This window comes from Halichoerus grypus, chromosome 11 (assembly GCF_964656455.1).
Source record: "Halichoerus grypus chromosome 11, mHalGry1.hap1.1, whole genome shotgun sequence".
Taxonomy (NCBI): Eukaryota; Metazoa; Chordata; class Mammalia; order Carnivora; family Phocidae; genus Halichoerus; species Halichoerus grypus.
The window spans coordinates 7,248,933-7,371,961 of NC_135722.1; the positions used below are offsets into that span (position 1 = coordinate 7,248,933).

A 123,029-nucleotide genomic window follows, 5' to 3' on the forward strand; every position below is an offset into this window, starting at 1 on the left:
CCCCCTTGCCCCCCCCCCCACCAAATCGAGAGGGTTGATGAGGCTGGCCTGACAGAGGACCTCCAGAAGGTAGAGACTTGGGGTGGGGGGGCGGGGCGGTGCTGGGAGCAGACAGAAACTGGCATATGTGTGGGGTGAGGAGGCCCGAAAAGCAGCAGAGTTCCTGAAGGATGCAGCCCCCCCACACACACACCGCATCCTGGCACCCCAGGCCAGGCCAGGGAGGAAGCAGAGCATCAACAGGCCCACTGAGGGCCTCCTAAGTGCCTGGGGCTGTGCTAAATTCTTTAAGGGCATTATTTCACTTCATCCCGGGAGTGGGTCTAGGCCAATACCCATTTTGCAAACACGGAAGCTGAAACGTGGAAGTCTCGTCACAGCTACTTTAAAAGGCCCCCCTTTGGGGGACGGCCTGACCCCCAAAGCCAAAGAGTTTAATTGCTCCTCTGGCCCCCCCCCAACTCCCAAATACCCCCTCACTCCACACCAAAGCGGCATATTTGGAAGGACCACCAACCCCTTTCTTCACAGAGAGGAAACTGAGGCCCAGAGGGGGGATGTTATTAGACAAGTACCTGAGGTGGGGGGACCTCAAAATTTTCAAGCTACGGGGAGAGACGCCACCTACGGGGCTCAGAAATTGCAGCCCACCACCCTATAGTCAACCTGAGGTCCTCCACCTAGGCTCCCACAAGCAGCCCACCCTCCTCCTCCTCCTCCAAAGAGCCTTACCTGAGCTAGGGGATTACCTACAGCATGACTCCTCGCGCCCCGGGACTGCATTTATATAGCCCTAGCGCTGCTCCGCCCCCGCAGCCCTCCACCAATCAGGCCCCTTCCTGGGGAGGGGGTGGGGCTTTGGGCCATCACCACCCACCTCTACCTGGAGTGAACTTGGTCTCCACATTCGCCTCCCAGCTGCGGCCCCCCAAGGTAAGAGCTTCTCCAACGCTCCGTCACCTGCAAGAGGGGTAAAGGCAGGCGGGTGGGACCCCAGGGCCGGAATGGCGACACGGTCCCCTCCCCACCTGTTTCTTAAAGGTGAAGCCAAGGTGCAGGCCGGAAACGAGGCCTGGGCACGATTCACTGATTTGTGTCTTGGTGGGACAGGGCTGCTGGTTGGGTCTCTGTTTGTTTCAGATCCAGGAACCTCAAAACCCGAGAGCCAGAGAGGAGAGTGTCTTGGCATGAGAGTTCCCAGAGTCCACATCCCCCTCCCAAGATCCTTTAGTGGCAGGGGGAGCTTAGCCAGTGGCTCCAAGGTGGGAGAGGAGGCCGTTGCCAAAGACCAGCAAGCCCCTCCCACCCCCCCACCCCCCCATCCCCCCATCCCCACCCCCCACCCCCAGCCTGGTGCAGACCTTAAGCCTGGCCGTGCTCACTGGTTCATTTACTCTCTCTACAATCCTATGGGACAGTCACCATCTGCATTACCTTCTACTTTTAACAGGTGACACTTGGGTTCCCCCTCCCTTTTTTTTTTTTTTTTATCGTGGTAAAATACACATACCGTACAATTTACTACCTTAGCCATTTTTACGTTGAGTAGATTTAAGTACGTTCATATTGTTGTGCAGCCACCACCAACAACCATCTCCGAAACTCTTCATCTTGCAAAACTGGGTGTCTATACCTATGAACCAATCACCCCCCATTTCCCCTCCCCCAGTCCAGGGCAACCACCATGCTGCTTTCTGTGTCTGTGAATTCACCTCCTACAAGTGGAATCACACAGGAGTTGTCTTTTTGTGATGGGCTTATTTCGCTTAGCATGTCCTCAGGGTTCATCCATGCCCTGGCGTATGTCAGGATTCCCTTCCTTTTTAAGGCTGAATAATATTCCATTCCACGTATAGACCACAGTTTGCTTATCCATTCATCCATCCTTGGACACTCAGGCTATTTCCCTATCCTGGCTACGGTGAATACGTCAGCCATGAGCATAGTGTACAAATATCTCGAGCCCTTGCTTTGAGGTATACACCGAGAAGTGGAATTGCTGGGTCAGGAGATAATTCTATGTTTAATATTTTGAGGAAGCATCAAATTGTTTCCCACAGCAACGGCACCATTTTGCAGTCCCGCAAACGGCCAACAAGGGTTCTAACTTCTCCACATTGTTGCCAACACTTGTTATTTTCTGTTTTGTTGATAGTAGCCATCCTAATGAGTGTGAGGTGGTGACAGGTGACTTTTAAAATACGTATTTAGGGGCGCCTGGGTGGCTCAGTTGGTTGAGTGTCTGCCTTTGGCTCAGGTCATGATCTCAGGGTCCTGGGATCGAGCCCCGCATTGGGCTCCCTGCTCAGCAGGAAGCCTGCTTCTCCCTCTCCCACTCCCTCTGCTTGTGTCCCCTCTCTTGCTGTGTCTCTCTCTGCCAAATAAATAAATAAAATCTTAAAAAAAAATCAAAATAAAAAATGAGAAAAAGATCTGAACAGAAAATTCACCGAATAAAAGACATGAAAATCTTTTCCAAACATATGAAAAAATGTTCAAACTCACTTAAATAAATCAAATCAACACTGCAACACCTATCAGATTGAGAGGGGAGTCTGCTTCTCCCTCTCCCTCTGTGATCTCTCTTGCTCTCACTCTCTCTCAAATAAATAGATAAAATCTTTTTTAAAAATAAAATAAGGGGCGCCTGGGTGGCTCAGTCGTTAAGCGTCTGCCTTGGGCTCAGGTCATGATCCCAGTGTCCTGGGATCGAGCCCCGCATTGGGCTCCCTGCTCAGCGGGAAGCCTGCTTCTCCCTCTCCCACTCCCCCTGCTTGTGTTCCCTCTCTTGCTGTGTCTCTCTCTGTCAAATAAGTAAATAAAATGTTAAAAAAAATAAAAAATAAAAATAAAATAAAATACATATTTAATAGAAATGGAGGCCAGAAAGAAGTTGAATCATTTATGCTCAAACTAACCACATAAGGGTGCTCAAGTCACGTGACCAACACATCTGCCCCTGGGAGGTCAGTTTTGTGGTTCTCATTGACATTTTTCATATGGGAAACTGAGGCTCGGGGCCTCAACCTGCTGACACTTGAATGTGGCTGGGCCAGGTGGTTGGTGAGCACAGGGCCAGGTTTAGAGCCCGGGTCCGCGGACCTCAGATGCAGTCTCCTTCCTCTGACCTGGCTGCTCTTCACTGGTTGGACACCCAGCAGCCGTCTCTGCTTTGCTCCCAGTCTCAGGCTTTGACCCCGGCTGCCAGTGTGAATTTTCATTCCTGGGGACTGCCCCTCCTGTTCTGTGTCCCTCCGTCTCTGTTGGTTTCTGAGTCCCTTAATCTCTTGATCTCTCTGTGTCTCTCAGCCTCTCTGCATTTCTGGGTATCTGGGTGTTTTGGGGTCTCTTTGTGTCTCTGTGTCTCAGAGTTTTTTGGTGTCTCTGGATCTCTCCAGGTCTCTCTGGATCTCTCTGGGTCTCTGATATCTCTGAGTCTTTTGGCCTCTCTGGGTCTGTGGGTCTCTTGGGTGTTCTAGGTCTTTTTGTCTCTCTCTGTCTGTCTTTGTCTCTCTGGATCTCTAGATCTCTCAGTCTCTGGGTCTCTATGCATCTCTGGATCTCTTGGTCACTCTGGGTCTCTGGACATCTCTCGGTCTCTGGGTGCCTTAAAATCTCTGGGTCTCTGAGTCTCTATGAGTGTCTCTGAATCTCTTAGTTTCTTAGTCTCTCTGGTCTGAGTCCTCTCCTTGGGGCCACCTCCCATGCTCCCTGAGGCTGCTGAGCCTCTCCCTGACTACCCGGTCTCATCAGGCCACCCTCCTTGTGTGTGTGTGTGTGTGGAGGTGGGGGAGATCTGTGTTTCCCCTTGTGTATTTGTTGTCGGCCTCCCCCAGAAAGGAAGCTGTGACCCCCACGGTCTCCATAGCAAGCCCCCCAAACATGTCACTAAAGAACCTGTAATTGAATCAGCTCACGTGTTCCTCACAACCACCCCACGAAGTGGATATTGTTAGTAGCCTCGTTTTACAAATGAGAACTACAACAACTAAACCACAGAGTTCGGGTGATCTCTGGGAGGTTAAGTAACTCACTGCCAGCCACGAAGCTAGTGAGTGGAGCTAGTGAGTGGAGGGCCACATTTCAACCTGGCTGTCTGGCCCAGGCCCCATGTGGAAGCCTAAGCCAGGGAGCCTGGCTGTCTGGGTCTAGCGCTCTTTCCCGACAGAGCCTGACATAGAGAAGGTGTTCAGAAAAAATGAATGAATGAATGAATGAATGAATCCCGCAGACCAACTGTGTTTTCAGCCTCTCCCCCTCAGTAAGTGGGTACAAAAAAGCCTGTGGGTGGGCTTCAGGCCCATTCCCTTCAGTGCCAGCCTTGGGCTTCCACACTCCACATTGGAGAGAATATTTTCATTTTTTATTTTGAAAGAATTTAGACTCACACAGATGTTGCTTAAAAAGTATGGAGGGGCACCTGGGCGGCTCAGTCGGTTAAGCATCCAACTCTTGATTTTGGCTCTGGTCATGATCTCAGGGTCATGAGATCAAGCCCTGCATCGGGCTCTGCGCTGAGCATGGAGCCTGCTTAGGAATCTCTCTCCCTCTTCCTCTGCCCCTCCCCCCGCACCATGCCTCTCTAAAAAAAAAAAAAAAAGGAAAAGTATGGAAAGTTTTTGTGTCCCCTTAACCCAACTTCCCCCAATGGTAACATCTTACATAACCAGAGAACAGTGAGAACCAGGAAATTGACATTGGTACAACAAAACTATGGACCTCATTCAGACTTCATCAGGTTTCATAAGCACTCACTCTTTGATTTTTTTTTTTTTTTTTTGGTGTCTGGTTCTATAAATGTTATTACATGCATGGATTGGTGTATCTACCACTCCAAGCAGGATACACAATAATTCCATCACCCAAAGGAACTCCCTCAAGACTCCTTCAGAGTCACACCCTCTGTCCCACCCCCAGCCTCCAGCAACCATTCATCTGTTATCACATTAAGATCATTACATAATTAGAATCATACTGTATGTGACCTTGGAGGCTGGTTTTTCATTCAACATAATGCCTTCAGACCCACCCAAGTTGCTGCATATATCAAAGGTTCATTCCTTTTTATTATCGTGGATTTTTATTACCAAGTAGTATTCCACAGTTTGGAATGGGTTGACTCCAGTGCGGGCTATTACAAATAAAGCTGCCGTGAACATTTGTGTACAGGTTTTTACATGGACATACGTTTTTATTTCTCTAGGATAAACACCTAGGAAGAGTCATATGGTAAATGTATGTTTAACTTTATAAGAGACTGTGAAACTGTTTTTCAGAGACAATTTTGGTATTGTCAGTATTCTTCATTTTAGTCCTATGGGTTTTTTTTTCTTTCTTTTCACGCTTTCCTAGTTATTTCTACCTATAAATGAGTATGTACCTTCTCCACCTTTTTTTTATTATTCTGACACCCTCTACATATAAACTTTTGATAACTGGATTTCTAAGCAACAAATTTTAATTAAACAATGTGTTATATACTTCTGTGTCTCACTACACTTACGTATTTGGTTTCCTTAGTCGTGTGGTTTTAATTTGCATTTCCCTAATGGCTGATGATATTGAACATCTTTTCACGTGCTTATTTTCAGTTGTGGAGTATATTGTTGCCCCCACCAACCGCCAAAAGATATATTGGTCACCCCTACCTCCTCCATTTCCTGTGAATGTGATGTTATTTGGAAACAGGGTCTCTGCAGATGTAATCAGGTAAAGATGAGGTCATACTTGATTAGGATAAGCTCTAGTCCAATATGACCGGTGTCCTTAAAAGGGAAGAGACACAGAGACAGGTGAAGACAGACACGAGGGGCCCCTGGGTGGCTCAGCTGGTCAAACATCTGACTTTTGGTTTTGGCTCAGGTCGTGATCTCATCAGGGTCATGAGATTGAGCCCCGGGTCTGGCTCCACGCTCAGTGGGGAGTCTGCTGGAGATCCTCTCTCTCCCTCTCCCTCTGCCCCTCCCCCCATGCTCACGCTCACCCTCTCTTTCTCTCTCTGTCTCAAATAAGTAAATACATAAATAAAATCTTAAAAAAAAAAAAAAAGACAGACACCCAGAGGGAAGACAGTCATGTAACAACAGAGGCAGAGACTGGAGTGTCCTAGCTACCAGCCAGGGAACACCAAGGCTCTCCTGCCCCCGCCAGAGAGACAGCATGGCCCCGCTAACACCTTGATTTTGGACTTCCAGCCTCCAGCACTGAGAGAGTAGCTTACTCTTTGAAGCCCTCCAGTTCGTGGTACTTTGCTATTGGCAGCCCGAGGACATGCATACATTTTGCATCCACTTATCTTCTCTGGTGAAGCTTCCGTTGGAGTCTGTTGCTTGTTTGTTAATTGGATTGTTTGTTTTCTTACTGTCGAGTTTAGAGAGTTCTTTACATATTCTAGGTACAAGCTTTTGTCAGATAAATGATTTGTCAATATTTTCTCCCGAACTATAGCTCCTCTTTTCCCTCTCTTAACATTGTCTTTCCCAGAGCAAGGCTTTCATTTTGATGATGTTCAATGATTGATTTTTGTTAATAGACTGTAGGATATCAAAGATAGGGATTATCTCATTCTAGGGCCTCAAGAAGCCCCGTAGAGAGACAAAAACCAGACAGGAGAGACGCAACCAAGAGTAGACCACTCTAGAAGAAAAAGCCAGAGGCTCGGGGCTGACGCTGCGCGGGCTGAGTGTGTAGGAGGCATGGGGGGGGGCAGGGGGCAGGCGGGGACGGAGGCTGGAAGAGCTGGAGATGAGCCCTGAGTGGGCGTGTTCAGAGGGTCACCATGGAACACGGATCCAGGAGGCAGAGGGCAGCCAAACTTCCAGGCCTGGTTCTGGGCCCCCTTCCTCTGCCCATGCCCCCCAATTTGCTCCCTGAATTGCCTTGTCAAGTCCACCGACTTTAAATCCTTCCGGAGGCTCCAAAGGCTCTTCCCAGCCCTGACACTCCCCCATGTCCACACTTGTACCTCCTGCTGCCTCTCGGCCCTCTCTGCTTGTTTTCTCCAGGCACCTCGTTATCTGCCCCCAGGAACCTGTTCCTTCTTCCGTTTCCCCATCTACTTACCACAGTTGTTCAAAAGTAACATAGCGACAACAAAATTAGGGGTCGTTGTTTTCCAGTACACTTTTTATTGCAGCCACATAGAAAAGTACACAGAACAGAAATGAGTCACGTGATGAGTTTTCAGAGCTGTGTAGCCAGGGGCCCCACGTGCCCTGCCCAGTCTCTAGTCCCTCCCCCCCCCACCTCCACTTCCCCCCAAAGGCTAATCACTATTCTGGACTCTATCCTCATCGGTTACTTTTGCCTGTTTTTAACTTTATGTAAATAGAAGCACACAGTAGGTTTGCTTTGGGGTAAGACTCCATCACGCTGTTGCTTCGTTCCCCTTGCTAGGCGGTGTCCTCTTGGCTGAGAATTTGCAAGTATTTTTACTTTCTTTCTCACCCCCGACATCCAGTTCATCACTAAATCTTGTGGATTCTAGCTCAGAAATCTCTCCCTAATTCAGGCCCACCTCCTCTCCCCTCTGCCTCCCTGGCCATCACCTCCTGCCTGACTCCCCCAGTGGTCTGCTGAACAGTCTCTGACTTCTTGTGCTCTTGGCCCTCCCTAGAGCTGCAGTGATCTTTGAAAAATAGTCCTTTTAGGGGCACCTGGGTGGCTCAGTCGGTTAAGCGTCTGCCTTCAGCTCAGGTCATGATCTCAGGGTCCTGGGATCGAGCCCCGCATCGGGCTCTTTGTTCAGCGGGGAGTCTGCTTCTCCCTCTGCCCCTCACACTGCTCATGCTCTCTCTCTCTCAAATAAATAAAATCTTTAAAAAAATTAAAATAAAATAAAAATAGTCCTTTTAATAAAATACAAACTCCTTAACTGTGGTACTTATATGATCACTGTCTGCAATCATCTCGCTTCCTTGTTACTTCCCACTAGGTAAATGCTTTCAGAACAGGGACCTCATCAGCCTTGTCTGTCCCCAAGCTTCCAGCCCTGACTCAGCCTACTGTGTAAGCACTCTGCTCACATTCACTGGATGAATAGATGGCTTACCAGGCCCTGCACCATCTGGTCTTGCTCCTCTCTCCAACCACGTCCCTGGCCCTGCCTCTCTGCTGCCCTCCAGCCAGACCAGCTTCTTTCAGTTCTTCTCTGAACTCTGTCCCCCACTCCTTGCCCCAGGGCCTTTATACATGCTAGTCCCTCCCAATAAGACAGGTGTCCTTCCTCTGGGACAATTCTGCTCGCTACCCCGTTTTATACTCACTGGGACGGCTTTCTTCAATTACTGGAATTTGAGCAGAAATGGTTTATGCCACACCTGAGCTGAAGCTATAGGAGCCCCAAGGTGTTTCTAGAAACCCTTGCTCTTTTCCACCTGTGCTGGGCGGCCTCTCTAGCCTGGAGCCTGGAATAAAGAAGACATGAAACGGATCCAAAGCCAACCTGTAAAGGGCATGGAATGTGAGCAAGAGATAAACTTTTGTTTTTGAAAGCCACCGAGATTTGGAAGTTGCTTATTATCATATTGGATCTCTCTCTGCTGCTGGAGCCAGTAATGGAGTGGCTTCAAACAATACAAATCTATTATCTTACAACCATGAATCCAAAAACAAGAGGTCACATTCCGTGTGGAGGTGGCCTGCATTCCTTGATTCATGGCCTTGCCCTTCATCTTCACAGCGAGCAGCACCTCATCTTCAAATCTCGAACTCTGACCCCACTTCCACTTTTAAGGACCCTTATGATGACATTCGGCTCACCTGGATAATCCAGGATAATCTCTCCATCTCAAGATCCTAGACTTAATCACATCTGCAAAGTACCTTTTGCCACATGAGGTAAGGTTCACAGTTTCCAGGAATTGGGATGTGGACATCTTTGAGAGGCCACTATTCTGCCCACCACATTTATCACGGCATGATTTATGCTTTGCTACCGAATCTACTATTTATAATATCGTATATTAGCACTGTGTGCTATTTATAAAAGATACACATGAAACACAAGGATATGGGGGCACCTGGGTGGCTCAGTCAGTTGGATAGCCCACTCTTGATTTCAGCTCAGGTTGTGATCTCAGGGTCATGAGATCAAGCCCCGTGTCAGGCTCCTTGCTGGGCGTGGAGCCTGCTTGGGATTCTCTCTCTCCCTCTGCTCTTCCCCCCACTGCTCATGCTCTCTCTCTCAAAAAAAAAAAAAAAAAAGGATATAAAGAATTTGGAAGTACAAGGATAGAGAAAAAGATAAGGCAAATATTAAAGCTGAAAAAGCTATATTAGTATCAGAAAAAAATAAATTCCAGGTTAAAAGCATTACTAGACAGAAAGAGGGTGCTTACATAATGATTTCTAAAATATATAGCAATTTAAAATTTATTTACTCTTTTTTTTTTTTAGATTTTATTTATTTATTTGACAGAGAGAGACACAGCGAGAGAGAACACAAGCAGGGGAGTGGGAGAGGGAGAAGCAGGCCTCCCACTGAGCAGGGAGCCCGATGCGGGGCTCGATCCCAGGACCCTGGGATCATGACCTGAGCCGAAGGCAGACGCACAGCTACTGAGCCACCCAGGCACCCTAAAATTTATTTACTCTTAAAAATAAAGTCCGTGGGGCACCTGGGTGACTCAGTCAGTTAAGTGTCTACTTTTGGCTCAGGTCATGATCCTGGAGTGCTGGGATTAAGTCCTGCATCTGGCTCCCAGATCAGCAGGGAGTCTGCTTCTCCGTCTGCCCCTCCCACCACTCGTGTTCGTGCTCTCTCTCTCTCTCTCAAATAAATAAATAAAATCTTTTAAAAAAATAAAGTCCAGGGGCGCCTGGGTGGCACAGTCATTAAGCGTGTTAACAGATCTGTATGGAGCTATTATTAAAAATATTAATAGATCTGTATGGAGCTATTATTAAAAACCAAAAAAAAAAAAAAGTGGGGGCGCCTGTCTGACTCAGTTGGTAGAGCATGCAGCTCTTGATCTCAGGGTCATGAGTTCAAGCCCCATGCTGCGCATGGAACCTACTAAATACATACATACATAAATACCAAAAAAAAAAAAAAAATTGGAAAATAAAATGCACATCAACTGAGGAGATCTCCCCCCACCGAGAAAACAACCATGAATCCAAAGAAAAGTATCCCCCCCACCAAAAAAAAAAAAAAAAAAAAAAGAACGAGTCACACATCAGGTCACAAAGAAATCATCAGTAAGCTCAATACCAAAAAAGTATTGGAAAAGCATTACTAGACAGAAAGAGGGTGCTTACATACCAAAAAAAAATTACATACCAAAAAAAAAAAATCGGAAAATAAAATGCACATCAACTGAGGAGATCTCCCCCCACCGAAAAAACAACCATGAATCCAAAGAAAAGTATCCCCCCCACCAAAAAAAAAAAAAAAAAAAAGAACGAGTCACACGTCAGATCACAAAGAAATCATCAGTAAGCTCAATAAAGTAGAAACATTATAAACAATATTGTCTGAGCACAACATAATAAAATATGAAATTATTAATAAAGACAAAACCAAGAGGATTTTGGTGAAAACAAACTGGAATACCAATTTTTAAAAAATAATGAGAATGAGAATCCTCCTTCCTGGATTCTGTGAAATCTGTTGAAAACAACAACCAAAGGGAAATGCGCCATGCTAAACACTTTCATCATTAAAATGAAAGAATGAAAAGAAATGAATGGTAATTCCCAGCTCAAAACTAGAGAAAGAGCCACAAAGGAAACCCAAAGAAAGCACAAATGGGGAAACAATTTAAAAAAACAAAAAACAAAACAAAAAAAAGATGAATGGACTGGAGAATAAAAATTGGACTTGGATTTTTGGAAAGATTAACGAATAGAAAAAGTACCAGCTCACTTGTTTAAGAAGAGTGGGGAGAGCACACATATAACAAATAAGAAATGACAAGAGGAAACCCATGGACCAAGAAATATTTTTAAATCTTGAGGTTGATTTCCAAAATGTCAGAGTGAGGAGCTTGGTAGACTCTCTCCCCAATGAAACAACCATTTAACTGGGAAAAAATGTTTTTGAAAACCCAACTATTTAATGTCTGGAAATTATCCTACGGGCATATCCAGCAAATGTAGAAGAATTCATTCAAGGACATTTCAGTAAGAACAGAACAGTGAGAGCTTGTGGCATCTGAGCCACAACCCACTCCTTTCTCTTCCCATCCCCTCCTCATTCTGTCTTCTGGAAGCTTCTACTCTGGGGCTGTGCAGCCGAGAAAACAGGGGGCTCCCTCTCCCACTCCAATCCCCACTTCCCAGTATAGAGCGAATATTTCACTCCAGGAGGGGCAAACGATCAATGTGTGTCACCCCCTTGTCATGGAAGCTCTCTCTAGTCCAGGAAGGTGCAGCAAAAAAGAACCGGGCGTCTTTTCCCCACACACAACCCACACTTGTAGGGAAGAGGCTCTACTACAAGCATGACAGGCCTAAAATACTGGATCCCCATGACTCACACCCCAGCTCTCTCCTAGGACACGTATTCCATGCCAAGAGGGCAAGTCAAGAAGACCTCGGGGTACGATCCCCCTCCCCCACCAGCTTATAGAGCAGAGGCCTCACTCATGATAAGGGGCTGCTCTCCCCACCCCTAGATCCCATAGGGTGAGGCAGAGGTTCTGCCCAGGTGGAAAGGCAGCCTATGAGGATGAAGAGCTCCATAATTCTGCTGGAAGGAACTGATTTTATTTGGCACAATGCCAGTCTGTGGCTTGTCTTTTCATTCCCAGTTTCTAGGTTATAAAAACTGAGGTTTCCATCTTGGGCCTTTCTCACTTTCTCTCTCTTGGATCAGTTATTCTGAGGGAAACCGTGTTGTAAGCAGTCCCATGGAGAGGCCCACATGGCAAGAAACTGAGGTCTCCATCTGGGGAGGAGCTGAGACCTGCCCACAGCCACTTGAGGGAGTTTAGAAGGTGACTCTCCAAGCCTCGGCCTCCGAGGAGCCTTGAGTTGACTGCAGCCTTGCTTAACTCATTAAGTTAACTCATTAAGATTAGCTCATGAGAGACCGCGAGCCAGAGTCCTCAACGAGGCTGTTCCCGGATTCCGGGCTCCCACAGAAGCTGCTAGAACACAGGAGATAGATAACTATCACAACAATAGATCGCTAGAAGGAGGACCAGTCCTAGCAGACGTTAAAACAAGTATAAAGCCTCTGCAATTAACACAGCGTGGTAGTGGTCCGGGAATAGACAAACCAGTGGAATAGAAGAGAAAACCTAACCCAAGTACAGTGGAAATTTGGTATAGGGCAGGAGGCACGGGAGGGATCTCAAATCCACTGGAGAAAAGGTGACCTTTATAATAAATGGTGTGGGACCACCCACTAACCATTTGGAAAAAGAAAAAAAAATAGACCCATTCCTTACACTCTACCTGAGAATACACTTCAAGTGCATCAGGAATCTAAATGTCAATTATAAAACCACAGAAGCACTGGAAGAAAATATGAGTGAATTCCTCATTCACCTCTGAGTAGAAACGGCCTTTCTAACTCTGATTCAAAATCCAGAGATGGTAAAAGACAAGATTAATAAATTCGACCACCTCACATGAAGAAAAGATTTTTGCAAGGCAAAAACATCATGAACAAGCTGTGACAGCCATCTTAGGACCCTGAGAGGACAGGTCAGGAGACAAAAATCAACATGCTGAGAATGTCAGAGGAGAAAGATAAGAAAATCCTGGATCTCTGATGACATCATTGAACCACTTAATTACAAGAGGAGTTCACCACCTACTCGAACTTCTTGTTGTATGAAATAATAAATGTCCTTTATTTTAAAGCCTTCAGAATAGGAGCCTTTTGCTTGCTGTCGAAATTATCTCATGTTAATACTTGATCCCCATAAAACATACCAACAATAGAAACATTGTATACATAATAGAAAACAAAAGCTCCTGGGGCGCCTCCGTGGCTCAGTCGGTTAAGCGGCTGCCTTCGGCTTGGGTCATGATCCCAGGGTCCTGGGATCGAGTCCTGCATCGGGCTCCTTGCTCGGCAGGGAGCCTGCTTCTCCCTCTGCCTGCCTCTCCCCCTGCTTGTGTTCTGTCTCTCTCTCTGACAAATAAATAAATAAAATCTTAAAAATTTAGAAAAAAAAAAAAGAAAACAAAACAAAAGCTCCTAAACAGCTTCTAAACAAACAAAGACACCTGACAAATTAAGAGAAAAATTTTCAACCTATGTCCTTAATATACAAAGAACTGTTACAAATTGTGGGACAAAAGACTAAAACCTAGATTTTTTAAAAAATGGGCGGGGGCACCTGGGTGGCTCAGTTGTGAAGTGTCTGCCTTCAGCTCAGGTCATGATCCCAGGGTCCTGGGATCGAGCCCCACATCGGGCTCCCTGCTCAGTGGGAGGCCTGCTTCTCCCTCTCCCACTCCCTCTGCTTGTGTCCCCTCTCTCGCTGTGTCTCTCTCTGTCAAATAAACAAATAAAATCTTTTTTTTTTTAAAGGTATTTTTTATTTGTTTATTTGACAGAGAGATAGAGAGCACAAGTAGGCAGAGTGGCAGGCAGAGGGAAAGGGAGAAGCAGGCTTTCTGCTGAGCAGGGAGCCCGATGCGGGGCTCGATCCCAGGACCCTGGGATCATGACCTGAGCCGAAGGCAGCTGCTTAACCAACTGAGCCACCCAGGCACCCCACAAATAAAATCTTTTAAAAAAATTAAAAATAAAAATAAAAAATGAGAAAAAGATCTGAACAGAAAATTCACCCAATAAAAGACATGAAAATCTTTTCCAAACATGTGAAAAAATGTTCAAACTCACTTAAATAAATCAACACCGAAACACCTATCAGATTGGTAAAAAGTAAACAATACAACAACATATTTTGTTGGCGAGGCTGTGGTGAAACAGACCTTCTCATGTTGCAAATGGAAACGGAACCTCGTATAACCCTTCTGTAGGGAAATTTGGCAACATGTAACAAAGCTACGTATGGACTTACTTTGTGGCCCAGCAATGCCACATCTAGGAATTTTCCCAATGATACACCTCCAACAATATGAAAATATATACGCACAATATTATTTATTGAAGCATTGTTTGTCATTGCAAATAATTGAAACAAGCTTTACATACTATATCGTACATGGAAGATGGGTGAGGGGATTTGGTACATCCAGACAATGGAGTACTATGCAGCTGTAAAAGGGAAAAAAGGGGGGGCACCTGGGTGGCTCAGTTGGTTGAGCAACCAACTCTTGATTTTCGGCTCAGGTCATGATCTCAGGCTCATGAGATCGAGCCCCATGTCGGGCTCTGTGATCAGCATGGAGTCTGTTTGAGACTGTCTCTCCCTCTTCCCTCCCGACCCTCCCCACTCTCTCCCTTAAATAAAGAAATAAATAAAATCTTTTTTTTTAAAAAAGAGTGAGGAAAATCTCTAAGAACCACAAGGGAGTAATTTCCAGCAGCATACAGGATGTTATCCTTTATGTAAGGAGGGGTTATAAGAAAATATACCTATATCTATTCATTTGTGCAAAAAGAAATACAAGAAAGATAAACCAGAACTAATGACATTTATTACCTTTATGGAGTAGGTGGGAACGGGTTAGAAAGAAGCCAGGAATGGAACTGGCATAGAAGCTTCGGATTAGGGAAGAGTTACCCTTTTCTGAGTATGTTTTTTGTATAGTGCTGACTCTTAGGCCCATGTTAATGTTTTCCCTACCCCCCCCAAACAATAAATAAATAAAGTCAACTGGAATATGGGGGGTACCCAAAAAGGAAAATAAAAAATAAAACATGAACTTCACTGCATTAAAAGTAAGTAACATAGCCACACTGAAGGGGGTGGGGAGACAAAAACTCACCTAAATCACTTTGGATACCAGTATTTTGACTACGTACTGTAAGGCAAAAGACAGAGGTACTGAACAACACAGGTATTGCACTTGAATTACAATATTTGGTTTTCAGACTGGTACGGGTTAGAAATGCTGAAAACTATCTAATGTATAGACTTGTATTAAGCATGTAAGTAATACACTGTGGATTATGAGAACCAGATTTCTCACTGTTGAAATAAGGAGTTACAAATAAGGAAAAGGGTAGTGTTGGATTGGAATCAAAGGCATTAGTATAAACTTGTGATCTGCATATATGTTAAACACATATATAACATGACACATATAACACATGCACGCATACACACACACACACACACACACAGAGGGATAGATCTAGAAATAAAGAGATGTATGCAGACATACATATATTCCCTACTTTATGCACTGAGAAGGCCTAGAAACAATGACACCCCAGCAGCAGTGAGCACACACAGTACCCTGATCTTGGTTCTTAAATTCCATTCTCCAATAAAAGTATTCAGGGTTCTTTGGAGAAATGGTTCATTTCCAGGCTAGGACAGAGATAAAACAAGATGAGTCTGGAATATCATGCAGTGACAGAAAGTAAGGGAGTGCTCAAAAAATGATGGGGGACATTTCAGAAGGACAAGAATCAACCTGAAGGAGCTTCCAAGGGCCAAATCTGGGACAATGTGAGCAATTAAATGAGTAATGATAGTGTATAGTCAGGGTTCTCCAAAGAAACAGAACCAATAGGATATATATGTGAAGCAATTTATTAACAAGAATTGGCTCATGCAATTATGGAGACTGAAAAGTCCCACTATCTGCCATGTGCAAGCTGGAGACCCAGGTGAGCCATGGGATAATTCCATCAGACTCTGAAAACCTGAGAACCAGAAGCACCAAGAGCAGAAGATTGATGTCCACCCCAAGCAATCAGGCAGGAAGGGGCGAATTCTTCCTCTCCCCACCTTTTTGTTCTCTTCAAGCCCTCAGTGAATTAGATGATGCCCACTCACATTTGAGAGGGCTTCACAAGTCCACTGATTCAAATGTTCATTTCATCCAGGAACACCCCCACAGATACACTCAAAAATAATATTTAGCCAAATATCTGGGCACTCCTTGATCCAGTCAAGATGACACACAAAAATTACCATCACAGATACTAATAGATTATTACCTATAAATGAAATAAATATTCATGTGTCTATACTGGTATAAATAAGTAAATGGGGGAGAAGAGACAGCTCTTCCTTACTGTAGGTTTCTAATAAATGTAGAAGGAATGATAGAAATAGAAAATCAGGGGCACCTGGGTGGCTCAGTCGGTTAAGCGTCTGCCTTTGGCTCAGGTTGTGATCCCAGGGTCCCCACCAGCATCCAACTCCCTGCTCAGCGGGGAACCTGTTTCTTCTCCCTCTCCCCCTGCTCTTGCTTTCTCTTGTAGTCTCTGTTACTCTCTCTGTCTCTCTCTCTCAAATGAATGGATAAAGTCTTAAAAAAAATAGAAAATCATCATTAGGCAAACTGTACAGTAATAATTGTTGCAGGCATGATTCATTGATGGATGTTAAAATTAATAAGTAAAGGGTGCCTGACTGGCTCAGTCAGTAGAGCATGTGACTTTTGATCTTGGGGTTTTGAGTTCGAGCTCACGCTGGGTGTAGAGATTACTTAAAAATAAATAAATAGGGGCGCCTGGGTGGCTCAGTTGTTAAGCGTCTGCCTTCGGCTTAGGTCATGATCCTGGGGTCCTGGGATCGAGCCCCGCGTCGGGCTCCCTGCTCCGCGGGAAGCCTGCTTCTCCCTCTCCCACTCTCCCTGCTTGTGTTCCTTCTCTCGCTATCTCTCTCTGTCAAATAAATAAATCTTTTAAAAATAAATAAATAAAATATTTAAAAACAAAACAAAAGAAATCATGTCTAAAAAAATTAGTAAAGGGTGCCTGAGTGGCTCAGTTGGTTAAGCGACAGCCTTCGGCTCAGGTCATGAGCCCGGAGTTCTGGGACCCTGCTTCTCCTTCTGACCCTCTCCCCTCTCATGCTGTTTCTCACTCTCTCTCACATAAATAAATAAAATCTTTAAAAATAAATAAATAAAAAATAAATAAATAAATTAGTAAGTGAAAGTATGGTGAGAAACAAGATACTGGCATAAATTCAAAGTCTCTCTTCACAGAGATTTACTAATCATAAAGAGAAAAAGTGTAACCTTACAGTGGAGAAACCCAGAAGACACCACCTTAACCAAGTGATCAAAGTTTACATGACCATTTATAAGACATACCAGCATCACATAACATCTAATATGAAGCACTTAGAAGAGCATTTCACTTCTGTAATATTCTTATCCAAATGAATAACCTCAAAGTAATCATTACGAAACATCAGATAAATCCAAATTGGGGGGAGGGATATTCTAAAGAAAATAACTGGCTAGTACTCCAGAAAAAAATGTCAGGTTCATGGAAGAAAAATAAATCTGAGATAGTCCCAGATTGGAGAAGACCAAGAAGACATGACAAGTGTGGTAGCCAACCTCCAAAATGGCCTCTGAGTGATGCTGCTATTCACGGAACAGGGCTGACTGGTGTATCAATAGGATATTGTGGAGATGACACAGGGTGATTTCTGAAGCTAGGTCATAAGGGACTTTGCAGCTTCAGCCTTACTTTCTTTGGGTGAAGCCAGCTGCCATGTCATGAGGCCACTCAAGCAACACCGTGGAGAGACCCATATGGTGAACTGAAGCTTCCAGTAGTTACGTGAATAGGCCATCTTGAAAGCAGATCCCCCAGTCCTAGTGAAGATGTCAGATGACCACAGTCCTGGCTGACATCATGAATGCAACGTCATCAGAGACCCTGACCAAGAACAACCCACCTAAGCAGCTCCTAAATTCCTGACCCACAGAAACTATGAGACCATAAATATTTGTTGTTTTAAGCTACTAAGTTTTAACATAATTGTTACATAACAACAAATAATATACCAATTATATGCAATTTGGAATCCTGGATTGGATTGGATTCTGGACCTGGAAAAAGACATTAATGGGACCGTTGGCACAATTAAAACAAGGTCTATAGATTAGCTAATAGTATTCTAGCGCTGTTAATTTCCGGTTTCAATAACAATCCTGTGGTTGTGTAAGATGTTAGCATTAAGAGAAGTTTGGTGAAGGGTATACAAGAACTCTCTCTGCACTGTTTTTGCAATTTTTTGTAAGCCTAAAATTATTTCAAAATAAATAGCTTTTTTAAAAAGAACAAAAATGGGGCGCCTGGGTGGCTCAGTCGTTAAGCGTCTGCCTTCGGCTCGGGTCATGATCCCGGGGTCCTGGGATCCAGCCCCGCATCGGGCTCCCTGCTCCGTGGGAAGCCTGCTTCTCCCTCTCTCACTCCCCCTGCTTGTGTTCCCTCTCTTGCGGTGTCTCTCTCTCTCAAATAAATAAAATCATTTAAAAAAATAAAAAGAATAAAAATATGCCTAATGAAGTAGAAGGAATAAAATAATAAAGAGCAGAAATTAATAAAATGGAAAAAATTTAAAAGTCATAATTTGGTTCTTTGATAATACCCATAAAATTAACAAACCTCTAGCAAGATTGATTCAGAATAATTTTTAAAAGAGAAGGCACAAATTAACAATAATAGGAATGAAAAGGGAGCTATAACTACAGATATTAGAAAATAAATATATGAGGATATTATGAACAACTTTATGACAACTTTTATATTTATATTTTATATATGAAACATACACTGGGGTGCCTGGGTGGCTCAGTCAGTTAAGCCTCCGTCTTGGTTTCAGCTCAGGTTTTTTTTTTTTTTTTTTTTTTTTTAAAGATTTTATTTATTTATGTGAGAGAGAGAGAATGAGAGAGAGAGCATGAGAGTGGGGAGGCTCAGAGGGAGAAGCAGACTCTCTGCTGAGCAGGGAGCCTGATGTGGGACTCGATCCTGGGACTCCAGGATCATGACCTGAGCTGAAGGCAGTTGCTTAACCAACTGAGCCACCCAGGCGCCCTCAGCTCAGGTCTTGATCTCACATTTGACTCTACGCTTAGCTTGGAGTCTGCTTGAGATCCTCTCCCTCTGCCCCTCCCCCCACTTGCACTTTCTTTCTCTCTCAAATAAATAAAATAAATCTTAAAAAGAAACGTATACTTATTTTATACACTTATATTTGTTTATATGAAAGTAGAATAGTCCTTATAGAAAAATATAATTCACCAAAACTAAAACATATGGAGATAGAAATCCTGCTTAGTCCTCTAACAGTAAACAAATTGAATCGTTAGACAAAATCTTATAAAGAATACTCCAGGCCTATATGGTTCCACCAGTAAGATTAAAATTCAAAGAACAAATAATTGCATCTTACACAAATCTTTCCAGAGTATAAAAAAAGAGGGCCCTTCCTCCACACATCATCAGGGTACCATACTTGATACCAAAAAGCCAATAAAGACTATATAAGAAATTCTGCGGGCTCAGAAACATAGATGTAAAAACTCTAAGCAAATTATTAGTAAACTGAATCTAGTAATATATAGAAAAGATAACACACTGTGCCCAAATTGGATTTATTCTAAAAAGGCCAGGTTAGGGGCACCTGGGTGGCTTAGTCGGTTAAATGTCCAACTCTTTTTTTTTTAAGATTTATTTATTTATTTACTTACTTATTTGACAGAGAGAGCAAGAGAGTACAAGCAGGGGGAGCGGCAGAGGGAGAGGGAGAAGCAGGCTCCCCGCTGAGCAGGGAACCCAATGTGGGGCTCACTCCCAGAACCCTGGGATCATGACCCGAGGTTCACGAGCTGAAGGCAGACTCTTTTTTTTAACATTCTTTTTTTTTTAAGATTTTATTTATTCATTTGACAGAGAGAGACACTGCGAGAGAAGGAACACAAGCAGGGGGAGCAGGAGAGGGAGAAGCAGGCCTCCTGCGGAGCAGGGAGCCTGATGCGGGGCTCGATCCCAGGACTGAGCCGAAGGCAGACGCTTAGCGACTGAGCCACCCAGGTGCCCCTGAAAGCAGACTCTTAACCCACTGAGCCACCCAGGCGCCTGAAGCATCCAACTCTTGATCTCAGCTCAAGTCTTGATCTCAGGGTCACAAGTTCAGGCCCCATGTTGGGCTCTGAGCTGGGCATGGAGCCTATTTAAAATCATCAATCAATCAATCAATAGGCCAGGTTAGAGATGAGAAATTTAATGAATGCATTTACCCCTTTAACAGATTAGAGGAGAAAATTTGCTCCACCTCAATGAATGCACAGAGTTCATCTTGCTATGCCCAGTGAAACACACCCCATAGGGCACACTGCACCAGTAATGGATGTGTGGCCAAGAGCAACAGGAGAGGCAGGGTCTGGGCAGGAAGTTTGAGCCAGTTGTTGAAACAGGATCTAGATATTGAGAGCTTTATTGGGCATGCAGTCAGTTTTATACATAAAAAGTAAATCCTTTCAATTCTTAACTGGAACATTTTGGTAAGCATATTTATAATAAAACAGCCTCTCAAGTTTATGAGAAAAATGATAGCAAGTTCATGAGTTTAAAAATAATATAAAGTAGGACATAATAAAATTAAAAAAAAATATAAATAAATAAATAAATAAATAAATAAATAAATAAATAAATAAAAATAATATAAAGTAGGGATGTGGGAGTCAGAGAGATATATTGGGAAGAGGAAATGGGGAAACAGCGATGTCAATAATGTTCTGTTTTTCAAGCTGGGTGTTAATTATTTCACTCCATTGCTTATGTATACTTGACATCAATTATTTGGTACATATCAAATATTTCATAATTTTTAAAAGTGAACTCAACGGGCTATCTCTAAACCTGCAGTCTCTGGGATTCCCCATCTTAGAGAATAATTCTATGTTCCACACGGAAGCCTGGGGCTGCTTGGCTTCTCCCTTTTTCTCTCTCCCGCCCTTTTACTCAAATACCACATCCTGGCCCTCTCTATGCCTTCAGGGGGCCCGTCCACCCTGCCCAGACCAGAACAGGCTGCTTTTATCTCTGAGTGCTGCATCAGCTTCCTGACCACTCTTCCCGCTCCAGCTGCTAGCCCCTCCCTCTTCTAGTCCCTTCCTCTACTGTGGCCATGATGACATTTCCCAGGGCAGACCTGCTCCTCCATCTCCAGCTTAAACCCTGCAGCATTTTCCCACTGACCCTAGTCTGGCTGTTTACAAGGCCAAGTGTGCTCAGTCTCCACTCACCTCTTCAGACTCATTTTCGGCCATTCTCAGCCTCACTCTCCAAGCTCATCACTCAGGCATTCTCCTTGTTTCCTAAAATACACCCACACTTTCAGGCCAGAGGATCTTCCTACTGATCCTTGTTTCTTTTTCTTCCCTTCCACCCACCCTACGCTCTAATCATCTTTCGGTTCCATCTTAAATGTCGCTTCCTCATCCCATTTTTCACTATTTTTTATTATTCATTATTCATTGAAAACCGCCCTAACAATCTCCCTCACTTTCTATATCCTAGACTTCCAGCCCAGTGCAGATCTCCGGGGAACTCCAAGGGCGCCCAGGGAATGGCAGAGCCACAAGATAGAAGGAGCCTGGGTTCTTGCATAACCAGGTGGAAGCCTGCCCTCCAATACTCCTCTCACCATCGAAGACACTGGTATATTAGTTATGGTGTTGTATAAAAATTATCCCAGAACTTTCAAAAAACAATTTACTACCTCGCTGTTCCATGGGTTAGGCAATTCAGGAGCAACAGAGCTAGGAAGTTCTGACTCACTGTCTCTCATGATGTTTGCAGTCAAGATGTCAGCCAGGGCCGCCATCATCTGAAGGCTTGGTAGGGGCCGGAGATTTGCGGGGGTTCCCCTCCATGGGGGCTGACTCACATGGCTGAGGGCTGCAGAGCCCCCATTGCACACCACGTGGTCCTATCCAGAGGGCTGCTTGTGTGTCTTCCTGCCATGGCCCCTGGCTTCCCCCAGAGTGAGTGACCCAAAACAGAGAGCAAGCAGGAAGCCAAAGTGCCTCTTGTGACCAAGTCTCACAAGTCAGGCCATCGCTTTTGTTTTAATCGACTCAGTAGAAGCAAATTACGGAGTCCAGTTCACACTCAAGGCGAGGAGAATTAGGGCCGCCTCTGGAAAAGAGGAGTATCAAGAGCACATGGATATATCCTAGAAGTGCCACACCCTGGCTGAACCCATTCATCCATCTACAGGGTACCTGTACCTGAGGCGAAGCAAGTCAGGTAACCAGAGGGCTGCCTCACAGTGAACTCGGGGCGCAGGAGCCCCTGGGCACGCACCTCCTGGAATTCTCCTGTGTTTCTCTACTCAGATCCTGGTCCCACTTTCTGAGACAACTGGTCACAACTTCTCCTCGCTCTCCAGCAGGGTGACTCTGGCTAAGTTCCCTAGCTTCTCTGAGCTTTGGCTTTCTCATCAATAAAATGGTAATTTGGGGTACCTGGCTGGCTCAGTCAGTAGAGCATGCAACTCTTGAACTGGGAGTCAGTTCAAGCCCCACATTTGGCTTAGAGCTTACTTTAGAAAAAAATGGCTATTTGTCACAAGGATTGAGAAAATGGATGTGTTGCAAAGTAAAGAGGCTGTGGGGCCACACTGCCTGGGTTTAAATCCTGACTTTGTCTTTCCCTATTAGCTGTGCAAACCTCAGGCAAGTTACCTAATCTTTCTGTACCTCAGTTTCCCCATCCATTAAAGAAGCATGATAGTGGTACCTGGCTCATAGGATTGTGATGAGCCAGGCATACGGTCAGAGCTCAACACACAAGGGCTATGTGATAATCCTTACAATTTACAACACACACAGAGGAGTTATTTTTATTATTCCCCACCCTGCCCTGACAGAGGTCACAGACACAGGAGCTATGGCAATATAGGGTCAGATGAGATTGTGTTCCCATTGGCTCAGTGCCATGGGCACCAAGAGGAGGGAGAGATTCATCTGGGTTACAGCTGATGCTTGTAAGTGTCTTTGGAGGGGCACTAAGCATTTTCTGGGCAAACAGGAGGAGGAAAACATCTCACACAAAGGAGGAACAAAAGAGAAGAAAGCTATGCTGAAGAGACAAAGCAGAGTGTGAGGAATGAGGACGAGTTAAGTTTGGCCACGACACAAAGTGCATGAGGGACGGTGGGGGCGGCAGGCTGAGGCAGATCATGCGGGAATCCAGATGCCCAGTGAGACAGGCCTTTGGCAGAGCAGTGAGTGGACGTGGGTGTAGCCATCTGGCTCATGTGGCATCTGTCCCAGGCTCCTCCCAGCTGCCTTCTTGGACTTGCAGAGGTTGGAATGAAAAAAATAAAAAAATAGGGGCGCCTGGGTGGCTCAGTTGTTAAGCGTCTGTCTTCGGCTCAGGTCGTGATCCCAGGGTCCTGGGATCGAGCCCTACATCGGGCTCCCTGCTCCGCAAGAAGCCTGCTTCTCCCTCTCCCACGCCCCCTGCTTGTGTTCCCTCTCTCGCTGTGTTTCTCTCTGTCAAATAAACAAATAAAATCTTAAAAAAATATATATGTATGTTCCAGCTGTTCAACTGCAATCATGTGAGACTTAACTCTGGAACCGAGTGAAACAGAGGGCTCCCCCCGGCCGCCAGCCCCAGGCATTCCTTCCGCTGGTGTGGCTCTGGAACCACTGCACTGTGGAGGCTTCCAGGTCCCCGGATGGCAGTCACCACCTCACGGGGATCATCTGTGCAGGTCCTACCCTTGATATGCCACCTCCAGTGGCTCTGACTGGAACCCTGCCCAGGAAATGAGTTAGAACAATCCCAACACGAACAAAAACAAAAAAACACAAACAAACAAAAACAATCCCAACAGAAACTGCCCCCTCAATCTTCCATGAAGCTGCTGCCCCGTGTCCCTGATTCTGCCAGAACCTACCACTCCAAGGGGGTCAGCCCAGAGTCAGTGCACATATCTACCCATCTATTCATCCATCCAAATGTATGTCTATTCACTCCTTCAACATCCACTGAACTCGGATTGTGTCCCAGGCCCTGGACCTGGGGCTGGGAACAGTGAGACAAACCAGACATCAGGCCCACTTTGGTGATGGTTATCTACCACTGTGAAACAGACCACCCTCAAACTGAAAGGTTTGCAACAATTACCACCATGTATTTCCTTACAATTTTGCAATTTGGGCAAGGCCTTCAGCGGTGAGCTCTTTTCTCCTCCATGTAGCATCATCTGGAGCAGCCGGTTATTTTAACAGCAAAAGATGGGTTTATTCGGGAATTGCTGAGAATTACAACCTGGGACAAGCAAGCTCCAGCAAAACCCCAGGCAAGTCCCTGACCCAAGGAGAGGACCACTCTTTTATAGAGGAAAGGGGGGAGTTGGGGGTTATAAACTGAAGGTCCTTTGGAGTAAACTGGGAGCTTGAAGTATGGTGGCTTCTCAGTGGCTGAACTGTGACTGTCTGTCATTGGCTGGGCTGTTGCTGGGGCAAGGAGAAATTTTCCTTCCTCTGGCTAGGATAGCACAGGAGTATCCCCTTGTGAGGTCCCTCTCTTCCTGTTGGACCTGCGGTTGACAGCTAGTGCTGGGCATGAGGCTCCCCCTGCTGGCCGCCTGGCTCCATTCTAAGTGAGGCTTCCTTTTCTTAGTTTTCACACCAGCATGGGCTTAGTCTAGAGAAGAAACAGAATGTAATAAATGTGTGTCAGATAAATGATGGGACAAATTCCTAATGTGTGCCCTTGGAACCAATACCCAGCTGAATTGAGGGGTGAGCATGGCTTGTCATGGAGTGCCAAGAATGTCTCCATTTCAACGCATGCCCCAAGTAACAAAGCTAAAGCGCACAGAGCTGGGACAGGTAATGAGCGGGAGTGACCTTGGCCACTGGGGACTGGAAAGCACTGGCCCCATCCAAGCGGCTCTAACCGGGAAGGTGGGCCCAGTGGGGCCAGACAGTCAAGTTTCCTGGAGGAGCCAGACATCCTTACTTCTTATGCGAAATCTTATACATTTTAAGCAATGACAACTAATTGATAAAAAAATTGTCAGTGTAGTGCGGGTCAAACAAAACTCAACCATGGGCCAGATGTACCTATGGGCAGGCAGCTCAGGTCTCTGATCTGAAGGCTGTTTGTCCTCCAGAATGCCAATGGTGCCCTCCTCCATGAAGCTTCAGGCTTACGCTGCCATGCAGCTCCCAGCAACCCAGGATTGCTGCTGCCTTTTTTTTTTTTTTTAATCTTTATTTTTCTGTTTATGGAAGGAATCCCCTTTCTTGGTGAAAAACTCAAACCTTACAGAAATTTCTAACATAACCCATAAACACAGACCTAATCCTATCTCTACCTTCCATCTACATAACCACCAGTAATAGTTGGTGAATATTCCTTCAGATATTTTAAGAGTTACTTCTTTTTCAGTTCACAAAATTGAAATCTTACTGTATAACTACTTTACAATCCTTTTTTTTTTTTATTTTTTTATTTTTTTATTTTTTTTTAGATTTTTTATTTATTTATTTGAGAGAGAGAGAATGAGAGAGAGCACATGAGAGGGGGGAGGGTCAGAGGGAGAAGCAGACTCCCTGCCGAGCAGGGAGCCCGATGCGGGACTCGATCCAGGGACTCCAGGATCATGACCTGAGCCGAAGGCAGTCGCTTAACCAACTGAGCCACCCAGGCGCCCCATTTTTTTTTTTTTTAATAATAACACAGGATAGACAACTTTTCGTGGCAGTGACATTGATCTAAACTCATCCTTCTTAATGCCTGCATTTAGGAGACACAGTGGTCAAGGTGAATGATTGTGGAATCAGATACACCCGGGTTCAAATCCTGTGTCTACCACTTCAATTCTGAGTGACTGGTCAAATGGCTCAAGCTCTCTGAGCCTCCGTTCCCTCATCTATAAAATGAGGGAAGTAATGGCGTCTACCTTGCAAGGATTAAGTGAAAACATGAATGTAGGGCCAGGCACATACTACGCATTTGATGAACTTTAGTTACTACAGTAACCATTCTGCTGTATGGTTATATAAACGTCACCATTTGCCTATTGATGGGCATGCAGGTTGTTTCTAAATTTTCTCTATTACAAACTATGCTTCAGTGAATTCTTTGTCAAGATGGATTCCTAGAATTGAAATTGCTGGGTCAAGGGGTATCTACATTTTTTTGACTCATTGAAATTCTCAAAATCATTTTATAAATGATTACACAAGTAATAGATGAATACATTCTCTTTCATATGGTTTTATGCTGCTCATAAGTATGCGGGGTAAAACAGCCATCTCTCTTCACAACACTCCTCCCCCCACCCCACCTCCTCCTCTTTTCCCTAGAGATGTCCCCTTTATTTATTTTTCTTTTTTTTTTTTAACTAGGCTCCTTATCAAACCCAAGGTCATGAAGATTTATGCCTGTTTTTCTTTTTTTTCTAAGACCTTCATAATTTTAGGTCTTACATTTAGGTCTTTGATCCATTTTGAGCTAATTTTTTGTGCATGGTGTGAGGTAGGGTTCCCAGCACCATTTGTTGACAAGACTATTTTTTCCCCACTGTAGTATGTTGACACCCTTGTTGATAATCAATTGACCATAAGCGTCTGTGCTTATTTCTGGACTTGTAATTCTACTACATTGCTGTATCTGTCTATCCTTTTGTCAGTACTACATAATCTTGATTATTGTGGCTTGGTACTAAGTTTTATTTTTTATTTTTATTTTTTAAAAGATTTTATTTATTTATTTGATAGAGAGACACAGCAAGAGAGGGAATACAAGCAGGGGGAGTGGGAGAGGGAGAAGCAGGCTTCCCGCTGAGCAGGGAGCCCGATGCGGGACTCGATCCCAGGACCCTGGGACCATGACCTGAGCCGAAGACAGTCGCTTAACAACTAAGCCACCCAGGCGCCCCTGGTACTAAGTTTTAAAATTAGGAAGTATGAGTACTCCAACTTTCTTCTTCCTTTTCAAGAATGTTTTCTCTATTCTCAGTCTCATGCATTTCCACATGAATTTGAAGATCACCTCATCAATTTTTGCAATGAAGGCAGGTAGCAGGGATTTTGACAGGGCTGCTGAATTTTTAGATCAATTTTGGGGACTATGCCATCTAACAATATTAAGTCCTATAATCCATAGATATGATATATTTTCCATTTATTTAGATGTTTAATTTCTATCAACAATGTTTTGTAATATTCAGTGTACCAGTCTTACACTTCTCTTGTTCAGTTTATTCATAAGCATTTTATTCTTTTTGGTGCATTGTAAATGGAATTTTCTTGATCTCATTTGCGGATTGTTCATTGCTAGTGAATAAAACTACAACTGATTTTTGCATATTGATCTTCTATCCTGCAACCTTGCTGAACTCATTTACTAACTCTAGTAGTTTTCTGATGGATTCCTTAGGATTTTCTTTTTTTTTTTTAAGATTTTATTTATTTATTTGACAGAAAGAGACATAGCGAAAGAGGGAACACAAGCAGGGGGAGTGGGAGAGGGAGAGGCAGGCTTCCCGCGGAGCAGGGAGCCCGATGCGGGGCTCGATCCCAGGACCCTGGGATCATGGCCTGAGCTGAAGGCAGACGCTTAACAACTGAGTCACCCAGGTGCCCCACCTTAGGATTTTCTATATACAAGATCCTGCCATTTGCAAATAGAGATACTTTTATTTCTTCCTTTCCAACTAGATGCCTTTTATTTATTTTCTTGCCTAATTACCCTGTCTAAAACTTTCAGTAATACCGAATAGAAGTGACAAGGGTGGCCATTCTTTTCTTGTATCTGATCTTAGAGGGAAAGCATTCAGTCTTTTACTATTATGTATAATGTTAGCTGTGTGTTTTTCATACATGCCATTTATCAGGTTCAGGAAGTTCCAACAGATTCCTAGTTTTGGGGTTTGGTTTTTCTTTTTTTTTAGATTTTATTTATTTATTTGAGAGAGACAGAGAGAGCACGAGTGGGGGAGGGGCAGAGGGAGAGGGAGAAGGAGACTCCCACTGAGCTTGGAGCCTTGACACCCGGCTTGATCCCAGGATCCTGAGATCATGACCTGAGCCAAAATCAAGGGTCAGACGCTTAACTGACTGAGCCACCCAGGTGCCCCTAGTTTGGGTTATTTTTAAATTTATTTTTATTTTTTATTAAGTTTCAAATTTTAATTCTAATATAGTTAACATATAGTGTTATCTTAGTTTCAGGTGTACAATATAGTGATTCAACAATTCTATACATTACTCAGTGCTCATCATAAGTGTACTCTTAATCCCCTGCACTTATTCCACCCATCCCCCTGCCCACCTCTCCTCTGGTAACCCTCTGTTCTCTATAGTTAAGAGTCTGTTTTGGTGGGTGCCTGGGTGGCTCAGTCATTAAACGTCTGCCCTCAGCTCAGGTCATGATCCCAGGGTCCTGGGATCGAGCCCTACATTGGGCTCCCTGCTCCGCAGGGAGCCTGCTTCTCCCTCTCCCACTTCCCCTGTTTGTGTTCCCTCTCTCGCTGTCTCTCTGGCAAATAAATAAATAAATAATCTTAAAAAAAAAAAAGTCTGTTTTGGGGTTTGTCTCTTTTTTTCCCCTTTGTTCGTTTGTTTTGTTTCTTGAATTCCACACATGAGTGAAATCCTGTGGTATTTGTCTTTCTCTGACTGGCTTATTTTACTTAGCATTATACTCTCTAGTTCTATCCATGTTGTTGCAAACAGCAAGATTTCATTCTTTTTATGGCTGAGTAATATTCTATTGTGTATATATACTACATCTTCTTTATCCAGTCATCTATCAATGGACACTTGGGCTGCTTCCATGATTTGGCTATTGTAGATAATGCCACAATAAACTTAGGGGTGCATGTATCCTTTTGAACTAGTGTTTTCATATTCTTTGGGTAAATATCCAGCGGTATGATTACTGGATCATAGGGTAGTTCTATTTTTTATTTCTTTTTTTTTTTTTTTGAGATTTTATTTATTTATTTGACAGAGAGAGACACAGCGAGAGAGGGAACACAAGCAGGGGGAGCGGGAGAGGGAGAAGCAGGCTTCCTGCGGAGCAGAGAGCCCGATGCGGGGCTGGATCCCAGGACCCTGGGATCATGACCTGAGCCGAAGGCAGACGCTTAACGACTGAGCCACCCAGGCACCCCTCTATTTTTTATTTCTTGATGAACCTCCATACTGTTTTCCACAGTGGCTGCACCAGTTTGCATTCCCACCAACAGTGCACGAGGTTCCTTTTCCTCTACATCCTCGCCAACACTTGTTGTTCCTTGTGTTTTTGATTTTCCCATTGCATACTATTGTCTCTTCTGTCAAAGACTAATTGATCATATAATTGTGGGTTTGTTTCTGGGCTTTCTATCCTGTACTATTGATCAATGTGTCTATTTTTTTAAGATTTTATTTATTTGAGAGAAAAAGAGACAGCACGAGCAGGGGGGTGAGAGGGGCAGAGGGAGAGGGAGAAACAGACTCCCCACTGAACAGGGAGCCCGACATGGGGCCCCATCCCAGGACCCTGAGATCATGACCTGAGCTGAAGGCAGACACTTAACCGACTGAGCCACCCAGGTGCCCCTGATGCATCTATTTTTGGCCAGTACACTACCATTTTGACTACTACAGGTTTGCAATATAACTTAAAATCTGGAATTGTGATACCTCCAACTTTGTTTTTCTCTTTCAAGATTGTTTTGGCTATTTGGGGTCTTTCTGGTTCCATACAAAATTTAGGATTATTTGTTCTAGTTCTGTGATAGGGATTGCATTATGTTTGTAGATTGCTTTGGGTAGTATGGATATTTTAACAATATTTGTTCTTACAATCCCTGAGCATGAAATATCTTTCCATTTGAATCGTCTTCAATTTCTTTCATCAACGTTTCATAGTTTTCAGACTACAGGTTTTTTTACCTCCTTGCTTGAGTTTCTTCCTAGGTATTTTATTATTTTGGGTCCAATTGTAAATGGGATTGCTTTCTTAACTTCTCTTCCTGTTGCTCATTATTGGTGTATAGGAATGCAACAGATTTCTGTACATTGACTTTGTATTCTTTGACCTTACTAAATTCATTTATCAGAGCTTTCCCCCTATGATCAGGAACAAGATAAGGATGTCCATTCTTGCCACTTTTATTCAACATAGTACTGGATGTCCTAGCCACAGTAATTAGATAAGAAAAAGGAATAAAAGGCATCCAAATTGGTGAGGAAGAAGTAAAATTTTCACCATTTGAAGACGGCATACTATATACAGAAAACCCTATACTTTGGGTTATTTTTAATCATGCAAGTGGTCTGATATTCTTTTAAATCTGCCTTTTTAATGGATTAAACATTATTGGAATAGATGGATCTAACCATTCTCTTCCTGATGGACACATGGGAATTTTTTCTCTCCTATCACACCCTCCTTCCCATTTTACATGTTATTGTATCTAGTATTTTAACTTTTTTTATTTTTTTTAATTTTATTTATTTATTTGACACACAGAGAGAGAGAAAGGAATCACAAGTAGGCAGAGTGGCAGGGAGCGGCAGAGGGAGAAGCAGGCTCCCCGCTGAGCAAGGAGCCCGATGTGGGACTCGATCCCAGGACCCTGGGATCATGACCTGAGCTGAAGGCAGACGCTTGACGACTGAGCCACCCAGGCGCCCCATAGTATTTTAACTTTTTTAACCTCACCAATCAAATATTATTGTTACCCCACTTATTAAATATCAAATTTGTGGGGCGCCCGAAGTGCCTGGGAGGCTCAGTCAGTTCACTGTCCGACTCTTGGTTTTGGCTCAGGTCGTGATCTCAGGGTGGTGAGATCGAGCCCCAGGACAGGCTCTGCATTGGGCATGGAGCCAGCCTGAGATTCTCTTTCATCCTCTCCGTCTGCCCCTCCCCACCTCCTAAAAAAATCTAATTTGTGATGATTTTTATTTAATTTTGAAAAAATATAATGATTTGGTAAAAATACATTTTTTACCTTTTTTTGTATATATGCTACATCTGGGGTCCCCACATACAGGGCATATGCCTAAAGGGCAGAGTGTGGGGAGGGGAGGCAAGGAAGGAGCTGAGGTGGCAGAGGATTTTTCTGGCCACTGTGGGGACTAAGCAGAAAGTAGAGTATAGGAAAGGAGACCAGTTGGGTGGCTGTTAAACTGGCCCAGGCATGAGATGATGATGGTCTGGACCAAGACCAGGAGATGAAGATGGAAAAGAAAGAATGAATTCTAGAGACACTTTGGAGGCAGAATCAACAGGACTTTATCTCTTGAGTAGTATACTGTAAGAGCCTCCTAACTGGTTTCCCTGTTCTCACTTTGGCCCCCCACCCCACTACATTCAATAACACAGGTGCTAGGGTGACCCTTTTAGACCCAAATAGAGCATGTTACACCTCTACTCAGCACCCTCCAATGGCTCCTCATGTCAGTCAGAGTAAAAGCCGAAGTCCTTGTAATGGCTAACGCCATCTGGTTCTGCCTCCTCCTCCCGCTTACCCTTTTGCTATTTCCACTCCAGCCATACTCACCTCCTCCCAACAAACCAGGACAGTTCAACTTTTAACTAGCTGAGACTCTTTACCCAGATGTCCCTTTGGCTCATGCCCCTTCCTCCTTCAAGTCTTTGTTCAGCTTCTCACTGATATTGCCACCTGCTTCCAGCACCCTACCACACGCCTGATCCCTTTTATTCTGCTCTTTTTTGCCTATAGCACTTATTACCTACTTATTACCTCCCAACATAGTAGTAGAGCATTCACTTATATTATGTATATGGTTTATCATCCATCACATCCACCAGGGTAAAACTTCACAAAGGCAGAGATCATTACTTTGTTCATTGATATCCTAAGTTCCTAGAACAGGCTGCATCCGACACATTTGTAGACAACTGAATAAATGATTTCATTACCAGTTTGGGTGTGGGGACAGATGGAGAGGGAGAGGGTGAACAAGATGCCCAGGTTTCTGAAGCCGGGGTAGGGGTGGAGGACTAGGAACACCGAAACGTTTTAAAAACAGGAGATATTCTGGGTGAAGACCAGACCTGGGAGTCATCAGCACATGATGGGGGTATGGAATCCACAGGAGCAGAGGGCTTTATGCAGAGAAAACAAACAGAAGGGGCCAACATGGACACCAGCATCTAGGACATGTGGGGAAGGGACAGACAGAGGACAGACAGAGGAAAGGGGCAGAGGAAGGGACAGACGAGGAAAGGGGCAGATGCACAGCCAGAAAGAAAAGCAGAGGCCTGTGGGATCACAGAAGCTCAGGGAGGAGACGTTTTAGAAGAGGAGAGAGGTCGAATCAGGCAAGAACTGAAAGCTCACCACTGGATGCAGTCACTAGAAAGTAACACATGGCCTTGTCAGGGAGCCAACTCTGTGACAGGTTACAGGTAAACTGGTCAGGCCAATTCAGGAGGTGGTGAAGGTGGCTGAGGCCAACAGGATGGGAATTTAGCGTCAGACAGACCCGATGCCAATCCTAGAACAGGTCTTGTTAAATCTCTGAACCTCCATTGTCCCACGTACAAAATGAGCATAGCACCTCCCAGCCCATACACTTTGGTAATTGATTGCTACATGAGACAGAGGAAAATGCAAGACACAAATTGGGCGTATTGGCTTCATTCTGTCAATGAGCAGTCTGGCTTGGCTGCGACTGAGACACAAACGTAAACACTGGGCGGCCCAAGACCAGTGGTAGCTGCGGTTATGGCCGGGGAGTGGATAATACAAGGAAGGCAAAGCTGTAGGCACAGGGAAGCTGAAGTCAGTCCCTTTGCACAGAACACTACCCCAAGATTAGCCGGTATTAAAGATCTGCCTTCTTAGTCCTAGACACACCAGCCTGCGCCTCCCTTTCGTGGCGCAGTAAACGTTCCCCTGCGCAGACACAGATCACCCGCCCACGGCCTGCAGCACCCCCCACCTCCCCGCCAGCACCCCCCCACCTCCCCGCCAGCTGTCCGCCCACTGGGGTTGGACCTAGACCTAGGCAACGCTGCCTTTCGCGCCTAGCAACCGCTCACCTGCTTTGCTCTTTCCATAGGCCGGCAAATTTCCTTCCTTTTTCTTATTGGTCCGCGTAACTCTATCTCGGCCAATTAATAGCAGCCACGGGGACCCAACACACTCCCATACAATTTGGGGGTAATCATGGAGGAGCAAATTTTTCTTTTCTGAATCTAGTTCTCCAGGAAAGCATCTTATTTGTCAAATTGTTCTGAAATCTTCTGGAATGAGACTCTAAAACATTTTATTCCACTTAAGCCCGTAATGTCTGTCCCTTGCACACTCCCCCCCTCCAAGTGGTACGGCCCGCACAAAGCCCCACCTTCCTCCCCGCCTTAAGAGCCTGAGTCCTCCCCTAGGTTGAGTCCACTTGGAGACGGAGACGATACCATCTGGGACCAATAAGCGGGGGGACTCCAGCCACCTGCCGGGCTGCCCTATTCCGCTCCGACCACCTCTCGCATCTCTTGCTCAGGCCGTGGGCACGAAGCCTAGATACGGTGGTGGGGCCACCGCTCCCGGCAGCACGGAGGGTGCGCGGTGCGGCCAAAGAAAGGGTGCACTTGGTACGATCCACACTGAGCCCCGCCGGAAGTGAGGTGTCTCACCCCCGAAGTTCCGGCTCGCAGGGGGTGGGGAGTGTTGTTAACCGGAGCCGCCTCCGCAGTCGCGGGGATCGAGGGGGCTCGCGGCGCTGGGCTCCTGGTGAGTCGGCCGGGGTCGGGCCCGGGTTGTGGTTGGGAGTCGGGACCTGGGCCCTCCCCTTGAGGGCTCCGGGGTCGGCGCGGCCCCTCAGCCCCGCTCGCAGCTGTCAGCTGCCCGTAGACCTCAGGCGCCCGCGCGGCCGCTCTCCAGAGGCTGGGCCCCGCCTGCGACGCTCGCAGCTCCTGGCGATCACAGGTGCGGGGGCGCCCCAGCATCCCGGCGATCGGCCGTTTCTCCGCTGCCCCCGAGTGGACACTGCCCTGGGGGTTGGGGGACGCCAGGGTTCCAGGCTGACGTACCCCGCCCTCTCCCGCGGGGCGCGCGTCGCAGCTGCCCACCCTGGCCGAGCTGTCACCGGCGCTGTCGCTTGCCCGGCTGCGCCCCCCAGCGCCTGGCTTCTCCCAGTCCAGGCGGCACGTTCCCGCTTCTGGAGGTTTCTGCGTTTGCATCCTCCCCATCATCTTCACTTCAGAGGCCGTGGTAGTGGTTCCCCCTCCTCCAGCACGGTTGCCTCTCCTCCTGCCTCCCTAGAGGCGGCGGCTTGGCAGGCGGCGTGGAAAGCCCTAGATTTGAAACAAGACTGACCCAGGCTCCAGGCCTTGCGTCAGTGGGCTCGCTTAACCCCTGTGAGCCTCCATTTTCTTATTTGCAAATTGGGGGAGCGTATGCTATTCTTGACGTCATGATTGTGAGGGTGAGGTGAGACGGGCTTTGTTTTTTTTTTTCCCCCCCATTTGGTGACACCGCGTGTCGGGCACTGTGCTAGGTTTGCACAGTGTGCGCATCACACAGGTCCTTCCCTTCCCCGCACAGGTCTCCAGGCCAGGGCCATGTTCCGCACCGCAGTGATGATGGCGGCCAGCCTGGCGCTGACCGGGGCCGTGGTGGCTCATGCCTACTACCTCAAGCACCAGTTCTACCCCACTGTGGTGTACTTGACCAAGTCCAGCCCCAGCATGGCAGTGAGTTCGGGGCTCAGGGTCGGGGGGAGCTCCCTGGGCGGGGAGGAGGAGTCTGCTTGAGGCAGGGGCGGAGCTAGAGGTCAGGTAAGTAGGAGAGAAGCCAAGTAGCCCACTAGCTGCCTGACTTTGAATTAATTGGGATGGGGACATAGGGAGGTTCCCGAATGATGAGCCCCAGACATAGCAGAGCAGAAAGTGACCTCAAACCATAGCTTCTTCTCACTCCTAGGTCCTCTACATCCAGGCCTTTGTCCTTGTCTTTCTCTTGGGCAAAGTGATGGGCAAGGTGTTCTTTGGACAGTTGAGGGCAGCAGAGATGGAGGTAAGATGTTCAGGACTCCAAAAGTGAGGGGCAGGGAGCTGGGCAAGCTGAATGTCTTGAGTTCCTCATCATTCCTTGTCCACCCCCCAGCACCTTCTGGAACGTTCCTGGTATGCTGTCACTGAGACTTGTCTGGCCTTCACCGTCTTTCGGGACGACTTCAGCCCCCGCTTTGTTGCACTCTTCACTCTCCTTCTCTTCCTCAAGTGTTTTCACTGGCTGGCTGAGGACCGTGTGGACTTTGTGAGTTGGGTCAGGGGGTTCTCTGAAGCAGATGGGAGCCAGGGAATGGCTTGGTGGATAGGCTTGGGCAGTGAAGGCTGGGTTGGGGATGTGGGGTGAGCCCCAGCCTTCCTGATGGGCCCCCTTTCTGCTCTGCCTTAGATGGAACGCAGCCCCAATATCTCCTGGCTCTTTCACTGCCGCATTGTCTGTGAGTGAGGTCCATGGGAGGGGAGAGGAGGGAGCTGGAGGGAGAAGAGGCACCGTGGATGATTGGAACATGACAAGTCACTAACCGTGGTCCTGTGCCCTAGAGCACAGGCGTCCCCCTCGACCCACAGCTGTACAGGAAAGATAAATTGGGAAGTTAATTTGCATCATCTCTGCCCTGTTCCACTCCAGGGCTTCTCAGCTGCCCAGCCCTTTAGCTCTTGGCCTCCTCACCTGGAGCTCGGGCCGCTCTAATACCCTCCTAGGCAAAACTGGAGTTCCCAGGGGGCTGGGGTCAGTGGAGTGTGCCACCTGACTAGATGGCTAGGGCCATGGTGGGCTTGAGGGGGGGAGGGAGGGGTCTTAAAGCAGGAAGTGGCTGTCAGGCCCTGCGCTGACCCCACCAACCCCCAATTTGGGGGGTCCCCACAGCCCTTATGTTCCTCCTGGGTGTCCTGGACTTCCTCTTCGTCAGCCATGCCTATCACAGCATCCTGACCCGTGGGGCCTCTGTGCAGCTGGTGTTTGGCTTTGAGGTAAGACTGGCTTGGGAGGCTGGGAGGACAAGCCTGAGGTGGCACCGAATGGGGCTTGAAGAACGCAGCCAGCCCTTACTGAGCACCTGTTCTGGGGCCAGGCCTGTGCGGGCCACCAAGGAGCAGCCATCAGTCAGTGTCAGCTCCCGCCTTCTACACGCACACCTAATTAGCTTGATGGACTGCTGGGGAGGAGGTGATCACAGCTCCCACTGGTTGGGTGCTCACTTGTACGCTAGACCCTGTGCTGAGCACTTGACCTGCATCTTTTCGTCGGCAAAGCCATGTCGTTATGAAGGGACAGTTAATTCTGTCATTCGACAGGCCGCCCGGGCTGGAGAGGTCTGGTGTTGCCAGAAGTGACACCAGCCCGGGCGAGGAGGGGCTGGGAGGATGCAGCCATGTCCCAGCCCGCGCCGGGCACCAGCAGAGTGTGACTGCAGCCAGGGGGCACTGTGTGCTTATGTCCCCCCCCCCCCCCCAGTATGCCATCCTGATGACTATGGTGCTCACCATCTTCATCAAGTATGTACTGCACTCTGTGGACCTCCAGAGCGAGAACCCCTGGGACAATAAGGCCGTGTACATGCTCTACACGGAGCTGTTTACAGGTGAGAAGAGCCTGGGCCTCCCCTGACCTGGCCCAGCGTCCCCGGCCCTGCCTCCCAGGCCCTGTGACTGCTGCTCTCTGCACCTCCCCCTGCCTCCAGGCTTCATCAAGGTTTTGCTCTACATGGCCTTCATGACTATCATGATCAAGGTGCACACCTTCCCTCTCTTTGCCATCCGGCCTATGTACCTGGCCATGAGGTAAGCCCAGCCCAGCCCGTCCTGCCCCCGACCCATACCTGATCCTCACCCCCCCTCACCCAGCTTTCACCGAAACTGGCCTTTCAGGCAGTTCAAGAAGGCTGTGACGGATGCCATCATGTCTCGCCGAGCCATCCGCAACATGAACACACTGTAAGTGGGCCGGTCCAGCTGCCGTCCCGAGCTCTGCCCCAGGTTCCCCCGTCTCCACCTCTGGTCTTGACATATCCTTGGCCTGTCCTAACTAGGTATCCAGATGCCACCCCAGAGGAACTCCAGGCAATGGACAATGTCTGCATCATCTGCCGAGAAGAGATGGTGACTGGTGCCAAGAGGCTGCCCTGCAACCACATTTTCCACACCAGGTGGGAGGGGCCCCGGGGGGCCTGACACGAGGGGAAAGGCTCTGGAAGGCAGGCCCCCAGGGACCTGCTGACCATCACCTGGTCTTGACCCCCCAGCTGCCTGCGCTCCTGGTTCCAGCGGCAGCAGACCTGCCCTACCTGCCGTATGGACGTCCTCCGGGCATCACTGCCGACCCAGTCACCACCGCCCCCGGAACCTGCGGATCAAGGGCCACCGCCAGCCGCTCACCCCCCACCACTCCTGCCGCAGCCCCCCAACTGTGAGTGGCCCCCTCATTTGGCCATCCAACACACCCTGTTGAGTACTTGCCCTGAGCCAGGTATGGGAAACTGAGATGAATCAGATTCCCTGTCCTCCAGAAGCTCAGTCCGGGTGGGGAAGGGAGTCATTGGAAGAGTCATCAATGGGTTGTAATCTTGTGTCATCAGTGCCGAGCTCAGAGCGGCCCTTGGGAGCAGGGACAGAGTTCCTAACGGCCAGCCTCTCGTGTGTGATTTGCCTCTATCTCACTTTGGACCTTTTCTCACTCCCTGTCCTCTCTCTGCAGTCCCCCAGGGCCTCCTGCCTCCCTTTCCTCCAGGCATGTTCCCGCTATGGCCCCCCATGGGCCCCTTCCCACCTGTCCCACCTCCCCCCAGCTCAGGAGAGGCTGCGGCCCCTCCATCCACTAGTGCAGGTGAGTCTTCTGGGGACTGCCACAGCCAAGGGGTGGGAGGAATGGAAGCGGAGGCCTCTTAACGCTCCCCATCTTCCTGTTCTTACTCTTCAGCAGCCCTTTCTCGGCCCAGTGGAGCGGCCAGCGCCGCTGCTTCTGCGGCCTCTGCCTCGGCCCCCGGCCCTGGCTCCGCCCCGGCCCCTGAGGCTGGCCCCACCCCAGGCTTCCCCTTCCCGCCCCCCTGGATGGGCATGCCGCTGCCTCCACCTTTTGGTAAGCTGAGCCACACTCGGGGTTGATCTGGAAGGTAGGGGGTGTCAGGCCCAGGCTGAGCCTCTGCCTCTCTCCAGCCTTCCCCCCAATGCCCGTGCCCCCTGCGGGCTTTGCCGGGCTGACCCCAGAGGAGCTGCGGGCTCTGGAAGGCCACGAGCGGCAGCACCTGGAGGCGCGGCTGCAGAGCCTGCGCAACATCCACACGCTGCTGGACGCCGCCATGCTGCAGATCAACCAGTACCTCACCGTGCTCGCCTCCTTGGGGTAAGTCCGCGCGGGGTCCTGGGATGCGCGGCGGCAGCGTGCAGCTGCCCCCAGAAGGCCCCCAGCCAGGGTTCTTGGCCTTTTTCTCTTGTGCCAGCCCGTGATGCCTGTTAACTCAGGCTGACCTGGCTGTAGCATAGCAGGATCTCCAGGTTCTCGAGGCCTCTGTCCTCTCGCTGAACAAGGCCTGCCTGGGTCTCAGGAGGACTGACGTTGATTAGAGAGCTGACTTTGAATCTTGTTCCTTTATGTTTTTCTAAAATCAAATTACTCGTAATTCCTAGGGTTTTAGTTCATCATGTATCCCCTTCTCACATAGATGACCATGTGCCTGAGAACCACTACCCCTGATTTGAGTCAGCAAATAAAGTCACCCAGAGCCAGCCTGGCCTAAGTTCAAGTCCTGCTCCCACCACTCACTTGCTCGGTGACCACTGTCACCTTTTTTGAACAGAAGGGTTCTAAGTCCTGTCCACAGGTCACGTGCACAGAGTGCCTGGCACACAGCAGTGACTGCACAGGCGTAGAGGGGAGCTGGAGTCTGAGATCTGAGTGCAGTTTTACTCAGTGCAAAGCCTTCGGGTGCCCCGTAAGGAGCCTAGCACCCACTAGAGAATGCAGTGTCAGAGTGAGCAAGGCCGACGGTTCGCGCCGGCCGCTGACTTACGGCCTATCTGTGGTATGGACCCAGGAGGACTCCCACAGCACACGTTCGCCTGTGTCTGCTGCTTACTCAGGCTGCAGACGGACGTCAGCGCTGACGCTGCCCTGCAAGGCTCCCAAGGGGCAGAAGAATCTGCCCAGGCGTGCCAGGATGTCAGGGCCTCACCTGCCTCTTCCTTCTTCTCTTCCTAGGCCCCCCCGGCCTGCCACCTCAGTCAGCCCCACTGAGGAGACTGCCCCTGCAGTTGTCCCTGCTGCCCCCCCCACCAGCATCCCCAGCTCTGAGACCACCACCCCATCCCCAGGAGTCTCCCCACCAGCCCCTGAGCCTGAAAAGCCTCCAGGTAGTCTCGGTCAGCCTGGGGGGAGGCGGGGAGCGGGGAAGGAACTTCTCTCGGTTCCACTTCTGAACTCTGTCCCCAGCTCCTGAGTCAGTTGGCACGGAGGAGCTGCCTGAGGATGGGGAGCCCGATGCAGCAGAGCTCCGTCGCCGCCGCCTGCAAAAGCTGGAGTCCCCCATTGCCCACTGACACTACCCCAGTCCTAACCCCTGCCTCCACTCTTGAGCAGCCCTTGCTGTAACACATCCTGCCACCAAGTGCCCGCTCCCTGTCTATGTGCACCAGGGAGTAACGACCCCCAGCTCTGAGACAAAGGAGGAGGCATCCCCTAGGCCAAGTGGAAAGACGCCCTGAGGCCCCAGTTGACCCCAGCCCTTCCGACCCGGGCAGCCATGGGGATCTCGGATCCGTTCCAGCCTCTCTCTCCCACCCTTCAGCCTGTTCCGCTGGGGCCGTGAATCCAGGAGGCGCAGTTTCTGGGAGAAGGGGCAGCCCCTCCAAGCCCCACTTGTGTGCGTGTGAGTGAAGTCGCTTCAGTGCTAAACAGTATTAGCTCCCCAATCCCGTGTGTGAACTTAAGGGGCTGGAGGCAGGCCAGGAACTTGCTCCCTGGGCCACCCACCAAGACTGGTACTGCTGTCCCTTTTCTTACCCTAAACTCCCTAGAATCCTCTGTGATGGTGGCTGTGTCCCTTAGGCCCTGTGGTGTTTCCGCGTCTTATTGGCAATCGCACAGCTCAGGGAAAGGAGTGCCTGGGGGTGGAGGAGCAGGGGGGCAGCACAAGGTGCCCTGCCCCTCCCCCCAGGTCCCCCTCTCCCTGCAGTTTGTCTATCAAGTGAGACCGTTCCTGGTCTCACCCAGCAACCACTGCCCAGCCTTACGCCAGGCTGAGGGCTCGTGTGTCTGCTCCTGAACCACTGCAAGCCCCAGAATCTGGGGAAGGCCACTTCTCAACTTACAGAACTTCTCTTGAGTTTAGAAGAATTGGAACTACTTCCTTGCTGTTGTCTTTTGGCTTAAATTTTGTCTTTGAACTTGAATGCTTGACCCTAGGAAAGAGGAGCAAGAATGTCAGGCTCCTGGTCTTTCCAGTTTAGAAAAGGCACTGGGCCAGGTAGGGACCACAGGAGCCGAGGCCTGCCTGCCCCCATCTTTTTTTCCCTCGGTTCTGTGTTACAAGAGTTGCTGGAGACAGTTTCAGATGATTATTTAATTTGTAAATATTGTACAAATTTTAATAGCTTAAATTGTATATACAGCCAAATAAAGACTCGCATTAATGACTGGTGGAGCTGGTGTCACAGGATCAGTGTGCCAGGCTTCTTTTTCTTGTTCAAGCTGTCGACTTGAGAATCCCCAGGGGTGTGGGTTTCTTTAGACAAGTCATTAAATTATTATGAAGATATCCCCATTTTCCATACGAAGAAACTGAGCCCCAGAAAGGTTAAGTTCCCTGCCTTAGGTCAGAGGACAAGTAGGGGAGCCAGGCTTTGAACCCTGTCCCTAACTAGTTGGAGGGTGGGATGAGGCTGGGAACTCAGGCCTCTGACCTTTGTAGCTCCCAAGAATTGGGCAAGTGTGAAGGTTCATTGGCTGGGGGTGGGACGGGATGGCAGGGGCAAAAGGCCAGCACCTTTCTTCCTGCAAAGCTCCCATCCAGCCTTGATACCAGGCCAGCAAGCTGGGAAGGAAGGCTGGCTGTGCTGGACTGCTGGGAGCTCCCGAGCACCCCCTTGTGGAAAGACCAGCTCAAGCTAATCACTTAGCTTCTTAGAGCTAGAAATGTAGTCAGACCCAACTCTCCCTAGAATGGAGCCAAGGTGACTGGGCCTTCTACTTCTCCATGGGGAAAAGGAATGAGCCCAGGGGCTGACATGGACCTTCTATGCCTGCACTTGGAACTGAAGATCTCGGGGACCCAGGCCTGAGTCCTCTGTGTTCTCCACAGGCCTGGAGCAAGGGCTTGAGAATGTCTGCAGCAGTGAGGGTCTGAGGGCCAAGGAAGAAATGTACTCAGTGGGTTTGCCCTGTGCTACCCTCCCCTAAACTGGGCTGGGCCATTACTTTCACCAGTCAACAACCTCCAGAATTTGAACAGCTGAGCCCAATGAGCTCCAATGAAGGCAGGGTCTCCACTGTCAGGCAGCCCTCCCCCACGGCTGGCACCTGTGGAGAGGGTCCCATTTCCCCCTTAATGTGAGCGAGGCCTGCTCTGAAGCCCTTTAGCCCTGACTCTGCCCTGCCCAAGCTCTTAGCCCTGGCATTTATACCTCCTGTCCCAGTTGCTCCAACAGCCACCTCCCTCCTCCCGAGACCCCCTGGACTCTAGTCTGTGGGGGATGCTATCATGCAGCCTGCTCAGCTGGGCCTCAGAAGCCCTTCTCCAAGAGCCAGGCTTTGAGCTGCTGGTCAAAGTAGCCCTTGACCCGCAGGGTACCTGTCACCTCATTGATCTGGGTGATAGGTGTCTTCCCCAACAGTGGACCCAGAAAATCTTCCACATCCTTCTGCAGGGCCTGGGGAGGGAGAGGGGGACAATGATAAATCAAGCCTGGTCACACGATCCCCTCTAGTAGACTCCCATCCCTTCAGCCCTGAAAGGGTTAGAATCAGCCCCTGACCCATGCCCTCACTTACCCAGATGTCCCCCTCCACTTTTCGGATCACAGTCATCTGGCGGTTGCCATGTGTGATGTCCTTGTAGACAGGGATGTTGTGCATTCGAGAGCGCCGCACAAAGTAGGGCAGGTTGGGTGGGGGGTCTGTTACATGGAAAAATGGTGAGAAGCCAAATCTCCCCAGGCTTTATGCCACCTTAGCTGATGCCCTTCCCCTCACAGTCTACAGAGACTCAGTGCACCCAATGGTAAAGCCACCTCTAGATTTCAGGTCAGAAGACCTGTTCTTTCCCTAAATTTAAGCCAGGACCAGCTGGTTCGACCTGGTAACTTCACAGGCCCAGCACAGGGCCTGGCAGCAGAAGGTGCTCAAGAAGAAATGAAGTTAGGGCCATGCCTCCCTGGATCTTTAGGTCCCGATCTGGGGCGAATCCTGCACTTCTCCCCTGGGTCAGGGAGGCTAATATCAACCTCTGGCGCAAAGAAATGGGGATTTACGGCACTGAACACCTACCTACCACATGCTGGGCTCTGTGCTGAGTGCTTTATGTACTGAGCAAATTATCCCCATTTTGCTGAAAGTGAAGATGGGAGAAGCTAAGTGACTAACTCATGATCACACTGGCAACGAACAGCAGAGCCAAATTTGAACCCAGAACTGCTCAACTACGAAGCTGTGCTCTCAATTATGGTACAAGACTTAACTCGGGTGGGAGTGGGAGTCCCAGCTCTTAGGTCTTCTATGCTTCACTTTTCCTGAATGGGAAGACCTCATCCCGACAGTGTGGGTGGATGGGTACCAGTAAAACAGGGCTGCATTCCCAGGCCCTTCCTTGAACATGAGACAGATGCTAAGCCCTGACAGACCTCCACACAAGTCCTGAGCCCACTGAGGAATCTAGAGCCTCAACTGGGGAGGTAGACCACTAGGGAGAGGGAGATTTCCCTCTGTAAACCTCAAGCCATCCCCATCGCCCAGCTCACCTCTGGGTGGCTGCCAACCACTGGGAGTGGGATAGTGTTCATGCTTTGGGGGCTTTGGGATGCCGGTAGGGGGTAACAGGCGCTCAACAAACTGGTATTCATCCACAGACTCCACAAAGCTGGGGTAATCAGGAGGCTCCTGGGTCTGGCTCTGAGGCCAAAAACAAAAACAAACAACCACGGTTCCCATCAGCCCACCCACTACACACCCACCCAACAAAGGAGAGGCAGAACTTAAGTAAAAAAAGGAAACACCACAGATGCAAAGAATGGCTAAATAAAAGCCTGGAGATATGAAAGCCCCAGACTTCAGTTTGCCAGGATAGAGGTGAGTCTGGAAAAGCAATTCAGGCACTCTGAGGGGCCCCCATCTCTTGGGATTTCTGTGGGACTTAAAAGCCAAAGTCAATTTACTGTCTGACTGACATAGCCTTTTTCAGTATTTTAAAGTTTCCTCTAAACATTCTATTGAAATATTTTAGTTCTGGATTAGGCACTTTCAGCAATCGTGATAATCCACTCACATCATCCGATGTGACCCTCGCTTACCTGGAACATTTTGGCCTCATATAAACACCGACAGGCACTGGACTAAATGTATTACGGGTATTGTTTTGACTTAATTCTTACAATGACACAGGTTAGGTATTTTATTACCCCCTTTTTCCATCTGGGAAAAATTAAGACAATAATAAACAATCTACCTAGAGTAACTCTCTGCAATCTGTCCTCCCACCCTCCAGCCTAAAGATCCTTCTTGGACACTTCTCCCAACAGATACCCCGGAGTCCTGATAGGCCCCGGGGTTACGAGAAGAGGGAAGCAGAATGAAGGGACCTGTATATCATGAACTCTAGGTTCCCATTCGTGTCACCAATGATCTGGGGCCGACCCCCTACCTTGTGGAACGGTATCCCTTTTAAAAAATCCGCAGGAGTCGATGTGCAGCCCCTCCCAGTTCTGACTAACCCAAGTTATCCACCAATCAGGTTCTAAGCCCCACACACCGAGGCGCCCTGCAGGCCTTGAACCTTGTTTCTATATTGTATCTGAGCTTCAGGGTTACAGGAATGACAATGAGATTCAACGCAGCCCTCCTCCCACACCTCCAGGCTCAGCGTTCTCACCAGCCGCCGTAGCCCGCAGCCCGGCTGGACGCCGGTTCTCCACCCTCTCAGCGTAGCCCGGAACATGGCCGCTGCCATCTTGAACTGCTCCCGTACACGGGCCTTCTGCGCGTACAACCGGCCAGATCCCGCCCCTTCCTGGGCGCGCCCGGGACCGAAAGAACGCCTGCGCAAAGCGTAAAGAGACGGAGCTAGGACTGCCGTGGGCGGTACAAACACCAAAGGCTCTAGCGGTCGCCCAGCAGTGACGTGGCACGCAGCAGGCGGTGAGGACGTGCGCGCCCTTGCTCCTTCCTCTTTCTCGACTCCATCTTCGCGGTAGCGGCTGCGGTGCCCGCGGTTCAGGTAAGATTTGGGCCACCGCTGGATCTGGAGGGCCTATTAGCAGGTTGGCCGCGAAGTCAGAGAGCGCGGGAAAAATAGAGGGAGAGGATGTGTTCTGAGGCCCAGCTTCCGGTCCCCAGCCGACCCCCCCCGGCAGGCCCGGCCTTAACCCACGTGAGATCCCCACGACCACCTGTATCCCAGCGCGATCGGTGCCGGCCCGCTACCTTCCCCCGACCCCCTCTCTCCCAGAGCATTCTTCTCTTACGAGTCTCTCTTTCTTCAGTCGCCGACATGCAGCTCTTTGTCCGCGCCCAGGAGCTACACACCCTCGAGGTGACCGGCCAGGAGACGGTCGCCCAGATCAAGGTAAGGCTGCGTGGTGCTTCCTGGGTCCCGTCCTCTTGTGTTCTTCAGTCTCCACCCCCACCCCCCCCGCGGAAACGCTGATGAGTCTTATTTTTCCCCGAGGCTCATGTAGCCTCCCTGGAGGGCATCGCGCCAGAAGATCAAGTCGTGCTCCTGGCAGGCACGCCCCTGGAGGATGAGGCTACCCTAGGTCAGTGTGGAGTGGAGGCTCTGACCACCTTGGAAGTAGCCGGCCGCATGCTTGGAGGTGAGTTGGGGAGCATTGTTCTTTGAAATGTTTGTAAACTCATAATGAGGGTGGGGTGTGAAGTTCAGTGTCCTCAACCCAGGGTGGTTCTTCCTGCTTACCTTGTTCATTAAGAGGTCCATGGGAGACTGAGCCAGAGCCTCGTTCGGTTTCAGTTATTTACTAGTCCCTTGTTTGGTCACTAAGATCAAGCCAGACTAGATTCTCCAGGGTGCTCTTCCTTCTTGTTTAAAGTCAGGGGCTGGAAAATCCTGAAGTGAAACCCTGGAACATACCATACTAAATAAACACTCTTGGGTCAGAGGTCATATCTCTGTAACTTTGTTCTCATTCCTTGTTGGTCCCTGTTTATCTTCAAAGGCTTGAGTTGAGGGAGAAGGGATTCTACTGGGTGGGGCCTTCTTGCTCTCCTGTCTTCTGACCTCCTTTCCCACCGCAGGTAAAGTCCATGGCTCTCTGGCCCGTGCTGGGAAAGTAAGAGGGCAGACTCCCAAGGTAGGTGAGAGTATTAGTGGTGCTGTTTAGACTTTGGATTTTTGTTTTTCTGTGTGCGGGTTTTGTTTTGTTTGTTTGTTTTTAAGCTAAGCCAAGACCTTTGGTCTTTCCTCTGTTTGCCTTCTCCCTGCCTGGAGTTAAGACTGAGGGAAGGCGTGGAAGGTCTTATCATCCCTCCCTTTTCCCAGGTGGCCAAACAGGAGAAAAAGAAGAAGAAGACAGGCCGAGCCAAACGGCGGATGCAGTACAACCGGCGCTTTGTCAACGTTGTGCCCACTTTTGGCAAGAAGAAGGGCCCCAATGCCAACTCTTAAGTCCATTGTAATCCTGGCTCTCCCCAATAAAGCCACGTAGTTCAGTCATCTCACTGTTTCATCTTCACGTGCAGGGCCTCGGGAAGATACGCAGCTTCTGGGGCTGGTGGTGTGTTCATTAGAACAGTGAGGCCTGGTTCTGGTTTCTTGGCACAGTCAGGTTGGAAGAGGCAGGGGCCCTCAGCTGGGATGGGGAAGGCGTGGTAAACTACAAGAAAAGGCTTACTATGAAAATTGGTAACCCTGGGTGGTAACTCTTCAGATGGAGAGTTGGGGAAATTTCCCAGTCCAAATAACTTGATAATTCTCCCAAATCCTTTTTTGTTTTTGTTCCTTTTTTTTTTTCTTAAGATTTATTTATTTGAGAGAGAGAGTGGGGGAGGGGCAGAGGAAGAGAATCTCAGCAGGCCCTCCACTGAGCATGGGGTTCCACACAGGGCTCCATCTCAAATATCTGAGCTGAAACCCAAGAGTCAGACCTTTAACCGAATAAGCCACCCGGGCGCCTTGTTCCTGTTCTTTAAACAGAGAAGATGAGGATCCTCGGTGGGAGGATCAGTAGGCATCAGTAGAGAAGTGTGAGTAGAAGATGTATCAGGGAAGGCCAGTCGGACCTTTCCTGAACTCGGGACCAGCTATGGCCTTAGTGGAGTCCAGGGCAGGGGTCTACTATGTTCCTACTCTGTAAAGTGGGGCAACCCTATTGGGAGGGAGGTCAGCGGTGCTGGCCCTGAAAGAATTCACCCAAGGCAGAACAGAGGAGATGGAAGTTTATTGAATACACTGCAAGGGAGCAGAGGAGAGACTGTCTGCCAGGAGGCAGTGGTGGGGGGCCTGTAGTTAAGGGGGAGGGGGAGGAGGTAGGGGAACATGTGGAACTTTACTTTTTTTTAGTTCCTGTGCCTGGTTGTAAGCAGCCCGTTGGTCAGCAAGGGCTTACGGCTGTTCTGAGGTGGGTTTCCTGATGGACCTGTTTGCATTCAGCCGGGTGGTTGCTATGGGCCCTTCTACCTTACTCGGTCTTCCATTGCCCAAGCCTGTTGCCTAAAAGTGGCCCTACAGAAAGCATTGCCTGATCACATCGGCACTGTGGTAACCTTGTTTGTACCTTAACCTAATCGTAGCTCAGGTTGGTGGGTTGGTTGATTGTTCCTAGGAGTGGAATTCTCTGGGACTGATTGAAGATTCCCCTGGCATCATGGGTATCCACTCATTTTGCGAAGGTTTTTGAACCTGCTGGTTCTTGGAAAACAGTATAACATGAAGTAAAGACCTTGGATCTAGACTTGGACTGCCTTTTAAGTTTGAATTCTTGCTTCGTTTATTTTCTCACTCTCCAACCTTAAAATTAATTTCTGCCATCATGTTTTTGAGAGTTGCTGTGAAGAATAAATGATGTGAAGTTCTTAGATCAGCACCTGCCACATAGTGTGCAAACATATAGGCTATTTTTATCTCTAGTAATCTTTTAAGAAAAAGACGGTCACCTCCTTTCTAGGCGTTTCGATTCTTGTGGTTTAAGTGCAGAAGCTAGTTAAGTGTTAGAGCCTCAAAGAAAGTAAGCAGGGTGTTGTAATGAAAGAGGGGTGGTTGGGGGTGGACATAATATCCTAGGAAAGGTCTCTAAAAATGGGATGTGTGAAGCCTGAAACCTATCAAATAGATGATGAAAGAGGTCCAGCCCAGAGAACTGTGTGCAAAGCTGTGTGGTTTTGTCAGACCTGGACAGGAGTTCAGGTTTGAGTCCAAGTGCAGTGGAGGATCACCAAGTACAAGGAAGGGTTTAAGCAAGGGCCTGATGTGATCTGACTTGTGATCCAGTGCTTTCTCTGGCTGGTTTTTCTGGACAACTGGCAAGAAAGTTAGGGAACCAGTTAAGGGACTAGTAGCTGAGACTACTGGTAGTAATGGGGATGTAAAAAATGAGCGGACTTAAAAGGTCATCAAATCCATCCAGATGGATTGATCCATACGGAGATAAATACAAGGTACTGTGAAAGCGAAACTTACTGGGGGTGGGTCTAAAGAACCAGTGTCGGTGCCATGGATCAAGTCCTTGGGGCCCTTGGCATGGTGTGTGTGGGTTATCACCCCACTCTACCACAAACCAAGCTCATTAGGACAGGGATCCCATCTCTTTGCTTCTCGATGTGTTTTGGCACCTAGTATGGATTCTTCACTTTAAAATTGGATGAACCATAGATTTGGAGGGGAAATAATATCTGTTGTTATATTATAACATATCTGTTAAACGTTGCTTTCTTCTCAAGAGGGGAAATGCCTCCAACACACACATAAACAGAGACTAGGCCAAGTAGTCCATCTTCACCCTTTTTCTACACTCCCCTTTGTCTGTGTCCCCTAGTAGAATGACTGCCCTTCCAGTGCAGGGATGCATCTCATCCCCCATGGGCCTGGCACAATTAGGGGCCTAGAGTAGGTGCTTCTCAAAGATCGATTTCCGCCAGGAGGCTCTATCGTGCTAAAAAGGGAACCACTAGGGGGCGAGCTGGTAGCAGCGGAGCACCGGCCTGGTGCACTCGCCCTCCCTCGCTCACCGCGCAGGGCGGGGCCTGTGCGTCCCGACCCGCTCCTGCGCCTGCTCAAGCGCCATTTGACAGAGGGGTGGGGCTTGGCTTCCGAGTGTGGGCGGAAGTTGCCGAGTGTCCTCGGGAGCTTTGAGTACGCTCCGTTGGCCTCTCTAGGAGGCGGAAGTAACCGATTAGCACCGGAAGTTGTCCAGCGCGGCTTGTGAGTGTTCGCAAGTGGCGCGGGGCGCCAGTTGCCATGGAGCCGGCCGGGCCCTGTGGTTTTTGCCCGGCCGGGGCGTCCCAGCCCGCGCGCTACACCTGCCCTCGCTGTAATGTGCCCTACTGCTCGCTGCGCTGCTACCGGGCGCATGGCACCTGCGCCGAAGCCTTCTACCGGGACCAGGTGGTGGGAGAGCTCCGCGGCCGCAGCGCCTCGCCCAGCCGCCTGGCCAGCGCCCTACGGCGGCTGCGTGAGCAACGCGAGACCGAGGACGACCCCGAGGACGCGGGCCTCAGGCCTGGCCCGGCGCCAGGCGGCTTCACCAGGCTCTGGGAGCTGCTGGCCCCCGCCGAGAAGGCGGCCTTCGAGCGGCTGCTGAGCCGTGGCGAGGCCGGGCGGCTGCTGCCCCCGTGGCGGCCGTGGTGGTGGGGCCGCGGGGCCGGGTCGCGGCTTCTGGAGGAGGTGGATGATGCTGCGGACCGTGACCCTGCGGAGCTGGAGCCCACCCCCGCGAGGACGTCACCGGCACCCGTGAAGGAGGCCGCCGCCGAGCCGTTTCTCGAAGACGCTCCCGAGGCCCGCGCGCCCGCCGTACCCACCCGGATCCCCACGCTGGCCAGCCTGAGCCGCAGCCCGGCCTCGCCGTTCGTGCGCTTCCAGCTGCCCAACGTGCTGTTCTCCTACGCGCACACTCTTGCCTTGTATCACGGCGGCGACGATGCGCTGCTCTCCGACTTCTGTGCCACGCTGCTCGGCGTTTCCGGAGCCCTGGGTGCGCAGCAGGTCTTCACCTCTGCCGAGGAAGCCCTGCAGGCCGCCGCCCAGGTGCTCGAAGCAGGCGAGCATCCGCCTGGGCCCCTGGGCACACGGGGTGCCATGCGCGAAGCCGCCCGCATCCTAATGGGCAAAGGCCCGGCCGACCAGAAAGGCTACACGCTGGCAGCACTGGGGCACCTGGCGCGGACGCTGGGCCGGGCCCGGAAGCAAGCTGTGGCCACGGAAGAACGAGATCGCCTCTACCGGGCGCGGAAGAAGTGCCAGTTCCTACTGGCTTGGACCAATGAAAATGAGCTGGCCCTCACACCCCTGGCTCTGGACTGTGCCCGGGCCCATCGAGCCCACGCTGTGGTGGCCGAGGAGGTGGCAGCCCTCACCGGGGAGTTGGAGCGGCTTTGGGGAGGCTCCCTGCCACCTGCTCCAAGAATTCTCATCGAGGAACTCCCTGGCTGAACTGGGATCCCTCTGTCATTAATAAAGCTGTGACTGGTCTGCCCTATGAGCAGTGCCTGCTTCTGAGGAACAGCTGTTGTCGTGTCCCCAACCCCCCACCCCACCCCCACTCCCCACCCCCGCCGCCCAACCCCAGACTCTCGGGCCCACAAGCCACCTCTCAGCTTGTCCTGGGTCAGAGCTGACCCAGCCAGTTTTTAAACACCCTAGCCCCAGAAAGGGAGGGAAGTGGTACCATGGGTTCCAGATGTTTATCCAGGAGGAAGAGCGAGCCCCTCCACTCCCATTTGTGGGCACTGGCTGCATCTCTCCTTGCTCCAGAGCACCTCCCTGAGGCTGTTGGTCCCTGCTTGCTGGAGCTCAGAGCAGGGTGGGGCCCAGGCTCCCGGGGCCGGCCGCGCTGCCGGATGGGTGGGCACCTGCCCCCGTCTGGGCTAAGTGGAGCCGCTTCAGTAGACGTAGGGCAGGATTCGGTAAGGCACGCGCCGGCAGTACTCATGCCAGGCCAGGCCGTACTTCCGCAGGCACTGCTGCTCGTCCCGGGCCTCCCGGTGCACCAGCAGTGCCGTGAAGTAGAGGAGGTAGAAGTAGGGCAGCAGGTGAGACACTCCTGTGGGGAAGTGGAGGCTGTGACCGCCCAGCAGCTCCCCAGCTCACAAAGGTTTCCGCATCGAATGGCTCACAGGGACACTGGGGCTCCGGTGAAAGGTCCGGGTCTGCAGCAAGGGGCTGGCTCCGCGAGGCTGGCGGGGAGGTCTGCCCCCAGCCACTCACTGAGTCCATTCCCAGCTCCCTGACTGCTCCCTCCACTAGGCTGCATCCCCGTTCTCCATTCCACACCCAGACGGGGCATCCTGTGGTCACCACCTCTGTCCCTCACACGCGCGCGGTCCCCGTCCTGTGCCCTCCCAAGCCACTCACCACAGGGCAAGGACCAGGCCAGAGCCATGATGAGGTCTCCAAGGTAGTTGGGATGGCGGACCATACCCCACCACCCAGACACCAGCAGCTGCCGCCCCGTGGCTGTGGGGATGGTCTCAAGGCCTGGGGAAAGACAGGGAATGGGATGAGGGACCTGGAGGAAGCCCAGCTGCACCACTTCACTCATGGCACCCTAGAAACCCAGCTCACCAGCCACTCTGGGGTCAGAAGGATTCTTTCGGAAGATGCTCTTCTGGGAATTGGCCCCCCGGAAGATGTAGTAACCAACAGCTAGGGGAAAGCATGAGCAAGTGGTCAGGGTTGAGGTTTAGAGCCTTCTACTTGACCCTGACCATCCACCCACAGCCCAGTTGGCCTGGAGAGCTAGGACCCAGTCCCTCCCTCCCCCCCCCCCAACCTCCACCGCTGTGTTAGAGGAGCGGCTGAGGCTTAGTACCTACCCGATGCTGAATAAACAGAACATGAATGAATGAAAGGGGGAGGAGCCCCCTCCTGACTGACCATTGATGAGGCAGATGACTGAGGCCATGGGCAACCCCAGGGGCTGCGGGTGGTGGAGCAGGAACTGGGCCTGCAGGCTGTAAGTGAAGGGTACCCAGGCCAGGTCCCCAAAGGCCAGCATGAAGCCAAACCCGTCGTGTGTGATGTCCATGGTTGTGAGAACAGCCTCCTGCAAGGGTGGGACCCAGACACACCCACTGAGTCCCCATGAGGTCCTCAATTGCCCTCCCTGCCTCTTCGCCCAGTCCAGCCTCACCTCATGCCAGAGAGCATCACCCACATAGAGGAGCTGGAAGCCATTGACCAGCCACATGGCCAGGGAGGGACTCCCCCGAAGTTCTGCTTCCTGCATCAGCAGGGCCAGGTTGATGAGGACCTGGGGACATGGGAGAGGGAGGACAGGGCAGTCTGTCCCCAGCCCGCCTCCAAAGCCTCCTTTCCCCCACCCCATGTGGAAAATGGAGATAATCATGGACCTGCCTCACGGAGCTTGTCTGGGGACTCGTTGACATAGTGAATGGGCAGCACGAAACATGATGTGTCTGGCACATAATAAATACTCACTCGTGTGAGTAAACCCATTCTGGTAGCACTGGGTGGTGCTGTGATTAACGTTACCACTCCTAACCCTCACAAGAACCTTCGCAGGAAGTTCTAACTTTATCCCATTTCACACATGGGGAAATCGCCTCGGGGGCCAGGGTGCAGATCCATGGTGGACACTTGGCCTCCTCTCACCTCTAGTTTCCAGGGTGACATGAGGCACCTTGCCCAAGAGACCCTTTGGGAAATCGTGACCACAGTCCAGCATGGGTGATTATAACCCAAACCCACAGTTGGCATGTCCTCGAGGCCACTAGTGATGGACAGCTTGCTCACCCAATGATCAGTCTCAAGCGCTGCACCACTAGGACCAGCAGGCCACACAGCACCAGCCTCTCCTGTCCTCAGAATAGATTTTGAGCTTGATTTATTTAAAGCTGCACCTGCTCACCTAATTCCCTCCATGCCTTTCTCCCTAGCACGTAGTGCCCCTGCCACGCTACATATATTTCACTCAGGTTTTGTCTGTCTTTCCTAGAATGTATGCTCCACGAGGGCAGAGTTTTGTTTGTTTGTTTGTTTGTTTTTTGCTTTCCCATAACTTTTTTTCTCTTTTGTCTCCTCGTATCTAGAGTAGTGCCCGGGGCACTCAACAAATATTTGTGGGATGAGTGATTAATGGTTTACCTCTGTGCAATAGTGGCCCTGCCCTGTCCTGCCCAAGCACTGCTTAGGCGTCCCACCCCTCCTCCTGGCCCACACAGACATGCCCAGCCTGCCCAGCCTACCCAGCCGATGAGGCCAGGTCGCAGTTCACAGAAATATTTGAAGTCGAAGGACCAGATGCGCGGGTTGAGCTCCCGTCCCAGGAAGAAGTCGTAGATGGGATTGCCTGGAGAATAACGGAGGCTGAAGATGCAAGTGAGCACCCCCCATCTGCTTCTGTCTGCACCCTACTGGGACCCCTCTCACCTGAGTTCCCCCCAGGGGCCAGGGCCGAGGCAGGGGCCACCAGGGCCTTCAGATAGAGAAGGAGGCTGAAGATGAAGGCGGTGAGGGTGGCCGCAAAGGCCAAGGGCAGGAGCATTTCCGGGAGCGCCCCCAGAGGCAGCCCGGCAGACACAGCCAAGCCCACCAACAGGGCTGTCAGCACCAGGGCCTGGAAGCCTGAACCACAGTACACAATGAATCCTGGGGGCTGCACCCCTACACCTCTGCCCTTCCCCTTCACTGCCCCCTCACCCCGCCCCCCCAATACACAAACACAGTCCAAAGCCCAAGGAGGTCAATGGCCCTGCCCCTGGGTCACCCCAACCACTGCTCTGGTGCATAGAGTAAGAGCAAATGCTGCGGTTGGGGGTGGAGGAACAAGGGACGTGGAGAGGGACAGTGAGATTCCCCCAAGGCTACCCTGGGCACACAGCGTAAAATAGGCATCTGACGGAGCTTGGGTCTGGGGGCTAATCTCCACTGGGCCTAGAGCTCCATCCCCACCCTCACAACTCTAGCGCAGGGAGCCATCCCCCCGCCCCCGCGTCCACGCACCGTTAATGGGGTAGCGCAGGCGACTCTTGTCCTTCAATTCCTGTCCCTCGGCCACCTGCAGGCACAAAGGGTCTCTGATAAGGGGTGAGAGTGTCTTCTCTCCAGCGGAGCCCCCTCCCTCCGCCCGCCTCCCCCGCGAGCCGAGTCCACACCTTGCCCGCCGGCAATAGGTAGAGAGCCGCCTGAAGGCCGAGCCAGGTGAACCACAGCAGCAGCATCTCCGGGCTCCACAGCACTTCGGGTCCCGGCAGGTAGGGGGGTGGGCCCAGGAGGCGCGCGGGGCCCGAGCGGGCCACCAGGAGCAGGTGGAACATGGTGGCAGGAAGCAGCAGCATCAGCACCGCCGCGCCTGGGGACCGGGGGCGATCGCGTCGGGCGTCGGCTCCGCAGCTGCCCTCCGACACCAACACCCCCCCCGCCCCGCCCAGGCGCCCTGTCGTCTCCAGGACCCCTCAGCATTCCCACTGCCCTCTTCCATATCCCGTTCTCAGCCCTCAGCCCCTTCCCTGACTTCCATCTTGGGCCCCGCCCCCTCCCCCCCCCAAAGTTCCTCCTCCTGCTCTTGGTACAATCCTCCACTCCACAATCCGGTGCTGTGCAGCCCCCTCCCCAGACAGTCCCTCGCAAGCCCCAGATCCCTCTGCTTCTGGAGACCCTTCAAAGCTTTCCACCCTCAGATCCTAGCTCCTCCGCCCCCGCCCCGTTTGAGCCCTCGCTGAGCCTGACCACAGATTCCACCCCGCCCCATTACCCAGGGGTCCCCCGAATTCCAGCGGAGCCCGGGAGCCCTGAGGAGAGGCCATGGTCTCCGCTCCACCGGCGGGGGGGGTACACAAGAGTCCGTCAGAGAAGCACAGTCCACCTCCTCCCCCAGGACATGAGCTTGGAGACGCGGAGGATCAGCCCACTGCACAAGCACCTGCTTGGTCCCTGAGCTCGGACTGCTACCGCTCGAGTCCCTAGGTCTTTAAGTGGACCCACCCCCGGCCCATCCTGGGCCCACACTCCAGCCAATCGGTTTGGGGGGCGGGTCTGACGCGGCCGCCTCCTGAGCCACCTCACAACTCCACCCCCAGCCAGCCCCGCCCCCGCAAGCAGGAGGGAGGAGGAAACAACACGTCTTTATTGGCGGGTCTTGAGGCCCGAGGGGAAGGGCCAGCGGACGCAGGGACACCAGGGGATGGGGGAGGGGAGGGCGACTGCACAGGTCCATGCATGGCAGCGGCCCGGCCTAGCCACGCTCGCAGATGACCTCGACGACACTGGGTTCCATGGGCACTGGGTCCGGGCAGCGCAGGGCAGCCGAGGCCACCACTTCGTCCAACAGCAGGTGCACGAGCTCCTCATCGGCCACGAAGCGCCACAGGTAGAGCTGCAGGAAGTGGCAGTCCACCTGCACCTGCTGCAGGCCGAAGCGCCCAAAGGTGCGCAGCCGCACGCACTCCAGCAGCGTCTTCAGGCTGATCTTGATGATGCCCGTCAGCACCGACACCTGCGGGCAAGGATACAGGAATGCAGCCCGGGGACAGCAGGTGCTGGAAGGGGCACTGGGTCCCTGAGGCCACCCGCATTCTGTGCACAGGCCAGAGAGACAGTAGGAGGCCAGGAGCTGCGATGGGGTGTAAAAGCCCCAGGACCCCCGTAAGAGGGAGGGACACATACAATGTTGGCACCATCATCTGGAGAACAGACAGGGAAGGCCCAATGACATCAGAAGCAGAGAGGGGAGTCAGCCCTGACATGCGGAGGGGAGAGACTTGCTGAGTTACAGGCAAAAGAACACCAGGTCCTAGAATGTGGGCTGGGTTGGGGCAGAGACTATGGTGTGGACAGGAATCCCTGGGGAGGACCCGGACTACTGTGACAACAAGGACAAGAGCCAAACAGGCATTCTAGATGTGCATCCAGACCCAGGCTGGGAGCACACCAAGGTCAGGGCAGAGGGCCATGGAATATGGTGATGGTGGGGCTCTGGATGACATTCCCTCCTAGAAACAGCCCACAGAGTCTCAGGCTCCCTGACTTAGTGTGCGACTGCTTCAGCCAACCTTCGCAAGGGCCCCTGGAAAGTGGGGTCACTGGGGACTTCAGACCTTGTTGAATTCCACAGGGCTGAACACATCAATACGTTCAGAGAACAGTTTCTGGATGTTGCTCAAGAGATTAGTGTCCATCGGGGCGCTGGATGGTGGAGGAGACAAGCATTCAGAGCCCACCCTGCACCCCCAACCCCCTTTGTCCATTCCAACCCCCCAGGGTTACCCTGGCCAGCCAGACCTGGGTGTATAGCTGGGCGCATAGCGGCCCTGCTGACGAGAGCTGCTGTACACCGAGAAGGTTCTTTTGCTGGAGTCGCTGCTCTGGGCCTTGCGGACACCCTCTTCGTACAGAAGCCCCACCTAGTGGTGGAAGGAGGCACTGCAAGGAGGCCAGAGCAAGGGGAGCCTCCTGCCCACCAGGTGCCCAGGGTGAGGGCCCAGGACACCCTAAATTACAAACTCATTTATTACGAGAATCACAGGGTAGTGGGGACCTAGTATCTGGTTGGTACCTGGTCACTACAGAAGTGGGGGAGTGGGGCAAAGGCGGGACATAAGACCTGGTACTGAGGCCCAATCTTCAGTGGTAGCCCTGCCCGCCCTGATTCCCTGGGTGACTAGACCTCAGTCTCCTCATAGGTGAAATGGGGGCAATGACGCCCCGAGTCAGGGCTGAGGAGGGACGAGGCCACAGACGCAGGCACTGATGTCTTGATCCTCCCAGGGTTGTTCCCCCCACACCCACAGCAGGCATGAGGACCCCCTGGCCAGCCCGGGGGGAAGCACCTGCACGTCGATCGCCGTCGTGTCCTCCACCACCCGCTTCATGACAGCACGCACGTTCCGGGGCTCCAGGGTACTGAGCCAGTCCCGTGTCTCCACACTCTTGCGCAGCATCTGTGATATGACCAGGCCCTGCACCTTCACATAGTGGGTCAGTAACCGCCGTGCTGTCTCCCTGGCTTCTGCACACAGTGTGCTCACGGGTGTCACTGGAGACTGGTCCTGAGCCAGAGGCGCAGAGGACAGAGAGACAGTGAGTGCTGGGGGCAGCTGAGGGGCGCCTGCCAAGCAGGAGTGGGGCACAGGCTGGGCCTAGGCAGCTGGCCTGGGTCTGACCATGACAGCACTGTCCACGGGGGACCACCATCCCCGACCCTGCTGTGAGCTAGTGGTTCACCTGCACGAGAAACTGTTCATCGGTGAGGGTGAGGATGTAGGAGATGGTGGCTGTCTCATAGTCCAAGCAGAGGCGGGAGAGAAGCAGGAGCAGAGCAGGCGGTGTGGCGCCCCCCTTCTCCCCAGGGCTGTCACAGAAGCTCTGAGCCGTCTGGCACATGGAGCGGATGAAGCCCACGATGAGGCCCTCACGAACACCCTGGCTGCAGAACTCGCCCTGTGAGGAAGAGGGCCCCAGATACACAGCAGGTCCCCTCTTCCAGGCAGGGGCTGCTAGTGACCCTCTTCTGGGACCCTAAATGCCCTAGCCCCTCTCCAAGGGACAGCTCCATCCTGCATTCCAGGACCCAAAAGCAGCTCCCCTGCTTGGGGGGCTGGGGGGGTGGAGTGCAAAGGGACAAGACAAAGCCAGCGCTGGGGACCCTGCTGGCAGATGCCCTCCCAGCCTTCCCCTCCCCTCCAGGCTGTGCCAGTCTTCCTCGTGACAGCCTGAAACCACATCCAGAGTGCCTGGGCAAGGACTGTGTGCCCTGATAGCTGTCAAACTCTAGGATGAATAAAAGAATGCCCAGAATAAGGCGGCGGGGGGAGGCGGGGGGAGGATGCCCAAAGGCAGGCCATACCCGGAAGTAGGGCTTGTTGGAGAACGACACCTCCTTGGCCGTGAAGAGGTGCACAGCTGCCAGAGAGGCCTTGATGTGGCTCAGGATGGAGCTGGCCACGTTGGCCAGCAACTCGGCCAGGCCCGGGCCTTCCTTTCCAGCCAGGCGGGGTGCGGCCAAAGCCTGCCGCACGTCGGTCAGGCAACCCAGGAAGGCGGCCCGCAGGCCCTGCAGGTGGTGGCCCAGGCGCTCCCGGGCCACCCGCTCCACGATCTCCGTGGCAGCCTCGGCCAGCCCCGCCGCGGCCAGCAGGGCCCCAGGCGCCCGCAGGCGCCGATGGAAGCGGTCCAGCGCCCGCACCAGCAGCGAGTTGTCGCCGCTGCCCTGCTCCTGTGCCAGCCGCCGCTCCACTAGCGCAAAGTAGCGGCCACCCAGCTCCCGGGCGAAGGCCGCCAGCTTCTCGGCACCCGCAGGGCCCTGGGCCGCAAACAGCTCCTGGTAGGCCGAGGCCACCTGGCAGAGGCCACCCACGAAGCCACTTCCTCCGTGATCGGTGAACTCTAAGACGTCGGGAGCGGGAGGGGAGGGCCCCAGCTCTGCCTCCAGGCTCCGCAGCTCGGCCTCCAGCCGCCCTCGGGCGTGCGCCAGGAACTCGGCACACAGCTCCTCCGCCGGCTCGCCCAGGGCCAGCAGCAGCTCCACGCACTCGGCCTGCTCGGGGGCGCCCGAGCCGCCCTCCCTGCGAGGTGGGAGGTGGCGGTGAAGGGCAGGCTGGCAGAATGCGGGGCGGGGCACGCACCGCGACCGGCAGGCCCAGGACCGCGGCGGGGTGGGCGGGGGCCCCCGGGCCTCACCTGAAGCGCTGCCGCAGCTGCTGAGCCAGGCGAGCCGTGATGACCTGGCAGTCGTCCTGGATGGCGCGGAACGAGGGCAGGTGCCGGTACTGCTGCAGCACGGCCCGCGCGCGGCCCTGGTAGCGCACCGCCTGCCCGTAGGCGCCCAGCTCCACGCACTGGGTGAGGCGCGAGGGCAGCTCGAAGAGGAACTGCAGCTTCCGCAGCAGCGCGTGGACGCCTGGGGGACGGGGACAGCTGGTGTGAGCCCCAGGGCCCCCGGCGGCCCGCTCCGGCACCCGCACCGGCTCCGTGACCCGGCCCACCTGCGAGCTTGGTGATGCGCTCGTGGCGGTCCTGCAGGGTGGCGCTGATGCGCGCGCTGAAGTCCGTGATCACCGCCATGTTGGTGGCCAGCCGGTCCATCTCGTCCTCCATCTTCCGGAAGTCGTTCTTCATCTTCCGGATGGTGTCTGGGAGGGCAAGGGGGCGGGAGAGGGCAAAGGAGGTGACTTGGCACAGGGGCAGCACTCAGCTTGCGGCGGCGTCCAAAGGCTCCCTCCCTACCCCTCGACACACACACAGGCACGTGCCCAGACACAGGCCTCCTTCCCAAATGCTCCTGAGCCAGCTCCTCAAGGGTCACATTGATGATTCAGTGCAAAAGGGGCTGCCACAGTAAATGGGAGGGAAGGCCACGTTTTCTGAGCACCCCTTGTGCGCCCTGCTAGGTGGGGAGAAGCCTACGGAGCCACAGTCCCTGCACTCAGAAGATGCCAAAGGAGGGCACAGAGCACTTGGCAAGAACCTGTCTGCTTCTTCCGAGGGGCATCCTCCATATCCAATGCACTGCCTGGCAGAGGAGACACCCTTATGTCCTTCCCAGACCTCCCAAGCCCTTTCACTCCACCTTCTGGACCACAGCCAACCCTCTCTGAAGGGTCCTTTCCCTTTGTCTTAAGGGAAACCTGCCTAAGGAGACAGTTCTTCTTTTCACACCCAGTGCCTCAGAGGCTGGCCCCCTGACACTTCTAGATAGTTTCTACTCTTCTTCCCTTTAAGACCCCAGCTTCTTTGAAGACCATGCCATCAAACTACACCTCTCTTGTTGCCATCCCTACTGTCCTCTGTGCCACACCTCTCAGTTGCTGATCACTGTTACCTTCTTGTGGGCAAGAACGTCCATACGGATGAGGCTTCAGACATTCCTGATTCTCCATTCACGACCTCCCCAATTCCACCCACCCTTCCCTCTGCCCCATCTTTTTTTTTTTTTTTTTTTTTAAGATTTTATTTATTTGACAGAGAGAGACACAGCGAGAGAGGGAACACAAGCAGGGGGAGTGGGAGAGGGAGAAGCAGGCTTCCCGCTGAGCAGAGAGCCTGACGTGGGGCTCGATCCCAGGACCCTGGGATCATGACCTGAGCCGAAGGCAGACGCTTAACGACTGAGCCACCCAGGCGCCCCCCCTCTGCCCCATCTTTGCCACCCTCTCCTTGCCCTCAGCTTCAAGCCTCACCACCTTCTGTAACTCTGATCCTTCACCCTGTCTACCCACTCTAACAGTCCTTTGGCCTCCAGGAACTCCAGACCCAGTGACCCTAGCACAGTGTCACTACTCATAATACCTCTCACAGCTGCAATTCCCTACTCATTCCCCACTCATTTCCCAGCATCTCTAACCTGCCACCAGGGTCATCGGTCATCAGGCATTTACAAGCCCCCTTGCCTCTCTTGCCCCCTCCTTCTATTACTTGCTAGTGAAACCCTACGGCAGGTTAAGCCCAACAAGCCACCCACCCCATGCACCCGAAGAGCTAGAACTGAGCCACAGTTGCCAATTGGCCTCCCTTTATGACTTCAAGTTCCTCCATCCTTCCAAACCCGTTGCTTTCCCATTTTCTAAAATAACATTTTCTCCAGAGTCCTTAAAACTCCAGTACATGCCCCCAACTCTCAATTGGTGACTCTGTTTCACACTTCACAGAGAAAATATAAGCAAACACCAACTCCCTCCAAATCTGCAGAGTACAGGGATAGATCCATGCCTTTTGCTCTCCCCCTCCCTGAGGGGTCTCCTCCAGTCCCATGGCTGTGGTGACTTGGACATTACTGTCTCCAGTACTGACTAGAGCCCAGCCTAACAATCCACTTAACACCTTGATGGGAATGGCAAACAGGCTATTCAAGTATGACATGTCCAAAACAGAATTCCCCAAAACTGTTCCCTCATTAAATTTTTCCATCTTGGCTCCTGGCCATTTTCAGAGTCATTTTGTCTTATCTTTCCTTTTTATTCTTATCTTTCCCCACATTTAGTCCATCAGCAAGTCTGTAAGCTCTGCCTCCAACATTTTGTTTCCAAGCCACCATCATCTCTTGTCCAACCAACTATGGCCAACATTTCCCAAATAATCTCCCTAACTCTACTCCTGAACTTATCATCAATATTCATAAAGGAGGGCTACCTGGCTGGATCAATCAGTAGAGCATGCGACTCTTGATCTCAGAGTCATGAATCTGAGCCCCATGTTGGGTGTAGAGATTACTTTAAAAATATATTCATGAAGGGGGCACCTGGGTGGCTCAGTCGGTTAAGCGGGCTGCCTTCAGCTCAGGTCATGATCCCTGGGTCCTGGGATCGAGCCCCGCATCGGGCTCCCTGCTCAGTGGAGAGCCTGCTTCTCCCTCTCTTTCTGCCTGCCTCTCTGCCTACTTGTGCTTTCTCTCTCTGTGTCAAATAAATAAAGTCTTTTAAATAAAAAAAAAATATATATATATATATATATTCATGAAGGAAAGCAAGGATGAAGCAGAAACATATCTGTCATAGGAGACTTTAATTCACTTCTATCAATCCATGACAGATCAAGTGGCAAAAAGCGAAGGGAAGCTACAGAAGATCTAAAGAACTAATATGGGTGACCTTTTTGGTTTATATTGAATTCTTTTCAGATTCCATAGAATACACTACAACCTTACCATATGTTAGGTCTTAAAGCAAATCTCAATAAATTTACAAAGACAAGAAATTGAAATTCTACAGACAGCATTCTGATCACAATGCAATTAAACTGGAAATTAATAACAAAACTACAAAGCAAAGAGACCCCATCATTTGGGGAAGAAAAAACTTCATTTTTAATCAGCTATTGGGTCAAAAGCAAAACCAAAAACAAAGTGCACCATATAACAATGAAAACACTATAGATCAAACCTATAGGATATAGCTAGAGCAATGTTCAGAGGGAATCAGTTTTAAATCTTTATAGAAATAAATTAGAATAAACATTCAACTCAAGAAGTTAGAAAAAATACAAATCAAAAAAAGCATAATTAAGGAATTAGTAAAGTTAAAAGCAGAGATTAATACATTTTAAAGGAATTTATTTATTTATTTATTTATTTTATTTATTTTTAGAGGGTGCGAGTGGGGGAGGGAGAGGTGCGGGAAAGAATCTCAAGCAGATCCATGCCAAGTGCAGAGCCCATCGTGGGGGTCGATTTCACAAACTTGAAATCATGAACTGAACCAAAACCAAGAGCTGGATGCTTAACCAACTGAGCCACGCAGGCACCCCAAGATTAATACATTTTTTAAATGGGAGAACTATAAATCAAAGATCAGGGTCACTTAAAAAAAAGGATAAAAAATAAAATTTACAAAATGTTATCTAATTTTTTATTTTTTAATATTTTATTTATTTATTTGACAGAGAGAGAGAACACAAGCAGGCAGAGCGGCAGGCAGAGGGAGAGGGAGAAGCAGGCCCCCCGCTGAGCAGGGAGCCCGATGTGGGGCTCGATCCCAGGACCCCGGGATCACGACTCGAGCCGCAGGCAGACGCTTAACCGACTGAGCCACCCAGGCGCCCCGCTAATTTCTTAAAAGGGGAAAATAAGAAATTAAGGGGTGAAATAATCACAAATACACAAATTAGAATAATCACAAGATACAACTTTGCTCAATTCCATGTAAAGAAATTAAAAACTTGAATGAAATGAATAATTTGCTACAAAAACAGAATTTACCCATATTGGGGTGCCTGGGTGGCTCAGTTGATTAAGCATCTGCCTTGGGCTCAGGTCATGATCCCGGGGTCCTAGGGTCGAGCCCCGGATCAGGCTCCCTGCTCAGCGGGGAGTCTGCTTCTCCCTCTCCCTCTGACCCTCCTCCCTGCTCATGCTCTCTCTCTAATGAATAAATTAAAAAAAAAAAATTCTCTCTTAAAAAAATGTAATTCCAAAAGTATGTGAAGAAAATCAGGGAGAATTTTAAAATAATATTAGGGATGGAAATTTCTTTCTACAATACCACAAACTCAGAAGCCATCAAAGGGGAGATTAATAAAACTGTTCGATCCACTAAAACCACCATGAGCAAAATCAAAAGATGAACTTTTTTTTTAAGATTTTATTTATTTATTTATTTATTAGAGTGAGATGGTAACTGTTTGGACACCAAGATACTAGCTTGGGAGAGGAGTGGGTGGTAACTGGTAGGAGGCTGGAGGGGGCCTTGCCAGCCTGGGTGCTGACCACACAGCTTCTCCCTCTCTCTCTGCCCCGCCCCCCCCCCACTCATGTGCTCTCGCTCTCTCTCACTCTGCTCTCTCTCAAATAAATAAAATCTTTAAAAAAAATTCAGTGGTTGGGGTGCCTGGGTGGCTCAGTCGTTGAGCGTCTGCCTTCGGCTTCGGTCATGATCCCAGGGTCCTGGGATCAAGCCCTGCATCGGGCTCCCTGCTACGCGGGAAGCCTGCTTCTCCCTCTCCCACTCCCCCTGCTTGTGTTCCCTCTCTCGCTGTGTCTCTCTCTGTCAAATAAATAAATAAAATCTTAAAAAAAAAAGTCAGGTCACCCCATTCCTCTCATTTCATCTCAGTCAGAGTGAAGAGCAGGATCCTCATAACCACTTTTAAGTCCCTACAAAATCTGGTTCTCACTAGCCCTCTACCCTATCACCTACCACTTTCCTCCTCCCTCAATCCCCTTAAAGTCCCTGCTGTACTCTGAATATGCCCGATGTGCCCTCTCTTCAGAGCCTCTGCCCCTGCTGCTTCCTCCCCCACCAGGGCTGGTTCGTTCTCATCAAAGCTCTGCTCAAATGTCACCCCTTCCGAGGGGCCTTCTCATACTTACTCTAGCTAAAGGCAGACCCACACACACATTACCCTTTTCTCCCTATTTTCTTTTTCTAGCACTTACTACCACCTTTATTTGTGTATTCATTTGTTGTCCATCTCCCACCTAGAATGCAGGCTGCAGGAAGAAGCTTGATCTAGCTGGTTCATTGCTATATCCTCAATATGCAGAACAGCTCTTCTCAAAAAAAAAAAAAAAAAAGGCATTCAATGAATACTTCATGAATGGATATAAGACTTTACAGTACGTATAGATTTAGAACCCCTGATTCCAACACTCACTTTATAATTTTCTCCCTTAGGAAAAAGATAAAATAACAAGCCATCCTTATTAAGCAAGAGCTAAATGTCAAAACTGTACAAATTCTAACAAATGGAAAATGTAATGCTTGCAAAATTCTTATAAGAAATTTCATAGCTCAGAAATTATGATGATTTTTTTAAAGATTTATTTATTTATTTTAGACAGAAAGAGCATGGTGGGGGATGGGCAAAGGGAGAGAGACGGGGGGAGAGAAGCAGACTCCCTACTGAGCATGGAGCCCCAACACCGGGCTCAATCTCCATCTCATAACCCTGAGATCACAATCTGAACCAAAATCAAGAGTCGGACTGTTAACCGACTGAGCCGCCCAGGTGCCCCTAGAAATTATGATTTCTTGCTGGTTGATGCTGGTATTAGCAAATAAAGAGGTGCCTACTCATTAGACCTGCTTCAAATCAGACAAAAGAACAATGACTACACCCAGCATTGTGACACTAGTAGAGTAAGAGACGTTAGAATGAACCTCACGAAAGTTCACCCAACATTCTCATGGACCACATGTAGGCCCTCAAGATCTGCCTCTAGGACTAAGTATACAGGGGTCCAAAACTATCACAAAAGTCTGAGTAGTGCATTTCATGAACATAAGACAGCAGTTAGTGTGAATGATAGATGAACATTGTCTAGCACTGTCCTAGACAGAGAATAAAGGGGGCAGGAGGGGGAAAAAAAAAACCTTTACATGATCTTTGTGTCCCTTAATGTCATAAATTTTCTGTTTCTTTGCTTAATTTAAAAGGGGTAAAGGGATAGAGGAAGGGAGGGAGAGAGAAAGAGAGAAAGAGAGAGACAAGCCCACCCTCAAGACAGACGTGGGCAAGAGAAGAAAGCTACCACTAATGAGAGAAATGAACCCTTCCTGAGACATCCTTAGTGTCAGGGTTTCTAAGTGGTTCAGATAAATCCATGTCAGTCTAACATTTCATTTTGTTTTTTTCTCCCCTTTGATCCTCAGAACAACCCTCTGGGACCAGCTATTACCTCTATAGTCATTCAACCACAAAAGCTCTGAGAGGTGAGAGTGGATTAATGTCAGGGAAGGCCTAGAATCTGGGTCTCCTCCCCCTAAATCCCCTGCTGGTTTCCCCAACACAGGACAATAGGTAAGCGGGACTGTGAAGGGTGCGTCCCCGTGGGAATCACCTGTGGCTGAGATGAACTTGTTGTAGTTCTCATAGACCAGGGTCTGCATGTCGCTGTCCAGAGCCCGGATCTGTCGCACCATGTCTGTCTCACTGTCCATCAGCTGGGCCAGGGGGCACTCTCTACGCAGCTGGAGGAAATCGGGGTGTTAGTGCTCAGGTCGGGGGCTTTCATGGCCCTCGGCTTGCCCCTACCTGGTCGGCTTTCGGTGCAAGAAAATCCTCATCCCACCCTTGTCAGGAATCCTAGACGTGGAGCCTATCAGTGGCACAGGTCAGGAGTTACCGGTCAGTTCGACCCTATTTGGGGTTTGTCAGCCTTTGAAATGCTCAGAGTCAGCCAGGGCCCACTCCAGAGCCTGTCAGCGCCTGGGCCACGCCCCCTACCCCGAGCCTATCAGAACATCAGCCCAGGACACCTCACACCCCGCACCTCCTCAGGCCAGTGCAAGTCTGCCCATGCCCCCCTTAGACTCCAGCTCTGCCCCTGCTTCCTGCCCGAGGGTCGTCTTGTTTTTAGGAACCCCTGCTTCCCTCACCCCCGCAACAAAGTCGAAGGCGTGATCTGAGGGTGCAATGTATCGGGGGCCTGGTTCCCCCAGAACACACACACACACACACACACACACACACACACACACCTTGTCCAGATACACTTCCGGGTCGAAGTGCGCCCCGTTGAGATCCGTCGGGTCCAAGGGGTCCGACCCCGGGGGGCGCCCCGCAGTCTCCCCCTCCGAGAGGCCGTAGTAAAGCTTCAGCATCCCGTGCGTCTTCCGCCGACGCTCCGGAGCCTCAGCCTCGGGCCCCTCCGGAGAGTCCCCAGGTCCAGACCCCGGGCCAGGCCCAGCGGCTGCCGCCGCCATCGCTCCAACTGCAGCCCACGGGCGTGTGGCTGGGAAGGGGACCAGGAGGAGGCACTTCCGGGAGCCATAAAGTTCTTGTTGCAACGAGGCAGTCCTTCACTGAAACGTCCCCCTGCAGCCCTGGGTCCTTCGAGACTAGCGTTCCCCCGTACCTTTCCTCCCCGAGCGGAAGGTTCCGGCAGAGCCCTGGGTTCCCCCAGCATCTGGAGCGGAAGGATTGAGTGGAACTGGTGGGGTGCTTCCCTCCCAGAAGGAAAGCGGGTCCTGGCTCCCAAGCCCGCACGCCCGCAGGCAGAGGCCCCGGAATATGTCCCTGGATGCCGTGGACGGAGCGTCAGCCGTGGAGCCAGAGAGCGTGTGCCTGACCTCCTGGCATTGGCTCGTTACCTGGGTGGCGGCTCAGTTTCCCCCATTCCTAATATCGGGGTGCTGACCGCACAGGACTCTGCGAGGGTTAGAGGCACATACAGTGTTTCTCGGGGCCGATCCTCTGACACGGGTCAGTGTGCCTTCAGACTCCGCTTCCCTAGACCTAGCTGCGGCTGCTGCTTTTTTTTTTTTTTTTTAAGTCCCCAAGCACCTCCACATAGGTGCTTAGAAGACCGACTCTTCAGATCTTCAGTGACTGGTGGGCCGTGCTGAGTGAGGGGCTGGGTGGACATGTTGAGGGTAATTCTCAGGTGTCCGATTTCAACAAGATGCAGGTGTTCACCAAGGTGCAGCGCTCAATTGGACAGGTAATGAAGTTCAAGTTGAGATAAGATGAGGGTTTTTTTTTAATTTTTTATTGTTATGTTAATCACCATACATTACATCATTAGTTTTTGATGTAGTGTTCCATGATTCATTGTTTGTGCATAACACCCAGTGCTCCATGCAGAACGTGCCCTCTTTAATACCCATCACCAGGCTAACCCATTTTCCCACCCCCCTCCCCTCTAGAACCCTGAGTTTGTTTTTCAGAGTCCATCGTCTCTCATGGTGAGATAAGATGAGTTTTAATAGAGAAAACGACTTTATCCATGTGGTCCTTGAAACATTACTTGTGATGGGCTGGTGGGGGGGGGTGGGGGGAAGGTACTGGAATGGAAACCACCTTGTTTATTCTTTGGCAGGGGTCCTGCAGGCCGAACACATCCCACCACCTGTTTTCATTTGGCCTGTGAGCTAAGACTGGTGTGTTGTTGTTGGTTTTTTTTTCATTTTAAAGTGGTTAAAAAAATAAGAATGACATTTCATGACGTGAAAATTATGTACAATTCATATCATCAGAGTAGTTCTTAAAAGTTCTCATCAGGAGAAAAAAAAATTTTGTTAACTATGTATGGTGACAGATGTCAACTAGACTTATTGTGATCATTTTGAATACAAATTTGGTACAAATACCAAATCATTACGTTGTACACTTGAAAATAATGTAATGTGGGACGCCTGGGTGGCTCAGTCGTTAAGCGTCTGCCTTCGGCTCAGGTCATGATCCCAGGGTCCTGGGATCGAGCCCCGCATTGGGCTCCTTACTCAGGGGGGAGCCTGCTTCTCCCCCCTGCTTGTGTTCTTGCTCTCTCTGTCAAATAAAATCTTTTTTAAAAAAATGAAGAGCATAAAGATTATCTACTCCAAGAAGTCTATAAACTTTAAAAAGTTGCAAAATACTGTTAAGAAAAATTATCCAAAATCTGGAAATAAGACCAAGAGTGTAGCATGTCCTGCTAGTGCCATCCTGGGGCCTGGTTTAATTACCCACAGGAATGAACATTTGATGTTGCTATTTACCATTACATGTTCAGACGCTGATTATTACAAGCAGATACTGTCCAGGAGAGATACAAGACATTTATATCCAGTAGAAAAAGTAACTCCAGAGGTGCCTGGGTGGCTCAGTCAGTTAAGCATCTGCCTTCAGCTCAGGTCATGATCCCAGGGTCCTGGGATCGAGCCCCACATTGGGCTCCCCCGTTCAGCGGAGAGGCTACTTTTCCCTCTCCTTCTGCAGTTCCCCCTGCTTGTGCGCTCTCTCTCTCTCAAATAAAGTCTTAAAAAAAAGAAAAAAGAACTTAAGAAGTTCTATTTCTTATTGTCCTGTAGGACATCAACCAGTTTTGTATCTAACCTAGAATCATACTTTAAAATTCTTTATTTTTTTTTTTAAGATTTTACTTATTTACTCAAGAGAGAGCAAGAGTGAGAGCAAGAACACAAGGAGAGGGAGAAGCAGACTCCCCACTGAGCAGGGAGCCCGACAGGGGGCTAGATCCCAAGACCCCGAGATCAAGACCTGAGCTGAAGGCAGCCGCCTAACCGACTGAGCCAGCCAGGTGCCCCTCTAATATTCCTCTTTAAATGCCTGTCCATATCCAGGTCCCCAAGACGCATTACCACCTTACTGAGGGGGAACCCCTCACTGCTGGGTTTATACATCTTAGTTACATGTTCATTCCAGATCTAGCATCATATTTTTAACTTTTTGAAAATTATACCCTGACATTTGGTGATTCTCTAGAATGCTTTTTTAAATTATCCATGTATATGTACATGTAGGTACATGAAGTTACATCAAGAAGGGACCCAAAAGATGCCCACTCACCAAACTGTTGAGGGGGTTACCTCTGTTAGGTAGGTAGGAGGCTGGGAGGGGGGCTGTCATTGCCTTTTCCTCTGTATGCTGTGTATTACACACATCTTTTACAAGAATGTAGTCATGTGCTACTTGGGTAATTTTTAAATGGTGTTGAGCCAGAAGCCCTAACGTCTAATGAAAGTTCATCTGTATTCACATGAGAATGGAGGTGCGAACAATGGTTTCAACAGTGGGCCAACGGCTAGGCATGGGGGGGGGTGTCACCCCTGTACTGTGTCAGAATGGGGGTCTGAGGGACTGTTGTGATTAATGACACTAGACCGTAAACATGGATGTGGCAGGAGACCAAGGGTCTTGGCCGGACCTTGAACCTAACTTCTGGGGCAGGCAGACAGAAAGGAGGCCATGGGGGTGGCTGAGTTCAAGTTATCCTTCTTCTAGTCTAGTTCCTGGGAGCTTTCATGTCCCTCCACACCATTTCTGCCCATTTTTCTGGGTGATACTGCTGAGAATCCTAGAGTTTTCACCTCTCCCACGTATGGAGGAAATGTTTTCTTGTTGCTTGTAAGTGTCCCTGCCCAGTCACAGCCTCGGGTAGAACTGGATCTTAGTCTCAGTACTGACTCCCTCACTCGTTGGCTGTGAGCACCTGGGCTGACACTTCCTCTGTACCTCGGACTTGTGTGCAAAACAGGATTTATGCCACCAGCCTCATCTGGGACTCTTGGAAAGGACAGAGGTGATGGGTGTGAAGTGCTGAGTGCTTAAAGGTGGCACAGGAGAAAGCTGGTCAGCATCAGGTCCTCGGACATTTGGGGGAGGATGGAAAAGTCCACTGCTGTCTGGGCCATCCCTAGGGAGGGCATGGGGAAGGTCCCAGGACAGCTCTGGGCAAGCTCTTATCGCTTCCCTTCACTTTGTTCCTCCCCATCCGGGAACGGAGCAAATACTTGGAGCTTGTCATTCAGCCCAGGCCTCCTCACCTGGGAATGCCCACCAGCTACACATCCGGAGCTTAGTCTCTCGTTGGCCTAAGACTTGCTGTGGACCTAGGACATGCCCTTCCACTTTTCTGAGACCCGGCTCTGTAGAAATGTGCCCACACTGCCTCCTCTGTGGTAGGTAGGAGGTGGGGGCGTGGGGGGTCGACTCAGTGAGAAGAATCGGACTCAGTGAGAAGGTGTGCACAAGAACACAAAGTGTGCATGCAGGGAGGATGATAAGGGACACTGTCCCTTCCTCAACACTCCTGGTGGTCTGTACCTTCAGCCCTCCATCCGACCTTCCGTAATTTGGAGCTCCCCTGGCCCCCCATGAACCACTCCTGTATTGGCTGGAACCAGCCTGTATTCTAGAATCTCGTCCCCTCCTATGTCCTCGTGGTTCTAGCATCCCACTGCGATTCCAGACCGTACAACTGGAGGGGTCAGCTGCTTCTCCTGAACAGTGCTGGCTTGCTCAGCTTCCACCGTTGGACTTGAGTCTGTGCGGCCACCACAATGCGGTGGCGGGACCGGCTGGCTGTGCTCTTCTTCCCACAAGGCATGGTGCTCACTGCAGCTGCCCTGATGCTCTTCCTCATACACCTTGGGGTCTTTGCCAGCGACGTGCACAACTTCTGCGTCACCCACCGCTACGACCGCATGAGCTTCCATTACACAGTTGTCCTGATGGTAGACTGGGGCCGGGGCTCAAGGGCTGGTCAGGGGAGGCCCAGGGGCTGATGGAAACCCTGCTGTTGTCTCAGGGGGCCACTCTCCCACTGGATGGGGCCTACAGTTCTCCCAGGTGATGAGCATCTGCTGGGCTGCCATGGGGTCACTCTACGCTGAGATGACAGATGACAAGTTTCTTCGGTGCTTTGCCCTGACCATCCTGAGTGAGTTGGGGAGAGGGTCATGCTAAGGGGGAGGGGGAGCTTTGGATCCCGGAGACATGGCAGAGAGTGGGCAGGGAATGCTGATAGGGGCTCCCTCCTCTGCTCAGTGCTAAATGGAGCCATGTTCTTCAACCGCCTGTCCCTTGAGTTTCTGGCCATCCAGTACCGTCAGGAGTACCACTGAGGCCTGAGGACTGGGCTGAGAAGGGGGAAGGAAAAGGAGGCTTCGGTGTTTTAATAAAGTCTGTCATTTATTTTCACCTGTCATCTCCTTCGTGGGGAGGAGGGCGGGAGGCTGGAGACCCAGGGTAAGCAGGTCAAGACAAACGTTTGACCTGCAGGGGCCCCAGGCCCAGCCAGCAGCCACTCTAGTGGACTTGACTGGGCCTGGGATCTTAGTGTCTCAGGCGTGAAGAAGAGGAGCAGAAAAAAAGTCCCCAGGCCTCCCTACCTCAGGCCCCCGGGTCCTAGGCTGGCCTGGCTACAAGCAAGGGCTCAGGAGGGTCCCACGCGGATGTGAGGGTTCATGAGTGGGTCCAGGTTGGGATCGCTGTCAGCTGCAGCTCGGCCCAGGCGAGACATGAGCGCGAGGAGGGCCAAGAAGCCCAGGAGCCCCAGGAGCAGCAGAAGCCCCGCCCGCTGCAGCAGCGTCAGCGGCCGCTTCCGAGACCCAGCCCGGCTCCTGCGGGGGACGAGGGGAGAGTCAGGTCAGGTTCTCAATCCCTGACAGCCCCTCGGCCCGGAGAGGAACCCCAGACACGACACTTGTCTTCTGGCCCTGGTGCCGCCATTCCTGAGCCTTGCTGCTTCCGGTGTGCAGGCTCATCCCTGCACCTGCTCGTTACACAGGGGACCGTGCAGCTCAAACCAGCTGAGGCAACTAGGATGTGTCAGGCACGGCAGGGTCACTAGGCTCAGGTGGTGTCGGAGCAGGAACGGGCCTCAAAGAGCCCAACCCCAAGCCTCAGATACCTAGCAGGCGAGGAAACAGCCCTACAGTGGAGCAGACTTCTAGGGCCGAGCTGAGGCCTCTGCATACCCAGACCCCAGGGACTACTGTTACCCAGACGAAGCCCCTCTTATCTATCATGCAATCATCATGCCCAGGGCCTCTGGCTCTCACTTCCTCTCCTCCCCGCTCCTGGCATCCGGGCCCACCTGACCATGCATACCTGAGCAGCTGGGCCAGCCAACCCAGGGCAGGCCGGCGACGGTACTTGTCGTCATCACAGTCCCCGTGGAGGCCTGGTGAACGGTCATCATCCCGCGTGTCATACACCTTCCTCGGGGCTGAGGCTGCAGGGGCAGAGTCACCGGTTTCCACAGGCTCAGAGAAACTGGCCTGCGGCAGGGTGGGGAGTGGGGAGGGCAGGAGGTCCTTGCCCTCTCAGCCCGACAGACCATCTCAGAATTGTGGGGAGGTAATGTCTCTGTTAGGGTGAGGAGGGGGCCCCCCGGGTGGGCCTCTGGAACCCTGAGCTCCCCCCACATGAGCCACCCCACTTCCTTTCTATCCTCCTCTAGACTGGACCATTCCCTGGCTCACCGTGAGTCAAGGGCTCAGGATTGCCCATGTGGATCACTGTGTGCTGCTCGGGTCGGCTCGGGGAAGCAGGGGGCCGGGGGACTTGGCTGTAGAAGGACGGGGCAGCGGAAGCGCTGGTTATCTCCTCCTGTTCAGGGGTACCATTGGCTGTGGCAAGAAGAGAGTGGTCAGCAGAGCAGGGAGGCAAGGGCCCCCAAGGGCAGTGCAGACCACCACTTACCAGTAAAGCTAGACCAGTCAGAGAAGTCAGAGGTGTTGAGAGGCTCGGGTTCCGGGCTCACCACCTCATCGATCTGGCGGAAGGAACCTGTGTTACCAGACTGCCCGGTGCTGTCCCTCCCCACCCATCTGGCCCAGGTGGGACACAGGGCAGATGGTCAGTCAGACAGACAGACAGACAGATTCTCACCAGAGGAAGGCCCAGTCCTGCCCGGGCCCAGTTGACCGTGGCCAGCTTCTCTCTCAGTGCAGAAGCCACAGGGCCAGCCAGGTTGGTTGGGGGGAAGATGGGGCCACTGCAGGTGGGGCACTGGTAGCCAGCAGGAGCTGTGTTTCGGGGCAGCTGGGCAGCACGTTCATTGAGGCAGGCCCAGTGGAAGAGGTCTTAGGGCCCATGAAATAGGGGAGGAGAGGCATGAAGAAGAAGACACTTAGGACGTCTAGCCCAGCAACAGCCCCCCGCCTGCTACATGGACGTATACACACACACACACGTATAGCCCACAGTCTTCTCCTTCCTGTCCTCACTCAGGTCCATTTCATCAGTGTTCCCTGAGACTTCGGCCTTCTTGGCCACCACCACCTGAACTCAGTCACGGCAGATGCTACCCTGGCGCAGTAAAAGGGAGAAGCCCACTAGGGTGGGAAGAAGATGCCAGCGACCCTTAAAAGCGAGTCCTCGCTGAACATGCACTCATCACAAGCTCCTCGGGCTAACAGCTAGTTAAGAACAGTTTCAGAAAAAGTTCCTAGATGCACACAGGCACACGTATGCATGTACGCACCTATGGGCACAAATGTACACATGCTCGTATACATATAATCAAACACAAGTACCATCCCCTGTATCACCACGTTGGCACACGAACTCCCACATGTATACATCTATATATTCACGTTTGCTAAAACTCAAGCGCTGTCACCCACACATTCTCCTGCAACCCCACAACACACCCGTGTTCATACATTCACGCACATTTACCCATTCACTCATCCGCAGGTACTAAGGCACTAATTAACACACGTAAAGTCATAAGACACATTAAATTCATGTATATATACACACACGCTCATCACACTGAGAAACACACACGGAGCTCTTTTGCACTAGCTCCTTCAAAAAGTGGAGTTAAGCCTCTTACACCACAGTCAGGTCAAGGTCATGATACATGTGACTGCTGACTTCTTCTGGCTGAATGTACTGGAGAAACTCCCTTCCTGTTTAACTGGAATGAGTAACAGATCCTGAATGTCCAAAAGCCTCATCCCTTCAGCTTCCTGCTGGTCCAGCCAGCTACTGCTCACAGTCAAAATGATCCCCACAAGTTGGACTGGCTCTCACTCAACCCTCAAAATGGGCAGGTAAGAAACCAGGAGCTTTAATTTTTAGGGAAAAAGACAGGCCTAGAAAGAAAAAATGACTTGCCTGAGCTCACACAGCAGGTAAATAACATAGCAGGATTAGAATTTGGGGCTCCAGCCTCCCAAGCTTTGGGAGATCTCATTGCCCTGCTGCTTAGAGAGGACCTGGAAACTGGTCACCAAGCTGGGCAGGCCTCACCATAACAGACGAGGCGGGTTGTCTCCCGGTTGGCGAGGGGTATGTTGCACAGGCGGCAATTCGGATTGTAGTCGCTATCTTGGAGCCACTGCAGATAGGACTGGACGATGCACTGGAGTGGGAGAGAGAGATCACAACAGGGGCCCATCTCCTCAAGGCCCAGCTGCTTCTTTGTACAGAGGAGACTCATCCTTTCGTTTTTCCATCAACAAATATTTACTGAGCACACAGTGTGCCAGAGTCTGCCTTAAGGGCTCTCCGGAGATAGAGCCGAGCACAAAAGCTCCAGGAGGGCTTCATTCCAACCCCTGGCCCTTCATGGAGTTGGAGAAAACCAATACCGCCTGCCCACCTACTGCCCTGCTCAGCCCCTGCCCTGAAGGCCCCACCTTGGCGTGATTGGCTACCAGGCAGTGCTCGCAGACGTTGACCCGATGTTCGAAGCAAAACAGATTGGTCACCTTCCTCTTGGGGCACTTGCAAAGTCCCATATTCGACCCTGAGGAAGAGGTCTGAGTTGACAGCCAGGTTCCGGTGTCCGCCACTACGAACTCACAAGCCCAGATCGTTTCCACTCTTAACTCCCCTAAACACCTCTCATAATCGCCCCAACCCCCAATTACTGCCCACTGCCCCGCTACATTCCGGGCCACGCCCCCCGAACGAATCCCACCTGCGGTGACCTGTCATTCCTCCTGGATCCCGCCCCCAGCCAGGTCCCTCCACCAGCGAGTCTCCGAAACCACCGGCCCCGCCCCCAGGGGCTCCGCCTGAGCCCCACCCCCTCCAAGCCCCGCCCCCACCTTCAACACAGACCCCTCTCTCCGTGTTTACCGATCGACCGCCGCACCGGTCCCGACGGGCGCGAGCCCTAGCCCGGCGCGCGGAAGAACAGACACCGCGCTCACCCGAGCTCCCGCTCTGCGCTGTCTACCTCGGGCCGCTCCGATTATCCCTCCGCTGCCACGTCTCTTCCGGGTGCGGCGCGCTCTGATGACGCCAGCGTGCCGCTGGCCCCGCCCCTGCTGACGCCAGACGTGAAGATCGACGAACGGTGAACGGAACACGGCGGCCCGCCCGTCTTGCGTCACTTCCGCTTCCTCCAGGCAGAGCGGGTAATTCGAACGTTTAGGTTTCCGTCGGCCCTCCGGGTTGGCGCGAGCCCCGGCGGCGGCGGCGGCGGCTGAGGCGACGGCCGAGATCGAGACCAAGGCTAACATGTCCGAGAGGCGAACGAGGTCCGGAGGGTCCGCCCAGCGCTCTGGTGAGCGGAGGGCGCGCGGGAGCCTGGGGCCGAGCCGTTTGAGGGACGGAGTCCCGCGAGGAGGCCCTCCCCCCACCGCTGTAGGAGGCTCACTGCCCCGGAAAGGAGCTTGTTTGGGAACCTCTCGCTCACTCCTGAATCTGTTCTCTAGACTCTGAGGCCTGGAGTTTTACTCTACCTCCTAACTTTTTTCTTTTCCCAGGGCCCGGGGCCCCATCTCCTACTCAGTCTCTGCGGAGGTCCCAGCGGAAATCAGGCCCTGATCTCCCGAGCACCCTCCCTGAAATCTGGCCCAAGGTGAGCCCCGGCTTTCTCAGTTTCTGCCCCGGAAGGCGTTGGACTAACGTGGAGCTCATATTCACTCTTCTTTTCTAGGCACCCCATGCGGCTCCGGTCAGAAAGCCCATCGTTTTGAAGAAGATTGTAGCCCAGCCTGTGGAGGTGAGGACTGAGAGAGGGGTTGTGGGTTGGGAGCCAAAATTGGGGGTGGCTATGTTATCAATTATTGTCTCCACAGATCCCGCCTGTCCACACACCTCGAAGGAGCCCAAGGGTGAGTTCATTTTTATCCTCTTAATGGAGTGGAATCCAGGGCACTCTAGAGATCGGGCAGGACATACTGGCTGCTCACATCTGCCCAGGAAGCAGTTTTGAGGTACAGATCTTTCTCCACTTAGGACGGGGTTACATCCTGATAAACCTATGATAAGTTGAAAATACCATAAATCAAACATGCATTTAATACACCGAATCTATCAAACATTGTACTTTAGTTTAGCATGCCGAACACGTTAAATGTGTTCAGAACACTTACGTTAGCGTATAGGTGGACAAATCATCTAGTACAAAGCCTGTTTATAATGAAGAGTTGAATACCTTTTAATTTTTTGAATACTGTACTAAAAGCAAACAACGGAATGGTTGTAAATTTATCAGTTGTTTTCCTGCGTGATGGCGTGGCTGACTGGGAGCTGTAGCTTGCTGCCGTTGCCCAGCATCATGAGAGAGGATCTTACCACGTATCACTAGCCCAGGAAATGATCAAAATTCGAAGTATGATTTCTAGTGAATGCATATCAGTTTTGCTCCACAATCACATTGAAAAACTTTAAGTCAAACCGTCATTAGGTCGGGAAGCATCTGTATTTTGAAACACTTTGCCTTTGGACACCCACATGCATTGCCAGTCTTGCTCACTCCCTGTGGATTTCATACGTTTAGGTCTTGATGTCCTAACGTTCTCTACCGTCATCTTAAGAGCTGAACCGTGTCCTAAATATTCCTTCTCTCTAGTCCATCTCCTCAATTTGTGAGAACAGGTTGTTGTAAGATAAGTGTACAGCATTTTTACTGTTTCAGCAGAAGTTATTAAGGATGTTTCATGAACAGAAAACCTGTGCCTAAAGATATAATAAGTGAGAAATGCTAGCTGCCTTTTAGGAGCACAGGGAGCTTAGGTCAAGTGGGGAGAAAGACAGATGAGCAAGTAATAACAGCATGGCGTGCTGAGGACTGCAGTAAGAAAAGTACTAGATGTTATGAAGGCACCTAACAGACCAGCTGGCCCTGGGGCTGTTTCACAGAAGAAGAAACGTTTCAATTGAGTCTCTAAAGAAAAGTAGTAGTATTTGGGCAAAGGACGCTGTGTTGGCAGAGCCCTGGAATTCACAAAGAAAATCCCGAGGTCTGGAGGACGGCAGATTGTTCAGTGTGTCTGTGGCAGATCTTGTTGGGCGATAGAGCACGTTAAGCCAGAGCCATTCCTCAGGAGGCATGAACGCCACACTCAGGAGCTTGGGCTTTGTCCTTGGCATCGTGGGAGCCTTTGGGGAGTCTCAAGCTCACTAAGTCTCAGGTAGTCACTAAGGTATGCTCAGAAAAAAATCTCCCTGGGGTCTGGGTGGAGACTGGGGTGGAAACAGCCTGCTCGGGACCCCAAGACCAGGTAGGAAGACTTGACAGGAATCCTGCAGCGGGATGGCGGAGGCCTAAAGTAAGGTGAGGGCAGAGTGATGCTCTGCTCCTCATCTCACCACATGACCTACCCATCACACAGTACTCCGCCAGAAGGACACCTCCCAGAAGGCTTCCCTGACCACTTGTGCCCTGTCACTGTCCTGTTTATGTAGTTCTCCTTAGGCCTTCTCCATATCCGAATGTTTGCATGTTGTCTTGCGGGTGGAGACTTCTGCCTCCCCATGGTAATCACTCATTCTTGTTGGTCGAACGATAGATTGATGACATTGAGCCAAAGAAGCTGCAAGGACTCGTGTGACTGCTTGCTGTAGGGGGTGAGGAAGAGGTCGTCAGGGCTAACCCCCATTTTGTGCCGCATCCCTTTTACTCTGACTCATTACTAAGACTCAGATTGCCCGTGCTTGTAGCCAGGAAGTGTCTCTATTGATAACCAACGTCATTTCTTCTGTTAGACCACAACAGTGACAGAATTTGTCCTGTTTCCTACGGCATTTTGGCTGCCATAAAGCTCAGTGACGCGTTTTGGGTACATTAAGTCAGTGAGTATTGAACATCTGTTCAACACAGCGCTCTGCGGATGATGCTGGCCAGAGGCTGGGTCAGCCAAACAGATGAAGACCCCTGCTCTCAAGCTCATGTTCTCGTTGGGGTGATAGGTGACCAGTGTACAAGAGAGGTTGTTGGGGCAGAAGTAAAGATCAGTGGTAGCGGGGCTCCCTGCTATTCTGTGGTAAGAAACGGCTTCTCGGGGCACCTGGATGGCTCAGTCGTTAACCGTCTGCCTTCGGCTCAGGTCATGGTCCCAGGGTCCTGGGATCGAGCCCCACATCGGGCTCCCTGCTTGGTGGGAAGCCTGCTTCTCCCTCTACCACTCCCCCTGCTTGTGTTCCCTCTCTTGCTGTCAAATCAAAACAAAACAAAACAAAAATGGCTTCTCTGAGGAAGCAGCATTTGAGCCGAGAGTGGAGTTTTAAGGAGCCAACATGTGAACCTCTTAATACACATATGAGATTAGGCCTTTTGCCATTCACAACCTTGCCGTGGCTCCCAGGGTCTCCATGGGCCTCCCCTTCCAATGTCCTACAGAAGGCCCTCTAGCAGCCCCCATTACCTCTCGAACCCCATCTTCAGTTCCTCCTCACTTCCTCTCGCTCAGCCACACTGGCCTCGTTCCTTTACCTTTCCGGACATTCCTGCACCTCAGGACTTGGGCACCTTCTGTTCCCTCTGCCTACAACACTTGGCCTCCCTGTGACTCACTCCCTCACCCCCTTCAAGTTCTAGCTCAGACAGCCCCCCAGTGAGGCCTCCATCGACCTTCACCTACTTAAAATCCCAACCCACCCCAGTGCTATCTCATTCTGTTTTTATCCAAAGCACTTAACGCTTCTAACATGCTACATGACTTTTCCCTGTTCATTACCTGTTTTACCCCCACCAGAATGGAAGCTCCATGGAGACAGGGCTTTCTCTGTTTTATTCCTGGCTGTGCTCCCAGTGCCTAGAAAGTACCTGGAACAGGGCAGGTGATCGGAAAGTACTTGCTGACTGGATGGACATGTTAGGAAAACCGTCGCCAACTGTGTGACACATGGACCAGAGGACCCAGGTGGAAGCAGGCAGAGCAGTCAGGAGCTTGTCGAACTGCTCTAGATGATGTGATGGGGGCTTGTAGTCAGTAGGGGCGGCTAGATTCTGGTCACTTTTTGTTGGGAAACGGAGCTGACAACAGCCGGTGGTGAGGAGTCTTCTTGCATTACCAAAGTGGACTCAGAAGCAAGGACAGACAGATTCTTTTCCCCTCCCCAGGTCTGTCTCAAGGTCCAATCTGTTGCCTGACCTGTCTTGGCTTCTCTTTTTAAAAGTGTCCTATGGGTCTTTCCACCCTGAATCTCCTCGGACCTTTCGGGAAGTATGTAACACAGCTAACTAACAAGGAGGTGTTCTCTCTTCTGTCCCGGTCCAGATTGCTTTTTTCTTGGAGAAGGAAAACAACCCTCCTAGCAAGGAGCCTGCTAAGGAGGATCTCTTCAAGGCATGTAATATACCCGTCACCCCCACCACCACCCCGGTGCTGTACCCCCTGAATGTTGAGTCCAACTTCAGGGAAGAAGAGCTGGACGCCAGAGACTTGGAAATGTCTAAGAAGGTCAGGCGATCCTACAGCCGGCTGGAGACCTTCGGCTCCGCCTCTACCTCCACCCCAGGCCGCCGGTCTTGCTTTGGTTTCGAGGGGCTGCTGGGGTCAGAAGACTTGGCCCGAGTCTCGCCTGTGGTGTCTTCCAAGTTAACCGAAGCCCCCAGGGTCCCTGTGAAGCCCTGGGCCCCAGATACAACTCTCCCTGGGATCTCCCCACCGGCCGTGAAAGAGAAGCGCAAGAAGAGAAAGGTGCCCGAGATCCTGGTGAGTGAGGGCCAGGGCTTTGCTCTGCTGTCACCCAGACGCGCTGGGAGGCCGCTGGGACTCGGGCCGACCTGGGGCTCAGCGCCTGCAGGGTCTGGGTTCACGGGCTCCGGCCAGCACGCCCCCTTCCCCCGTCCTCGCTCACCCGCCACCTTTTTCTCTCCCCCTAGAAATCGGAGCTGGATGAATGGGCTGCGGCCATGAATGCGGAGTTTGAAGCTGCTGAGCAGTTTGATCTCCTGGTTGAATGAGATGTCGGGGTGGGGGGGTGTCCCTGGCCATCCTGTCCCCTCCCCGTGTACATAGCTCCTCCTCCCCGTGGAGAAGACACTTGGGGTCCCCTCCCCTGGCCCTGTTCCCTGTACATAGGCTGTGGCTACGTGAGGCCTGCGTTCCTCAGAGGGCTGGTGCGGTGGCAACAGCCGTCTCAGGAGATGGGGCTCGCTGGGCCTGGCCACGCACCGCTATCCTGTGTCTGGTCCCTGCCTCCCAGCCGAGCCTCGCCACTTTCCAGCTGGGCCGCACACTGGGGAGTAGGAGTTGCTGGGGCAGCCGGAGGAGTGGGAAGGGCTGGGGTTGCAGGTGAGCGGGGACCCAGGCCGTTGTTGGGGAACGCAGCTGCTCTGCACCAGCCCTGGCCCAGGCGATCCCCCTGCCTTGTCTTCCATCGGGGGCCTGGTTCCCAGCCACCAGCCCGTCTATGTAAAGAGGCTTGGGTTCCCTCTTAGTTTCTGTAGATGGGCCAGGAGAGAATTCGTGGGTTGGGAGAGTTCTGTCTGTGAGAGGAAGACCCTGGACACTGTAGAATTTTACATTTCGAAGGAGGGAGGGAAAACCTTGGTTGGGTCTCAGACCAGAAGCGTTTGCTCGGAGAAGCTGTGTTTGATCACTCTGCTCTGCTGTTGGGATATTCGGTTAAACGCCAGGCGGGTGGGACACTGGCTGCCTGGGGCAAAGGGGGTGCATTTCCGGGTGTGGCCGCCAGGTGCCGGAAGCTGAGGCCCGGGCCTCTGGACGGGGCACCTGCACAGGGCCGGGGAAGGGGCTGTGGTGGGAGGTGCCCCACTTGTCACTTATACCTGTTTCTTACTAAACAAAGTGCACAGAGTCTACTCCACTCTAGAGGGGAAAACAGGGTTGTACGGTCCTAACCCTCGTCCCAGAGCTGCCAGCTTTGCAGCTACCCCACGCTGGTGCATCTTCAGACGTTTCCGGGGTCACAGCAGTAGAGGCTGCGAGGAGTGTGGCAGGGCTGGTGGTAGCAGAGGGTCAGGGAAGATGCGCTCGTGCTTGGTTAGGGGACTTGAGACCCCAGGGCAGGCCTGGTGGGCACTACTGAAAGCCCTTGCAAGGCCTGGGAGCCCCAGGCTACCTACTCAACTTTTCGTGCTTTGTCAGACCCCCCAAGCAAGCCCCCTTGCCGGGGCGGGCCTGGATGCCCCTGAGCTGGACGCCTGAAGAATTCTTGTCCTCGCCGGCTGGTGGGGTGGAACTCCTGGGGTGTCCTAGCCCTGCAGAGTCGGGAGCTGCCAGGTGGTGTGGAGTGTAAAGAAAGATTATGTTGCTGTTGTTTGAATAAAAAAAAATCCTGATTAAAAAGTTCCTGCTTATTTGAGACTGTTGTTTTAACGAGGCAGAGGCGAAGGTGGGAGGCCCAGGAAGCCAAGCCTTCTTTGGGCTGTGTCTCCAGGGTTGTCCCCTTGCACGGAGGACTGCCAGCCTGGCCTCTAGTAGCCCTGTGATCACTGCTCTGCCCTCACATCGGGTTTTTTCTGTGCCGTCCCATCTGCTCCCACAACGTAGGGCTGCCTGCAAGGGAGGCCTCTAGGGAGCCCCGGCCCCTCCTGTCTGGAATTCTCCCACTTGGCTCAAGGAGGCCCCGGGACATCTGTGCCACGGCTGCTCCCGTTACTTCTCAGGCAGACGCAACCAGCGACCCCCTGATGACCAGTGCGACAGGCTCAGGTCGCTGCCACACTCTCAGCCTGGCTGACAACACCCTTTTTGGGGGCCATGGCACTGCTGGCCCCTCTTTCTTGACTTCCCCTGAAATATCAGGACACCCAGGTTCAGTCCTGGGCCCTCTTTCCAACCTGCTGGCTCTCCCCAGACGAGGACAGGCCCTCTGGGCCGCCCTCTGGCTCATTCATGGCCAGTCTTGATCTCCATCCCATACCTCCCTCCCTCCTGAGCTCCGAACCAGAATCTAGAACTATACCTCGACTCAGAAGTCCTCTCAAACTCAGCTCATCCACCAGCTCGCCTCTTCCTGTGCTCCCTATGCCATCGGCATCCCCCCAGCTGACCTCACCACACAAGCCAGGAGCCCGGGGGTCATCTGCAGCCCTTCCTCTCCCTCATCCTGTCCCATCGGCCCTAACTTTAACATCCCTCTGCCCCACAGCCACTGGACAGCACTGGTCTCCTAGCCACCTCTCACCTCTCCAAACTGTCTACACTGCAGCCAGACTGTATTTCCCAGAAGAAATAATATCCTGTTTCTCCCCTGCTCAAAACCCTTCGATACAATTCCACTTCTGGGTGTAACACCCAAAAGAACGGAAAGCAGGGTCTTGAAGAAATATTGGCACAGACCGTCGTGAGGCTTCCTTTTGCGGTGTAACCGCGTCTCCTGCACATGTTCCCTGATATTCGCCGTGTAGACGCTTGTCACATGGAGCAGCTTGCGCTTGCGTCTCTCCATTCCCAGGACCTTTGGCTTCCTGCCCCCAGTATCTCCTCGTCCCAGTTACGGCCCAAACAACCCACACAGAAACACACAAAGGTCTCCCATGCCTTGTCACCTGGGGCCACAGCCCAGGGCCCTCACACTATGTCCCAGCTAGAGTGCCCTCAGCACTGGCCTGCCCCAAACTGCTCCCTCCTTTGGATTGCTCTCCTCTTGCCAAGATCCCCCACTTCTTAATGCTCAAGCAGCACCTTCACGGTGGGGTCTGGAGCACTAAGCTGAATGTGTGGCTCCCTTCTTTCATGGCCAGGGCTGTCTGTACCGGCTTCAGTTAGGGCACATCTCCCTGCGCTGGGGTCACCTGAGAACCTGGGGCCTCCCCTGGCCCCGGGAGCTTCTCCAGGGTCACCATCACCTGTCTGTGTGTTCTCAGGACCCTGCCGGGGCGTGTCCCCCAGACAGCACTTGGTCAGCCAACCTTTCCTGGGAACCATTAACTGCAGAGTGAACTGTGTTTGATCATGTTCATGCTATTGTTTACTGACCTTTTCTTATATTTGGGCCCTTTAGGCTGCTTCCAGTTTTTCTTCTTGGTGTAAATGGGCCTCTGTGTAAATTATTTTTATTTCCCATGGAGTCGTGTCTTTAGGACTAGTTACCAAAGTGATGTTACCATGGGCAAGGTCCTGGTTAGTTTCGTAGATCTTATTACATGTTGCCAGCTTCCCCCTGGGACAAGTCAAACCTGGTGACGTGAGCATTGGTATCACCTTGGAGCTCAGTGAGTCCCCAGAGTTAGGCAGCCCTCCCTTCCCCCCCAGGGTATTTCTGGCCACCAAGATCCTGTTACCATCATGTGGAGAAAAATTACAATATTTTAGGCCATCTGGAAAGGCTCGATGTACTGCAGAGAGCACATGACATGGGATCCCTGCCGCAACCCATGGGCCTATCAAAAGCCCAGATGGAGCTCGGTGTGAAGGACACATCTGAGGTCACTATTTGCCATCTGATTGCATTGTCCTCCATCGCTAGGCCCGCAGATGTACAAGATTCGGAAAAATCTGGAAGTGAAAAATGGTGACGATTCCATCTATTGACTTGAGACTTTCTGTCACTTGGGGAGAAGCTATTTCAAGCCTGCTCGGGGGGACATCTAACACCGCCTTGTAGAGACAGAAGCATCCTCAGGCTCAGCCCAGCTCTGGCTCCCCTGTGAACCTGTCCAAGGGGGTCCCAGGGAGGTGCATTTGCTCAGCAGAGAAAAGAGCGGGTCCAGTTCAGATTGTGGAGCAGGGAGGGAGCAGGAAAGAGGAGAACAGCATGGGCAAGAGCTTGGAGGTGGGGTAAGTTCGGGCTGGTGTTGGGAAGTGAGGTTCCTGGCGGGTCTGAGCGGACCCTTGTTCAGGGACAGTGGAATACCAAGGGGGTTACAAACAAGGGTGTTCATAACAGGGGCTTGAATGCCACACTATCTGCTTCTCCATGTCCAGTTGATAATTTCTACACCAAAAATGGGAGGGATTCTCCACTTTTTTATAAGCTTGTTTAGGATTCCTTTCAACAGGGTGCCCCTCGTGCCCCCACCCCCAATAACTTGCATCTGCTGGGATTCAGTTCATGAAATATTGTCAGTATGTAGCATGTTGTCAGATAACATATGGGCCACCTAGTGAAATTTGAATTTCAGACAAATAATGAATCATTTTTTTAGTATAAGTATGTCCTAAACATTGCATGGCATATGCTTATACTTTTAAAAGTGCTTGGTTTTCGTCTGAAAATCAGATCGAACCATGTGTCCTTGTGTTTTGGTTGCTAAATGTGGTAACCCTAATTTTGAGGGGTCTGGTTTGCTGGACAGAGCTGGTGGTGGAGGCTCTCCAGACTGGAGGCTGCCCCAGGAAAACCAGACAGGGCTGGCAAGGGGCAACTGGCAGGATGGTGGACATGGCCCCCCAAATGGGCTTCCGTCTCCTTCAGTCTCCCAGGGGCAGACGAAAAGCCTACTCTAAGCCCGTGGTGAAGCCTGCTGAGAAGCCGAAGCCAGAAGACCCTCAAGTCTCTGGGGAGCCAGGCTTAGAGGTGACAGGAAGCCCCAGGGCTTCCCAAGGCAGAGAGCAGGGGTGGCAGGAAGGGTGGCACGTCCTGGGCTGCCAGCCTCATGCTGTGCCGTCACCACGGCACCTTCTCTGCCAAAGCCGTTTTCTTCAGAGCAAGAGTTGGACTTGCAACCGGAACCCACCGTGACCTTCCTGTTCACCCTCCTGAGCACAGCGGAGCCCACTGAGTCCAGAGACCCTGAAGAGTAAGGCTGCAGGGGAGGGAGGCAGAGGGGGCTTCTCTCTGCTAAAATTCAGACCTGGGCCAGGACTCAGCCTGGGGTGGGCAGAGGGAAGACCCATGGACAGGCCTTGGGCCTTGGGCTGCCTCCCCCACCCCACCCCCCATGCTGCCCACCCCACCCTCCCCCAACCTCTAGACTCTCTGGTCCAACCCTCCCTGTGCAACCGTTCCAGGGACTTAGAGATCCAAGAGTGCCGGTTCCTGGACACGGAAGACTGGGGGCCCCAGCGGACCGCAAAGGAAATCAGCCATTTGCAGAATGATTGCATGAGGTGAGGTGAGCTGGGCTGGGGCAGGTTGGGGCAGATAGGGTGACAGGGCTTTGCCCCACTGAGGTCAGGGCCTGGGGCTTGATGGCCGTGGGTGTGCACCTTTCCTTGGCCCTCCTCCTTCCCTCCTTCCCTTGCCTTCTCACCGTTCTGCTCTGAATGACGCCTTCACTGGCCATCAGGGCCCTTCCCTCCCAAGCATCAGTGTCCTCCCGTGTGAGCGGGACCTGCCCCACAGGCTTGGGGGCCACCGCTCTTTCCCATCAGTCGACTGCGTGCCCACACACCTGGTCTGCAAGCAGTCTATAGGCTGCCTGTAAGGGACCCGCCCCTTTTAATTGTCTAAGAACCTGATGGGGTAGTTTGGTCTGTGGAGCCTCAGGGGTAGGGGGTGGGGTCTGGTCTCTGGATGTCAGGCTCTGGAGTTTGGGTCTGTGTCATGCCATGGTCACTGGCCCCTGTGGTGATGCCAGGGTCAGATCTCTGCCTGGAGCCAGAGGTTAGGGGGTGGGGCAGCATGACACAGTCCCTCGGGGCTGCACGTGGATCTGAGTGGTCAGCACTTTTGTTCATACTCAGAGCCCTTAGGCAGGGCTGGTTCCAGGCTTGACCCTCTTGCTAGCCTGGAACCACACAGAATTCTGTCACGGTCCCCACTGCAGCCCAACAGCGTGGGATGGCTAGCCCGCACACTAGAGTGGCCTGCCCTTCTCTTGCTAAAGAAGAGAAAAAACACCCGTCATCTCTGTCTGGGTCTCCTGCTGCCGGTCACTTGGGAAGAACAGTTCCCTCCCCCGCTGTGGCTTTGCCCCCACGAGACTGGGCTCCGATAAAACCCTGTTCCCAGGTGGCTGCTCCAGGTCATGCAGCTCAAGCAGGAGTTGCGTGTTGGGCCTGGAGGAAGCTGCTTAGGACAAGAGCCTGGGGGCTGAAGGGGTCTCTTTTAATTCTAGACTTTGGGAGTCACTGAGCACTATCCAAGCAGACAACCGGGCCCTAGGGGAGAAGCTGCAAAACCTGGTAAGGCCCTCAGGCCAGGACCCCCTTTCTTTGTGGTGCCTCCTCCTCCCTGCCTCCCAGCCCAGTGAGGGGGCCTCCAACAGTCCTGCCTGGGGTCGCTACCCACCTCTGGGCCCTGCAACCCTTTGTTCCAGCCGACCTTGTCATATGAGAGCCTAAGGAAGGAAGCAAAGGCCCTCCAGGAGGAGGTGAAGGCTGTCGCGGAGGGAGCCCATGCTGTCCGGGAGGATGCCCAGGCCTTCCCCGAGGATGCCCAGGCCTTTTCCGAGGATGCCCAGGCCTTCCCCGAGGATGCCCAGGCCTTTTCTGAGGATGCCCAGGCCTTCCCCGAGGATGCCCAGGCCTTTTCCGAGGATGCCTAGGCCACCCAGGGGGTGGCGCTGTTCCAGGCACACGGGCAGCCCCACTGTGGCCTGTGGGGAGGAAGGGCACACCTTCCCCAGCTGCTCCCCCAGCTCCCCGTGCCTGTAGCAGCCCAGCTCCCAGAAGGCAGCACTGTTCATCCTGTAGCCAGCCTGTAGCCTGGGGCTCCCACCACCCACAGACACCGTCAGCCGTGGCCGGGCCCAAGGCTGGAGACTAGACACTTCCCCGGGAGGCCAGGGCAGCAGCTCTGCTCCAGGTTACAGTAATAAACTTCAGAGCTGAGCCGCCACTCGCCGCATGTTTGTGGGCCCGGGAAGTCAGGTAGCGTGGGAGGTCACCAACCCCAAAATGAGCTTGGTCCCTGGTTGGTGTCAGCCTCAAGGGCAACGTCCCAGTGATAAGCGCTGGGGTGGGACTGGGAGGGGGCCACACCCCTCTCCCCCAAGGATGGAGGCCCCTGGTCTAACTCCAAAGGGCAGGAAGAGACTAGGGAGGGGCGGTAAGAGCCACTAGCTGCCTTGGGACTTTGGATAAATCTCTTCCCCTTGGTAAGTCACGTCAAGGGCAGGGGTGGGGACTGCTAGTGGGAGCTCCCCAAGGGTCCAACACCTAACACCTGACACTCCTGAGGCCTCACGCCCTTCCCCATTGGGACTCTTCCCACCCTGGGCGGCAGCTGGCTGCCTGAGTTCCCAGCTGCAGCAGAGAGAGAAAGAGAGAGGTTGGGGGAGATAGAATTCCCATACAATTACACAGGGAGCATGCTTCAGTTTTGTGAGGAAGATGATGGTGACAGCAAGATGACAGAACCAGTTTAAAGGAGGATATAAGAAATCAACATAGGAGAAAACAGAAGGAATCCTGAAATAAGATTGCTAAATTAGATAAAAATTGGTCAATATCCTATGGAACGATTTTTTTCAAAGCCCCATGTCCCTAAGGGTACTACTATGTCCTGGGCAGAAATCCCCCAGTCGGACACAGAAAGGACAGTGGCCATCTTTCTGCCCTCACACCCAGTGCAGGGGACAAGAGGTTGGAAATTCAGGCTTGCGGCCCCTCTTTGGACCCAGCTGGACTTCCACTAGACCTGGTGCCATCCTGCCTGGACCAAAAACTACCAACACATTCGACTGGTGAAGGTTTGATTTGATCGTCCCTTCAGGCTGAGCAGAGCTGAGGGCGGACTCAGCAGCCCCCACGGGCAGGACTCCACCCTCCCGGCCTGGCTCCCGGAGTCCCCACCTCCCGCTTCCAGACCAGTTCTCCACCAGGGGCCCAGCTGTTACAAAGGGCCATCTTGCCATTTTCTCGAAGGGAATCAGCTGATCCTCAGACTGAGGGGGGATCGTGGGATCGATAGTGAAAGGGTTAAATCAATGGGCCCATTGGAGGACTTCTTTTTTTTTTTTTTTTAAAGATTTTATTTATTCATTTGAAACAGAGACAGAGAGAGCATGAGCAGGGGGGAGGCAGAGGGAGAGGGAGAAGCAGACTCCCCGCCGAGCTAGGAGCCCAATGTGGGGCTCGATCCCAGGACCCCAGGATCATGACCCGAGCCGAAGGCAGACGCTCAACCATCTGAGCCACCCAGGCGCCCCTCATTGAAGGACTTCTACCAACAAGGCAGATTCGTCCCCGTGGTCCCATCTCTGCCTAGGAGAGCAAGCACGTGTGGCCACATGAATACTGCAGGAAACGGAGTCTCTTCCCTTTTGTCTCTAAAGCCCAGACCTGCTGACAGATGCCCCAGAGGCCCCAGCATCTTGCCGCCCCGCGCTCAGGCCCTGTAGCCAGTCCTGTGGACAGAGCATTCCCCAGGCCTGCTTCCCCGTCAGGAAGGCCCTGTCAAGGGGAGGTCCCACAGCAAAGTGGTGGGGGCCCCAGGGTGCTGCCAGGTCTTTTCACACACACACACACACACACACACACACACACACACACACACACAGAGCAGGCTATGGCGTTGGTCCCAAGCGGTGCCCAGAACTTCCGGCCTCTCTGTCATCAAGACACCGAGGCCCAGTCAGCAAATCAGCCTCCTGTGTCCCCATGATCCCGGGTCTCTCGTGAGGGTCAGACCGGGATGCCTCTCCCCCCGCCTCCGACACTGAGAGGTGGTGCAGCTTTGTGGACAGGGGGCCCTCCTCCTGCGCCCGGTACCAGCCGGCGCAACCTCGACTGAGTAACCAACCGCGTGTGCTTCTCTCTCTGTAACACGGTGCCCACCTCAGAGGCCCTTCGGAGGACTAGTGACCTGGTGCGGGCTTGGTGAGTGGTTAGCACACCAGTGAGTGTTGGCCATTAGCCGACTTCCAGTGGGTCTACCCATGCCCCCACCCCGGCCTCAGAGGCCCTGTGGAAGCAGGGTGGGTAGGCCACCCCAGCAGGCTCCCAAAGCCTGCCCAGCCTAAAGGGGCTGCTCTCCCTGCCTGAGAGGGGGGCCCGACCCTGCAGCCCAGCAGCATCACCCTCTATCCCGAGGCATCATCTTCTGGAAACATCCTGCTCCAGAGGACTGTTAGATCCCGCATCACCACCTCAGGAGGGCATTCGTGTTATGCAGCGCCCCCCACCCCCACCCCATGGCTGGCTCAGCAGTCCCGCTGGGGCTCATTCAGGTGGGGTCTGTTTCCCCGGGGTTCTGAGCCCACCTTTTGTATCCCTTGAGGTTGCCCCGGACACTTTAAATCCCAGACAGCTGGAGCGTGAATGCCCGGTGTTGGGGAGCTGTGCTGGTTCAAGTCAGTTCTCATCCATCTGACAGGCATTTGCTGAGTGCTTCCGTGTGCCAGGCTCTGTCCTGGGCTCCGGGGATCCAGTGGCGAATGAAACAAAGACCCCTACCCCAGTAGGACTTCCACCCGAGGAGGGGAGACGAGAAACAAGGGGTAAGTCACATGGGGACAGATGCGATGAAGAAACCTGGAAAGAGAGAGGGAGGAGGAAGCCTGAGGGAGGTGAAGGAACGCAGCTTAGGTGGAGCAGCAGGGAAGGTCTCAGGGAGGACCTGAGGGAGGAGCCCCGAGGATGGCTGGGGGAACAGTGTTCCAGGAAGCCTGAGCAGCAGAGTGACGGTGAACTTGCCCTCCAGGAGCGAGGAAGAGTGAGCAGGCCGCGACCAGGGAAAGACAGTGGGATTGCTGGGCAGTGCTGAGGGCTGGCTTGAGGTTTGGGATCATACATTTAAAGCAAGACCAGTGAGGTCATGTGATTCTGCAGACACATTCAGGCTCAGGGGTACAGGGTCAGGTGGGTGGAGAGTCAGGTTTTGTTCCCAGTGAAGGTGGCCAAGGCAGAGAGGACTGGGGGACGGGGGGGTGGAGAGGCTTTGCAAGGGGCTGGGCTGGAGGGAGGAGCGGGAAAGTGAGAAGAACTGGCACCACGGAATTGGGAGTCCTGGAGGGACCCGAGAACTCTTGCTATCAGTGGGACCGAGGAGCGAGGTGGGAAAAGAAAAGGAGATGCGTTTGCTACCCTAAGTGGTTTCCATCAACACCACAATCCAACATGTTTAGGGAGGGCCCGAAGGTCCCTACTACTGTGGCATGCGAGCAGACGAAGCCTGAGGCAGGGGTATCTCGGGGGCTCTCTACTGGGCCTGCTTGGATGCGGGCATCAAGATCGCTGGGACAAATGCTGAGGTCATGCCCACCCAGTGGGAAGTCCAGACAGGACCCCGTGAGGGCATTGACATGGGAGATCATCTCTGGGTGGCCCATTTCATCTTGCCTCGTGTATGTGAAGACTTTGGAGGGATAGCAACCTTTGATCCTGAGCCCATTCCCGGGACCTGGGATGGTGCAGCCGGCCACACTTCAGCACCAAGGTCATGATCCCGAAGGGGCTTGGATACCGCCTGGCGCCCAACTGGATTCCATGGAACGTCCAACATCAACGACTCTTCCGCCTGCATGGACAACTATGGGGCCAGCATCCGCATTCCCCGGACTGTCAGCCAGGAGAAGAAGGGTTACCTTGGAGACTGGCATCCCTCTGCCAACTGTGACCCCTGTCCGGTGACAGAAGCCCTCATCCACACGTCTTCTCAGCGAAACTGGCGACAAACACTTCCCATACAAAAACGAAGTGGACTAGACTTGCAGCCATCAAACCCTTCCTCGTTCTCCATCCTGCCTCCATGTTTGCCCCTCTCTCAACTGTCCTAATAGCTGTAACTCAAAGGGCGGAATATCAAGGTCTTTTTTTATTCCTCATGCCCAGGTAATATCTCTTGCTTTCTTCGGCCAGGATAGAGGGGTCAAGTTCTTAATCTTTTTACATCCCTCCCTTTTCTCCCCTGTCACTGAAGCCGTCTGGTACGTTCGTGGGGAGGGGGTGGGGAGACATAACCACTGCTCCCATTTATCAGGCGTGTTTGTCCAACAGGCGTAGCTCCCCGGACAGAGCACAGTTTGTGAAGGGAGGAGGAGGGCTCTTTCTTCAAGGTAGCTGAGTGTTGGGGTGGGGTTACTACTCTGGGGTCAGGTTAGGATTTCCCCTCTTGGTGGGAAGTTCCCCTTCATGTAAGGTTATAACCAACTTTCCATTAAAAGTGAGACTTAGGAGCCCCACATTGGGCTTTCTGCTCAGTAGGGAGCCTGCTTCTCCCTCTCCCTCTGTCTACTTGTGCTCTCTCTCCCTGTCAAATAAATAATAAAATCCTAAAAAAAAAAAAAAAAGTGAGACTTAGGAGAGAACCAAGCAGGAAAATGCCCCCCTCCCTCATCCTCCTGGTGCAGTCCTTCCCTTACCTGGGGTGAAATGGCCCTCACCTGAAGACAAGCTCAGCATAAGGATGGATTGACCTACCTTAGAAGAAAAAGCTCTTTTTTTTTTTTTTTAAGATTTTATTTATTTATTTGACAGAGAGAGACACAGCGAGAGAGGGAACACAAGCAGGGGGAGTGGGAGAGGGAGAAGCAGGCCTCCCGCGGAGCAGGGAGCCCGATGCGGGGCTCGATCCCAGGATCCCGGGATCATGACCTGAGCCCAAGGCAGACGCTTAACTGACTGAGCCACCCAGGTGTCCTATGGCTTTGGTTTAAAAGACACACATGTACACACCGAGGTTTAGAAAGAAGAGTTGGCTGGTCAACTTGAGCGTGGTACTGATAAGGGGCTCTTGGGATTATTTTCTAGCATGTCACTAATGCAGGCAGGCCTTTTGATATATTAACATTTTTTAAAAAGCAAAAGAGAAGTTTAGATTTTAATACTATCTATAAGGTTTCTGAGCCTTTGTCCTTGCAGAATTACTTGTTTGCTTCAACTGTCCCCTTCCCATCTCTGCTCTGTGAGGAGATGGGGACAGCCCTGGAGTCAGAACATTTGCCATTTGTCCTGGTGTCTAGTCTCTGGGTGTGAGATTAGCCTTTCCTCTGTTAAGATTTCTGAGGAGTAACTTTTTCTTTTATAATAAAAAGCAAACCCCACCTTCATCCCTACCCCTTCCCTATGGTGTCTGGCTGTTTTTACGGTTATGTTGGCTGCCGCAGGCCGGCTGTGGTTTTCTCTTGCCACAAAGACTTCTAACTGCCATGTGCAATAGGTTCAGAGTTAGACGCTCCTCATGGTAAACAAACTGTTAACTGCCCGGAGCAACTCTTCTAAATCAACCTAACATTTATAATATCTCTTCTGACTCGATTCTTTGTGTTTCTTTTTAAATCCCTATGTGCCTTTTCGTTCTTTTCTTTCCTACCAAAAAAGGGGAATTTTTTTTTTTAAGTGACAAAGGAAGCTCAAGTTTACTTGCTCTAGGAATTTTGGGAAAAAACTATCTTGAGTCATGTTGCCAACCAGCTCTTCCCTGTACTTTGGGTGTTTGGAATCTCAGGATGAAGGCATATCCCGGCCCTAGAGTTTTGTAGTAGGGTACAAACCCCAACCCTCCCCTCCCTGTGCTCCAGACCTTGGCTTTGACTTATAATGCTATAACACTGTCTTAAAAAAATAATGTTCAGGGAGGGGCCACACCACCCACCGGGCCAAGATGGGGAAAGGAAAATTGACCAGGCTTCTGTCCGGTGCCTACAGCAGCGTAGACACCAGCTGACTCCAACAACCTGAGCTGGAGTTCTCAGATGTCACGCACAGATGTTACACGCTCTTGTCCACGTATCCTGTCTGGAACAGCCCGTGTTCAAGGGGCTAAATCCTTCCGGGCGCAGGTGGTGTAGGACATGGGGCTGGGGCCTCATGGTGTCATTACCACGTCTGTTCTTCAGCTTATCAGCCGATCTTGATGTCCCTCCCACTGCCTGCCGCCCTCCTGTGTCCTCGGGAATGTGTGTGCTCCCTACACAGACGGGCTTCTGATAAGATCCAAGGTCATATCCCGAGTACTGATAATCACCAGGCCAAAAGCTGTGGCTTCCTGGTGTGCCTCCCTGAAGTCACGGATCACGCTGTAGTCCTCCCATGCGAACATGCGGATCCTCCCGACCAGCAGCACATGGGGAGATGGACATGGGAGGGTGAGGGGCAGGTGGTGCCCATGAGACAGGGTTGTGAGCAGGAAGGGGGCTGCTCTGAGAGTGGGCCGTGGAATCTCACGCGTGCGTGAGCGCACGCACACACACACACACACAGTGTATCACAGCCTAGCTCCCCCAGCTCTTCAGGCATCTTTGGGACAATCAGTGGCTGCAGCCTGGCTGGGCCAAGGCCCAAGGCAGGATAGGCCATGGGGTGGGGAGGGGTGGGGGGGCAGGTAGGAGGAGTCACAGCCCCAGGGACCTCCCCAACCCTGCCTGGCTCCCTGAGGCCTGGAAGAGGCTCAGTATTTGTACTGAGTACTTGGTGTCTTCCTCTCCCTCTCGCTGTGCACGTGCTGGGCCATTTGCGTGGACCGTCTGCCCCTCGCCTTCTCTGCGTGCTGAATGCCTTCTCAACCTTGGAAGATCCCCTCAAATGTTCCCTCTTAGACAGAATTCCTCATCCTCCCCACTGGAAACACACTGGTCCTCCCTTTATAGGGGCACTTATCACATGGTTGAGCCAAAAGCCGCCTGTCTCCCTGCTAGACTTGAATCCCTGGGTCTCCCAGGACTTGGATCTGGGTACCTTTTCCTCCTCAGGGCCTAGCATGGGTCTTACACAGAGCCAAATGAATGAATGAAGCTTGCAGGTATTAGTGAAGGAGTGAATGAATGAATGGATAGATGGATGGGTGGGTAGATAGCTGGGTGGATAGATGGATGAATAGATGAACTGATAGATTGATGAATGGATGGATGGAAGAGTAGGTGGTTGGGTGGATAGGAGGGTGGGTGGATAAATAGGTAGATGGATGAATGAACAGATGAATGGATTCCAGATAAGGTCAGGGAAAGGAGGAGGAAGTCACCTTGCCAAGGAAGAATGGGCTTCCCTGGCTCTGACCTCTAGAACGGCCTCCCTCTCTAAGAGTTCCATGTCCTCCCATAAGCTGGGTCCCCTGCAGGATACATACAGAGAATTCTTCTGGATCCCCTTTCTTCCTTTAACCCCAAGCTTTGCATTTTAGGGATCCAGATGAGGCAGGAGTGGCTAAAATTTACTGAGCTCCCACTATGTGCCAGACCCTGATTAGATATTTCGATAGATGTGGACTTCTTTAATGGAAACAGCATCAATTTTGTGAAATAGGTCTATTATCCCCATTTTACAGCTGAGAAAACAGGTTCAGAGAGGCTAAGTGAATCGCCCAAGGTCACACAGCCTATGTCCAGCAAGGATGGCATTTGAACCTAAAACCTGCTCCGGCAGCCAGGGCTGGAAATCAAATGACACTGAGGAGGGGCGCCCGGGTGGCTCAGTGGGTTAAGGGCCTGCCTTCGGCTCGGGTCATGGTCTAGGGGCCCTGGGATCGAGCCCTGCAAGGAGCTCCCTGCTCAACAGGGAGTCTGCTTCTCCCTCTCCCTCTCTCCCTGCTCATTCTCTCTCTCTCAAATAAATAAAATCTTTTAAAAAATGTACTACAAATGACACTGAAGAGACAGAGGTGGGGTTGGCAGGGAGTTGGCAGTCTTGCTCTAACAGGGGCTCTGAGTTCCCATTCGGGCTTGGCCTCTGTTTTACTGGGAGATCTGGCTGAGACCTTGTCCTTGTCTGGGCCTCAGTGTGCCTCTGTGGACTTGATACCCCTGGGGGTCCCTTCCAGGTGACTGATGCAGAAATCGAGGTGGCTGTGAGCGCTCCTGGCCCTTCCTGCAGGATGCTCCCTGACTCTCCTTGCCAGCTGGGGGCCAAAGGGCAGGGCCACCCACAGGGTAATGGTTAACTAGACCTGACACCCATCTATAAGGAGTGACCCCAGCCTGCCAAGACTCCACAGGATGCAGTGGGTGAAGGTGCTTGGGGGAGTGTTGGGGGCCGCTGCCCTCTTGGGGCTGGGGATCATCCTGGGCCACTTTGCCATCCCCAAAGAGGCCGATGTCCCAGCCCCCAGCATCTCCCAGGACCTGGATCTGGAGGTCCTTGAGACCGTCATGCAACATCTGGATGCCAGCAGGATCCGGGAGAACCTCAGGTGAGAGGGCCGTCTACCCTCCCCTCCTGTTTGCCGGAGACACCTCCCTAACCGCGCGCCCGGCCATCCGTCCGCCCACCCTACAGAGAACTCTCCAGGGAGCCTCACCTGGCCTCCAGCCCCCGAGATGAGGCCCTCGTGCAGGTCCTGCTGCAGCGCTGGCAGGACCCGGAGTCGGGCCTGGACTCGGCTGAGGCCCCCGCCTACCAAGTGCTGCTGTCCTTCCCCGGCCAGGAGCAGCCCAACCTCGTGACCGTCGGTGAGGAGCCGCTCAGGTCGGGGGATGCCCGTGGTGGGGCGCTGCCAGGCCCGGCCCTGACACCTCCTCCCCTCCACAGTGAGTCCCACCGGGAGGGTCCTCTTTTCCTGCCGCCAGAGTGAACAGAACCTGACTGGGGAGCAGGCGGGGCCCGACGTGGTACCACCATATGCTGCCTACGCTCCCCCGGGGACCCCCCAGGTGGGCCTGGACCGTCCCCTCCCTGCCACCCCGCCGCCACGGCCCGGTTCCCTCCGGCTCCACCCCAGCTTCTCCCTTCCTGGCCCAGGGGTCCTCCCGCCATACTCCATTGCTACTCCTTTCGCCCCTCACCTAGTCATTCTGCAAACACTAATGGCCCCTACTCAAGACCAGGCCTGCTTCAGGGTCCTGGACACAGAGAAAACCAGGGGTGACTCTGTTCCTGGGGAAGCTTACAAGCTCTGGGTGAGGTGGGAAAATCGAATCCAACTCCATCACCCTGCCACATAGCCTCGCTCTCCTTTCCTCACCCCCTCTTTCCTGGGCCTGGCTCTGAGGATCACCTCCTGTTGGGACCAGGGCCTCCTCGTCTATGCCAATAGGGGAACGGAAGAAGACTTTACGAATCTACAGACTCAGGGCATCAAACTGGAAGGCACCATTGCACTGATCCGCTACGGGGGTGCAGGACGCGGGGCCAAGGTGAGCAGCAGCCCCCAGGGCAGGGACCTGGGTGGGCTGGGTGGGGTGGGGGCCAGCCGCGGACAGGAGGCAGGGAGGGGACCGAGCAGTGCTGGGTGGTGCGCCGAGCCCTGGGCTGGGGCAGAAGGGGTGAGCTACATTTGTACTATTGATGCAGTTCTAGAATATAGGTGAGGTTCAGTGGGGTGGAGTCCGGAGCCGACAACCAAGAAAGAATTCTTGAGGTGTCCTTGGTGCAAAATGGTGGCTTATTAAAGCACGGGGACAGGACCCGGGGGCAGAAAGAGCTGCTGCCCTGTGGTCTTGAGGAGTGGCTGATTATATACTCAGGAGTTGGGGAGGTGAGGACAAAGGGGGTGTCCAGAAGGACTGTCATATGCTAAAGACTCTCAGGATACTGGAGGCCTGGTTATTGTCAAGCCAAGGTTGTTTTTCCCTCTAATAGGCACTAACATGAAGACAGTTGGGAGTTTCCTGGAGGAATGTTACATTTCTCCTATCACGCGTCCTTGTCAATGGGCTTCAGGTTCAAAAGAAATTCAGTTTTATTTACATTTCCTTCCACCTCAGCCTCCCTTAATTTTATGGAGGGGTGGGTGATGTTAGGGCTTCAGAAAACTAAGTTATGGGTCTCTGGAAGTTAGGTTATTGATAAGAAAGCTTCTTCCTCATAAACCACTAGGACGTTTGTAAACTGAGGGAGACTCCTGTCCTGCAGGACTATGATCTCTATCAGTTAACCATTCGTTTTCCCTTTAGGGCAGCCAGGAGTGCCTGAGGAATGTCACATATATCCCAAAGTGGGGGTGGGGGGGGAGTAGGGTGTCAGCTTCCGCTTTGTCCTCGGCTTGCCTTCTGTTCCCTCACCATTACCGCTCATGATGTGCTGTGTGACCCTGGATGCCTCCCCTCACCCCTCTGAGCCTTAGGAAGTAAGTGGATCAGGCAAAATGTTCAACTTTGCTATTCCAGAGTCTAAGTTCTCCTGCGAAGTAGTTCTTCTGAATAATTGAACTTAAATCCCTCCTGTTGCCTCCCTCCCAGCCCGCATCTTTTCAACTAAAAATTCTAAGTATGTCAAAGTCTGTGGTTTTTAAAAATGTGGGTTTGTTTTGTTGTTTTTTTTTTTTTAAATTTAAAAAGGTATAGAGTGAGAGAAGGGAAGAGGGATGAGTGTTTCGTGACTACAGAGTTTCAGATTGGTCAGATGAAGAATTCAGTGGGTGGTGGTGACAGCAGCGTAATAACTGCATGTCCTTCATCCTGCTGAACTCTGTGCTATAAAGTGAAGACGGCAGTAAATTTTATGTTATCTGTACTTGAAAGAAGTGCCCATAATAAGAGCTGGGGGGAAAAAAAAGAAAAGAAAAGAGGGAAGAGGCATGGTGGAATTACACAGATTATAGAATTTCCAGTTTAAAAAAAAAAAGTTTAGAGTGGAAAAATTCTCCTGTAATGCCATCCTTCAAAGAGGAAACCACTTTTTTTTTTTTTTTTTTTTAGTTTATGGGAGATCTACCCACAGTTTCTTTTGGAAGAGGTGCATATGAATATATATATATATATATATTTTTTTTTTTTTTTTTTAAGATCTATTTATTTATTTGACAGAGGGAGACACAGCGAGAGAGGGAACACAAGCAGGGGGAGTGGGAGAGGGAGAAGCAGGCTTCCCGCTGAGCAGGGAGCCCGATGCGGGGCTCAATTCCAGGAGCCTGGGATCACGACCTGAGCCGAAGGCAGACGCTTAATGACTGAGCCACCCAGGCACCCCCGAATATATATTTTTATTTCCCCTTTTTTTTCTATAAAAGCAGCATACTATATCCACTGTTTCAAGCTGTGCTTTTTTTCACCTTAATACATCCTGGGGATTATTCTCAATTGGTACATAAATTGTGTCCTTGTTCTTTTTCTTTTTTTGAGGTACTGTTTTGTTTTTATGGTGCTAAAATATACCAGCATAAAATGAAAATAATCTAATTATAAAATAAATCTTAAGTGTTTAATGCAGGGGCCTCAGGTACCTTTACAATTCTGGGCAACCATCACCACTATCCATTCCCAGGACTCTTGGTCATTCCAAATGAAACTCTGTGCCCATTAAACACTCACACCTGGGGCGCCTGGGTGGCTCAGTTGGTTGGGAGACTGCCTTCAGCTCAGGTCATGATCCTGGAGGCCCGGGATCGAGTCCCACATCGGACTCCCTGCTCAGCGGGGTGTCTGCTTCTCCCTCTGACCTTCTTCCCTCTCGTGCTCTCTGGCTCTCATTCTCTCTCTCTCAAATAAATAAATAAAATCTTTTTTAAAAATAAATAAATAAATAAACACTCATACCTCCCCTCCCCACTTCCTCCCCAGCTCCCAGTAACCTCTCGCCCACTTTCTAGAAACATATGAATTCGCTTGTTCTAGAAACCTCACATAAGTTAAGGAATCACGCACTGCTGTCTTTTTGTGTCTGGCTTTCTCACCGAGCATCACGTTTTCAAGGCCCACCGGTGCTGTGTAGAGCGTCAGCACTTTTGAAGGCTGAGCAACATTCTCTCACACGCAGGGCACGCTGGCTCGTCCACTCCTGCTGGTGGACACTCAGGCCGCTCCCACCTGTTGGCTCCTGTGAACAGGGCCGCATTGCCCATGCTCCCCTGAGCAGCCGCCCGGCGGGCCATGCTCGATGCCCCCGTTTTGTACCCACCGCACTGCTCAGCACCAGCCCGCCTATGCCCCACGGTCTTTTGCTACCTCCACAGCGTTGCAGTAAAGGTTGGTGCAAACATCCTCTTGCCCGTGGGAAGACAGATCTTCCAGAGCGAGGAAGGAAGCGGGGAACAGGACCTGAGCCCGCCTCCCCCTTGCCCTAAACACAGCCTCATCTACCTCCCACAGGCTGTGAACGCTGCCAAGTACGGGGTCGCTGGGGTGTTGGTATACACGGACCCCACAGATATCAACGACGGTCTGAGCTCCGCCAACGCGACCTTCCCAAACTCCTGGCACTTGCCCCCGTCCGGGGTGGAGCGAGGCTCCTACTTTGAGTATTTTGGGGATCCCCTGACTCCCTACCTTCCAGCCAATCCCTCTTCTTTCCGCCTGGACCCTGATGCTGCCCCTGGATTTCCTCCAATTCCCACTCAACCCATTGGCTTCGATGATGCAAAAATCCTTCTCTGGTAAGCTCTGGTGCCCCCGGGGTCCCCGGCCCACCCTCCAGTGGCCCCCAACCTTCAATCCCCACACCCTTCATCTCCTCCCCAGTAACCTCCAGGGAACTGTGGCCCCGGCTGCCTGGCAGGGAGCACTGGGTTGTGACTACAGGTTGGGGCCTGGCTTCCGGTCTGATGGTGACTTCCCAGCAGACAGGTGAGGTGGGGCCCTTCTTCTCAAGGCTCCTCTCCTCTTCCCTTGTTACGCTTCCCTGCCCACCTCAAGGCCTAGCCTTTCCCTTCCTTCTCTCTCCCAACCTTCCCCTGACTCCAGAATACCTGTCCTGTTTTCGGGGAAGCCAATGAAACAGCTGCGTGGCCCACAAGGCCCTGTGGAGCTTCACCCCCACTTCACCTCTGACCTCCACGCTCCAGCCATCTCCTCCCTTGAACACGCCAAGCTCATTCCCAAACCAAGACCTCCGCACTTGCTGTTCCATCTGCCTGAAACACCCTTCCCCACACTCCTGCCATTCCTGGCCAGCACCAACCTCCCCACCTGCCACCCGGTAACCTCTCACGGGTGGACCTGTTAGTGTCCTCCCCACCCTGCTTCACCCCTGCATTTGCTCAGTTCCTCAGGCTTTGTCTTGCTCAGGGGAGGGAGGTCCCACAAGGGCAGGGCTGTGTCTGTCCCAGTCACTGCCCAATGCCCGCATACGCTAAGTATCCAATAAGTATTTAACTGAGTGAGTCCATGAAAAGAACTGGAATTAGAAGAGCGGGGCATGCTTCCTCTTTTTTTTTTTTTTTTTTTTCTGGTGAATAGAGGACATTTACTATTTCTGTGCTGGTCAAACAGAACACGGGTGGGGAAGTACATAGGGGAGGGGGCCAAGGGCCCCCTGCCTCTCAGGAGGACTGGCTTGTGCAGGGGTGTTTGGGGGGGAGGTTCTTGGAAAATTGTTCATGGAGTCTTCTCAGCAAAGGGGCCTGGCCTGGGGTATCATGAGCATCCAACACACCCAATCCTTGGCCTAACCTGGGGTCCCCCATTGGGGGTCTGTGGACTCTCACCTTTTTTCCAGCTCCTTTGCTGGAATCCACACTACCAGCGTGATGGGGGACTTGGTCCTAGCGAGGGGTCTGGAGAGCATCCAGGAAGCAGTCCAGGGTTGGGACTAGGGCTCAGGGCCCACTGCCTGAGGAGATGAGAACCCCTAGGGCTGTGCACCTTCTTTCCCTCTGCCCTCGTTCCTTCCTCCAGGTTGGCCAAGAGTAGAGTGGGGGTTACCAGGGCCCCCAGCCTCTACTGAGTCCCAGGGTCCTCAGGGTGGGATGGAGGAAGGGTGGGGACAGGGTCTGGGCCACCAACTGACACTGTAAACTTTAGTTTAAAACTGTAACTTAAGGGATGCCTGGGTCTTTGCTCAGTGGGGAGCCGGCTCCTCCCTCTGCCAGCTGTTGGGCTCTCTCTCTCTGACAAAATCTTTAAAAAAAAAAAAAAAAAACACCTATAACTTAAGTGGAGGGAGGGCTTCCAGCCTGGGGCCAGGGTGGGGAGCAAGGAGGAGGAGCAGGGGGTCTGAGAGGTGGCAGAGGAAAAAGCCAACAAAAAGCTTTGGTCTTTGGATTAACCGTTGGGGGAGGGGGGCAGGGAAGCGTGCTGAGGGAGAGCGCCTTGCTGCCTTTCCAGTTACCTGTGGGCCAGAGACGTGGTCGTGTCCCTTTGTCGCTCTGGGCCTCAGTTTCCCCTGCATTGGGTTGGGAGGGGGAGTGGGCAGGGCCAAGACTCTTGTCGCCCCCTTGGCTCCCCAAGCCAGGTGAACGTGAGTGTCCACAACCGCCTGGAGCTGCGGAACTCCTCCAACGTCCTGGGGATCATCCGCGGCGCCGTGGAGCCGGGTGAGCGCCCCCTCAGGCCTCCCTGAGCCCCTAGGGCCGTGCCCCGCCCCGAGCACCCTCTGACCGCGCCCCCCGCGCCCCCCCCCGCCTGGCCCCGCCCACATTCCCTCCCCCCTGGTTTCTGAGTCTCTGCTCCTCTCGCCAGACCGCTATGTGCTGTACGGAAACCACCGGGACAGCTGGGTACACGGGGCCGTGGACCCCAGCAGTGGCACGGCCGTCCTCCTGGAGCTCTCCCGAGTCCTGGGGACCCTGCTGAAGAAGGGTGAGGCGGCCCCGGTCCCTGGTCTACGGGCTGTCCCAGCAGGGACACCTCCCTGAGCTCGCAGGAGTCCTGTCCCAGCTCCTCTGTCTCATGCTCCGGTGCCCACTTGTGCCAAGCCCGAGGGCCCTGGGGGCCGACCTGCGTGGACGCCAGCCCTGGCCTCGCTCGAGTCGCCCCGTGGGGTATGGGGACTCGTGCAGTGGCTTCCGAGAGCCTCCGTGCCCCTCCAGTGGAGCGAGGCCGGGCGCCGCTGGGAGCAAGGCGGTGCCCAGGCTCTGCCTCCGGGGAGCTTCGGCCCACTTCAGGCAGGGATGACAGACAGTCGTTAACTGAACAAATATGTCCCGTGTGCCTACCGTGTGCCAGGCCCGTTCTAGGCACAGCAGACCCCGACAGTGAACACCCGACTTGCCGCCTGCAGAGACAACTGGGGTCTGCGCTATAAGGAGGAATATCTAAGGGGCTTTCTGGGCACAAGCCCGAGCTCAGGAAGGCCTCCTGTGGAGCTGGCGGTTTGGGGTGGGGTGGGGGATCCAGGTGGAGGGCACAGCATGTGGAAAGGAGGGCCTGGACCAGGTGGCAGCCCAGCTGGGGAGTTTGGAGTTCAGTCTGAGGTTGGCAGGAAGATGGTGTGGGATTTTATTTTATTTTGTTAAAGTTTATTATTTTTTTTAAATTATTTATTTATTTATTTATTTGAGAGAGAGAGGGCACAAGTAGGGGAGGGGAAGGGAGAAGCAGGCTCGGAGCTGAGCAGGGAGCCGGCTGTGGGGCTCGATTCCAGGCCCCTGAGATCATGACCTGAGCCGAAGGCAGACGCCCAAATGACCGAGCTGCCCAGGCTCCCTCTAACCATTTTTGAGTGTGCAATTCAGTGGCATTAAGTATATTCAGTGTTGTGTACCCATCACCCATCACCATCTCTAGAACTTTTTCATCTTCCAGTACATACAACATCCTAAAGTTAAAGCTATATAATTTGAATTGATACCAACTTAATCTCATACAAAAGCTCTACTCCTATAAAGCTCTGTCCTTCCCCTTTATGGTACTGATGTCACAGATTACATCTTTGTACATGTGTCCCCATTCACATATTGATTTTGAGGGGCCTAAGAGACATTCCTGGGGAGAGGGCAAGCAGGCGGTTGAAGGTGCTGATCTCCAAGGTCAGAAAAGAGACTCCACAGATAAACTGAGTTGTTGAAATCAATGACAGGTAAAACCACAGGTGTGGTTGAGATCAACTGATAGCACAGTGGGGCAAGCTTGTGGAAAGAGGCTGGGAGTGTGGCTTTACCCCCTTTGGTAGTGTAGGAATTTCTGTCTCTGTTGTTCAAGTGTTTTATTTTGAAATAATTTCAGAATACATGAGGCTTGCCAAAATAGTACAAAGGAGTCTTGGACACAGTTCACCCAAATACTCCTGATATTAAGATCTTACCATGTTGGCTCTTTCTCTCTATATTGTTTTCTGGAGTGTTTGAAAGTTGCAGAAATGCTGCACCTTTACCCATAAACATATCACTGTGTATTTCCTAAAAATAAGAACATTTTCTTTCATAGCCACAGTATAATGATCAAAATCAGGAAATGAACAATGTTGATGATGATGTTATGATGACCTTTAGAGCAAAGAAATTTCTTTTTTTTTTTTTTTTAAAGATTTTATTTATTTATTTGACAGAGAGACACAGCGAGAGAGGGAACACAAGCAAGGGGAGTGGGAGAGGGAGAAGCAGGCTTCCCGCGGAGCAGGGAGCCCGATGCGGGGCTCGATCCCAGGACCCTGGGATTATGACCTGAGCCGAAGGCAGATGCTTAACGACTGAGCCACCCAGGCGCCCCAACAATTTTCATTTAAAACAAAAGTTGAGGGGGCACCTGGGTGGCTCAGTCGGTTAAGCGTCGGACTCTTGATCTCAGCTCAAGTCTTGATCTCAGGGTCCTGAGTTCAAGCCCCAAGTTGGGCTCCACATTGGGCTCCACGCTGGGCATGGAGCCTACTTAAAAAGATAAAATTAAAACAAAAATCTGAGAAATGATCAAAGGGTATTGAGTTGGAGCTCAAGAGGGGAGCACAACCAGGAACATGTGGTGCTGTAGGCTGCCAGAGGCTGTGGGAGGTGGTGTGGCCAATTCCTTAAGCCCCTGGACTCTGGAGCCAGACCCTGGACTTGAACCCTGGCTCTATGCCTACCAGCTGTGTAACCCTGGGCAAGTCATTTAACTTTTGTGCAGCTCAGTTTCATCTGTGAAATGGAGACAATAAGGCTCTTATCCCTCAAAGCGTTGTTTTGAGGATTGACTCAATATGGATAACGCCCTAAGAGGACTTCACTGTATTATCACCGAGTGGAGAAAGTTGCCGGAGAGTTTGGCATGGGATGCGCGAAGGAGACAATTGGGGACGGAGGGTCGGGTGGTCTACTCAAAGCATACCTCTAAGGAAGGGGGAGGCAGGCCATTCTGGCAGAAGGGACCACCTGAGATTGGTATAGAGTTCAATGTTGGGGCGGGGTCCCAGCACAGGCGGAGGCTGGGAAAAGGAAGACGGCGCCTCGGAGAAGGCTGGGCTAGAGAGGCAGCGGGACCTACCTCCTGTCACTGGCTGCCCCACCCGGACCAGCCCTTCCTGCTCTCCACGTCCCTAGCATCTCCCCCAAGCCACCCCGAGATCCGGGGACCGTGTCCTCCCGCCCCTTATCCCCCTCCCCAGGCACCTGGCGTCCCCGCAGATCAATAGTGTTTGCAAGCTGGGGGGCAGAGGAGTTTGGGCTCATTGGCTCCACAGAATTCACCGAGGTGAGTGAGCCCTGAGAAGCGGGTGGTGGAGGGGTTCCCGAGGCGGGGCCTGGCCGGGCTCACCTCGGCCCCCCTACCCGCAGGAATTCTTCAGCAAGCTGCAGGAGCGCACCGTGGCCTACATCAACGTGGACATCTCGGTGTTTGGTACGGGGGGCGGGGGGCGGCTGGGCTGACTAGGGGGAGGAGAAACGAAGGGGCGGCGGCCCGAATACTTTCTCTGGTCTTCCCACAGCCAATGCCACTTTGAGGGCGCAGGGGACGCCCCCGGTCCAGAGCGTCATCTTCGCTGCCACCAAACAGGTGAAAGGGGGCGGGGCTGGAGCTGGTCCTTGTTGCAGGGGCTTGGCGGTAAGACTGAGGCCGGGGCGGGGGCGGGGGCGGGGGGGAGGGTGGGCAGGCCTTGTAGGACCCGCGGGCCCGTGCTTAGGATGGAGACTCCGGTGGGCCTGGGGAGGGGCCAGCCCCAGACTACATTCCTCTTCCGGTCAGATCCCCGCACCAAGCCCTGTTGGCCTCAGCATCTACGACAACTGGATCCGGTATTCCAACCGTAGCAGCCCAGCCTACGGCCTGGTCCCCAGGTGAGCCCAGGGCCAGGACAGGGGACCGGGGAGGGCGGGCTGGCCCAGCGCCCTCCAGCCCGACCATCTTTGTTTTCGCAGCCTAGGCTCCCTGGGTGCCGGCAGCGACTATGCACCGTTCGTTCACTTCCTGGGCATCTCCTCCATGGACATCGCCTACACCTATGACCGGGTGAGTGGTACCCCTCTGTCCCCCAGCTCAGTACGTTGCTCCCCCATCCCCTTCCTCTCTTAGAGCCTCTCTAGTGCAGACTGGGTCTGGCTTCACCACTCAGTAGCTGTGCTCCCTCCACCAAGTTTCTTAACCTTTCTGAGCATCTGTTTATGCTCACCTATATTTTATCAAATTTAAGATACTACTGATTTTGGGCGCCTGGGTGGTTCAGTTGGTTAAGCGACTGCCTTCGGCTCAGGTCATGATCCTGGAGTCCTAGGATCGAGTCCCGCATCGGGCTCCCTGCTCAGCGGGGAGTCCGCTTCTCGCTCTGACCCTCCCCCCTCTTGTGCTCTCTCTCTTTCATTCTCTCTGTCTCAAATAAATAAATAAAATCTTTAAAAAAAAAAAAAGATACTACTGATTTTAAGATGCAACATTGTGATATGCACTATGGGAGGGGGGCGACATACTGCCAGTTAGTTGTAGGATGACATTGACTTAAAAAGCATCCTGGGGCGCCTGGCTGGCTCAAGCCATGGAGCATGCAACTCTTGATCTTGGGGTCATGAGTTCAAGTCACACGTTGGATGTAGAGATTACTTTAAAAAAAAAAAAAATGTTGGGGCGCCTGGGTGGCTCAGATGGTTAAGCGTCTGCCTTTGGCTCAGGTCATGATCCCAGGGTCCTGGGATTGAGTCCCACATCGGGCTCCCTGCTCAGCGGGGAGCCTGCTTCTCCCTCTGCCTCTCTCTCTCTGTCTCTTATAAATAAAGGAATAAAATCTTTTAAAAAAAATAAAAATAAAAATAAAATTAAAAAAAAATCTTAAAATAAAAGAGGCATTCTGATTCCAGAGATCTTAAAAAATGATAACATGTTTACCCCAGAATAGATTAAATAACAGTATGAAACAGGGATGCATTCATAGCGTTGGTGCACAGAGTGAAATGAGGTAAGGGATGTGGAGGGCCCAGCCTGTGTCTCCCTGCTCGATGCTCCACGAAGCCCTTTCTCCCCCTCATGGCCATACCGCTCCTGGGTGGGGGAGCTAGGATTTGAATCCTCTCATCTGACTCCCCAGCCTCAGGCTCTTCTTCATGTGAAATGGGAAACTGGCAGCTGACCCAGCTCTGCCACTATCCGCTGTGAGGTCAGGCAGGCGACAGCCTTTCTGAGCCTCAGTCTCCTCCTCTGTGAAGTAGGAATTCTAGAACCTACCTCATGGCTGTAGCGATGATTTCAGTCATGTCCCTACGTTGTAGCTCACTGTTGGTACACCTCCCCCTCACTTCTCATCCCAAGCCTGTCACCTTGGCCTTGTTCCCCTAGAGCAAGACCTCAGCCAGGATCTACCCCACCTACCACACGGCCTTCGACACCTTTGGTTACGTGGACAAATTTGTGGACCCTGGTGAGGAGGGGGGCAAGGGGAATCCTGAGGCTGGGGGAGGATGGGCTGAAGACTGAGCCCTGGCCTGGTCACCCTCCCTGCAGGCTTCGGCAGCCACCAGGCTGTGGCCCGCACAGCAGGGAGCGTGCTTCTTAGGCTCAGTGACAGCCTTTTTCTTCCGCTGAATGTCAGTGACTATGGAGAGACCCTCCGAAGTTTTTTGCAGGCTGCCCAGCAGAACCTGGGGGGCCTGCTGGAGCAGCACAGCATCAGCCTGGGTATGGAGCCCCCTTGACTCGGGAGGTATGGGGCGCCCTGCACCTCCAGGGCTAAGATGCTGGCTGTTCCCACAGGGCCTCTGGTGACTGCAGTGGAGAAGTTTGAGGGGGCAGCTGCGGCCTTGGACCAACACATATCAGCGCTGCAGAAGGGCACCCCTGAGTGAGCAAGGGCGGCAAGCGGGTGTCTGGGAGGGCAGCATCCGGGGCAGAATGCAGGCTGGCCGCTGGGCTGCTGGTTCCAGGGTGACAGAGGTCCTGCCACTTCCAGCCCCCTGCAGGTCCGGATGCTCAACGACCAGCTGATGCTCTTGGAACGGACCTTCCTAAACCCGCGAGCCTTCCCAGAGGAACGCTACTATAGGTGGGCCTTGGGAAGTGCGGGGTGAGGCTGGGCCATGGGCACCCATCTGAGGGAGAATCTAAGAGTTTTGCTGGCCTTTAGAACACAACCCAGCCCCCTGAAACAGCTGGGGAATCAGGTTCAGAGGATGGGAGGCAAATCAAAGTCACCCTGGGACTGTAACCTGCGTCTCTCACCACACTGCTCTGAGGGTCCCAGCTTTCAGAGGCAGTGGGGAGGTGCTTTTGTGCCTTGCTATATATAGCTGAGCCCGTTCCAGGCTGAAGCTCCTCTCTTGGTCCCCGAGTGACTTTGCTTCTCCCGTGTCTCCCGGCAGCCACGTGCTCTGGGCGCCCCGCACCGGCTCCGTAGCCACGTTCCCCGGCCTGGCCAATGCCTGCTCCAGGGCCATGAACACAGGCCCTGGATCCGCAGCCTGGGCTGAAGTGCAGAGGCAGCTCAGCATCTTGGTGGTGGCCCTGGAGGGCGCAGCAGCCACCCTAAGGCCTGTGGCTGACCTCTGACCCCAGCTCCCCACCGTCCTTCAACCTATCCCACTCCAATTTTTCTTGGGTGTGTCCCAGTCTTCCTTGATGCCAACCTGAGGCGCAATCATGGGACCCTATTAAGCTTCTGAGACAACAGCTTAGGGTCCCACCAGTTGTGGACACCTGAGGGGAGTGAAGCCTTCCTCATTCTGGCTCTTGGTTGGCAAAGGGTGAAGAACAGGAGACAGGAATGGTGGGGAGTGGTGCTCTTGGTGTGGGTGGGTAAGGATGGGATGCATGATGCCAACCAGAGCTACCCCTCAGGGACCAGCAGGGAAACTGAGGCCCAGGATGGATAATCTGGGTTCTTCTCCCCGTACACCCCTATCGTGTCTCAACTCCTCCCTGCTCTCCCCCAAATAAACCAAGCATAGTTATTATCCCTACAAAACTTTTTATTGTGTAGGAATTACGAAAAAAGAAACAGTGCTTAGATCCAGTCCTGGGCTCTGGGAGAGTGCACGCCTTCTCCTCATGCCGGGGACGTGGGTCTGTCCACACCCTCATCCTCCTCCTCAGCCATGACCACCTCCTCCAGGGTGCGCCCTGCAAGTTTGCTCCCCACCAACACTTTGCAGGTCCCAGCAGGTGGCAGCCCTTCCTCAGTGTAGCGACCCCTGAGAAACACAACTCTTTCCTGTCCATCCAAGGGCAGTCCATGGGCCTGGCAGAGGTCCCGCGCCTCTTCGGGCCCATCCAGGGCCAGGAGGTGGACCACGAAGCCCAGAGGCAAGGTCTGGCCTTTGGGGGTGCTCAGGGCCCGAGCGAGGCGGGCCAGGGCTCCCCGGCGGGCACGGCCCACGTGGCACCGGACTGCGCAGCTTTGCAGGTAGGGCAGGATCCGGAGCAGGCGGAACAGGCGGGCCGTGTTGCCTTCGCGAAAGGCCGAGTCCACAGCCAGGGCCCTGCGCAGGGCCGGGCAGGAACGCAGGGCATCTGGTAGCTGCAGCACCTCATGAAGGGCCTCCATGGAGCCTGTGAGGGCGGAAGCCAGGGTGAGAACTCTGTCTTACCCCTACCGGGCCACCTTCCATCCCATCTGGTCAGGCCTCCTCCCATCTCTTCTCCCAAAGGCTGGGGTCCTCAGCCAGGCCCACCTCTGGCCAACGACCAAGCTCATCTCCCACCTTGGCTCGCCTACCTTCCTCTCTGGCCACGCCCCTCCCCTGGGCCAAGCTCACCTTCCCGCCCCCTTTTTTCTATCAGCCCCTTCCAGAGCCTTATCTGAATGAGTTACCAGAGCCCCTTCAAACAGTCTGGAGCCTCGTAACAAAGTGACGCATTGTTTTTGGATGACGGAGACAGGCCCAGATAAGTTCCCGACTTGCCTGAGACTGTCTTTTTTTTTTTTTTTTTTTTTTTTTTTTTTTTTTTTAAAGATTTTATTTATTTATTTGAGAGAGAGAGAATGAGAGACAGAGAGCATGAGAGGGAGGAGGGTCAGAGGGAGAAGCAGACTCCCTGCTGAGCAGGGAGCCCGATGCGGGACTCGATCCCAGGACTCCAGGATCATGACCTGAGCCGAAGGCAGTCGCTTAACCAACTGAGCCACCCAGGCGCCCTTGCCTGAGACTGTCTTAAGAGTTCGAATGTAGGGACGCCTGGGCGGCTCAGTTGGTTAAGCGACTGCCTTCGGCTCAGGTCATGATCCTGGAGTCCCGGGATCGAGTCCCGCATCGGGCTCCCCGCTCAGCGGGGAGTCTGCTTCTCCCTCTGACCCTCCCCCTTCTCATGTGCTCTCTCTCTCTCTCTCATTCTCGCTCTCTCAAATAAATAAAATCTTTAAAAATAAATAATTAAAAAAAAAAGAGTTCGAATGTAGTACAATTTGACACAACAAAATCCAAGTTTTCTGACTTCAAACCCACAGCCCTTCCTCCACTGCCCTAGCTGCTGCACAGATTAGGAAATGGCTCAGCTGTCCACCCGGTAAAGCCTTTTCTTCGAGGACATTCTGCTTCTGCTTCCCTTCCAGAAGAATCATGGACACTGGAACCTTGGGCCACTTTTGAAACTGAGGCTTCTGACCCATTAGTGGGTTTTGAAACCAAGAGCATTTTATTACAATTAAATACAACAGAATTTATTAGAATGCACCAGCCATCCATTGGAAGGATCTAATGTCTTGAAACTTCTGTGTCAGATATATTCTTGGCTGTTTTGCAAAACTGAACAGAGTTAAAAAAAGTTTGAAAATCACTAGGCCAATTTTTCCGTTCCAACCCCGTCCTCTCCACTTTTATTACAAAACAAAAAACCCAAAACAAAACAAAACAAAAACAAACAAAAACCCAAATAGGGGAAGGGACAGGCCAGAAGGCCCGGGGGGGGGGGGGGGTTCAGTGGATCTTGCGCATGGACTCGACACACATTTAGAAGGCAGGGATGGGGACGGAGCTAATGGTGACATTGCCAAGCTTCTCCTTCCTTCCCCGGCCTCCACTGTCCCCGCGGAGGCACCACCCCCGCCCCGCCGCCGACACCCCGACTCACCCAGGTTATAGAGCAGAAAGAGACCCTGGAAGGCGGCCTGGCGGGGATGCGGCCCGGCGCCCCGCCCGTAGCAGCGCCGCAGAGAACCGAAGCTCTCCTGCACCTGCGCCTGCAGCAGCACCGGGTCCGCGGGCCCGCGCGCCGCGTCCGGCCCCAGCCGCGCCACCACGGCCAGCAGCACCGCCAGCGCCGCCTCCAGCACCGCCGCCGCCTGCGCGTCGCCCGCGCCTTGCAGGGCCAGGTCCAGCCGCACGGCGCGCAACCGGTCCGCCACGAAGCTGGCCACCTCGGCGCAGGAGGCGTCGGCGCGCTCGGCCACCTCGCCGGCCAGGTAGCGCACGGTGGCCAGCAGCACGGCCGGCGGACGCAGCTGGCTCGGCGGGGGCCGCGCCTTGCCGGCGGCCGGCCGTTTGTACTCCTTCACGGCGCGCTCTGGGTCCGCGCGGGGCGGGTCGCTGCGGCCCCCCGGCGCCACCTCGAAGCGGTGCAGGCGTCGCTCCTTTTCGCGCTCGGCGCGCTCGGCGGCCGGGCACATGTCCGGGCAAGTGCCCACGGGCAGCTCGCAGCCGGCCATGGGGACGCTGAGGGGAAAGGAGAAGCCCTCAACATCTCGGAGACGACGGCGGCCACGCGCCCCGTTCTACGCGAGGGCTGGCGGAGGCCGGCCGGGGCCCCGGCGCGGGGGCGGGCGGATCCCAGCCGGGCCCCGCCTCCCCGCCCTCCCCGCCCCCGCCGTGCTCTCACCGAGCCCCGTCCCCTCCCACAAAGCCTGGAGTAGGCCTCCCGAGACGCACTGCGCTGTAGTTCAGCGCCGCCAAAGCTTCCAGGATGCCCCGCGCACAGCCCAGCCCACTCCCATGATACACCAGTTTGTAGTCCGTTCCGCAACCAATCACTTCGCCGGAGGGGCGGGGGAGGAATGGAGCCACGCCCTCCCAGGCTTCAGCCCACCGAACCCTGAACCCTCGCTCTTAGCCTTTGGGCACCTTCCAAAATGGGTAACCCCAAATTGGGTTCCTCTTCATCATTCCCTTCACCCAATAGCCGGTTCCATCGGCCTCCTGCCATTCTCTACTCTCGTTTCCCTGGAGACTATTCTCCCCATTTTCTAGATCAGGGGTCAGCAGACTTTTTCTGCAAAGGGCCAGATAGTAAATGCTTTGGGATTTGAAGGTCGCAACTGGGCAACTCAGCAACTATTCAACTCTGCTGGTGTAGTGGGAAAGCAGCCAAAGACAATATTAAGTGAATGAGTCTGACTGTGTTCCAACAGAATTTTATTTTTAATACTTAAATTTCATGTAATTTTCATCTGTCACAGAATACTATTCTTTTGGTTTTTCTTCAACTATTAAAAAATGTAAAAACCATTCTAGCTTACGGGCCTTACAAAAAAAGGCCGTGGGCAAGATGTGGCTGCAGGCCATGGTTTGCAGACCCCGGTTCTAGATGGGTGAACAGCCAGTTCAGGACCAGGGATGCTGCCCACGCAAGACAGACAGGCAGGATCAGCTTAAGTGTTTTGTCCTGATTCCAAAGTGGCAGGTGTGGTCAAGGAGCTCTGAATTCATTATTTGTCTCATTCTTGGTCCAGTTACATACAGAAATGACCCCTAGTGTTACAAGACCAGGATATCAGGCAAGGCCCCCGGGAGAGTGAAAGGGGGTAGCTGGCAGTGCTGGGGCTACAGTCCTGGGCAGGGGTTCACTCCCTCTCAGGAGGGGGGCTGGGACAAGTGCACGTGCAAGATTTCTTCTGCTCTCTTCAGGTACTCGGCTGCCTTCTTCTTCACACCCTCCCGGCGGGCAGGTGATGGGTCACCTGTGAAGAGAGAATGGCTCAGCTGAGATCCCTGGGTTCAAAACCCCTGGTCTAGCCCCTTACAGTTCACAGAGCATCAACATGTGTCTTTCCCTACCTCCCTGGGAATCAGGTCTATTCTCCCCATTTTACAAATAAGAAAACTGAGGCCACAAGAGGTAAAGAAACTGCCCACGGTTGCACAGCTTGTCAGTGATGACCAATTCTGATCCTTGACTTGTCTTTTACTTTCCCTTCCCTTCCCTCCACCGTCTGAGACTCTAGGCCTGACCTTCCACCTTCCGGTCGTACTCACCAGGAACGCCCTGTAGCAGGATGTGCACGCCGTCCCGATAGCCCTGCAGAGCTGCAGGGTAGGCACCTGCCTTCTCATCCCGCAGAGCCTGGGTGATGAGCTCTGTGGCTTGGCTCAGATAGGCAGGGGCTGGCCGGCCTTCCTCGTCCTCTTCCTCCTCCTGCCCTCCAGGCTCCCAGGGTTCCTGGTCCAGCCTTTCGGACTCTGCCTCCATCGCTGCCAGCTCACCCATGTGGGTTGGACTGGGGCCTGCACCTTCTACAATCAGATACGGAGGGCTCAGGCCAGACTGCCCTCCGTTTCCCAGGGCCTGCGGCCCATCCCCAGACCTCTCTTGCCCATCAAGGTACCAGCCTGCCCCAGGTGGAGGGAAGCAGTGCCTGAGCAATTTAAAAGCCATTCATATATAACAGACTAGCCATGATTGGTTTAATTGGTGGAGTTCCTGTGCTTTTGTAAAAACAGTATTACCTTCCTAATTCTTTAGGTACATATTAACGTTAGTTTGCGAGGTCTGGGTCACTGGGCCTACTTCCTTCCTGACTACAGTTGATCTACAAATCTAAGAATTCCCTCCGTAAAGTTTAACTGAAGGATGCCAGACCAACTAAGCCAGGCCAAGGGTAGAAATGCTCCAAACCTTGGAATGTCGGAATAATAGATGCAGAGAATCTCAGGTCTTACAACCTCAGTTGAGGACCCAAACATGAAGACAGTGGGTGGTGGGTGTCCTCACATTCCAGAGAGAAGGTCTCCTTATATACCCCAGGACTGGCCAAAAGGGGGCCAAACATCCTCTCTGCAGCTTATACAAGAGAAGGCTAGAGATTTGGTCCATCATTGGCGAAAAGGCCTTTGGAGGGAAGGTGCCAGAATAGGAAGCACCATGGTGCACCACTCACCGGTCTAACTCCATCCCAGTGACCCTGTGAGGAGACTGGGAGGCCTCCTGCAGGAAGGGAAGATGACCTCTCACTTCCCAGCTGGACATACAGCCAGTGTTGCTCATGGAGCAGAAGGCAGAGGAGTTCCTGGGATGCCCTAACGTGAGTACGAGAGTTTGATGCATGTGTTGAAGAGAGAGACGAGTGCCAGCTCGTTGCCTGGAGGACTCTGATGTTGAGGGACTTCCTGGAGGTGCCCACAACAGTGGGGCAAGGAGATGAGGCAACATCTCAGCAAACTGTACTTCCAGGCTTTGGTGGGGCAAGAGTTTGGGAGTTTTCTTTTCTTTCTTTTTTTTTTTTAGGATTTTATTTATTTGTCAGAGAGAGGGAGAGAGAGCGCACAAGCAGGGGGAGCGGCAGGCAGAGGGAGAGAGAGAAGCAGGCTCCCCACTGAGCAAGGAGCCTGATGTGGGGCTCGATCCCAGGACCCTGACGCTTAACCAACTGAGCCACCCAGGCGTCCCAGAGTTCGGGAGTTTTCTTATGGGCCAAGGGAATGTCTGATGGGAGCTACATCCTAGGAATCTTGACAGGCTCCTGTCGGAGCATCTGGCCACTGGACACCCCTGGGGGTCAGCTGGGGCAAGGCAGGCAGGCCCCGGTGGCACCACCCTCACCTTTCCCCCTAAATCCTTCTTCCCCATCCCAGCTGTGGAGGGGCTGAAGGAGCAGGGACGGGAGGAAGCAGAACAAGAAGAGTAAAAGGATACTCCTCCCAGGCGAGCAGGGCGGTGGTTTGGAGCTGAGTAACTGCATGGAAGACTGAGGTCCCGATTTGGATCGGACCCGCGGTGAGCGAACCCAGATGCCTGAAACCCGATCACAAAGCTGAGGGTGTGCCCGGGAGGTCACCAAAGGGCAAAGAAGAAAAGCCAACAAAATGGGCTTAAAAAGATGGGAGGATTCCAAACTGAAACGCTTTCATGATGATCCTGAAGCAGATCAGCCGCTTCAACGCCCCAGCCGCAGCCACAGCACAGGGTCGGAGACTTTGAGAATGAAAAGGTGCAGTGTCTCAGAGCCTGGGACTCTCAGCTCCAGGACCCAGACCTCCATGGGAAGAGGGGAGGGGGCTTCCCCCGCTATGGCGGGTCTGTGGTGCCCCCACATGCCTGGGCCTCCTGTGGGAGGGCCTCCTCCTCTGAGCCCAAGTCTCACTCCCCTGACCAACAGGCCTCTCCTGCCGTCAGGATCCGCAGCGCGACCCTAAGCTGGCCAGGAAACCCCCACCTTGGGCTTCCAACGGAAGGAACTCAAACCCTCCCAAGACCGTGTGATGAGGGGCGCCTGGGTGGCTCAGTCGTTAAGCGTCTGCCTTCGGCTCAGGTCATGATCCCAGGGTCCTGGGATTGAGCTGCATCGGGCTCCCTGCTCGGCGGGAAGCCTGCTTCTCCCTCTCCCACTCCCCCTGCTTGTGTTCCCTCTCTCGCTATGTCTTTCTCTCTGTCAAATAAATAAATAAAAATCTTTAAAAAAAAAAAAAAGACTGTGTGATGCCTGCCTGTTCCAGAGCTTTCTTGGGGAGAAGATCCACCTGCCCCTGAGAAGATCTCCCTTTTCTTTCTCCCTGGTTGCTCACTGTCCAGGGGCATCCAGCTCATGAGCCCTGGCACCAGGGTCCCGGCTTCCAGTGCTCACTAAGGCTGCCAACTGCCCGGAGTGGGGCGTCTTTCTAGCATTTACACAGGTACTACACATGCTAGTCGGTGGCTCTGCCCGCCCTCCTTGCCCCCACCTCAGCCCCCCTCTGCTTGTCCCAGCTTGTTACCTTCCCTGGAGAAGGGGTCGAAGAGGGCAAGCTCAGCCTCTGTGAGGGGGCCTCGGGCAGGGGAACCGGACGCCTCCTCGGTGCTCCCACAGTTAAAGAGGAGATCCAGGGCCTCCTGGGCAGGGCTGGATGGTGGGGGATCCGCTGTGGAACCAATCAATGGGGACATTCATGCCTGTCCTTATCATTTCCCAGCTTTCAAAACGCAATTACCCTCTCACTAACTCCTTGTGGCACCCACGGGCATAGACGAGCCCACTCCTCATCAGGGTGGTACCCCTTTTACAGACTAAGAAGCTGTAGCCTAGAGAAGGAAAATGGCCTGGCCAGAGCTCCTCAGCACGTTAGTGGTAGAGGAACTGGGACATACTGCAGAGTTTTTACTAAGCTCACTGAGAAGGAAGTGTGTGCTCTCCACCACCCCCAGGCCCTCCATCCCTGGCTCCCTTCCCAACCCTGATGTACCTGGCATGTCCAGTTCCTCCAGGCCTCTCCTCTCTGTGGGGAGCGGCTGGGGCAACCAGGTATCCTCAGGGGGCGGTGTGGGGATCAGAGGGGGTGGCAGGATGTGTAGGTCTCTGCACATGTCGGAGGGCCGGGTCACCTCCCCACCCTGCAGGAGAGAAAGACAGGGACAGGGCGGGGGAGGGGGCAGGGGGAGTCTCAGGGTGCAGCCCAGGGGGCAGGTGGGCTTCCCAGGTGCCAGGGAGGAGGGACAAGCAAGGACACATACCCGGAAGAACTCCTTGAGCTGGGGGCTGTTGTTGAGCGCGGGGATGTGCACAGTGAAGCGAAGCAAGTCCTCAGCCCCCTTCCGCCGCTCTTCAATCACCGAGGCCTCAAACCGGCCTGCAGCGCCCCCCAGGACGAGGGGTGGGGAGAGACACAGCGAGCCACAGGGGTCACTTTCCTGCTTCTGCCGGAGAGGATCCCAGCAGCCGGCCATCCCCCCAGCAATCTTCCCTGGCTCCTCCTGGGGGGGCAGGCGTGGGCTGCTTGCAAACAGGGACCAAGCCCCCTAGGCCTCCATGTACCAGATGTTTACGGAGCACCTACTAATGTGCTAGGTTCAGAAGGTGAAAGGGAGGAAAGCAAGGTCTCTGCTCTCATGGATTCACATCCTAGACACGGGAGGTGGGTGGGCAACCAACAAGAAACAAAATAATTTCAGATGGTTTTGATGTAACGGAGAGGAAAGGAAGTCTCGGAGAGGAGAAGTGACTTGCCCAAGGTCACACAGCAAGTAGCTCCTTTTCCACAGTCTCCCTGCTCTGTTCTAGGCATGCTGCGAATGAACTACCTCTGACCTCGCGGCTGGCCGCGGCGCCCGCAGCCTGCGTCCCCTGCGGGCGGCAACCCTTCGCCTCGCTGTGAAAGAGTATCTCACGGGAGTCTAGAGACCCAACTAACAGATCGGTCCTGTCCACCAGAAACACATCACGAGTGGCATGTGCAATTATTCATTTTCTCGTAGCCACGTTAAAAAGAAACAGGTTAACTCAACTTGAATAATTTATTCCACTGAACCCGGTATATCCAAAATAGTCTCATTTGTACATGTGATCAATATATAAATTATCGCCATAGTTTCCATTCTATTTCAGTGTGCACTCAACCCACACGCACACCTCGGCTCGGACTCACCACCTCTGGCCTTTTGGACAGCGCAGACCCCAGCTCCAGGGGAGGAATTCTGGTTCTGCCACTTACAGGCCAAGCCCCTCTATGACCCTGAGCCTCAGCTGCCTTGTCTTGAAAATGGGGCTAAGGAAGAAGGAATGCTGAAGGGCTCCACACACACTGAGGGCTAGGCTGCTCTGAGCCTCAGTTTCCCCATGTGTGAAATGAGGCTGTCTCTAAGGGCCCTCCCCAAAAGTGCTTCTGCTGGGGGTTTTGGCCCCCCATCCAGCTCCCCCCCCCCCGCCCAGCAGGGGTCCCCTCTGCCCACCTCTCCCTCCATCTCTGGCCTGAATGCCTAGATCAACACTCACCAAACACCTGGGCGCGGGGGAAGGCCGGGAACTCCTCCAGGCGGCGGAAGAGGTTGCGGTGGGTGTAGGCCAGGTCCCCATGCAGCTTGCGGAAGTCGCTGTACCGCTTCCAGACCACCACCTGCCAGGGACCCGAGACTTGGCCCAGGCCGGCCGTGGTGCCAGTGGGAAGAGGCTTTCCCCACCCCCAGCCTGGGCCCGCGCGTGCGTGGGTCGGGGCCCCGTGCCTGCTCCTCCCAGGGCCACAGAGTTCCCACTTGTTCCTCTGCTGCACCTGCATCTGGAACTAGGGAATGGTCCCCCTTCCTCCCAGGAGCCTCACCTCTTTGACATCCTCTGGGTCCCTCTTTGAGATGAACTGAGGAAGAAAGGCAAGAACCAGGTGAGACTAGAGACTGACACCTGACACCCCATCGCGCAGTAAAATCCAGCGATGCCCCAGGTACCTCCCAGCCCTCGTTGTGGCCTTTGGCTCTTGGCCACTGGTATCAAGGTGTCCTGGCTTCAAGGCTTTGTGTCACCTGAAGCAGTTTTTCTATCACGTGCTAGTTTCTTCATGTGCCAGATGGGAGGATCCTATCCAGACCCTGTGGTCCTCAGCCCAACTTTTATCTCAGTCCCTTCATGAATTTGCGGGCCATCCTAGCGCCGGGGTCGTGCTAATCTCTGTGCCGTCCCAACTTCACATGTGTGCTAACAAAGCCAGGACTACCTCACTTCCTTCGACGGGCCACGTCCCTGCATCTCCTTCTGAAACGAAAGAACCTCCAGTTCTCTAAAGAACGAGGTTCTGTCCCAGGAGCCACTCCCTTTTGTAAGTGAGGAAGCCTCTGTGGGCAAACACTCCTTTAGGCAGAAGAAAACATCACTGGGGTTGCAACCTCTAGAAGAGAAGAATGGGGTCTGAGCTGGGAAGAAGACTCTGTACTCACTATGGTATAATCATAATAATTAGAAAATAACACTCTACAACGTGGACTACTTGATAGTCTTCCAAACATCTCCTTTTAATTATCCTAGAACCCAAGGTGGCAGATAGGATTAACAGACCCATTTACCAGATAAGGAAGTGGAGGGGCAGAGAGGGGACATGACCTGTGCAAGATCACATGGCACGTTTTGCAAATGATCTATCTGATAATGAGGTGATATCCAAAATATATAAAGAACTCCTACTCAACACCAAAAACCCAAAACAATCCAATTTAAAAATGGGCAGAGGGGGTGCCTGGGTGGCTCAGTTGGTTGAGTGTGGGTCTCTTGATTTTGGCTCAGGTCATGATCTCAGAGTCGTGAGATCGAGCCCCATGTAGGGCTCCAAGCTGGGTGTGGAGCCTACTTAAGATTCTGTCTCTCTCCCACACTCTCTGCATCCCCCACTGGCTCGAGGAAGGGAGGAAGGAAGGGAGGGAGGAAGGAAGGGAGGGAGGAAGGAAGAGAGGAAGGAAGGGAGGGAGGGAGGGAAGAAGGAAAGGAGGGAGGACACTAGTAAAGGTAGCTCAATAAATATATAAAAAAAAGGGGGGGGGGCAGAGGACCTGAATAGACGTTTCTCCAAAAGAAGATATACAGATAAGCAACAAACACATGAAAAGATGCTCCACATCACTAACCACCAGGGAAATGCAAATCAAAGCCACAATGAGATATCACCTCACACCAGTCAGAACAAAAAGGTAAGAAATAACAAGTGTTGGTGAAAATGTAGAGAAAAGAGAACCCTCATGCAGTGTTGGAGGGAATGTAAATCAGTGCACCAATATGGAAAACAGTATGGAGTTTCCTAAAAAATTAAAAATAGAAATACCACTGGATACGGTAATTTCATTTCTGGTATTTACCCAAAGAAAACAAAAACACTAATTCAAAAAGATATATATCCCCCTATGTTTATTGCAGCATTATTTACAACAGCCAAGATATGGAAGCAATCTAAGTGTCCATCAATAGATCAATAGGTGAATGGATAAAGAAAATATCATAGATATATACAATGGAATATTACTCAGCCATAAAAAAGAATGAAATCTTGTCATTTGGATAACATGGATGGACTGAGAAGGTATTATGCTACATGAAATAAGTCAGACAGAGAAAGACAAATACTACATGATTTCATTTATACGTGGAATCTAAAAACAAAACAAAATAAACAAAACCAGAAACAGACTCATAAATAGAACAAACTGGTGGTTGCCAGAGGGGAGGTGGATGGGGGGGTAAGTGAAATAGATGAAGCAGATTAAGAGGTACAAACTTCCAGTTGTACAATAAATAAGTCATAGGGATGAAAAGTACAACATAGGGAATATAGTCTATAATATTGCAATAACTTTGTATGGCAACCGATGGTCAACTACACTTACCATGGTGAGCATTTCATAATGAATATAAATGTCGAATCACTATGTTGTGCACCTGAAACTAACATAATATTGTATGTCAACTATACCTCAGTTAAAAGTAAAAATTAAAAAAAAAAAAAATCACATACCAAGTAAGAGGGACTGGTAGGACCAAAACCCTGGCCTTTGCTTTTCACAATAGACTTGGCCTGAAATATCTTGGGTAAAAGAAACTAGATTTAAAAACTGTTGAGGAATACATATACCTGACAAAGGAGTCATATCCAGAATATATAAAGAACTACAGATCAATACTAAAAAGACAACTCAACTTTTGAAATTGGGCAAAATATTTGAGCAGGCACCTCCCACAAAAGAAGGTGTTTGAATGGCCAATAAGATAATGAGAATATGTTCAACATCATTAGTCATCAGAGAAATGCAAATTATACTCCAGTGAGATATTACGCACCCACCCACTTAAAATGCTGAATTTTTTCAAAAAAGATTTTATTTATTTGAGAGAGAGAGAGAGACAGAGAGTGTGAGCACAAGAGGTTGGGAAGGGCAGAGGGAGAAGCAGGCTCCCTGCTGAGCAGGGAGCCCAATGTGGGGCTTGATATTAGGACCCTGAGATCATGACCTTAGCCGAAGGCAGACGCTCAACCAACTGAGCCACCCAGGCACACCTACAATGCCGAAAATTGAAGATGCTGATGATACCAAGTGCTGGTGAGAATGGGATTATAAAAGTACTTTGAAGTACCGTACCACTTTGGAAAACTGGTAATTTCTTTTTCTTTCTTTCTTTCTTTTTTTTTTAAACGATTTTAAAGTTATCTCTAAGCCCAACATGGGGCTTGAACTCATGACCCTGAGATCAAGAGTTGCATGCTCCAGGGCGCCTGGGTGGCTCAGCTGGTTACGCATCTGCCTTCAGCTTGGGTCATGATCCCAGGGTCCTGCAATCAAGTCCCGCATCAGGCTCCTTGCTCAGCGGGGAGCCTGCTTCTTCCTCTGCCTGCTGTTCCCCCTGCTTGTGCACTCTCTCTCTCTCTGACAAATAAATAAATCTTTTAAAAAAATTAAATAAAATCTTAAAAAAAAAAGACTCAGGTGTAAAACAAGGACAGCTGTTTTTAATTCCTCAAGGAATTGGATTGCCACCTAAAAGATATCAAAAGACTGACACATCCATCTATGTTGAAAGGTTTTTCTGTCCCTTTGGGTACATTTAGCATAGGGATAAAGGTCAAAACAAACAAATAAACAAACAAAAAAACCCCACAAGTTCTTATCAGGCTCTGAATATCAGCCACCAACCTGGCCAACTTCCAACCACAGAGCTACTTAAACATTCTTTTAAATATTTTGTCAGTTTCAGTTAGGACCAACAGCAAACAGCGCCCTGGAAACTGGTAATTTCTAGGACGACTACACATGTAGCTATCAAATGATCCAGCAATTCCACTCTTAGGTACATACCAAGAAAAAATGGGTGCACATGTCCATAAAAAGACTTGTACATGAATGTTCATACAACTCTACTCGTAACAACTAAAAATTTTTTTAGACACAACCCAAATGTCCAACAACAAGAGAATGAATAAACAAATGGTGGTATATTTCTACAAGGGACTCCTATCACATGGCAATAAAAAAGAACAAACAACTTATACATGCAACAACATGAATTCCAAAAACATTACATAGAGAGTGAAAAAGGCCACACACAAGTGAGTACTTGCTGTGTAATGATTTCATTCGGATGAGGTTCAAGAACAGACAAAACTAATCTACAGTGACAGAAGTCAGGACAGTGGTTACCTCTGTGGGAAGAGAACTATAGATTGGAAAGATAAAAAGAAAGTCTCTGGGGTGAAGGAAATGTCTATATCCTGATCTGAGCTCTGCCTGCTCAGAGGTATACACTTTGGAAGTGTCTGTGTTTTTGCTTCCCTTTAATAGTTATGAATGCACCAGTTTAATAGTTGCCTAGTTTAAAATGCTAAAAGTACAAAACAATTTACGGTGAAAAGTCTTCGCCCAACCAGTTCTCGGATATCATTCTACAGATAGTCTTTTATACGGTTTCTATTTTTAAATTCTTCTCATGGTTTCCCCCATGTATCTATAAAATCTGCTTATAAAGTTGTTACTGCTTCGTAGTCAACTTTAGTCTTTCCCTATTGACTTCCTGCTGGGACGGTGAAGATAGAGACTTACTCTTGAAAATTCTCGAGTATGAATTTTTAAAGTCACAGGTATTTTTTTGAAAAAATTAAAAATTAAACTCTTAAAAAGGGCTTTTATGTAAATATCAAACAAACCAGTTAACACGACTTACTCCAAGAGATTGGAGAACTAACTAATATTTGGACTGAGCCAGAGTTTTCGTGTTAATTTAAAGAAATTCACAGCCTGATGTGCAGACACCACACGTTGGGCGTGGGAACCCACCCCTCCCACTCCGAGAACTGCCGTCCACGCCCTTTTAAAAGGACAGCGCCCTCCCAGGGCCACACCTCCTGATGGCTAAAGATGTAAACGAAGTCTCTTACCGCAGCCTCCCCTTAAAGGGGAATTGCATTTCTGTCGTCTAAAAAGGGAGCGTCCAGCAGTGCTTTGCCTTAAAGTAAAACACGGCCCCCCTTGTTAAAAGGGTAAAGGTCCCCGCCGGGCCCCACCTCACCTGCGCGGTCACTTTATACTCGGTGTAGCCCTTGGGGTGGGTCCGGGGGTCGGAGACTGTGTAGTGCCGCAGGAAGTCGTCCTTCGCCTGGCGGGACATGGTAGCCGAGCCGGAGTGGAGCTGGCAGCCGGCCTCCGCCTCCTCCACGCCGCCCCCGCCCCTCCGGGTCAGTCTCCGCCAGCCACCGCCTGTCCGGGGCCTGCGTCCTCCTTCCCCGGGTCCAGGGAGCCGGTCGCAAGTGACGGCGCAGTTCTCGGCCTTGGCTTGCGGCCAGGGAGCGTCTAAAAAGTTCTCAGTGGCTGGTAAAGCGTGAACTAGGTGATTTAAAGAGTTAAGGACTGGGGAGGTTGGATCACTCAGCTCTGACCAGTGTTCAAGCCCGCCCCATCCAACGTGTCCAAACGACTTCTCCTCTGCTTCCCAGTTCCCTTCTTTTATCTACCTACCCAATTTTATTGTGTCCAGTGCGTGCCAGTTGTAGCCAAATCATTTCCCTGTCTCCCTCCATAGGATTCGCTAATTCATATTTTCTGCAAGGGTAGGGGAAGCAAAAAAGAACTTCAGAGAAGCAGGATGGCTTCACAGGTTCTGAAGTCACACTTCTTACCAGCTGTATGAGTTTCCCTTAACTACTGGAGCCTAAGTTTCTCATCTCTAGAATGTTTATAGTGTTTATAATAAGGGATGTTTATAATAGAATCTACTGCAGAGCAGGATTCTTTTTTTCCCTGCTTGGTCTGTCCAGCATTCAGCCCCACCTATCCGTTAGCACAATATCTTTGTTTGGAGGTAGTTCTCCCTAGGTGTAGCCCTTCAGCCTCCTACACAGAATCCAAAGGTGCCAGCTCCTTTCCTTGCCCCGTCCTGGGTGGGGGTGGGGGAGTCTCTCCTGAAGCTTGAATCTTGAGTTTCTTGAGTGAGGGACAGAGGGCACAGTGCCTGGCAAGGGCAATAGTTTGTTCCTGATGTGCAGTGTTGGCTGCGGATTGAGCTGCCCAGCCTCTGGGCACTCTTTTTTCCAAACCTGATGTCTGGCATCCTGAGACCTCCATCAGGATGCTATGAGCTCTTAGTATCCTTCCAAGAACCATCCTTTCTGCTGAAGACAGTTGTGGTCCGTGTCTGGGGCAGGCCGTCGAGGACCCTGACCGATACCACAACAGGTTGTGACAGGTTGTGAAGCTTCAAAGTGGTAGTGTGGGTGAAGCCGCCGCGCTTATAGTGGACACTGTATGGCCAGTTTCCAGAAAGAGACAAAGCCAACTCCCAAATGAGACTCATGGAAGCTCAGACACAGGGTAGATTATCCAGGAGGTGTTTGGGAGGAGGCTTAGATGGGGTGGCGGCCCCTTGAACAACACGCACCTCTAGAGACCCCTTTTAGACATCACTTCTGCTCTCTCAAGCTCTCCTGGCAAGACTGGCCCCAACTCTTCTTCTTGCCCATCATTCCCTCCCCTCCCTGACCCTGCAGCTCCCAATTCTCTCCATTTTCTCTTCTTTCGCCCTGTCCCCTCCAAGCCCATTCCTATCTAGATCAGTTTGTCCCCCGGCCTTCAGACACCAACTCCACTATTTCCATCACCAGGAGAAGCAAACAGAAGAGCCCTCTTAGCCGGCAGGAGGAGAGAGGAAAGCTGCAAATGCACAGCTGCCAATCCGGCTCCCCACATTCCCACCCCCACCGGGTTGACCACAGGATGCAGACTTGCTGCCACAGCTCAGATCCCCCATCCATAGGCCTTGGTAATGAGTATAACCTTGCTATTTCCTTGTCTCCAACCATGCAGAATTCACTCTTTATTTTTTATTTTTTTTTTTAAGATTTTATTTATTTATTTGACAGAGAGAGACACAGCGAGAGAGGGAACACAAGCAGGTGGAGTGGGAGAGGGAGAAGCAGGCTTCCCGCCGAGCAGGGAGCCCGATGTGGGGCTCGATCCCAGGACCCTGAGATCACGACCTGAGCCGAAGGCAGACGCTTAACGACTGAGCCACCCAGGCGCCCCCAGAATTCACTCTTTAAATCAAGGATGCTGCTGACTAAGGGCCCCCAGGAGGACTTGACCCCTGGGGTGGCTCATCCGGATCAGTAGATGGCTGAGTTCCCGTTGATTGGATCTGCTTGAGCTCCTACCGGTTCAAATACTGAACATGATAGCTAACATTATACAATGACACACAAGACACTCACCCATTTGGTCCTTGTCCCGCCCTTTGCAGGTAGGTGCCTTATCTTTCCCCAGAGGGGGACACTGAGGCACAAACACGCGAGACACTTGTTCAGCATCATCCAGTGAGTGGCAGGGCTGGGCTTTGGCTTGGGAGCCTGGGTCTGTTCACTCACCGCAG

At 52.0% G+C, this 123,029-nt stretch overlaps 13 protein-coding genes and 1 pseudogene across 25 annotated transcripts; 8 read left to right on the forward strand and 6 right to left on the reverse strand.

Annotated features, from left to right (window-relative positions):
- Positions 1 to 33,357: 33,357 nt before the first annotated feature.
- Positions 33,358 to 40,509, forward strand: SYVN1 (synoviolin 1). Of its 3 annotated transcripts, none has more exons than XM_036101191.2 (16): positions 33,358 to 33,578; positions 34,392 to 34,540; positions 34,770 to 34,862; positions 34,953 to 35,105; positions 35,247 to 35,295; positions 35,727 to 35,830; positions 36,315 to 36,441; positions 36,541 to 36,640; positions 36,728 to 36,793; positions 36,889 to 37,005; positions 37,102 to 37,265; positions 37,554 to 37,682; positions 37,776 to 37,934; positions 38,012 to 38,198; positions 39,054 to 39,205; positions 39,285 to 40,509. In XM_036101191.2, exons 2-16 carry the CDS (start codon positions 34,409 to 34,411, stop codon positions 39,389 to 39,391), a joined length of 1,839 nt encoding a protein of 612 aa, XP_035957084.1. In that variant the 5' UTR covers positions 33,358 to 33,578; positions 34,392 to 34,408; the 3' UTR covers positions 39,392 to 40,509. The 3 variants fall into 3 exon arrangements, with proteins under 3 accessions (XP_035957084.1, XP_035957086.1, XP_035957085.1); XM_036101193.2 differs by having other exon boundaries at positions 37,779 to 37,934; XM_036101192.2 differs by lacking the exon at positions 33,358 to 33,578 and adding an exon at positions 33,599 to 33,773.
- Positions 40,399 to 44,090, reverse strand: MRPL49 (mitochondrial ribosomal protein L49). Its single transcript, XM_036101201.2, has 4 exons — positions 43,933 to 44,090; positions 42,806 to 42,956; positions 41,841 to 41,965; positions 40,399 to 41,719 (listed from the first exon to the last, which is right to left on the reverse strand). Exons 1-4 carry the CDS (start codon positions 44,008 to 44,010, stop codon positions 41,573 to 41,575), a joined length of 501 nt encoding a protein of 166 aa, XP_035957094.2. The 5' UTR covers positions 44,011 to 44,090; the 3' UTR covers positions 40,399 to 41,572.
- A 51-nt stretch (positions 44,091 to 44,141) lies between these two features.
- On the forward strand, positions 44,142 to 45,729 carry FAU (FAU ubiquitin like and ribosomal protein S30 fusion). Its single transcript, XM_036101202.2, has 5 exons — positions 44,142 to 44,277; positions 44,543 to 44,625; positions 44,728 to 44,872; positions 45,312 to 45,367; positions 45,556 to 45,729. Exons 2-5 carry the CDS (start codon positions 44,551 to 44,553, stop codon positions 45,679 to 45,681), a joined length of 402 nt encoding a protein of 133 aa, XP_035957095.1. The 5' UTR covers positions 44,142 to 44,277; positions 44,543 to 44,550; the 3' UTR covers positions 45,682 to 45,729.
- Positions 45,730 to 48,352: 2,623 nt separating this feature from the next.
- Positions 48,353 to 49,728, forward strand: ZNHIT2 (zinc finger HIT-type containing 2). Its single transcript, XM_036101194.2, has one exon. It carries the CDS (start codon positions 48,469 to 48,471, stop codon positions 49,660 to 49,662), a length of 1,194 nt encoding a protein of 397 aa, XP_035957087.2. The 5' UTR covers positions 48,353 to 48,468; the 3' UTR covers positions 49,663 to 49,728.
- A 171-nt stretch (positions 49,729 to 49,899) lies between these two features.
- Positions 49,900 to 54,192, reverse strand: TM7SF2 (transmembrane 7 superfamily member 2). 2 transcript variants are annotated; one of them, XM_036101181.2, is made up of 10 exons: positions 53,945 to 54,189; positions 53,346 to 53,542; positions 53,194 to 53,248; positions 52,621 to 52,815; positions 52,437 to 52,540; positions 51,362 to 51,481; positions 51,106 to 51,274; positions 50,794 to 50,874; positions 50,584 to 50,706; positions 49,900 to 50,272 (listed from the first exon to the last, which is right to left on the reverse strand). In XM_036101181.2, the coding sequence occupies exons 1-10, from the start codon at positions 53,994 to 53,996 to the stop codon at positions 50,112 to 50,114; spliced, it is 1,257 nt and encodes a 418-aa protein (XP_035957074.2). In that variant the 5' UTR covers positions 53,997 to 54,189; the 3' UTR covers positions 49,900 to 50,111. The 2 variants fall into 2 exon arrangements, with proteins under 2 accessions (XP_035957074.2, XP_077913916.1); XM_078057790.1 differs by lacking the exon at positions 52,621 to 52,815 and having other exon boundaries at positions 53,945 to 54,192.
- A 106-nt stretch (positions 54,193 to 54,298) lies between these two features.
- Positions 54,299 to 65,436, reverse strand: VPS51 (VPS51 subunit of GARP complex). Its single transcript, XM_036101180.2, has 10 exons — positions 65,100 to 65,436; positions 64,460 to 64,589; positions 58,173 to 58,319; positions 57,868 to 58,087; positions 57,035 to 57,752; positions 56,413 to 56,628; positions 56,019 to 56,237; positions 55,471 to 55,592; positions 55,287 to 55,374; positions 54,299 to 54,685 (listed from the first exon to the last, which is right to left on the reverse strand). Exons 1-10 carry the CDS (start codon positions 65,322 to 65,324, stop codon positions 54,425 to 54,427), a joined length of 2,346 nt encoding a protein of 781 aa, XP_035957073.1. The 5' UTR covers positions 65,325 to 65,436; the 3' UTR covers positions 54,299 to 54,424.
- A 114-nt stretch (positions 65,437 to 65,550) lies between these two features.
- Positions 65,551 to 70,168, forward strand: CATSPERH (catsper channel auxiliary subunit eta). Its single transcript, XM_078057793.1, has 4 exons — positions 65,551 to 66,061; positions 69,292 to 69,575; positions 69,682 to 69,781; positions 69,889 to 70,168. The coding sequence occupies exons 2-4, from the start codon at positions 69,402 to 69,404 to the stop codon at positions 69,963 to 69,965; spliced, it is 351 nt and encodes a 116-aa protein (XP_077913919.1). The 5' UTR covers positions 65,551 to 66,061; positions 69,292 to 69,401; the 3' UTR covers positions 69,966 to 70,168.
- Positions 70,012 to 74,122, reverse strand: ZFPL1 (zinc finger protein like 1). 6 transcript variants are annotated; one of them, XM_036101186.1, is made up of 8 exons: positions 74,016 to 74,122; positions 73,497 to 73,606; positions 73,108 to 73,219; positions 71,737 to 71,930; positions 71,548 to 71,620; positions 71,328 to 71,474; positions 70,954 to 71,077; positions 70,012 to 70,463 (listed from the first exon to the last, which is right to left on the reverse strand). In XM_036101186.1, the coding sequence occupies exons 2-8, from the start codon at positions 73,596 to 73,598 to the stop codon at positions 70,277 to 70,279; spliced, it is 939 nt and encodes a 312-aa protein (XP_035957079.1). In that variant the 5' UTR covers positions 73,599 to 73,606; positions 74,016 to 74,122; the 3' UTR covers positions 70,012 to 70,276. The 6 variants fall into 6 exon arrangements, with proteins under 6 accessions (XP_035957079.1, XP_035957076.1, XP_077913917.1 ...); XM_036101183.2 differs by having other exon boundaries at positions 73,942 to 74,107; XM_078057791.1 differs by having other exon boundaries at positions 74,042 to 74,087.
- Positions 74,123 to 74,197: 75 nt separating this feature from the next.
- On the forward strand, positions 74,198 to 80,354 carry CDCA5 (cell division cycle associated 5). Its single transcript, XM_036101189.2, has 6 exons — positions 74,198 to 74,371; positions 74,574 to 74,668; positions 74,747 to 74,812; positions 74,889 to 74,924; positions 78,315 to 78,752; positions 78,923 to 80,354. The coding sequence occupies exons 1-6, from the start codon at positions 74,326 to 74,328 to the stop codon at positions 79,001 to 79,003; spliced, it is 762 nt and encodes a 253-aa protein (XP_035957082.1). The 5' UTR covers positions 74,198 to 74,325; the 3' UTR covers positions 79,004 to 80,354.
- Positions 80,355 to 82,764: 2,410 nt separating this feature from the next.
- On the forward strand, positions 82,765 to 88,747 carry LOC118541535 (uncharacterized). Its single transcript, XM_078059118.1, has 6 exons — positions 82,765 to 82,787; positions 83,555 to 83,749; positions 83,961 to 84,059; positions 85,010 to 85,076; positions 85,211 to 87,713; positions 88,210 to 88,747. The coding sequence occupies exons 1-5, from the start codon at positions 82,765 to 82,767 to the stop codon at positions 85,436 to 85,438; spliced, it is 612 nt and encodes a 203-aa protein (XP_077915244.1). The 3' UTR covers positions 85,439 to 87,713; positions 88,210 to 88,747.
- On the forward strand, positions 85,740 to 89,659 carry LOC118541534 (glutamine synthetase pseudogene; annotated as a pseudogene).
- Positions 89,660 to 93,617: 3,958 nt separating this feature from the next.
- NAALADL1 (N-acetylated alpha-linked acidic dipeptidase like 1) lies at positions 93,618 to 106,705 on the forward strand. Of its 2 annotated transcripts, XM_036101175.2 has the most exons (18): positions 93,619 to 93,957; positions 94,044 to 94,216; positions 94,296 to 94,417; positions 94,778 to 94,900; positions 97,793 to 98,076; positions 98,162 to 98,266; positions 99,869 to 99,954; positions 100,100 to 100,219; positions 102,939 to 103,024; positions 103,108 to 103,171; positions 103,260 to 103,327; positions 103,517 to 103,608; positions 103,690 to 103,780; positions 105,095 to 105,176; positions 105,260 to 105,433; positions 105,509 to 105,596; positions 105,705 to 105,797; positions 106,114 to 106,705. In XM_036101175.2, exons 1-18 carry the CDS (start codon positions 93,764 to 93,766, stop codon positions 106,298 to 106,300), a joined length of 2,232 nt encoding a protein of 743 aa, XP_035957068.1. In that variant the 5' UTR covers positions 93,619 to 93,763; the 3' UTR covers positions 106,301 to 106,705. The 2 variants fall into 2 exon arrangements, with proteins under 2 accessions (XP_077913920.1, XP_035957068.1); XM_078057794.1 differs by lacking the exon at positions 105,260 to 105,433 and having other exon boundaries at positions 93,618 to 93,957.
- On the reverse strand, positions 106,699 to 109,924 carry SAC3D1 (SAC3 domain containing 1). 2 transcript variants are annotated; one of them, XM_078057795.1, is made up of 3 exons: positions 109,562 to 109,924; positions 108,818 to 109,398; positions 106,699 to 107,299 (listed from the first exon to the last, which is right to left on the reverse strand). In XM_078057795.1, exons 2-3 carry the CDS (start codon positions 109,389 to 109,391, stop codon positions 106,797 to 106,799), a joined length of 1,077 nt encoding a protein of 358 aa, XP_077913921.1. In that variant the 5' UTR covers positions 109,392 to 109,398; positions 109,562 to 109,924; the 3' UTR covers positions 106,699 to 106,796. The 2 variants fall into 2 exon arrangements, with proteins under 2 accessions (XP_077913921.1, XP_035957069.1); XM_036101176.2 differs by lacking the exon at positions 109,562 to 109,924 and having other exon boundaries at positions 108,818 to 109,519.
- A 444-nt stretch (positions 109,925 to 110,368) lies between these two features.
- On the reverse strand, positions 110,369 to 120,936 carry SNX15 (sorting nexin 15). Of its 3 annotated transcripts, XM_078057797.1 has the most exons (9): positions 120,678 to 120,935; positions 118,007 to 118,064; positions 115,963 to 115,998; positions 115,641 to 115,761; positions 114,383 to 114,498; positions 114,115 to 114,262; positions 113,650 to 113,793; positions 110,935 to 111,192; positions 110,369 to 110,639 (listed from the first exon to the last, which is right to left on the reverse strand). In XM_078057797.1, the coding sequence occupies exons 2-9, from the start codon at positions 118,016 to 118,018 to the stop codon at positions 110,533 to 110,535; spliced, it is 942 nt and encodes a 313-aa protein (XP_077913923.1). In that variant the 5' UTR covers positions 118,019 to 118,064; positions 120,678 to 120,935; the 3' UTR covers positions 110,369 to 110,532. The 3 variants fall into 3 exon arrangements, with proteins under 3 accessions (XP_077913923.1, XP_035957070.1, XP_077913922.1); XM_036101177.2 differs by lacking the exon at positions 118,007 to 118,064 and having other exon boundaries at positions 120,678 to 120,934; XM_078057796.1 differs by lacking the exons at positions 115,963 to 115,998; positions 118,007 to 118,064 and having other exon boundaries at positions 120,678 to 120,936.
- Between the last annotated feature and the right edge of the window lie 2,093 nt (positions 120,937 to 123,029).

What these genes read in the sequence shown, in the direction of transcription:
- ZNHIT2 (XM_036101194.2), top strand. Translation starts at nt 48,469, where the DNA reads ATGGAGCCGGCCGGGCCCTGTGGTTTTTGCCCGGCCGGGGCGTCCCAG.
- MRPL49 (XM_036101201.2), bottom strand. Translation starts at nt 44,010, where the DNA reads ATGGCAGCGGCCATGTTCCGGGCTACGCTGAGAGGGTGGAGAACCGGC. An exon ending in TGGTTGGCAGCCACCCAGAG is followed by an intron (nt 41,966 to 42,805) that starts GTGAGCTGGGCG and finishes TCCATGTAACAG; the next exon opens with ACCCCCCACCCAACCTGCCC. An exon ending in AAGTGGAGGGGGACATCTGG is followed by an intron (nt 41,720 to 41,840) that starts GTAAGTGAGGGC and finishes CTCCCTCCCCAG; the next exon opens with GCCCTGCAGAAGGATGTGGA.
- FAU (XM_036101202.2), top strand. Translation starts at nt 44,551, where the DNA reads ATGCAGCTCTTTGTCCGCGCCCAGGAGCTACACACCCTCGAGGTGACC. An exon ending in AGACGGTCGCCCAGATCAAG is followed by an intron (nt 44,626 to 44,727) that starts GTAAGGCTGCGT and finishes TTTTTCCCCGAG; the next exon opens with GCTCATGTAGCCTCCCTGGA. An exon ending in TAAGAGGGCAGACTCCCAAG is followed by an intron (nt 45,368 to 45,555) that starts GTAGGTGAGAGT and finishes CCCTTTTCCCAG; the next exon opens with GTGGCCAAACAGGAGAAAAA.
- CATSPERH (XM_078057793.1), top strand. Translation starts at nt 69,402, where the DNA reads ATGCGGTGGCGGGACCGGCTGGCTGTGCTCTTCTTCCCACAAGGCATG. An exon ending in ATTACACAGTTGTCCTGATG is followed by an intron (nt 69,576 to 69,681) that starts GTAGACTGGGGC and finishes TGGGGCCTACAG; the next exon opens with TTCTCCCAGGTGATGAGCAT. An exon ending in CTTTGCCCTGACCATCCTGA is followed by an intron (nt 69,782 to 69,888) that starts GTGAGTTGGGGA and finishes TCCTCTGCTCAG; the next exon opens with TGCTAAATGGAGCCATGTTC.
- SAC3D1 (XM_078057795.1), bottom strand. Translation starts at nt 109,391, where the DNA reads ATGGCCGGCTGCGAGCTGCCCGTGGGCACTTGCCCGGACATGTGCCCG. An exon ending in CTTTCTGCTCTATAACCTGG is followed by an intron (nt 107,300 to 108,817) that starts GTGAGTCGGGGT and finishes CCGCCCTCACAG; the next exon opens with GCTCCATGGAGGCCCTTCAT.
- CDCA5 (XM_036101189.2), top strand. Translation starts at nt 74,326, where the DNA reads ATGTCCGAGAGGCGAACGAGGTCCGGAGGGTCCGCCCAGCGCTCTG. An exon ending in CACCTCGAAGGAGCCCAAGG is followed by an intron (nt 74,925 to 78,314) that starts GTGAGTTCATTT and finishes GTCCCGGTCCAG; the next exon opens with ATTGCTTTTTTCTTGGAGAA. An exon ending in GAAAGGTGCCCGAGATCCTG is followed by an intron (nt 78,753 to 78,922) that starts GTGAGTGAGGGC and finishes CTCTCCCCCTAG; the next exon opens with AAATCGGAGCTGGATGAATG.
- NAALADL1 (XM_036101175.2), top strand. Translation starts at nt 93,764, where the DNA reads ATGCAGTGGGTGAAGGTGCTTGGGGGAGTGTTGGGGGCCGCTGCCCTC. An exon ending in GGTGACTTCCCAGCAGACAG is followed by an intron (nt 98,267 to 99,868) that starts GTGAGGTGGGGC and finishes TGGCTCCCCAAG; the next exon opens with CCAGGTGAACGTGAGTGTCC. An exon ending in GCCTACGGCCTGGTCCCCAG is followed by an intron (nt 103,609 to 103,689) that starts GTGAGCCCAGGG and finishes TTGTTTTCGCAG; the next exon opens with CCTAGGCTCCCTGGGTGCCG.
- TM7SF2 (XM_036101181.2), bottom strand. Translation starts at nt 53,996, where the DNA reads ATGGCCTCTCCTCAGGGCTCCCGGGCTCCGCTGGAATTCGGGGGACCC. An exon ending in CCTGCGCTACCCCATTAACG is followed by an intron (nt 52,816 to 53,193) that starts GTGCGTGGACGC and finishes ACTGTGGTTCAG; the next exon opens with GCTTCCAGGCCCTGGTGCTG. An exon ending in GACCTGGCCTCATCGGCTGG is followed by an intron (nt 51,482 to 52,436) that starts GTAGGCTGGGCA and finishes CCATGTCCCCAG; the next exon opens with GTCCTCATCAACCTGGCCCT.
- LOC118541535 (XM_078059118.1), top strand. Translation starts at nt 82,765, where the DNA reads ATGGGCAAGAGCTTGGAGGTGGG. An exon ending in GGCAAGAGCTTGGAGGTGGG is followed by an intron (nt 82,788 to 83,554) that starts GTAAGTTCGGGC and finishes GGGCTTCCCAAG; the next exon opens with GCAGAGAGCAGGGGTGGCAG. An exon ending in GGGAGAAGCTGCAAAACCTG is followed by an intron (nt 85,077 to 85,210) that starts GTAAGGCCCTCA and finishes CCTTTGTTCCAG; the next exon opens with CCGACCTTGTCATATGAGAG.
- VPS51 (XM_036101180.2), bottom strand. Translation starts at nt 65,324, where the DNA reads ATGGCGGCGGCAGCCGCTGGGCCTGGCCCGGGGTCTGGACCTGGGGAC. An exon ending in GCGCATCACCAAGCTCGCAG is followed by an intron (nt 58,088 to 58,172) that starts GTGGGCCGGGTC and finishes CCCGTCCCCCAG; the next exon opens with GCGTCCACGCGCTGCTGCGG. An exon ending in ATGAACAGTTTCTCGTGCAG is followed by an intron (nt 56,238 to 56,412) that starts GTGAACCACTAG and finishes CCTCTGGCTCAG; the next exon opens with GACCAGTCTCCAGTGACACC.
- SYVN1 (XM_036101191.2), top strand. Translation starts at nt 34,409, where the DNA reads ATGTTCCGCACCGCAGTGATGATGGCGGCCAGCCTGGCGCTGACCGGG. An exon ending in CCTGCCGCAGCCCCCCAACT is followed by an intron (nt 37,266 to 37,553) that starts GTGAGTGGCCCC and finishes CTCTCTCTGCAG; the next exon opens with TCCCCCAGGGCCTCCTGCCT. An exon ending in CCCTCCATCCACTAGTGCAG is followed by an intron (nt 37,683 to 37,775) that starts GTGAGTCTTCTG and finishes CTTACTCTTCAG; the next exon opens with CAGCCCTTTCTCGGCCCAGT.
- ZFPL1 (XM_036101186.1), bottom strand. Translation starts at nt 73,598, where the DNA reads ATGGGACTTTGCAAGTGCCCCAAGAGGAAGGTGACCAATCTGTTTTGC. An exon ending in AACCCGCCTCGTCTGTTATG is followed by an intron (nt 71,931 to 73,107) that starts GTGAGGCCTGCC and finishes ATGGGCCCTAAG; the next exon opens with ACCTCTTCCACTGGGCCTGC. An exon ending in CAGGACTGGGCCTTCCTCTG is followed by an intron (nt 71,621 to 71,736) that starts GTGAGAATCTGT and finishes TCCTTCCGCCAG; the next exon opens with ATCGATGAGGTGGTGAGCCC.
- SNX15 (XM_036101177.2), bottom strand. Translation starts at nt 120,776, where the DNA reads ATGTCCCGCCAGGCGAAGGACGACTTCCTGCGGCACTACACAGTCTCC. An exon ending in GGAGGAACTGGACATGCCAG is followed by an intron (nt 113,794 to 114,114) that starts GTACATCAGGGT and finishes TTGGTTCCACAG; the next exon opens with CGGATCCCCCACCATCCAGC. An exon ending in CGACCCCTTCTCCAGGGAAG is followed by an intron (nt 111,193 to 113,649) that starts GTAACAAGCTGG and finishes ATCTGATTGTAG; the next exon opens with AAGGTGCAGGCCCCAGTCCA.